Consider the following 144179-nt stretch of genomic DNA (forward strand, 5'->3'; position numbering starts at 1 on the left):
GGATTTGCAGGCTGTAAAATTCCCAGGGAACAGTCCTTTCACCTGACTATGTAGCCATGACTAATCTGTAACTTTGCAGGTTGCGGGCAAGGCGAAAGATGGTGGGAGCAGTTCAGGGAGGTAGACAAACTATTCAAGCTTTGGGTGTGGCAGCAGGGGTCCTTCCTCAAGGGTCTCTGTCCAGATTGAGGGACCCACCCACAAAGTTTGTATCCATTTCCAACTACTCCATTAAGAACCCACTACCTCAGGCTTCAGTTTCTTCTGAGCCCCTGAGACAGCTGACATGGAACTGGTCCTGGAACCCAGGACTTAGAATCTGGTGGCTGCTTGTGATCCCAGTCCTGACCACTGCTGCTCTTGGGACTAGACTATGAAGAAATTCTCTGAGATGGGACTTCTCCTTATTTGAAGGGTGAAAGCCCTATTTTCAGACACTTAGTGCTCCTCAGAGCATTAAATGACAGTGGGGCTACAGTGGTCAATGGGGACGTGTTTCCTGCTGACTTTTATTTAGGCAAATCAACCTTTGAGCCTATTCTGTGATTGAATGAGAATACTCCTAATATATATTATGACTTTGTCCAACTGCCTTGGCTCTGTATCCCTCAGAAGTGTGGCCAACAAAAATCCATCAATCCTAGATTTACCATTATTAAATGAATTCCACACTTCAACAACCCCTTGAAATGTTTTGAACCTCTCTCTGGATGACTTGGTTCAGATTTTAAGCTACATCACTGACTTGGACTGCCCGCAGCAGTAAAAGTGTATCCAAAGTCCAAAAGTTGACAATCAAATCATTCTGCAACTTCTCTATTCCTGAGAATATAAGTTAATTTACATACTCCCTCCTTATCGTTTAATCCTTGGAACCATGAACTCCAAGTACTGCCTTTACTAAGCCGATAGTACCCTTGCCTATGAATATAGACTTGGGCACAGTTCTGATGACTTGAGCACATTAAGTAGGTTGGCATTATGTAAAATGGTGAGGAAGCACAAATAATTGGGATTCAGTTCTTTGAACAAGATAATAAGCAGTCTGACCCTGTGTATGGTCAATGTGCATGGCTTAGAGACCCAGCCTTAGTTTTACCCAAAATGTTGCCTTCTCAACCTTCTGATGCTGCCTGGCTTGCTGTGTTCTTCCAGCCTCTTGTTTGTCTACTTTAGATTCTAGCATCTGCAGTTTTTTTGTGTCAAACTCCCTCCTTAGCCATTGTCTGAGTTTGAACTGTGCAGTTCACAAACTCAGCATCCTGTTTGACCCAAAGCTATGTTTCTCACGCCATTTCTTCTCTGTGCCAAAGACCAGCTAACTCTGCATATGTTGTGCTAGCCATCTCCCATGTGGAAGTACTCAACATGGTAGATATGGAGAAGCCATTTCCTTTGACATAGAGTCTAGAAGAATAGAAAAGAGAAACTGTTCAAGTATGAAATCAGGAGGCAAAAATTTGAAGCTCTTTCCCTTGAGAGACTGTGAATTTAGATTTTCAAGACTAATATTGATAGATGTTTCTTTGTTAAATTTAGCAAAGTGTGCAAAGTCAGATTAATAGAATGGAGGAACAAATCAACAATGATCTGATTGAATACAGTGGCTTGAATCAGCTGAATGGCCTGCTCCTGATTTTCTTTGTTCTGGAAAGATCATTTGAACTGAAAGCAATTGCAGTTGTTGAGTAAATCACTGCCCCTTTATTGCACAATGCAGCACTTTACTTCCTGCTGAGCAAGATATTCAGGATGGCATGATGTACCTTGCATATTTTTAATTGGATAAACGATTATAAACATTATGTAACAAAATACATATGAAAGTTGGGAATGCAGATCATAATTATTTTATTAATTACTTTGAAAAAGTGCTGGAAATGTTAGTCTTGTCAATATTGAGAAAAAAATGAGTGCGGTATCTCGGAAGAGTACAATGTTGTGGCATTGATATCCACATCAATTGTTGATGAAGAGCATCAAGCACTTAGTCAACATGACATATATTCCATATTAGTCCCTTACCATATGTGCTTTAAAGTTTAGAATAACATTAGATAACAATGATTTCTAACGCATGTAACCAGTATTTTGTTCAAAAGAATTTTATAAATGCGTGCGTGATTAAATGACAGCATATTATTTCAATATTCTCTGAGCAAATACTTAATATTTACATTTATACCTAATTCTCCTCCCCCTTTTCTACCATTTCAACCATGATTGCTTGCTTTCAATCAGTCTTCTTTCAACTCTAAATCTATATTAACAAATCTGAGCATGATCTCTCACAGCAATGGCACAACCAATGGATATGCATTCGGCAGAGAAGTAAACACATTCCCCACCATCTCTCCCAAAAAATGGATATCTTCTGCATTGTGAGGCCTGGCTACAAACAACTAATTTTATTTCATGTTGAAATGGCAGCTTTCAAGCATGAGCCAGCACCGGAACTCAAGTATTTCAGCTGTAAAGTGAGGCTACCATTGCTGAGCAACAAAGTCAATGTTTATTTCAGGATGACTTGAATTATGCAGGAATTTAAATAAATGTTCCTCAAGTCTTCACAAGAACAAAATAAAAAGACAAACCACAAGGCATTCATGTATCTCATAAAAAAGCATTCTTTTCTTTCTTTATCTTATTTCAGATCAGATACAGATGACAAGCATAAGAGATTTTCCATTTCACTAGAAACTCATGATTATTTTACGGTTACATATTTTCTCCATTTGTATTTGGTTTGTAATAGTTCCGGCATTGCCTCATACTTCAGCAAGTGTATTTTATTACTTAAATGACTTTGCATGCATTGTAATAATTGGGAGATTTTCACTGGAAGACATAATTTACAGATATACTTCAAAGCTAGAAAATATACCAGAAAAATACACAAAAATGTAACTGACTAATATCTGGTAAGTAATTACAATGATATGTATATTTAAAACAAATACTCAAAATTATATCAGGAGAAATATCAGTAATAATTTGCATATCGAACAGACTTGCAGTGTCCCTGCACATTCCCTATCCTTATGAAGATGGCAAGCAAAGTGCTCTCTTCATACCCCTGTAGTGACACGGGCTGGATAAAATCTGTTCATAAATGTGCAGTGAATAAAGTCAGTTGGTTTATCCCAGCCATTATTAAACAGATAACAGTAATGTCTTCCTTATGTTTATCAAATGGATATTTTGACTATTGATGATACACTAAAATTTGCAGCTTTGGGTAGTTATAAGAGCTTTGCATAAAGTGTTAGTGCAACTGGTTGCAATTTTGCAGAAAGAGGAAGTTGTGAAGATTGGGGCCCTATGATCAGATAGGGTCCACACCGATGAACTGCATGATCCAAATAAATATAAACATCATAAGCTAAAGCTACTGTGCAGCTCATATTTATGTTTACATAGTCCTTTTTTGCAGATTTATTAATCAAAATAGTAGTTTTATTTTATTACCCTTGTGCTTCTCACACTGGGCTATATCTTCTGTCAAGACAAAATTCCTTATAGCTTTCATTGATATCAAATAGATAGTGCATAGCTGCAGTGCTATGTTTGTCAGTTACAGTTCCATTCTGCAGACATTTTCCATGGGTCATCAAGTCTTCATCTTCCTCATTTATCACACCCACTTTATCCTGCTCTTCGTTATCTGAATCTCTGAAGTCTTGAATGAGTCGTCCTGGTTTCTGGGATAAATCTTCTGGCAAATAAAGTTTGTCTGCTCTGCAATACATACCAGGGCTGTACTGGTCTATTGTATAGTAGTTGTCTTCTTCTTCTTCTTGACAAGAGCTGCCTTTTGCACTCTCCCCATCGGACTGTGATGATATTTTTATTCTGCTCTTTTGAGAAAGATCAAAGGGCTCTTCCTGCACAAAGTTGCTCATGAGATTGTTCTGTACAATTCCAATTCGCCCTCTCCTCCTGAAGCCTAAGGTTGAGAGATAGCAACGTGAGCATCATCAAGCTATCATACAAACTGAGTTACATGGTTCAACAAAACACAGTAGATAATAAATATGATATCGGATTAACAATTTGTGTCTCCAAAGGATTGAAAATGAGTTTTTCCAATTGACATTTGTTAATGTACTGAAGCATAAAATAATTTAAGCAAATATATTATTGGGCTGGCCTTCACTTATTTTATTTTCCACATCTATTTTTATTCATTTCCCTAAATCTCTGAGGCCCTTCGATTCTTGCTTATGGGACAGGGTGAGGGGGTCTGGGGAGATATCAGGAGGAAGCCTAGGGGAGACTCAAGGCTCGAGAGTATGGTGCTGGAAAAGCACAGCCAGTCAGGCAGCATCCAAGGAGCAGGTGAATCGATGTTTCAGGTAAGAGCCCTTCATCAGGAATGAGGCTGGGAGCCTCGGGGGTGGAACAGATAAATGGGAGGGGTATGGGGCTGGGGGCGAAGGTAAGTGAGAGTGCAATAGGTGGATGGAGGTGGGGGTAAAGGTGGTAGGTTGGAGAGAAGGGTGGAGTGGATAGGTGGGAAAGAAGATGAACAGATGGGGCATATCATGAGGGTGGTGTTGAGCTGGAAGGTTGGAACTGGGATAAGGTGGGGAAAGGGGAAATGAGGAAGCTGGTGAAATCCACATTAAAGCCATGTGGTTGAAGTGTCCCAAGACGAAAGATGAGGCATTCTTCCTCCAGGCATCAGGTGGTAAGGGAGTGGTGGTGGAGGAGGCCCAGGACTTGCATGTCCTCGGCAGAGTGGGAGGGGGAGTTGAAATGTTTGGCCACGGGGCAGTGGGGTTGGTTGGTGCGGGTGTCCTGGAGATGTTCTCTGAAGCATTTTGTGAGAAGGCATCCTGTTTCCCCAGTGTAGAGGAGACCGCATCGGGAGCAACAGATACAGTAAATGACGTGTGGAAGGGCAGGTGAAACTTTGATGGACGTGGAAGGTTCCTTTGGGGCCTTGGACGGAGATAAGGGGGGAGGTGTGGGCACAGGTTTTGCAATTCCTGTAGTGGCAGGGGAATCTACCAGGACGAGAGGCTGGGTTGGTGGGGGGGGGGGGCGTGGATCTGATGAGCCGTGGAGGTCTCAGATCGTGGTAAGGAGAGAAAAATATCTCTGGTGATCCGTTTGTAGATGATGGAGATGGCAGAGAATGATGCAATGTATATGGAGGTTGGTGGAGTGGAAAGTGAGGATGGGGGGGTTCTATTCTTGTTGTGCTCGGAGGGGTGGGATTCAAAGGCGGAGGTGCAGGAAGTGGATAAGATGCGTTGAAGGGCATCATCAACCACGTGGGAGGAGAAATTGCCATCTGTAAAGAAGGAGGCCATCTGATATGTTCTGTGGTGGAATTGGTCCTCCTGAAAGCAGATGCAGCAGAGGCAGAGGAATTGGAATACAGGACTCAAGACTCAAGACTGCCTTTTGAAATCCAGGAGTATATCGGCTCATCCCGGCCCACAGGAAGCCTATAGTTATAAAGTAGAACGGGCTACAGATTTATAAACTGGAAATCGGATGCTAGATAGGTATGCGAGTCAGCATCTAACAGGAAGAGGTTAGGTCAATGTTTCAAGTACAGTCTCCTCACCACCTGAGAAATTAATGGAGAACATGTAACTTAGATTAAATTTCAGTTCACTGCTCACCATTTACTATGTGGGGAAGCAAAATAGAGAAGTATATCAAAGGCAAATGGTAGTATATTTATCAGGTTCTGATTGGAAGTTAAACATTTTTAAATTTATGTCCGTTGTTTCAAAATGCTTTTGTCCTTGTGACCTATTCTTTGAGTACAGGATTTGATTGTTTTATTTACCAATCTTGGGGTCATAGTAATTACAAGTGTTCTTATTCACAATTAGATCAAAAGGGAATTAAGGGCTATAAATAATAGAGCACAAGTTTGAACATTTGATATTAATCTATATCTGTTATGACACTACAAACCTACTGGAAATAATTAAATCTGACAAATTATTTCATCTCACTGGTCTATATTCGATTAAGAGTACAATTTTGATTTACTTATTGCTTTGATTTATTTTGTTGGACAGGGTAATTATATTTTTGATGTTTTATTACAAAGATGCCAGCAGATTCTGAATAGAGTCAGTACATGGTGTGTAGCACTTGTGTCAATAACAGTTACCATAACTTCCCAATTCCCACTGACACTTTCAATAGGTGGAAGGTTTAAGCAATTATGTGGCAATCTTTTATAGGTAAGCATAAACCAATCATTAATTAATTTTAAGCTTTCATAACTCAATTGCCAGCAACAAATCTTATTAAATTAATTATATACATTTATGCTGATAAATAAATAACTAAAATAAACAGGAGCCACTATTCAATATCTCTAATACCTGGCTGCTTTCCTGTTTCTGACTTGTCAGTTTTTTGTACCATTTCCTTCTTTTTATTAAAATCTTACTGGTATAACCCCAATAGTGGTCAATGCTGCATTAATATTTGGAGCGAGGTTATATACCAAAAGGATCAAGTGTTTAATATAATTCGTAATGGTCTTCTGTACCAGGGACAACAAGAAAATGCAATCCATGAAAGAGATTGGTCAAGATTAAATAGCAGAGATGTGAGGATACGCAATCTCGAAACATTTGAAAATATGTACAATAAAATCTTTTTCAGTAGATAAATGCTTCAGAGTACATCATAGGGAATGCTTGCACATTATGAAAAAAGTATTGGAGTAGAATTTTCTCACTCCATGATTTTCTTAGTGTTGCATTTTTTTCATGTATTATCTAGGTTTCACTGATGTCTTTTCCCATTCAGGGTTTTTGCTTTGCTTTTTCAGTCTCCAATTTGTTGTCACCCAAATATCAACTGTTTCTCCTTATGTCAGGAAGGATTGTCCTCTTTGGCTACTGGTTTAACTTTTGAACATTTTGACCACCTTTCTCATTTCCAGAACTGATTTCTGTTTCCATCTCAACTGCATTAATGGTAGGTCTGGTTTTGGAGCCATTGGACAAAGGAGATAACAAAGAGAGTTGGAGCAACTGGGACAAGAGGGATAAGGACAATACTGCACTTATGCATCGAGGGCCTGGATCTGATGAGCCGTGGAAGAAGCTGTGATTCACTGAAGATCAATATCTCAGGTACCTCCACTTTCTTATTCCCAAGTTATATCATTTATAGAAGACTTGAGCCTGTGGCTGGAAAGGGCATAGTGGCCTTTTACATTTATCCAATGGGTAATTTCCAGGCTACAGCAAGTGGCATGAGTGGTACCTCTTAGTCTGCATTCCATGGTAGCTTCACATCAGTCACCAGACTTCCCAGGAGAAGCACCTTCATCACTTTCCTCATGGGCAGATGAAGTAAGGTTAGAGAGTACCAGTCTTATTTACATTGCAGACTTCCCTGTTATACAAGTGCCAATAACTGCACCAAGTTATCATCATGTAGACAGGCAGGAGGCTGGAAGAGCACAGCAAGCTAGGCAGCATCAGGAGGTGTAGAGGTCGACGTTTTGGGTGTAACTGTTCTTCAGAACTGGGGGTGGGTTACACCCAAAACATTGACTTCTCCACCTCCTGATGCTGCCTGGCTTGCTGTGTTCTTCCAGCCTCCTGCCTGTCTACTTTGGATTTCAGCATCTGCAGTTTTTTTATCCAACTTATCATCATGGCATCTTTCTGAATGGAAAAGGATTCTAATCTTTCTGTTAGGAGAGGCAATGGCCTAGTGGACTGTTAATTCAGAAACCCAGGTGATATTCTAGGAACCTGGGTTCAAATCCTACCAGAGCAGATTGCAGAATTTGAATTCAATAACAAAAGTCTGGAATGAAGGTCTAATGATCACCATGAATCCAGTGTCGATTGTCAGGTAGAGGCATTGTAGAGCAGACAGTCATCAATACACCATGCTTCTGTTGCCTGAACCAACCAGTATGGCCCCGATCCAGATTTGTGATTGCCTCTTGCATGTCGTGTAACTTCATTGCAGTGAGGGGACAGGATCTAGGCAGCAGGTCCTATGGCAGTATGGAAAGTATGAGGAATATGAGCAAGAGATGGACGAGGAGGGAGCGGAGGAACAGCAGCAGCTTGAAGTGGGGGAAGAGCAGGAGCAACATTGGTCAACAGTGTCTCAATAGTTCCCAGGTCTCCGAAGAAAACATATCCAGGAACATTCAACTTGAATTCATTTCTTCCTGAGCCTCACCCCCAGTACACCAACATAATCCTTGTTAATCCTACTGTCCTTTTCACCATTAACCAATGGGCTGCCTTTAGCTCAACCTTACTTCACTCCAAGTAAAAGCTTCAACACCAAATTCAGATTGACAAAACAAATCCAACCAACATCTCTATTTCGTGGATGTAATTAATAGAAATACAAACTTTTAGGGCTTGCCTTTGGTGTAATTTACTTATAATAAATGGAGTCAGAGAGGTATACAGCATGGAACCAGGTGCTTCAGCCCAACTCATCCAGGCTAACCAGGTTTCCTAAACTGAACTAGTCCCATTTGCCTGTGTTTCACCCATATCTCCCTAAACCTTTCCAATTCATGTACCTGTCCAAATGCCCTTAAAATGTTGTACCCACCTCTACCACTTCCCCTGGCAGTACATTCCATATATAAGCACCCTGTGTGTGACAACATTGCCGCTCAAGTCCTTTTTAAATGCTTCTCCTCTCACCTTAAACCTATGCCCTCTAGGTTTGGACTCCACTCTCAGGAAGTATTTCCTAGTGGCTAAAGCTTGGGTCCATAGAGCGACAGATCTTCCCTGAGACTGCAGCAGGTCACCAGGTTTTGAAGACCTACAGTCCATTCATATTCTGCATTTCCTAGGCAGCACCAGTTATAATAAGTTGAATAAAATATGAATGTAATTGTTATTTTGTTCACATCTTTCTTGTACTTTTGTAGCAGAACTTGACCTTTTTGTTATCAGTGGCTGTTTATAGCATAATCCAGGAATTATATTTTCACTCATCAATACACATTTACAATAAGGTTTTACCTCAGCGAAAGGCTTATTTTGCAGGGTTTTGTTCCTCTAACCCTCTTGGCAAAATAAAGTTTGAAAACAACCTTTCCAGCTGTCTCTGCAGTGAGAGACATAGTAAGTCTGCTCCTTGACGAATCCTCAGGGTACAGTTAAGAGAGAAGAAGGGAAGCCTGAAGGAAGGAAAAGATGAAGGAAATAGAGAAACTGCAAGGGGCAAGAGGGAGAAAGAACGGGAATAGAAATACAGGAAGACAAAGAGAAAAGATGGGGAAGCAAGAGGAGAAAAGAAATGGAAACTAAGAAAGGAGAGAAAGGGCAGGAGAAAGAGACAATAAAAAGAAATAGAGAACAGGCAGAGAAAGCCTTCAAAATATTGACTGTGTTCATTCAGGTGCAATCTTTGATCTCCTACATGCATTTACCATAATTTTGAAACAATAATAGTACTTCATTAAAATCTACATTCTTACTTTGTGAATCAGACCCTCCATCCATGACTCCATGTTTAACCTTCATATGACGAGTAAGATTGCCCTTCAGGGTAAATTTGCTGGGACAGTACAAACATTTGAATGGCTTGCTGTCAGAATGGAGATGCATGTGTCCCATCAAATTGTGCATCCGGTTAAACTCCTTCCCACACAACTGTCAACATAAATGAACAAACAATTTTAATTAGATTTCATTATTAATACTGAAGAAAGTACTGTCTTGTGATGATAAACAAGACAGAATTTTTTTTAGCCCAATGGTATGCTAGAAAAAATGTAGCTCTTGCCTTATTTCCATCTCCAAGACTTCTGTCAGTGTTGATATTGCTATGCCTCAATACTTAGAATTAGTTTAAAGGAATCTGTAAAACATTAGCAGTAAAGCTTTGCACTTGAGCTGTGGGACTCACTTGCTGTTAGATTAGTTGCCTTTTATTCTAACCTGAATACACAAAGAATTCAATACTTTTTATTGCACCAGGACTGCTTCCATATCCCCAAGAAACATGAAAAGTAAAGAGAATCACTGAACTGCATGTTGGAAATCGAGTGTGAAATTCCATATGCCTTTCATAGGAGAAAGCTATGTTAAAATTTGCATGAGAATCTCCACAATTTGTAAAATTTATTGCCTTTCTCTGTGGCAGGTTTGTTGGCTAGGGGTATTTAATGAGGCAGCAGAGTGGTGGGTGAGGAGCCTGCCACCTTCCCATAGTGGGAAGGTTCAGAGACATTCTCCCTGCCCACTGCCAATGGAGGCAGTCAATGGCAATGCATGCCACCTAAATGACTCATCCTGCCAATGCTGGAGTTACCATGCAGGGAGCCCAAAAACCAAACCCATGAGCAGTCGCTTATGGGCATCTTGCAGGGTCCTTCATTCTGGAAATAAGGAGTGGGTGTGGTGCCCAGGACAGCCAGTCCATTTACCGTTACTCACAACCACCCAGCCCATCGATCCATATCCTCGCCTTCCCCATCCTGCCATCATTCACCTGTGGACTGGGTTTATGATAATCCTGGTCCTTGGGTCAGTGTCATACTGGCAGCAGCTGCTGCCTTTCTGATAGTGTTGCCACCCTGTGTGAAAAACCAGTAATAATTGGAAATGAATGTACTGGTCATACTGGAGCTGTGTTTGGAGATACAAGATAAGTTGGACCAGTGTGTATGCCATTTGTGCGTTTTCCTGTTTTTTCCTTGCACTCAGTGGAGATGCTGGCCTTCAATTAACTGGTAACTCTCAGTGGGTGGTATTTCCACCTCCAGGGAACTTGACCCCACAAATGGTTCACTGCTTTCCAGTCAACTGCCTGGCATGACACTTGATGAAGTGGGTCTCTCTGAAAAAGTGGCGACACTCCTATCTTTGGTATCAGCAGATCAAGCAGATCTTTTCACATGCTGAGATGGCAGCAAAATACACTCCTGTAGGGATTGTGAACAATTCAACTTTTCTTCAGCCCTACTTTATCTTTTTCCCATAGGCCATAAATTTGCCTTCAGGGCTTTCATCCCACTTCCCCACTTTAGTTGCCTCTTCAAGGCGTTTTTCTTCCCTTTTTATTGGTGCTCCAGGAGGTGCAATTTCTCTTTATTGCATTTTCAACTTCACCCTTTTTTGCCAAAGGTCTTAAAGAGTCATAGAGTCATAGAGATGTACAGCACAGAAACAGACCCTTCGGTCCAACCCGTCCATGCCAACCCAATCTAGTCCAGATATCCCAACCCAATCTAGTCCCACCTACCAGCACCCAGCCCATATGTCTCCAAACCCTTCCTATTCATATACCCAAGCAAATGCCTGTTAAATGCTGCAATTGTACCAGCCTCCACCACTTCCTCTGGCAGCTCATTCCATACACGTACCACCATCTGCGTAAAAAAGTGCCCATTAGGTCTCTCTTTCCCCTCTCACCTTAAACCTATGCCCTCTAGTTCTGGACTCCCCGACGCCAAGGAAAAGACTTTGCTTATTTACCCTATCCATGCCCCTCATAATTTTGTAAACCTCTATAAGGTCACCCCTCAGCCTCCAACGCTCCAGGGAAAACAGTCCCAGCCTGTTCAGCCTCTCCCTGTAGCTCAAATCCTCCAACCCTGGCAACATCCTTGTAAATCTTTTCTGAACCCTTTCAAGTTTCACAACATCTTTCTGACAGAAGGAGACCAGAATTGCACACAATATTCCAACAGTGGCCTAACCAATGACCTGTACAGCCGCAAAATGACCTCCCAACTCCTGTACTCAATACTCTGACCAATAAAGGAAAGCATACCAAACGCCTTCTTCACTATCCTACCTACCTGCGACTCCACTTTCACGGAGCTATGAACCTGCACTCCAAGGTCTCTTTGTTCAGCAACACTACCTAGGACCTTACCATTAAGTGTATAGGTCCTGCTAAGATTTGCTTTCCCAAAATGCAGCACTTCACATTTATCTAAATTAAGCTCCATCTGCCACTTCTCAGCCCATTGGCCCATCTGGTCCAGATGCTGTTGTAATCTGAGGTATTGCCAGGAGTCAGGTAATTCTCATGGGTTGTCACCCAGGAAAATGAGCAATAGCAAGTTGAGCCAGAGACAGAAATCACCCCCACACCCAACAGCCCTGGAGGAAGGTTCAGTTCACATTGAGCTTGAGTGTTATAGATCGAGAGACCTGAGCAAACCAGCTAAGGGCTTAAAGTGAGATGGAGGTGGCACTTTCCTAGTAGTTTCAATCTCTGAGTTAATTTATAATCAGAATAAAACCAAACAATGTTAGTCTCTAAATAAAAGCAAAATACTGAGGATGTTGGAGATCTGAAATAAAAACAGAAAGTTTCTGAGGAATACAGTAGGAATTGAAGAAGAGTCATACTGTACTCAAAAGTTAACTCTCTTTCTCTTTCCACAGATGCTGGCAGATCTGCAGAGTTTCTCCAGCACTTTGTTTTTATGTAGTTTTAGTTCTAATTGTTTGAAATACAAACAAGTTGAAATATCACCAACTGATACATTGTATTTAATGATTGATCTAAAAATGACTGAAATCCATGTCAATTTCCCAAACATCAGGTCTCAGAAGAGACACTGATAACACATCAGGAACCTTTCCACAATTCAGGAAGCATCATAGAGGAGTCAACAGATGCATGTTTGACCACCTCCTAATGGTTACTTATGGAATACCATTTTTAAGAGCTGTCTAGAAAATGTTGCTTTATGAGAGACGGAAAACTTGTACAAAGGGAGAAAGTACTGATATGACACTGAGGCAACATTATTACTACTATATTACTAATACTAAGATGTTACTGAGGAACTGTTATTTTACTAATATTGATAAATTACTGAAGATATACACCTGAGGATATCAGGCTTGAGAAACATCAATTTCAGACAAGACTGAACCCTTTAACCTTGCTTTGAAAATTTGCACTGAAATTTGCACATTTACCTGAATAAAAATAGTTAAAGTACAATTTCAACCATCTGTAATTTAACTAGTTTAAGTTTGTATGATCTTACAATTCATGGCAAGAAGGGACCATCAAAATTCTAAATATAGTTGCAAATCTCAAGGATTAAAATCTCTGGGAATAGAAGATTACAAAACAATGCTGCTTTCTTCATTATGAATTCTTTTGGAGAGGTTTCTGTGTTCTCAAAGAGAGAGGGAGCAAGTCTGTGTACTGTCCAAAAGGACCGTGAGAAAACAGGAAGTTTTAAGGAGTACAAGAGAAAGCGAGATGAAATCTATTTGCAGAAAGTTCCCTAGGGACATGAAACTATTGTTAAGCAGGCAGTCAGTGCAGCAATATCCTTCCTTCTGCTGAAGAGGAGCTTCATGCCAAAAGGCATCTATCTGGTCACTGTTTTAACCCATACCAGCCAGGGTCAGATGGAGGTCTTCGCCTCTCTTCATTAGCTATTTAATCAGCTGATAATGTTCTTGCTGCAATCCTAAAATAATGTTAGTTGTCAAACTTATAAACAGATGTAATTTAAGAATGTTGTTAACACTTCATCTTTCCCAGCTCATAAAATGCATTGCCTGGTGTTGCAATGCAATCGCCATTAATTTTGCACAGATATTCTAATGCTGAATAATTATTGCAGTAATACAGATTGAATAAAGTATTATTTACTGTAAGTTGAGAGTATGTTGCTGGAAAAGCACAGCAGGTCGGGCTGCTCATTTCTGATGAAGGGCTCTGGCCCGAAATGTTGATTCTCCTGCTCCTCGGATGCTGCCTGACCAGCTGTGCTTTTCCAGCAACAAGCTCTCAACTCTGATCTGCAACATCTGCAGACCTCGCTGTCGCCTATTATTTACTGTAATACTGTGAGATAAGCTTGTGAATAGCACCTCAACTTGCTGTTGATGTAAAGACTTAAAAGTATATTTTATTTGGCCTTTTTAGTTTCTACTTATTTTCCATTTTCTTGGTATGATGTGAACAACAGTAAAAATAGTTGGGAAGGTACAGAGAAGATAAAAAAAATCAGAATCTCAATGTCAAAGAAACGTTTTACAATTTGCCTCTTAACCCTTAAATGGCAACTTCAGAATCTCATTAGTGAGCATTGACAAACATATTTCCATGCATTTGCCTCCCATTAAAACCCCAAATCACCTTATTTATTTGATGCTTTCAGTTCTCCATCTACTTCCCCAAGAAACTAAACAGTTTGAATTCCTGACATGTAAGTCAGTGCAGGCACCTGGCAACTGCAGCTCGTCAAATGCTCATCCTGACCATCATCTACTGTTTCTTTACGGCAATGTCCCTACACGCTTCGTGGATGCAATCTCCCTCGATCCCTCATTCAGGTCAGCAGTCACATCACAGCACCATGCCTACCTTCTGACCAATTCAAACACCACTCCAACACTGCAACACTTTGGATCTCAGGGTCACCTACAACTTGCATTCCTCTGCCAGGGCATTTTGCACTTGGGGGTATACAGAATGCATCGCATGGCTCATATCTTACTTTCTTAGTCCTCACTGACTTCATGTGCCCCCTCATGGAGGCACTCTACTCATCACATTGCTTTCTTAGCACACCCTCACTGACTTCAGCACTACCTAACAGGCGACCAGTCTGAGTGGGAAGACTGCCTCTACAGCTTGCATTATCTTTTAGCACGGAAGAAGAGGCGAGGTAGCCTGTCACAGTGGGGAGAACTGTACAGTCTAGGGGGTGGTTATGATGTTGTCTGGCAATGGGTTACGTCAGTGTCACGCCTGTAGCATGTGCCAGTCACCTACCCAGCAAATACAGTACCTGTGCTTCAAACAAATAGCCACTTGTGAAAATCAAAGGGGGGCACCCCTTTGTGGACTGAAGGGGTACTATAATGAGTTAGGGAATGCTACCACAGTCAATCAAAGGGATCATCTGCTTCAAGCCTAGGGTTTGCCATGGTCATCAGGTATTTGGATCTACCAGAGAGTGGGGATGCATCCAGGGTTGGGCCATGGTCTGTCCTGCAAGTCAGGTACAGCCTGTACAAACATTACAGGTAGGTCAGTCGAGATGCTGTGGAGACATCATTCTGGGTCTAGGCTGTATTCAGTCAGGGCTGTCCTGCCAAGTCAGTCCAGGAAGTGGGCCATGGCCAATCCTGGGGCTTTGCTCAATAATCATTGGAGGTAATCCATGGGGAAAGTCTTGGGGAACGTCGGAAAGTCAAATCTGGAAATAAGTGGATTCTGACTGTCAAAACAAGCTATTCTAGATGGAGGGATAGGACCTCATAGACAATAGGATGGGGTTGGTAGCTCAGGAAGAGGGGAACACTTTGCAGTTTATGGCCACTCTGGAATCTGCATCAGGTTATAGGGCCATCAAGGATGTGGGACTTTCCAAAGTCATGGGCTCAAATTGGGCATATTAAATGGAATTTGAAGGGATTCAACAGAAACAGGGAGACTGAAAGATTATGAGGGCAATAGGGATACATGAAAGGGAGCTTGAAGGATGGGAGAATATTCTGCGTCCCAGGTGGAGCATGCAACTCATTCATAACAACATGAAGCTGAAACTTTGTCACAAGAACCAACTAAGCAATTACTGAACAAAATAGCTCACACTGGTTACAGTGGGTGGAGTAAGTCACTATTTTGTTCTTTGGAACAAAGTTAAATGTTTGGAGTTCGAGTACTCCTAATAATTCTGCCTCCACTGATTCAGTATTGCCATCCAAATGGCTTCAGTTTTCACTTCATCAGCAAGACCTTCATTGTCCAAGAATGTACACATTCTAAATCTTAGCCTCACGTATTGTGAGCATCACATTCTGTGCACTAATCACCTCCTTGCCATGTCAAAGATACAACTGTAATCAGCCAAAGGCACTTCAAAGCAGAACCTGAAGTTCCATTTCCCAAACACAGTTCAAAGCAAGCACTGGATAATAATACTTCATGGTTGGCAGAGTTCTCACACTGAAATGTCAGTGTGAAAGGACATGGCTAGGATGTGGAAGGGAGCATTTTAGTTCTGGGGGTTTAATGTGCTTTACTAGCAGAATTCTAATCCCAATGTAACTTGAAAACTTTGGTTGTGCAAAGCATAAATGGATAATATTATACTTCAGACTTCCTTATTTACACATAACAATGACTCCTTGGAAACACTCCGTGCCGCTATGTGTGACGGCTTAATATGAGGCTTCATTGTGATGGATGTGAGGACTGACGAATTCCTTAAGTAAACTTGTGATAATTGCCTGACATTCCTCACAGATTATCTGTCACATGTAGATCACTGCGGCTGGAATCCTGATTGGCATGATGCATTGATCACTGACTTTGCAGATCTCTGCAGTCAAGGGAGTCTGTAACTTGAGATAAGTAATCCCTGATGATTGCAATGTCTTTCACAGGATTTCTGAACAGGCTACTCATCACTTACATTGCTGTGACTTAACCTGGTCCAAAAGTGAAAATCATACGAAAGCACATATTTTAACACAAAACCAATAGGTTATCCATAAAGATGTCTCACCCATGCCACCTTTGTACCATCATTAAGTTTTTCTTTTCCTCAGCGTAGTACAACATTTAAGGCTTCCGTAGCTGGGCTGGACAGAGCCAACTCTATGATTCACGCTGTTGGCCTTGAAGTCTTAGATGGTGGTCCCTATGTACTCTCTGTGCCCAGGCCTTCTGAAAGCAGACTCACACACCCCAGCTAGGAGATCTGGAGCCCCTGGGTTCACAGATTGAGTAAGATGGAGGGGGCAGTCCTGAAAGATGACACGGTGGGCCAGCACCCTATCTATCTCAGAGGAAAGGACATATAGTGCAAGGTGCCCTCTCTCCTTGACAATGATGTTGAGCACTTAATGGCTAGAGAGATGCAATGCAGGTCTATGTGCATATCTGGCAGACAAGAGTATGTTGGACATGGATCTCTGTGACAGTTCCCAGCCTGGAGACAGCCAGAAGCATGGATACTGGAGTACATGCTGTTTTGATAACATTGGCTGTCTTCTCCACCTTTAGAAATAATAGTAAAAGTTTCTTTCAGTACATAAGAAACAAACGACAGGCAAAAGTAGACATTGGGCCACTTCAAACTGATGCAGGAAGCCTAGTGATGGGAGATAAGGAAATAGCAGGAGAACTTAACAAGTACTTTGCGTCAGTCTTCACAGTGGAAGACATGAGTAATATCCCAAAAATTAAAGGGTGTCACGGGGCTGAGTTGAGTATGGTTGCCATTACGAAAGAGATAATGCTAGAAAAGTTAAAAAGTCTTAAAATTGATAAATCTCCTGGCCCCGATGGGATACACCCTAGAGTTCTGAGGGAGGTGGCTGAGGAAATAGCAGAGGCATTGGTTGAGATCTTTCAAGAGTCACTGGAGTCAGGAAAGGTCCCGGATGATTGGAAGATGGCTGTTGTAACCCCCTTGTTCAAGAAAGGATCAAGGCAAAAGATGGAAAATTATAGGCCAATCAGCTTAACCTCGGTTGTTGGTAAAATTCTAGAATCCATCATTAAGGATGAGGTTTCTAAATTCTTGGAAGAGCAGAGTCTGATTAGAACAAGTCAACATGGATTTAGTAAAGGGAGGTCATGCCTGACAAACCTGTTGGAATTTTTTGAAGAGGTAACAAGTAGGTTAGACCAGGGAAACCCAGTGGATGTGGTCTATCTAGACTTTCAAAAGGCCTTTGATAAGGTGCCACACGGGAGGCTGCTGAGCAAGGTGAGGGCCCATGGTGTTTGAGGTGAGCTGCTGGGATGGATTGAGGATTGGCTGTCTAACAGAAGGCAGAGAGTTGGGATAAAAGGTTCTTTTTCAGAATGGCAGCCGGTGACGAGCGGTGTCCCGCAGGGTTCGGTGCTGGGGCCACAGCTGTTCGCATTATATATTAATGATTTGGATGAGGGAACCGGGGGCATTCTAGGGAAGTTTGCCGATGATACGAAGTTAGGTGGACAGGCAGGTAGTACTGAGGAAGTGGGGAGGCTACAGAAGGATCTTGACAGGTTGGGAGAGTGGTCCAGGAAATGGCTGATGGAATTTAACGTGAGCAAGTGCGAGGTCTTGCACTTTGGCAAAAAGAATAAAAGCATAGACTACTTTCTAAATGGTGAGAAAATTAATAAAGCCAAAGCACAAAGGGATCTGGGAGTGCTAGTCGAGGATTCTCTAAAGGTAAACATGCAGGTTGAGTCCGTGATTAAGAAAGCGAATGCAATGTTGTCTCTTATCTCAAGAGGGTTGGAATATAAAAGCAGAGATGTACTACTAAGACTTTATAAAGCTCTGGTTAGGCCCCATTTGGAGTACTGTGTCCAGTTTTGGTCCCCACACCTCAGGAAGGACATACTGGCACTGGAACGTGTCCAGCGGAGATTCACACGGATGATCCCTGGAATGACAGGTCTAACATATGAGGAACGGCTGAGGATACTGGGATTGTATTCGTTGGAGTTTAGAAGATTAAGGGGAGACTTAATAGAGACAAAATAATACATGGCTTGGAAAAGGTGGATGCTAGGAAATTGTTTCAGTTAAACGAGGAGACTAGGACCCGTGGACACAGCCTTAGAATTAGAGGGGGTCATTTCAGAACAGAAATGCGGAGACATTTCTTCAGCCAGAGAGTGGTGGGCCTGTGGAATTCATTGCCACGGAGTGCAGTGGAAGCCGGGATGCTAAATGTCTTCAAGGCCGAGATTGATAGATTCTTGTTGTCTCGAGGAATTAAGGGCTACGGGGAGAACGCTGGTAAGTGGAGCTGAAATGCGCATCAGCCATGATTGAATGGCGGAGTGGACTCGATGGGCCGAATGGCCTTACTTCCACTCCTATGTCTTATGGTCTTATGGTCTTATGGTCTTATCGACTGCCTCTCCCAAATCTGCTCTCTGATTCTGTGTCCATGCAGTTTGACAAAGTCTTTAATGGTTGAGATGATGGAATTGTCCCCTACCTAGGGCTGAGCAGGTGCCTGGTATCTGTCGGTTTTCTGAGTGTCAGAGAGCTGGGACACTTCTTCCTCAACCAGCTGTGGAGCTATTTCAGTGATGTGCTCACCAGCCTGACTTCAATAGAGTACCCACTGAGGGGAAGGTGCCTGGCTGGGTGCAGGGTGCAAACTTGCCCTTGCTTCCTCGGAGAGTTCGGAGCAGCGGGGAGGTGGAGGTGAAGATGGAGGTGGAGGTGGAGCTAAGAAGATCTGTGCTAGCTCATTGGGTGCTGCTGTTCCCTGCATAACAGAACATGGAGAACTAGTTGTGTAACAGGGACAAAAGTGTGTGCAGTTAGCACCAGGAGAGCTACGGAGCATAATGAAGCTTACTGGGTTGATTGTCTATTAAGTTTTCCCCAACCTCATATCAGTGTCTTCCCTTCTGGCTAATTCTTGAATTTTCTCCTCATAGGGGATGAAGTGCCTGATGTTCATCACAGTTCTGCACTACTATTTCCTACTCTCCACCACTCTTGATCCTCGTACATGGGTCAATTCTTTCTGGAATGAATGAGACAAAGGGAAGATTAAGTCTGATGAAAGTGAACTTAGTGACAATGCATGAGCTGGATAGGTGACCCTGGTGAGTGAGCAGGTAGTGCAGTTTAGTAGTTTGGGAAACTGTGTTAGATGAGATCTGTTTAATGGTTTATGATACATTTAATAGTGAAAGTTATAGTCCAAGGTCCTTGGTGAGATATAGGTGCAGTAGCTGAGTCCACCTGAGTGGTGGCCCTGTAAGTGTGAGGTAGCAGAGGATGCTACTTACTCTTGCAGAAGATCCTTGGCCTTTTTCCTGCACAGCTGGGAATCCTGCTTCAGCCTCGATCTGGACTGCTGGCTGTGTCTGCTGGAGTTACTTCCTGTGATGGACAGCCCTACCCTCCACCATCCAGTTTACCAGCAACTCCAGTCCCCTCTCAAGGAAGTGGGATGTGACCTTTCCTTTCTGTGCCACAATGAGCCACTAGCAGAGTGTGAGGGCCAGTTCCTAATTTGCAGTGTCTGAAGTGGATACACAGCTGGTCTTTAAATCTGACATTGTGCATGAATGACAGAAGGATTCCGAGCAGTGGTGGGCACTTCCACCCCTTTGGCTGCGAGATTCCATAAGAAGAGCCCACTTCCATAATTTGTAAGAGAAGCAGCGGAAGATTGCAGGAGAAAGGTCACTCTGAGCCATCATGGATCCAGTGTCATAAATCTCACATGACAAAAGGCTTTAACTGCAAGCAGGAAAATTCCACCCCACGTAGGTTAGCTAAGTATTTCATTCCCTTTTTGTTCTGTGCATGTCACAAATACAAGCCACACAGATAGTGCTGCTCTTATTTCTAGACTTCTTTCCAAAATAGATTGTTATTTGCATGAGGAGAATGAGACTCTGTCACAGTAACGAGGAAGGTGAAGGCAGAGTATTTCAATCCTCCCTCCAAGTGACTCTCCATGAAATAGCTATGGTAATCTTAAACTCTTGCCTGAATGCTTCCTTAAATCTACTGCTTTGTTTAGCAGGGCCAGAATGCCATTTGTCAGCTCTGTTTGGAACAAAACTTTTCTGTGATATACAGCCTTGTCATGATATTATGAATAGGTAAATTAATTTAAATGCTAATATTTCACAGTGTGATTTCACTTCTGGAGAAGATGCCCATCCATTCCCTGCTTACAAAACTTATTTACTGTTGACCTGATTATTAATAATGTCCTAATTTGTCTGGCTGTTCTCTTTTTACTAAATGATTAATAATGCTTGCCTTGAGATTTGTTTCGGACTTTCTCCCTTTTGTATCATAGCCCCTAATGTTATTTTGCATAGATACCATGTTTGTAATCCTCCATTGTAAAAGTTGTTGCCCCAATACAAAATCTCTCAAGTGAAATTACAGTGATGATATTTTAAGTTTACATGTACTAAAACAACGTTTGAGTTTAATATACCATGTGATCCATTTGAATTCAAGAAGCAAAGCTTTAGAAATAAATCCAAGCTGTTTCTGATTTTTAAAAAGTACGTAAAAAGCTGTTCTGTAAAAAAATTTGAGCAAATGTAAAAATTATTATCTGTGGCAAGTAACAGTCTTCTAAATATGTAGTGAGATTTGAGGCCTCAGAAGCTTGGCAAATATGTGCATCAAGTCTATTCAACTTTTGATTTGTATCTAGATTTTAAATGCTTCATGTCATTAGCATACCCCGGTCACCAGATAATCTTTGCAAAACTCCCCCATACAGAAACAAATCTACTTTTAGAAACTGTTTTTAGAGTATGTTACATATTTAGTTACTGAATGATATGGTGGTGTTTATTCATATCATTCAACTGCCTGAATACCCATAAGCTAAATGATGTTGGCCTCAGTCACTTTTATTTTAGCAAATCCTCGCCATTTACCTGCAGCCAATTTCTATCAGTCACGACTCATAGTGAACAATCCTAGCTTTGTCTCATTCTCACTTAGCACTGTTGGAAGCCTCACAACCACATTGTACAACTTGCAAACCGAGGCAAACCATGACAACCACATCACCCCAGCAGATTCCATTGGACACATTGATACTCAGGACCATAAAACGAAGGGGCCGAAGTAGGCCATTTGAACCATCTGTTCTGTCATTCAATGTGCAGTCCTCACTTTCTCCTGGTCTGATAATGCTCAATTTTCCTGACTTTCCAACAAAACCCTTGATTCCCTTATTGATTAAAAATCTATAAGCCTCAGTCTTGAATATACCTAATGACCCAGCCTCAACAGCCCTCTGTGGTAAAGAATTCCACAGATTCGCTAGCCACTGAGAGGAGAAATTGCTCCTCATCTGTATCTTAAATATGCAACCCCTGATTCTGAGATTATGTTCTCTGTTTATAGACTTGCCTGTGAATTAAAACAATTTTTCCACATCCTTATGTTTCCGTCACCTTTCATCCTTAGAAACACAGAATACAGAAAAGGCCCCTTGGCCCATCAAGTCCGTCTCACCAAAAATATACTACTATGTAGACTAGTCCCACTTTCCCATTAGGTCCAGGAATTGAATGTTATGACACTTCAAGTGCTTATCCAAGTACCTTTTAAAGGTTGTGAGGTTTCCTACTTCAACTATCCTCCCAGGCAGTGCATTCCACACCCCAACACCCTCTGGTTGAAAACCTGAAATCCTCTCTAAACCTTCTGCCTTTCAATTTAAAATTATACCCCCTTGTTATTCACCCTTCAGTTAAAGAGAACAGTTATCTCCTATTCACCCTGACCATGCCCTTCCTAATCCTGTACATCAGGTCCCCTTTCAACCTTGCCTGCTTCAAAGAACACGACCTGAGCCATCCAAGCTCTCTTCATTGCTGAAACACTCCATCCTGGGCAACATCCTAATGAATCTCCTTTGCACCTGCTCCAGTGTAATCACATCTTTCCTGTACTGTGATGACCGTAACCGCAAACAATACTCCAGTTATGGCCAAACAAAAGCTCTGTACTGCTCCAAACTGCCCTCCCTGCTCTTATAATCTATGTCATGACTGATAAAGGCAAGCTTCCTATATGCCTTCTTATTGACCCTATAAGTCTATCCTATCACTTTCAGAGATCTGAGGATAAGAACCCCAAGATGCTTCGAGCTTCCTAGTGTCTTGCCATTCATTGAGTAAATCTTTGTCTTGTTCCTTCTTCCAAAGTGCATCACTAATCAGGATTTAGTTCCATCCACCATTGATCAATCCTCTATCCGTGTTAATATATGACCCCAACAACATGGATTCCTGATTCACTAAGTGACCTTACATTCAGTACTTTTTTAAATGCATTTTGGAAATTCAAATATTCCATTGATTGGTTCTCTATCTATCCAGCTTGCTATCTCTTCAAAGAACTCTCACAAATTTGTCAGGCATAACTTCCCCTTCATGACTCTTCTTGATTATGTTATGTGTTTTGAAGTGCCCTACAATCACATCCTTTATAATCTTTATTAGATTCCCTACAGTGCAGAAACGGGCCCTTTGGCTCAACCAGTCCACACCGACCCTCCGAAGACTAACCTGCCCAGACCCATTTTCCCTCTGACGAATGCACCTAACACTACACACAATTTAGCATGGCCAATTCACCTGGCCTACACAATCTTTGGATTGTGGGAGGAAACCAGAGCACTCAGAGGAAACTCACGTAGGAACGGGGAGAATGTGCAAACTCCACACAGACAGTTGCCCAAGGCTGGAATTGAACCTGGGACCCTGGTGCTGTGAGGCAGCAGTGCTAACCACTGAGCCACCCAGTAACTAGACTATAATAGACTAACATTTTTCCAATGACAGACTTTAATCTAAGCAGTCTATAGTTACCTGTTTGTATCCCCCTCCCTTTTTGATAGGATATTGCATTTGAAGTTTTCCAATCCTCTGGGATTTTTCCAGGATCTGATAGCTCTTAGAAAATTATGACTGGTGCATACACTATCTCTGTAGCTACTTCCTTTAATCTCCTAGCTGGTAACCCATGAAGTCAAGGCCTTTAGCTTCATTACTTTGCCTTGTACATTTTCACTTGTGATAATTATTGTGTTTATTCCCCATTCCCCCTTTGATTATTTAGCATTTTTGCAATGCTACAGGTATCATCTACTATGAAGACTCTGCAAAGCATTTGTTCAATTTGTTTGCCATTATTATTTTATCAGCCTCATTCTCCAAGCAGTCTGTACTCACTCTGGCATTTCTCTTCTTTTTTGAATATTCATAGAAGCTCTTACTTATTTTAATATTGCTGACTAGTTTACCTTCAAAATGAATTTTTCCCTCTTTATTTCTTTCTTTGGACATTTTTAAAATCTTCCTAATCCTATGACTTACAACTAATCTTTGCCACAATGTAGTATTTTTCTTTCAATCTGATACTATCCTTAACTTCCTTGGTTAAGTTTAGTTGCTTTACCCCCTTCCTAGAATCCTTCTTCCTCTCTGGAATATTTCTTTGTTGTGAATCATGAACTATTTTCTTAAATGTCTTCCTCAACCATCTTTTTTGTTCAACCTGTCTCTCAGACCATTCCACCAAAACGTACGCTCATTCCTTTATGGTTACCTTTATTTAAGTTAAGCATTGTTGTTTCTGACCCCAGTTGCTCACTCTCAAACTGAACACTAAATTCAATAGGTTATGGTCACAAATTCCCTCTCTCTTGCAGGACATGGTACTGCAAAACTGGAGGCAGCTGGAAGTGACCTGAGAGAGAGTGGCATGCTGGCATATCATGAAACCACATGAGGAGACACTGCAGTCATTATTGGAATGAATATTGCTGAGGCCATGACTAGAGGGAGGGCTGAAACTATTAAAGACAATGCTACCATGATGAGACACTGAGCAAATACTGTAGATGCCATAAAAGATTGAGGTGAAAAACATTGATGGGGCAACCTAAGAACAAAACTGAAATACAATTTAAGAGCTGTGAATGCTGAAGATCTGAAATAAATACAAAGTCCTGGTTGAAGTAGGACTGGAGTTTGGTCCCCTTATATAAAGAAAGATATTATTTCATTAAGTTTAGAAGACTGAGAGGTAATCTTAGTAAAACATATGGGACTCTTAAATGGCTTGACAGGTTAAATGCTGAGAGGATGTTTCCCCTCATGACAGAGTCTAGGACTAGAAGGCCCAGTCTCACAATCTTTGGCTTTCTTAACTGATCCACATTTTTTCCATTTATTGTTAAATTTGTAATAGATTATAATTTCTAAAATCATGCCTACTACCAAGATTAAACTATTTGGCTGGTAGTTACTGACATTATTGTAACACACTTTTTCAACAAGGCTATATGATTTGCAATTCACTAGTCCCCTTGCCCCATTTCTGTAACCAGGGTGGATTTAAAGAATTTGCTAAGGTCTCCACAATTTCTAATACTATTTCCTTTGGTATCTTGGATGCATGTCACCTCGTTCTGGTGACAGCCTTTAAGTACATCCAGTTTTTCTAATACTTCCTTTGAACCACTTTTTAGTCCATCCAGTGACACAACTACCTCTTTTTTCACTATGACTTGAGCAGAGCTTCTTCATCAGTAACAACAGATGCATGTATTTAGGCCCATAACTGGCTCCACTTCTCCTCATGCCATGCTTTTATTATTTAAAAATGTATCGAAAGACTTTGGAATTTTTTAATGTTAGCTGCCAATCTATTTTCATCTTCTCCTTGTACTTCTCTTGTCTTCTTTTTCTTCCTTCCCTTTGCATACTCAACCCATTTCTATTTCTATTTCCATTCAACATGTGTAATATGCATTTTTTTTCCATCTCATCTCTTTCATTATCCATGCAGCTCTGGGTTTATTTCTCATGGAATTGTTTCTTGTCTGTTCCTGAACTAACTCCTCTCTACAAGTGGCCAATAGTTTTGTTTTCCAATCCATGATTTCATTTTACCAGGATCCAATCCATTCTCACTCCATTGATGTTGACTCTCTCCTAATTAATTATTTTTATTCTAATGGATCCTTGACCATTTTCAAAGCTAACCTGAGCCTAATGATGTTGTGGACATTGTCCAAAATTATTACCATATGTACATCTAATTTGTTTAAATCGTCTCATTGCCCAAAAACAAATCCAACCATGCTACCTTTCTTGGACTGAAAATATGCTGATACAGAAAATTCAGTTTAGAAATCCTTCCTCCTCTCTTTCTTTCAAAATCTATCTGAGGAAAATTTAAGTCTTCAATTACTACTACAGCATATTTTTTGCACCGTTATGTAGGCTGCTTGCAAACGTATTCCTCAATGTTGTTCCCACTAGTTCAATTCTGGCAGATACCTCTGATAACCATCCTTTTGTCCATCTGACCCTCCTTAAAACTAGAGATTGAAATCAGAAACTCAGCAGTGTGGGGAATCCAACCTGGACACCACCACTTCTGGATACTTCCAGAACTTTAAAATAATATTTTGTCGGATAGGTGTGTGTTGCCAGGAAGGTCATCTTTTTCATCCCTAATTGCCCTTGAACTGAATGGTCTACTGGTCCCTTCAGTTAAAAGTTAACCTCATTGCTGTGGGTCTGGTGTCACATGTAGGCCAGACAGGTAAAAACGGTAGATTTTCTTCACTCAAGGATATTAGAACGAGGTGGGTTTTTATAATGATATTTGTGTGGTTCCCATTACTAAAGTTAACTTTATTCTCCAGTTTCATTGGCTGAATTTCAATTCCACAAGATATCACAGTGGGTTTTGAACCAATGACCTGGATCTTAAAACTGGACCTCTGAGTTCCTGCACGACAACACCCCATGCTCCAAAAGAGAGATCACCTTTTGTCATTTCATTATGCTTTTTCTATTTTGCACTAATTATGGCATACTTTATAGTTACTCTTTAATTTTATGGCCTTGATTAGTGTAACAAATCACTTTGTATCATGTGATGTGTGATAATGGCATTCCCATTATTTTGGGCCGACCTTTAATTGCACGATAAGTATATGAAGATTGACTTATGACATTTTAGTCATAGTGAATTTCCTTCAAAATATTTAACACCGTTAATGCTGACGATCAAATCTAATGATTTGAAGCCTATTTGAAATTTGAGCATTGGATTATTGCTCTCAAAGTAATACACACAGATCATTCAGCAGCAACAGTCTGTTAGCCTGCAAACGTTCTAAAATAAATACAAACCTTGCATTTGAAAGGTTTGATGTCAGAGTGGACAATCATGTGTGCCTTCAATGTTTGTTTCTGCACAAAGCTCTTGAAGCAAAGATGGCACTGGTAGGCTCGGATGTTGGTGTGAATAAGGACATGTCGCTTCATGTTGGCCAGCAACGTAAACTCACGTCCACAGATTCCACATTTATGCTCCTTTACACCCTGAAACAAGAAATAAAAAGGGGAACCAGTTCAGTGCAGGAATTCCCCTGATGGATCTCATGTTGTGCTTTCAAATGCATGGATACTGTGTAATTTTCCAGAGTTGTTGACTCTGAAAAATTGATTTGAAATCTCCACCACAAAGAAGAAGTGAAAGCCTTATGGTTAGTTCTTTTTTTCTCCCTCTCATCTCCTTTTCTAAAAGCCTTGATACATGCAGCCGCACAGTTCCATTAGTGCCTGCAAATACCTCTTCCAATACTTATTCTTCACATGTGAGTCCAGAACAAAGGGCTTGATATTCTGTCCTGCTCCACACGGCATCTCCAATGTTACTGCTGAGGTAGAATACAAAATAGAGTGGAAGTTCTGCATGACATAATGAAAGGGATCATAGGATAATACAGCACAGAGTAGGCCATTCAGCCTATTATGCCTGTATCATCTCATTGATTGGACTATTCAGTTTGTCCAATGCTCCAGCTCATTCCCATAGCCATTTCAAAGAATATAATCATTTCCTTTTTGGAAGGAAAAGAGGATAGGAAGGTATTATCTATAGTTTGTATTTGTGGTGCTTAAATATACAACATTCACTATTGAGAGCAGGAACAAGTGTCTGACAAAATTAATTTGACTGGTTCCATTATTTTGTATATGTAGAATTACACAAGATATTGAATAAACATGCGGGTAATGATGGGAGCTGAAGCTTCTGAAGAATTTGTCATGAACAGCAAAAAGCAAAACAATTTTAAGACATCTCAGCACCAGCTGCTTTCCTCTTCCTGTTGCGCACTAACCAGAGGTGCAATGTTCATTCTATCTACCAAACTTGCAGGCATGTTTATATCCTGTCCTCTTTCAATCAACTTCCTTAACTTTTCTTTTGTCAATTGCTGGTAACTATAACCCTCTGGAGGGAAAGCAGCAACAGTCTCAGGGGGTTAACTACAAGAGGCGGGTCCCTTCCTGTTGTGTTCGTGTATGTTTAGTAGTAGATTTAGCAAGAAAACAATCCAAGTGATCTCTCAGAGCTGCACTGCTCTGCTGTGCTCTCTAAGTCGAAGGGGAAATATTGAATGTAGCAGGTAATCAAGGGAGAGAGCACAACGATAGGACTTTTTAAATTTAACATAATTTAACATAATTGCTTTTCAAATTAAAAGAACAACAGCAATCTTAATTTTAAAAGATAACATTATGAGAAACAACATCAGAAATTGCTGGAAAAAATCAGCAGGTCTGGCAATATCTGTGGAGAGAAAGAGTTAAGATTTCAAGTCTAGTGAAGATGGGGTAGGGGAGAGGGCAGGAGTAAACGATAGGTGGAGATGGAGCCCAGAGAGTGAGAAAAACAGTTGGGCAGGTGAATGGGTAAAGATCAGCCTAGGAGAATGAACATAGCTGCTAATGGGGATCATTAGTAGCTGATGATGGGTTGTTAGTGGTAGCAGCCCATGTCAAGGCCTGGTATATGGGATTGGGAAATTAGAAACAAAATGAGAAATTGCTGGAAAAACTCCATGCTTTGCTGGAGCATTGCAGAAATCCTGAGAACGTGTTTCCTGGCCAACATCTCTGTCTCAGGCTTGCTGCAGTGCTCCAGTACATGCTGGAAACAGCACCTCATCTTCCGCTTGGGAACTGTACAGCCTTCTGGACTTAATATCAAGTTCGACACTTTTAGGGTTTAAGGTACCTTTCCCTATGTCCTTACCTCAACTCCCATACACTTGGCCTTAACATCACATGGGCTGCTATTATTACATAATTTCAACTACTAATGATCCCTGCTATTCATTCTCGCAGGCTGGCCTTTATCCACTTGTTTCTCTGTCCAACTATTTTTCTCTCTGTGGGCTCCATTTCCACCTATGGGGCAGCTCCTCAGGTGCTGCCTGACCTGCTGTGCTTTTCCAGTGCCACATTTTATTGACTCTCTCCAAATATAAATATCAATTAGAGAAACAAGATTTGTACGTTAGGCATTAACTCACTTCCTGACTGCCCAGGCACAAGTCAGGAATGTGATAAAAAAAAACTCCCCACTTGCCTGTATGGGGCCTGCTCAAGAACACTCAAGAAGCTTAGAAAATGCAACCCACTTAATTGGCATCACATCCACTCGCTCCAGCACCAAAACTGAGTAACAGCAGTGTGTACTATCTACAGGTTGAACTGCAAGGCTCTTTAGGTAAGAAAGTAAGTTGCAATGAAGAAATAAGAAATTTATAAATGGATATGGATAGGTAAGTTTTTAGTTCAAGATTGGACAGATGGAGTTTGACGTGGATAAATGTGACGTTACCATTTTGATTAGCGAAATAGAAAGCAACTTGTCTCAGTGGTTAGTACCGCTACCTCACAGCACCAGGGTCCCAGGTTCAATTCCAGCTTTGGGTGACTGCCTGTGTGGAGTTTGCACATTCTCCCTATGTCTGCGTGGGCTTCCTCCCACAGTCCAAAGATGTGTAGGCCAGATGAATTGGCCATGCTAAATTGCCCATAGTGTTAGGTGCATTAGTCAGAAGAAAATGGGTCTGGGTGGGTTACTCTTCAGAGGGTTGGTGTGGACTTGTTGGGCTGAAGGGCCTGTTTCCACACTGTAGTGAATCTAATGTAAAAAAAACTTAGAGAAGAATGCTTTGTTGGAGAGGGATTGGGTGGCCTCATGTATGAATTGCTGAAAACTAGTATGCAGGTAATAGGGACGGTGAATGAAATTTTAGCATTTGTTGCTAAAAGAATAGAGTATAAAAGGAGGGAAGTGTTGCCACAATTGTACAACGTATTAGTGAGACAACATCTGCAGTATTGCGTACAATTCTGATCCCCTTACATTATTGGGGACATAATTGTAGTTGTAGGAGAGGTTCACTAAATTGATTCCAGACTTGAAGGTTTTGTATTATAAAGAGAGATTGAACAGTTTAGGCCTATGCTCTGGAGTTTAAAAGCATGAGAGGAGACCTAGTTGAGGTATATAGATGCTAAAGGGGATTGGCAAAATAGACATAGAGAGAATGTTTCCTTATATGGGGTAATCAGAATGAGATGTAATAATCTTAGGATAAGAGATAGCAGATTTAAAACAGAGATGAGAAATTACTCTCTCAAAGGGTTGTGAATGTGTGGAATTCACTGCCCCAGAATGCAGTGGATTAGCATATTGAGGAAATTTAAGGAAGAATTAGACAGATTTTTAATTCGTAATGAGTTGAAGGGTTATGGAGAGTGGGCGGGAAAGTGGAGTTGAGGCCAAGATGAGACTAGCTGTGATTGTATCAAATGGTGGAACAGACTTGAGGAACTAAATTGCCTGCTCCTGCTCTTAGTTGTTACATTCTTAGAGAGCACCTTCTAAACTCATAACCACTACCACTGAGTATAGCAGGGGACAGCAGGTCCATGGCAACACTATTACCTGCACGTCCCTTACCAAGCCACCCTCCACTCTGACTTCGAAATATAGTGCCATTCCTTCAGTATTGCTCAGTCAAAATCGTTCTGAGGATGGGCCACCTGACCTGAAACATTAACCCCGATTTCTCTCCACACATGCTGAGCTTTTCCAACAATTTCTGGTTTTGTTTCTGATTTACGTATCTGTAGTTCTTTCGGTTTTTAAAATCCTGGATTCCCTTCTCTAACAGCAATGTGGGTCTACCTAAAGCATGTGGACTACAACTGCCCTCTTCTCAAAGGCGACTAGCGATGAACAATAAAATGGCACCACATCGTGAAGGAGTATAAAAAATGCCTTAAAAAATAATAGACTTCAGGATTGTAATTAAATCTTTTAAATATTATTCGGGTCCTTCCATCAATACGAGATTATGAAGATGCAGCAAACAATCCATTTAGATTTGGGGTGGGGACATGTTTTTCTTCGATGCATCTTTGCTAATGGCTAAAGAGACCAATCCTTGAACAGCACCTATTGCCTTGCTGTGGTCACTGGTTATCATGTTCATGCAAAACAGCCCACAGATGTCACTATTTTTCTCTATCCCCAAGCGCAATACATGACAGGTGGAACCTTCATATTCTTGGCTGATTCATTTGTCATCTGACCCCAGCTACCCCGCTAGTTAGACAGTCAGTATGTAAGGTTCTTCCACATCTAAAATGGCCAAATTCATCAAAGCCATTTCTGACTGGGGCTAATACCCTAGAGGTCTTTACCTTTGAGAGGTCTACCACATTTATGATTTTGTCCTGCCAGCATTAACCCATAATGTGTCTCAGACAGCAAAAATGAAAATCATTGAAACAAAAACAGAAATTGCTAGAGAAACTCAGCAGGACTTGCAGCAACTCTGGAGATAAAGCAGAATTAATGTTTCATATTCAGTGATCCTTCTTCAAAACAAAACATTATTGAGCTTTCTTTTCTGGTAGCTGTAAGTCACAATTATGGGCATTTAAACGGGCATTGGATAGGCATATGGAGGATAGTGGGCTAGTGTAGGTTAGGTGGGCTTGGATCGGCGCAACATCGAGGGCCAAAGGGCCTGTAATGTGCTGTATTTTTCTATGTTCTATGTTCTATTATGCAGCAAGCTGTATTTAAGAAGGTGGGAAATATAGTTATTTCTAGATGACTACTGCTAGTACATTGTGGCATTTGGTATCTCTACCATATATGGTACTGGATTTGAGATAGCTCACTGCCATGAATCCTCCTTTGTCTTGGGTCTACCTAATTAATGGCAGCAGAGGATGAACCATTGAAAAGTATTTACAGATGTGTTCCTGGATTACAAGAAGGTTTATTGTGTGATGTCAATAAGTACAACAGTATCAGACATAATTACCAAAACATGAGCGAGCTGGTGGAGACACTTTTGTTCCCTCCAGAAACTGGAATGGAACACTTTGTCTTCATCCAGTCTGTGTGTAGTCTTAGTAGAATAGGTGGAGCCAATGTAATATGAACATTAATCCCTTTAAAACAATTATCTCATACAACATCTCACTCCAAGTTTTACTTTCAATAGTTAATCCATTGTACAATCATGTCTATAAAGCTATCACCTTTACTACTCCCTCATCTTCCCTCATATTTCTGACCTCACAACTGTGGGCAATGGGGAATTTCACACTTTTCACAAAACACAATCTTATTGAACTTGGAAGAATGGTGTGTGTCTTGCTTGAGGAGTGTTGACATTGGTCCTGATCTGTGGATCTTTTCCCTGTTGGAGTATATTTTATTGCTCAGATATCCCTAGCAGCAGATGTCATTGTTTGAAGGTATTGTGGGTCCATCCATTACCTAATCTTGAGGACCGTTAACATCCAAACATTCCTTCCTAGAGGCTGTCTGCCCTATTGAAACAAGCACTCTCTTCTTTGTAATACCCTGGATTTCTGGATCATGCAATTTCTCTCTAATTGAAAGAGGTATTCTCTTTTTTGAAGAATACTTAGAGCAGGTAATTACATTTTTTTTGACTGTGTCCTGGAACTGTGGTCATTTGACTAACTCCCAAGGAATCATTATTCAGCTAATCACCCTTAAGTTTTTGATCAGGTTGAACATCTTCATTTGCTGTTTGTGATTGTTGGAAGAAATAATATTTTTCAGGTCATCATTTCTGTTACTGAAAGAATGCTGCTCACTCAAACCCAGCTGGCATTAACTGTACTGCTTTATTCATTTGTTCAGTCAGCTGCTGTATTGCCTGGACACCATCAGTTAAAGAGTCACCAGTGAACTCAGGTGGTTTGTTCTGCTCATTCTTGTTCTCAATATTTGTTTCTTTTGGCTGAGTTTCATCATCTGATCTTTCAGCAGTGATGACAGGAGTGCTTTACAAGCCTAACTATTCTGTGCGATGCCAGATTTCACAATGGGTTACGAGATTTTTCAATCACTTTTGAGATCTCTGACTGAGCACTGGCTGTACACCTGACAATGCCTAAATATTTCTGTTGTACCTTTTTCACTTCATATTCCCAAAACAAACTGAAACAATGAGGATTTATTTTGTCACACATTAGTAAGTTGTCATTGATTGTGAAATGTGCTGGTGCTCAAAGTATGCCTTCTCAGCCAAACACACTGGTCTTTTGGTTTAGCCATCCTTCAACACAACAGAATCTTTGTCCCTCATTTGTTTTTTATTGAATGTGGTTAAGCCTCTCCTGTCTTGCTGGCCACCATATTTTCCTGGCTTTGTGGGACATTCCTATTGTGGCACTAAATGTAATCTCTACAGATTCTTTGTGGTCTGCTTTGAGTCCAGGGAACGCAGTGAAATCTTTCAGTGGTTGCCCAATGACTGGTTGCTCTTTTACTGATCCATTGTTTTGACAATCATTCTGTTTGCCCCTGGACCAGTTATTCTTGAAAATAATGTGCCTCTTTCTGACTCCTTATGGAATTTGAAGCCTAAACATCTGAACTGTATCTTAAAAGTTATCACTCCATGAGTGCAAATTTGTGTCCTGTATGCTGCCCTTGAATCTGTTTGGAAGAATAACATCATTTTTCATTTCTTCTCAATGTGCTGATTAATCTTAAAATTGTCAATTGTAAAATTGTTGTCAATCTGTAGCATTACAATATTGCTTATCTCGTGTTCCTTAAACTTACACTCTTGTACTCACAAATACTGTTTTAAATTGAATTACTGCAGAGCTTGCTAAAACACTAGGCAGTGTTCCCTTTATTTGCCAGTTAAACTTTGCATTACAGCATGACTGTAATAGGTTTTTCAATAAAGCTTTAAATTGTATTGCTGATTATTCAGGAGTGATTTACTGCTTTCAAGCATTTTTAAAATAGGTTCCTTTGTCATATTGTAGCTCAGTACTGCATATGGGTCCTTTCTGCCCTTTCCCAGTTTTAGCTACTATTAACACTAAACCAAGTAGTGGTTATCTACTTCTTCAAAGGTTTTCATAGATCATAAGACCATAGAGCATGAGCACAAAAATAGGTCATTCAGTTCATTGAGTGTGATCCAGCATTTCAGCAAAACCGTCGCTGATCTGATTACCTCAATTCCACTTTGCTGCCTTTTCTGTGTAATACTTGATTCCTTTACTGACTAAAAATCTGTATATCTATGCTTTGTATACTCTTAATAATACAGCCTCAACAGCCCTCTGTGGTAAAGATTCATACCCAATGAGAAAATAAATTCCTCCTCATCTCTGTCATAAATGGGCAATGCTTTACTCTGAGACTATATCCTCTAGTCCGAGACTTACTCAGCAGCAGAAGCAATCTCTGCACACCTATCCTGTAAAAATATCCTTCCCTTTAACAATGTTATATAATTTAATAAGATCTCCTCTCATTTTTCTAAACTCCAATGAGTACAAAACTAACCTACCCAAGCTTTTCTCATAAGAAAATCCCTCCATACCTGGAATCAACCTTCAGAGTTATCTTTGGACCATCTCCAATGCCAATCTATCTATCTAGATAAAAGGGCCAAAATTGTTCACACTTTTTCAGGTGAAGTCCAACTAAGTTTTAGCAAGATCTCCCTAATTTTATATTCCAATTCCCTTTGAAATAAAGCTCAACAGTCCATTTGTCTTCCATGTTACCCACAGAATTTAGATGCTAGCTTTTGTGATTAATGCACAAGGACCTCCAAATCCATCAGTGCTGCAGTTTTCTGCTGTCTTCATCATTTAAAAAGTATTCAGCCTTTCTATTCTTCCTGCAAGAGTGCGTACCTTTACATTTTCTGACATTATTTTCCATCTGTCAAGTGTTTGCATATTCACCTAACCAGTCTATATCAATTTGTAGACTCTTTGTGTCATCCTCACCTCTTGCCTTCCCACCTCTCATTGTCTCATCTGCAAACTTTACAATAGTATATTCACTTCCCTGATCCAAATCATTAATATATATTATAAATAGCTGTGGCCCCAGTACTGATCCCTGTGACACTCCATTAGTTACAGGTTGCCATCTTGAAAATGCCCCTTTTGTCTCAACCCTGTGACTTTTTAAAATGAACAATCCTCTATCCATGCTAAGATACTATTCCCAACAACATGGGCTCTTATTAAGTTGACTCACATGTGATAGCATATTGAATAGGGACGGCATGGTGGCTCTGTGGTTAGCACTGCTGCCTCAAAGCACCAGGTACCTGGGTTTGATTCCAGCCTCGGGCAAATGTCTGTGTAGAGTTTGCACGTTCTCCCAGTATCTGCACTGGTTTCTGCTGGGTACTCCAGTTTCCTCCCACAGTCCAAAGACGTGCAAGTGGATTGGCTGTGCTAAATTACTCACAGTGTTCAGGATGTGTAGGTGAGGTGCATTAGTCATGGGAAATACAGACTTACATGGAAACAGTATCTACATGAATTTGGAAAGGCAAGGATGGATTAAGGGTAGTCAGCATGGTTTGTTGTGTTGGAAATCGTATCTCACAAATTTGACTGAGTTTTTGAAGAGGTGACTAAGAAGGTGGATGAGGGCAGTACGGTAAATGTTGTTTACATGGATTTTAGAAAGGCCTTCGACAAGGTACTGCATAGACACTGGTTAGTAAGGGTGGATCAGTTGTGATGCAGGAAAGGCTAGCCAAATGGATACAAAATTGGCTTGACAGTCAGAGACAGAGATTTTTAGTAGAGGGTTGTTCTTCAGACTAGAAGCCTGTGACCAGCAGTGCGCCACAAGGATCAGTGCTGGGTCCTCTGTTGTTCATCATTTATGCAAACTATTTGGATGAGAATGTAGGAGGCATGGTTAGTAAGTTTGCAGATGACACCAAAATTGATGGAATAGTGGACAGTGAAGAAAATTATCTAAGAGTACTATAGGAACTTGCTCAACTGGGGCCAGTGGGCTAAAGAATGGCAGATGGATTTTAATTCAGATTAATACGGAGTGTTGCGTTTTGGTTAGACAAACCGGTGCAGGACTTACGCAGTTAATAGTAGGGTCCTGGGGAATGTTGTTGAACTGAGAGACATAGTGGGGTAGGTATATAGTTCCTTGAATGTTACATCACAGGTAGACAGCGTGGTAATTAACACTTGCCCTCATTAGTGAAAAATGTCCCAGCCTACTCAGCCTATTTTTATAACTTAAACCCTTCATTCCCTGCAACATCCTGGTAAATCTTTTCTAAACTCTCTCCAATTTAATAATTTTCTTCCTATAGCATTGAAGTGGAGGTGCCGGTGTTGGAATGGGGTGGACAAAGTTAAAAATCACACAACACCAGGTTATAGTCCAACAGGTTTATTTGGAAGCACTAGCTTTCAGAGCACTATTCTTTTGTCAGGTATCTACTGGGGCAGGATCATAGGACACAGAATTTATAGTAAAAGATCAAAGTGTCATTCAACTGGTGCTATGTCTTGAACAAACCTGGATTGTTGTTAAGTCTTTGGTTGCTTATAATGACTTTGCAGGTTTTGATTCATTAATATTTAAGTCCTAGCACTTCTTTCCAGTCACATTCCTGAGATAACTTAAGGTTTCATAAAATAAAGGTGATATCTCAGCTCAAACAACCCATTAAAAGTAGATTGAAATCTGTCTGTATCCCAACCTTGAGTCAGAGTGGTTCTATTTCCAATGTAGGCATGTATAAAATGTCGTATGAACTGACTGCCTACAGATTGTGTACTTTTTTGAACAAAATAGAACAACTTCCTATTGACCAGAACTACACACAGTATTCCAGAAGAGGCCTCGCCAATGTTCTGTACATGATGTTCCAATTCCTATTCATAAAAGTCTGAGCAATGAAAGCAAGCTTAATCATCCCGTTTACCTGTAATGCAAATTTCAGAGAATTATGTACCAGAACCCCTAGATCTCTCTGTTCTACAACTCTACCCAAGCTGGAATCTTTTTCCCTGGTGCTTAGAAGGCTGAGGGATGACCTTCTGTAGAGGCGTATAAAGTCATAAGGGACATAGTTAAGGTGAATAGCCAAGTCTTTTCCCCAGGGTAGGGAGACCAGAGCTAGAAGGCATGGGTTAAAGATGAGAGAGGCAAGATTTAAATGGGACCTGAGCGGCAACTTTTTCACACAGAGGGTGATGTGTATACGGAATGAGCTGCCAGAAGAAGTCCGAGAGGCACATACAATTACAACATCTAAAAGACATTTGGACAGGTACATGAATAGGAAGGGTTTAGAGGGATATGGGCCAAGTGCGGTCAAATGGAACTAGTTCAGTTTACGAAACATGGCCAGCATAGACAAATTTGGCCAAAGGGCCTGTTTCCATGCTGTATACCTCTATGGCTCTAAATCTCTATAGAGAAGAATGGACACCACAAAAGGTGCCATTTTGACAATTAAAAGAATGATTGATACAATGTACTGAAGACACCTATGTCCATTCATTACAATGCATTACGCCTCATTTTAGGAAATACTAATGAAGCCAAGCAATGTGCATATCATGAGCAACACATGACTCTCATAGGTCTATGATAAAACATCTTCAAAACCAGGAAAAGGCTCAAAAATAATGCAATTCCAGAATTTGAGATCCAATTTGAATTTGAGTATTTGAGCTATCCTGTACAACTTTCACCCATCATGGTACAGGAAGAGGAAACTGAGTGGAACAGTCCTTTGTTTTGTTTTCCTGCTCAAGTACACTTCAAGGAGGGTCACTGTAAAGAGTGGTGATATGAGTGCTCTTAAAAACAAATTTCTGAATCCTAACTGAGGAAATTGCATAGACAATGACCTAACCATGGAAGGAATGTGTTGTATGATGACCAGATAGACCTGTACCTTTCAGAGAATTACATGACATCATGATGTGTGTCAGTCCAGTATAAAAATGTTCACCTTATCTCCATTTCCTGTATCATGGGGTCAGGCAGTGTAGCTTCTTCAGTCAGATTTATGCATGCAATGTACAGCTGCATAAGCATGTGATATTAATGCATTGTAAAAAGTGTTATTAATAAATCTCAGGATATCTGTCTGAACAAGGATATAACTCTTTGTGTTACATGTTGTGCGGCCTAACATAGTTAACCAAAAGGCACATCAGAAGGAGAACTGAATTTGAGGAAAAATGTCCCAGTAAAACTTTTAAAAAGGATTATTATGTTATATAACATTCAACATCAATAAACAGAAACTATTAATCATAACTATTACAAACTTCCTTTCTGTCAATGTGCTAATTCTTTGAATACTTTGAAATTAAGTGTAAATTTCATAGAAATTGAATTTTGTTTGCAAAGGTAGAACAAGTATGATGAGAGAATGTTTTTGAAATTGTAAACATTATCACTGATAAATATATTGTCTCTCTTAAGCTACTAGCGAGTGATCCAGAGTACTAGCCCAGGATCAAGTCATCAGAGACTGCCATTACTGCTCACTTCAGGCTCAATGATTTCTTACTACCAATCCCAAGAATGGATTCATAAGACAATGGGTCATTTATAAGATACCTGACACACTGGAAAATTTGGTAATGTTTGCTAATTCAGAAAAGGGTGCTGGATTTTTTCCTTGAAATAACTCAATACTGAACCCAGAAAGTCTCCTGAGAAAAATGCTCCTGGAAAATGTATATTTTAAAAATTCATTGGCACCACTTTTCAGGGTTCAGGCCTTGATCATGACTTGGTCACTCAATGGGCTCCATCTCTATCAGTCTTACCAAGACATATGTGATCCTAGCACTTCCACTGTTCCCTGGTTCTCCTTGAATACCCAGAACATGGGGAGTCTCCTGTAACCAACCCTATATCTAATCTTCTATGACCATGGTCTGTTTGGGTTCCACGTCCATCAGAACAGTGAGAAAATCTGGGGAAAGCTTGTATTCAGTATAATCTGACTGCCATTTTTACAGTAGTTTTGCAGGAATACACAATGATATTAATTAATTGATTTTCAGACCCAACTGCTTTAATCAGTACAGATTACATCCAACCATCAACCATAAACAGAATTTTAAATGATGCAATTCCTGAAAAACAGACATGATGGTTTTTCATGACTTAGTTCCAATATGCAGGTGAGGCACCCAATACCAATGGAATCAGGTTGGGAGTTCATGGTATGAATGAACTGAACTGTGGTATTTGGAGCACAAAAGACCAAATGTGAAGCAACATGTGTCTATCGTAATTTGTAATGCAGAACAAGACAGGTTTTGTCTAATTGTGCATAATTATGTTGAACAAAAAGCTTGCCTCCAACTATGCTGGATGTGCGACTTGATAACTTTGCTTCTGGAACCTTGGTGTAGATATTCTTAATTAACATACTCAGACCAACTTTGGAGCAGGTGTGACTTGAACCTCGCCATTTTAACTCAGAGGTAAGGACACTATCACTGCACTAAAAAACATGATGTCAGTGTATAATGAGTCAAGAGAAGTATGTCTTTGACAAACTAGTTTAAGGGATTTAGATTTAAACAGAAAGAGGCCTGAGATGGATGCTGAGTTGACTGGGTGAATTTAATATCAAATCACTCACAGAAGAGAAGTACAGAGAATAACAGATTGTATTAAAAGAGAGAAAAATAATAAAAAGGAAAAACAGAAATGTTTTTAAAATATAAAGTTTTAACATCTGAAAGAATTCACAAAATGAGATCTTACTTTTAATTCTGTATCTTCCTATACAGAGATTTTTTTATTAATTTATGGGATGTGGATGTTACTGACTGAGCCAGCATTTATTGTTCATCTCTAATTGCCCAAAGGCCAGTTAAGAGTCAATCTTATTGCTGTGAGTCTGGAGTCACATGTAGCCCAGACCAGGTAAGGATGGCATTTTCCTTCCCTAAAGGAAATTAGTGAACCAGGTGGGTTTTTCTGACAATTTGTTTAGTTTATCAGATACTGTAGCTAAATTTCTGTTTCAAGTTCAATGAACAATTGTTCATTATTGCAACAAATTCAAGATATTCATAGCGAGATTAAGCATGTGATATCAGTTTTCCATAGGTAATGGTGGAACAATTCATCAGGACAGCAACTTGCGGCCAATCACCTTTCTTCGTTACAAGTTGCTAACCAATTTTTTCATGAATAATAGCATGCATCATTCAGATGTTGTTCTCTTTCATAGCAAAATCTGTTCCATTGTGTTGAAGCAAGATATTGCAATTGAGTAATATGATGGTCAATGATTAAGATATTTCTATATTTACCTTTTACGTGGGAATCTGTTTCAGTTGCTAGGAGGCAGAACAATGCAGCTCAAGTTAGACAATTCATATTGAAAGCAGCCCTACATCATGCAGCTCAAACTCAATTGTATTCAATAAGTATCAGAGTCATTTTTACTCTGTAATGTTAAACATTTATAACTGGCCTTAAGTATGCTCTTGGGTGCTTGTGATTTCCCAAAGTAGTTTGGGCATTTTGAGATGATTAAAATAAAAATCCTTATTTATTAATGAGTGAGAATGCTGGATGAACGCTATGTTTAGGTTAATTTTGTTCAATCCATACAACTTTTCTTTTCATTATAATACGAAATAGTGACGTCTTCCCATATCAGCAGTAAAGCAAAATGTTTTTTTTTTTAATTTCCTTCTCATGATAAACTTTTGAGTTTTACAAAACTATCCTTCAAGGATTGTTGGGTGAAGTATGATTGATTTTGCAGCTTCTGCCAACATGGACTTATCTGTCTGTGCCTTCAGGCTGGATTTAATGGAGGTGATGGAAGTTCTACCTACAACTTGAGAGATCTTGAGAGAACCACACATCACCTGTTTGAGGGAAAGCCTGCAAAATTCAGTGCCATTCATGCACAACTGCAGAAACACATGTTTTCCCTCTAGGGTTAAGGACTCCAAAAGTAGATGATGTCCCATCCACCAGTCAATCAGTAACCAGCAGCTCTATCACGAGGGAAGCTGCAATTGCTATTACATCCCACCAAAGACCTAGGGCCATTATTGACTAGCAGGTAATGTGTTGTTGGGAATTACATAGGAAAGGGTTTGATAGCAAGGTCAGCAGAGTAATACTCAGCAGGTTTTCTCTGTCCAATCCCAGGTACTTTGATCAGTCACTGAGTGTCTTTGAATGAGGGACCTGCTCCCACCTTTGGTACAGGTGAGAAGGTAATGGAACCCCCACCCACCACACTTCTAACTAATTAAATTCTTCCCTCTGTATCTGTTAGTCATTCCCTCCATTCTTAGCCCAAAAAACCATTAACTTCAATGGAAAACAAAATTATGCAAGCGAGAAAGGGAATGTTTGCATTATTGCTCACCGATTTCCTCCTGTGTCCTCATACCTTATAATTCTTCACATTTTTATCTAGTTAAAATCTATTCAATTGTAAATATAGACAAGATCGTTAAATTATTTTTTCAGAAGGTAAATTCTCTGCAAATGTTTTCTATCTTTTGAACATTTCTGTCATAATCTTTGAGAAAGTATTAATTAAATATCCCTTTTCTATTTCAGACATAATTCCTACCTTGTGAGTCAGGGAGTGCTGCTTGAGGTGATGGGGTTGAATGAATTCCATGCCACATTCAGTGCAGATATATGGGCGGATATCTTTGTGTTTCATCATGTGATTTTGCAACTGACTTGGATACTGGAAAGTCTTCTCACATTCATCACAGCGATACAATGTAGGACCACGGTGTGATGTCAAATGTCTCTTTAATTGGGCTAGGGTAGGAAAGTCAAGTCCACACTCTACACAAATATTGTCTCGACCATTCTCATGCTTGGTTTCATGGGCTTTGAGCTCACTTGGATAAGCAAAACCCCTGCCACAAATGCTGCAATTATATGGCTTCACATCACTATGTTGCATCATATGTCGTTTAAGATGGCTGGTCTGGGTGAATGCTTTGTGACAAACATTACACTTGTGAGGTCTAGTACCCTGATGCGTGAGCATGTGAGTATGCAGGTGGCTCAGTTGTTTGAAGAGTTTTCCACATTGGGAACAAGCATGGGGCTTGATACCACTGTGTCCCAAAATATGTGTTACCAGGTTGTACTTGGAAGTGTATGATTTCTCACACATTCGGCACTGCCAGCGTTTTTGATTGCCACCTACATCAACATAATAACTGTCATCGATTTGAATGTTAACATCAACCCGTTCAACCGTGTTCTTCTTTTCTTCTCGGCTAGGTATCCCACCACTCAGACTTCCCAGAGGACCATTCTGATGAAGAGGATACCTGAAATGCAGATTTGATGGTGCCATAACAAAAGGGAACATAAAGTCTGGAGTGACATTGGAAAAGTATGCTCGAGAAGGATGCATCATCAGAGGACTGGTAGGCCACATTAAATTATGTTTAATAGACTCATGCTTCAAGCCTGTATTACCGAGGTGGTCAAAAGTTCTGAACAACTGAAACCCTACATTACTTAAGTCTATCATTTCAGCCATGGGTTTTGGTGATGGCAACTCCATTTTGATGTCTTCAGGTTCATCGATTTCTGTCAGTAAATCTTCTGAATGAACAGTATGAATGACTTTAGTGGGGGTACTTTTTCTCTTACGTGATCCTCCTTCAGAATTTGCAGTGAGTCTTTCTATATTTACTGTAGATATGTCATTTGTAGAATATGTAATTCCTGATTCATAATCTCTGAAACCCATGCATTTGTTTGGTTTAATGGTCAGTGGGAGAGGCTGCATTGAGAAGTGTGGAGAAGTCGGGATTTCTTTCATATCTCTGGAGATATGAATGTCGTCACTGTATGGATCAGCCATCTTGTTCTCCATAATGTTCACTCAGCTTCTTTCCTTAAATTAGAAAAGAAAATGTCAAAAATGAAATCTTTTCCAATGAAATGGGTCTTCAACAATAGTACAAAAGAGGTAATTGAAAATTGACCACCCGTTTGACACCCTGACGGATTGCCTTTTACACAGGTTTCCTTAGTGGTGATTGGGTCTTTATTTTCCTCCTCCAAGAACTTCATATGTCTGAATATTCCCAATGGGAAACCCATTGATGACATGAATGGATTTGAAAGAAACTGAAGTAACAGAGTGATTACTAGAAAGGCGGGTAAAAGCCCATGTAGCAATAGTGAAAAATAAGAAGATTGTGTAAGAACTTTTAAATTAACATATATATTGTCCCCTTTTATATTAATTTTTTTTGTGATAACATATCCCAACCTTGGTGGTTCATTTTATGTGGGATGGGTACACCTACCATGAGAGAATAGAATGGTTGGAAAATGATGCTGACTGAATTTGAACATTACTTCGCTGTCTCTCGAATGTCATTACAGAGTGAATTTTAGCAAAGGAACTGTGTGTCATTTGTAAATATGATGGAAAACCGGCAGTGTCGTTCTCCACTTTGTTTCTAACATTATGCTGCTCCTTGTTTTGGTTCGCATTGGGAATAACGAACACAAATAAAAAGATGCAATAAGTTCTATTGTGCAAAGCTTACAAATTGTGCTTGGAATGTTTGGAATAGCTGAAAAAGTATAACATCGTTTACCAGCTAACCAGCAAGAGGGATAAATTATGACCCTACCTTAAAGAAAAGTGAAATTCAGTTCAGGTAACTTGGATTTGGATGACTTGACTATGCCCTCATGGAAGAACTAAAATGTGTCCTCAACTCTTCAGTGCTGAATCAATACAGAAAACAGCTTCCTATCATTTAGTTAGGTGAGCCTTACTTTCAGGATAGGACATGAATCATCTGAATTTCAAGGCGTCATAATTCCAAATTAAATGTTTAGTAAATATAAGCTCTTAATTGCAATTTCAGCAAGTAGCATTATTAATTATGCTTGATCATGTTCCTTTATTGAAGAATAATTAATATTTGTGGCATGCTTCCTTTAATGCACAGATCTGAAATGCTAAATAGATTCATTAAAGGTTTAAAATAATAGATTGGAGTTTTTGTAACAATATTTAAATGTAATATGTGCCTTAAATTTTGGCATTAGTCATTTAAATAAATTCCTCCTGAAAATATCTCAAGGACATGTGCCTTGTGGATTGTGGTTAGGCATTGGTGAGACTACATCACATTTTATTCAAAGAACTTTCATTCTTGCTTAACATGTGCAAAGTAAGAAATGTTACTTTACATTGAGAGTTTGTAAATGGGGAGCCAGTTGGTGAGAGAAAGTGCATATGTTACTAAACATGAATAAATCATTCACAGTCAATTCTTCATCTGTGAGTTGAATTGAAAGTGTGTTGTGTAAAAGCTATTTTAATAATGATAAAAATTGACTATCAATCTTTGACTTCCAGCATCAAAATTTTAAACGTTTCAATTTTGACACATACTATGTTTAAATTGAAATATGCTATAGCTGTGTGTTAAAAATGGTTTAAAATTTGGTTACGACCAATTAAGAGGGTTAAGAAGAGGGGAACGACTTCACCCGTCCTCACCAGGGTGCCACACAGTAGAAACATAAAGTAGATTGCAAACAATGCTTGCAACTTGCAACGTGGAATCCCTTGTTCTTTACCCTTGAATTGTTCCTTTTGGTTCTTCTCTTACCAAGCCAAGTTCATCATTAAACAACAGCATAACATGGGGGGAGCGGGGGGAGGGGAGGAGGATTGCAGGGAGTTCCATGAGAAAGGAGACCAAGAGCTGGTTGCATCATGAATGAAGTGAAGAGGTGAAGATTGAGTCAGAAAGGACAATGCAAGGCACATCAGATCAACCACCATGAATCTCACTTAGCAATGCACTTAAGGGCAAGTGGAAAAACAACTCCCATAGTCCTTCATCATCAATTGTGGGCCAGTCTCTGCAGCTTTATTTTGGGATCCACATCAAAATGTTGCATGTGACACACCTGAGAAACTTCCTTGTGGATTTTGTGAAGTATGTACAGTTAAAAGGAAGACATCGAAGGAAAGATACACTGGCATTGGAGAGAATGCAGAGAATGGGCATTAGGTTAATACCAAGTCTGGAGGGATTTTCTTATGAGAAGTAGTTGAATAGATTGGGATTGTATGCATCAAAGTTTCGGAGAATAATGTTGTTGCAACATAGAAGATATTCGGGAGACTTATAGAGTCATAGAGATGTACAGCACGGAAACAGGCCCTTTGGTCCAACCTGTCCATGCTGACCAGGTATCCCAACCTAATCTAGTCCCACCTGCCTGCACCCGGCCGATATCCCTCCAAACCCTTCCTATTCATATACCTATCCAGATGTCTTTTAAATGTTGCAATTGTACTAGCCTCCACCACTTCCTCTGGCAGCTCATTTCATACATGTGCCACCCTCTGCGTGAAAAAGTTGCCCCTTAGGTCTCTTTTATATCTTTCCCCTCTCACCTTAAACCTATGCTCTCTGGCTCTGGACTCCCCTACTCCAGGGAAAATACTTTGTCTACTTATTCCATTCATGCCCCTCCTGATTTTGTAAACCTCTATAAGATCACCCCTCAGCCTCCGACGCTCCAGGAAAAACAGCCCCAGCCTAATCAACCTCTCCCTATAGCTCAAATCCTCCAACCACAGCAACATCCTTGTAAATCTTTTCTGAACCCTTTCAAGTTTCACAACATCCTTCCAATAGGAAGGAGACCAGAATTGCATGCAATATTCCAAAAATGGCTTAATCAATGTCCTGTACAGCCACAACATGATCTCCCAACTCCTGTACTCAATACTCTGACCAACAAAGGAAAGCATACCAAACACCTTCTTCACTATCCTTTCTACCTGTGACTCCACTTTCAAGGAGCTATGAACTTGCACTCCAAGGTCTGTTTGTTCAGCAACACTCCCAAAGACCTTACCATTAAGTGTATAAGTCCTGCTAAGATTTGCTTTCCCAAAATGCAGCACCTCGCATTTATCTAAATTAAACTCCATCTGCCACTTCTACCCCACCATTGGCCCATCTGATCAAGATCCTGTTGTAACCTTCTTTGCTGTCCAGTACACCTCCAATGTGGTGTCATCTGCAAGCTTACTAACTATACCTCTTCAAATTCACATTCAAATCATTCATATAAATGACCAAAAATAGTGGACACAGCACTAATCCTGGTCACAGACCTCCAGTCTAAAAAACAACCCTCCACCACCACCCTCTGTCTTCTACCTTTGAGCCAGTTCTGTCTCCAAATGTCATAGAGTCATAGAGTCATAGAGATGTACAGCATGGAAATAGACCCTTCGGTCCAATGGCTAGTTCTCCCTGTATTCCATGAGCTGTAATGTTGCTAACCATTCTCTCATGGGGAACCTTGTCGAACGCCTTACTGAAGTCCATATAAATCACACTTACCGCTCTGCCCTCATCAATCTTCTTTGTTACTTCTTCAAAAAACTCAATCAAGTTTGTGAGACAAGATTTGACAAAGCCATGTTGACTATCCCGAATCAGTCCTTGCCTTTCCAAATACATGTACATCCTATCCCTCAGGATTCCCACCAACAATTTATCCACTACCGACGTCAGGCTCACTGGTCGATAGTTCCCTGGCTTGTCCTTACCACCCTTCTTAAACAGTGGCACCACGTTAGCCAACCTTCGGTCTTCTGGCACCTCACCTGTGACTATCGATGATACAAATATCTCAGCAATGGGTACAGCAATCACTTCCCTAGCTTCCCACAGAGTTCTCGGGTACACCTGATCAGGTCCTGGGGATTTATCCACTGTATGTGTTTCAAGACATCCAGCACTTCCTCCTCTATAATACGGACATTTTTCAATATGTCACTATCTATTTCCCTACATTCTATATCTTCCATTCCTTTTCCACAGTAAACACTGATGTAAAATACTCGTTTATTATCTCCCCCCATCTCCTGTGGCTCCACACAAAGGCTGCCTTGCTGATCTTGAGGGGCCCTATTCTCTCCCTAGATACCCTTTTATCCTTAATGTATTTGTAAAGACCCGTTGGATTCTCCTTAACTCTATTTGCTAAAGCTATCTCATGGCCCCTTTTTGCCCTCCTGATTTCCCTCTTAAGTATACTCCTATTGCCTTTATACTCTTCTAAGGATTCATTCGATCTATCTTGTCTATACCTGACATATGCTTCCTTCTTTTTCTTAACCAATTTCTTTCATCATCCAGGCATTCTGTATACCTACCAGTCTTTCCTTTCACCCTAACAGGAATATACTCTCTCTGGATTCTCGTTATGTCATTCCTGAGGGCTTCCCATTTTCCAGCTGTTCCTTTCCCTGCAAAGGTAAAGCTTTCTGCTTTACCTTTGCCAAAGAAACAGCTTTCTGCCCCCAATCTGCTTCTGAAACCTCTTGCCTAATACAGTTAAAATTGACCTTCCTCCAATTTAGAACTTCAACTTTTAGATCTGATCTATCCTTTAAAACGAATAGAATTATGGTCGCTGGCCCCAAAATGTTCCCCCACTGACACCTCAGTCACCTGCCCTGCCTTATTTTCCAAGAGTAGGTCAAGTTTTGCACCTTCTCTAGTAGGTACATCCACATATTGAATCAGAAATTTTTTCTGGACACACTGAACAAATTCCTCTCCATCTAAGCCCTTAACACTATGGCAGTCCCAGTCTATGTTTGGAAAGGTAAAATCCCCTACTATAATCACTCTATTATTCTACAGATAACTGAGATCTCCTTACAAATTGGTTCCTCAATTTCCCTCTGACTATTAGGGGCCAATAATACAATCCCAATAAGGAGATAATCCCTTTCTTATTTCTCAGTTCAACTCAAATAACTTCCCTGGATGTATTTTCGGGAATATCCTCCCTCAGCACAGCTGTAATGCCATCCCTTCACAAAAATGCCACTCCCCCTCCTCTCTTGCCTCCCTTTCTATCCTTCCTGTAGCATTTGTATCCTGGAACATTAAGCTGCCAGTCTTGTCCATCCCTGAGCCACGTTTCCATAATTGCTACAATGTCCCAGTCCCATGTCCCTAACCATGCCCTGAGTTCATCTGCCTTCCCTGTTAGGCCTCTTGCATTGAAATAAATTAATTTATCAGTCCTACCTTGTTCTCTGCCTTGTCCCTGCCTGCCCTGACTGTATGACTCGCTTCTTTTCCCAACTGTACTAGCCTCAGATTGATCTCTTTCCTCACTATCTCACTGGGAACCCTCCCCCCATCCCACCCATCACCCTCCACCACCACCACCACCCCCCACCTCCTCCCGAGTAGCTGTAGCAAATTTTCCTGCCAGTATTTTAGCCCCATTCCAATTCAGGTATAATCCGTCCTTCTTATACAGGTCACTTCTACCGCAGAACAGATTCCAATGATCCAAAAATGTGAATCCTTCTCCGATACACCAGATCCTCAGCCACACATTCATCTGCTCTGTCCTCCTATTCCTACCCTCACTAACTTACAGCACTGGGAGTAATCCAAATAATACTACTCTCGAGGATGTCTTTTTTAAATTCCTGCCTGACTCTCTATATTGTCCCTTCCGAATATCATCCTTTTCCCTTCCTATGACATTGGTTCCAATGTGTACAATGACCTCCTGCTGGCCCCTCTCTCCCTTAAGACCATTCTGCACCCTCTCTGAGACATCCTTGATCCTGGCACCAGGGAGGCAACACACCATTCTGATTTTTCACTGCTGGTCACAGAAACATCTGTCTGTGCCTCGGACTAGAGAGTCTCCTAACACAATTGATCTCTTGGAACCCAACGTAGACAGGGTGGATGTGAAGAAGTTGTTTCCCCTTGTGGGAGAGTCTGGGACTCAGAGATAGGGCTCATCTATTTAAAACATCACCAAGGAGGATTTTTTTCTCTCAGAGGCTACTATAAATGTGGAATACTTTACTGCATTGTATATGTTTGAATCATTATGCATATTTAAGGCTGAGACAGACAGATTTTTAATCAGTGAGCCATAATCTCATTGAATAGCAGAGCAGATTTGATGGGCTGAATAACCTTCTTCTGTTCCTGCATCTTATGGTCTCATAGTCTAAAGATTGTGGGTATGTATGTAATTTTTACCATATACTACAATGAGGTAAATTCATTGATGATAGTCTAAAGATTGTGGGTATATATGTAATTTTTACCATATACTACAATGAGGTAAATTCATTGATGATAGTAACACACTCAAGCTTCCAGAAGAGTCATTGGTGACATTAATCATGAGTTGGAACAGTTAAAATGTTCCCCTCTCTCCTGGGGTGGGCATGAGAGGTGGGCTCTTGAGGAAGTGGTCACTGAAGGGAATTGGAGCAAGATTTATCCTGGATGAGATGAGTTAAGTGAAAGTTGATCAAATTCCACATAGCAATCAAGATTGAATCTTATTGTTTCTAAACACAGTGCAAAAAAAACCCATAATGTTAATTAAAAGCCACTTTGCTGATACTAAAAATGTTGTCTACAAATAAGCGATAATAAATGGATCTCTACAGGTATCTTAAACATACTTGAATAGAGTTCTGTTTTTCCGAGTTCAAGATTTGTATATCATTGTAGTATTGACTGCTTTGGCAGAATAGGCACCTTTATAATTTAGGTGAAGTTATTAGAAGAGCTAGAATCTCAAGTGTAATACCACTGTCGGTAGGGGCATCATCTTTGATTCTGACCCACTTATTGGGATTTGGGGGAGGACTATCAATCAATGAACCTGCTGTGAGATTTTCTAGACATCATCAAAGTGCTGGTAGGGGCAACAAGCTGGATTCATGAGTCACACTGTGGTTGGATTTAACAGTGGTACTTTGTGGGCTGTGGGTTTCACAAATCACAAGTGATTGTCATTCAAAGAGTCTCATGAAGGAAGTGGAAGAATAGCTGATTATGTCTTTGGGTGTTTTATAAGTGTAGTGGTGATGTACCCGAGACCATACTCTCTGTTCATTTCTCTACACCTCGTGACCACGTGCTTTTCTCTTTAGTTGTTCAGCGGCATCTCCCATTTTAAACTTTAATGTATAACATAATTACTGAAAAGAACCCATTCTGTTGCCTTCCCCATGTGTGCCTAAAGTTAACACCACTCCTCTTCTCAAAATATCCTCAGCGTTTGTTCCTCAAGATTCTAGCACTTCTGCCACTTCAGCCTAATATTTGCCAGTTTCACTGTTGGCCATAACTCTGAGCATGTCATTCTTAAAAGTGCTTAGGGTGGTTTTCAAAAGGGTAGGGATAATCATCCCCTAAAGACTCAGATGACTCTGCTACCCAGGGTTTGGAAGCATGCTTATAGATTAAAGTTCACATCACAATTTCCAAATGTTCTTTGTGATAATAAATACAATATTTTATATTCCATGTTTTGAGAAAATTACAAATTAGGGAGTATGAGAAATTAGGGTTTGTAGTGATTGTGGTAAGGTTAGCCAGCTGGACTGCATAGAATATGACTTTCCTGATTGGGTCTGTTAATCTGGTCCAGTCAGGGAGACTCAGCTGTCACATATAAAAAAATGAGACACTGACACTCTGGTGCCTGATTCTGTATAAGATAGTACTATAGTCAAGGTCTGTTCAGGTACAAATAAAAGATCACTTGGTGATGGATACCAGTCACTGTGGGGTTAATTCAGAGGTCTTCACCACAGCTGAGAAATTAAAGAAGAAAGCTGGCAAAATTAGTAACTTTGAAAATGTCGGGATGGCACGGTGGTTCAGTGGTTAGCACTGTTGCCTTACAGCGCCAGGGAGCCAGGTTTGATTCCAACTTTAGGTGACTGTCTGTGTGGAGTTTGCATGTTCTCCCTGTGTCTGTGTGGGTTTCTTCCGAGTGCTCCGGTTTCTTCCCACTTTCCAAAGATGTGCAGGTCAGGTGAATTAGCCATGCTAAATTGCCCATAGTGTTAGGTGCATTAGTCAGAGGGAAATGGGTCTGGGTGAGTTACTCTTCAGAGGATCGGTGTGGACCTGTTGTGCCGAAGGGCCTACTTCCACACTGTAGGGAATCTAATCTAATCTCATGTCCTCCATCTTAAGATACATAAAGCAAGCAAAGTACATGCTTATGTCTGTTTTGCTAAGCTTATTTTTTTTCTTGAACAGGTCCTTAGATTGAAGCCAGAGGCTATAGCTTGTGACACACAACTCAAGCATGATTGACCAGAAGGCTCACCCTGCCATATACATATTGGAAGGATTTGCAGATTGCTAATAAGCAGGGGTATAATTTATGACCAATAGAAGGGCTTTTGTGGTAGTGTCCCTACCTCTAAGCCAGGAGTCCCAGATCCAAGTCCCACCTGCTTTAGAGGTGTATAATAACATCTCTGAATAGATTGATAAGAAAACATGTGCATGAGAGCAATAGATGTCAACGTGGAGTATTGAGACTGCTCCACCATTCAAAGACATTGTGACTGACCTGATAACCTTCAACTCCACATTTCTGCCTTTTCCCTATAATCCTTGATTCCCTTACAGAGTAAAAATCTGCCTATTTCAGCCTTGAATATTCTTAATGGCTCAGTTTCTAAAGCCCTCTGAAGTAAAATAAACTCCCACAGATTCACTACCAAATGAGAAAATAAATTCCTCCTCATCTCTCTTTTAAAAATGGGTGGCCCCTTTATTCTAAGATTATGCCGTCTGATCCTAAACTCTCCCACAATGGGAAACAATCTTTTAGAATTTCCCTGTCAAGCTCCCTAAAAGTCTTATATGTTTCAATAGAATGTCAAGCTCCTAGGAGTGGTCATCCACAACAAGCTTTCTTGGATTCTTCATGTGGACGCACTGGTTACAAAGGCCCAACAACGTCTCTTCTTCCTCAGGCAGCTGAGCAAATATGACATGACGGCGAATATCCTTGCCAACTTTCATAGCTGTGACATCGAGAGCATTCTATCTGGATGTATCACTACCTGGTATGGCAACTGTACCGTTCAAGCTCGGAGACAGTTACAGAGAGTGGTGAACTCAGCCCAGACAATCACAAAGGCCAACCTCCCATCTATAGAATCCATCAACCAGGCTCACTGTCAAGGAAAGGCTGGCAATGCTTTTCTACAACCTCTACCTTCGGGGAGAAGGTACAGAAGCCTGAACACACTCACCAGTCAGTTTCGAAACAGTTTCTACCCTACTGTTATTAGAATACTGAATGGACTCACAAACTCTTAACGTTCGCCTGTACCTGTGTTTTTGTTTTTGCCGCTGTTTACTTACCTATGCTACTTAACTATGTGATCTGCCTTTATTGTTTGCAAGTCAAAGCTTTTCAGTGTGCCTCGGTACACGTAACAATAAATTCAATTCAATTCAATTTAATAAGCCCATTTTTTTCTAAATGCCAATGAGTACAGGCCCATCCTACTCAATCTTTTCTCAAAAAAATTCCTCCATACTTGGAAGCTTGGCTGTGTTATGAATGCACTCTCCATAGCCATTCAGGCCTGGAATAGGACTCATATTCTGAGTTCCTGGTCGAGAGACAGGAATCATACCCACTGTGACACAAGACATCCCTAGTACAGTATTCAAGATTATAAGAGATGATGATAAGGTAAGAAAAAGAGAGATGCTGTCTCTTGTTTGATGAATCAGTGCCCAAGAAAGCATAAACGCAAGATAATCACAAAAACATTTAAAGGGAAAGATTAGAAAAGTACTGAGATGTGTGAAACTTTATAAAAATATCATAACACATCAATAATTGAACTACAGTAAGAAAAGTAAAGCTTTAAGGAGCATATAATGTAAATTCATCAAAATATTATTTTGTATTCATAAGTATATTTATATATGTACGAATAGATTTGAAATATGGAGCTGTTATTAGAACAGTACAGTATGAACTGGGCTACAGTCCATATCCCACAGATGAAAGGATAGTGAGTTTACTACTGTGCCTTCTGATCCGAACACACATGACTTTTTCTTTAGTGCTGCATTCTCATTGTGATGAATCCAGCTTTGACTTTCTTGTGTCCTCTCAGAAGAACCACGTCTGGATTTCACTGGGTCAGTTAAGGTGGAACTAAATAACTGAAATCTCATGGAGCTTGTAACCCTCTCCTGCTGAGGCAACTCCAACAGAGCGCAAGCAGTGCCTCTGAGAACAATATACATTTTCTGTTTTATGAAAACATTTCTCTGGATGTCATACTGGAATTATTGTGGACAACTGGTAAATTACAATGTAGAATTGTAGGGCCTTCAGAATAACATGGAACACTAGATTAGCCCCAGCTGGCGTTAAGCGCCCAATTCATCAGTATGGAAGCAAGGATTTTGAATAGAGTACAGAAGAAATGGATCCACAGATGAGGGATGACAGTTCCATGGCTGGACCGAAGAAGTAGAGGTTGTTCTGCTTAGAACTGAGATAGATAGAGAGGATTTGATAGTGATGTTTGAAATTGTAATGGCTTAAGTATAATAAGTAAATAGCTTTAATGGCTCAAGGATCACCAGCCAGAGATCACAGTGTGACAGTGGTTAACAAATAAACTAGAGTCACTGTAGGGGTGTATTACTTTACACAGCAGGTAGTGATAAACGAAAATATAATCCTGAACACGGTGATGGATACAAAGTCAGCAATAACTTCCAAACTAAACTGGATGTTGGAAAAAAGCATTGGAGGGATATGGGGAGGAATATTTGATCTTCGAAAGGACTGGTGCAGAATTGAGGAGCAGGGTAGCATCCCAATGTGCTTCCTGATTTTATGATTTTATAATTCTTATCAGTAATTAAAGGACACTTCATTAATGTAACAAATCAGCTTAAAAAAGTTTGGAATTTTTAATGAAATACCTAATGAGAAAGATAAGAACTGAATTAACAGCAGAAGCAAGACTACATTTGAAAAAGCTGATTCAGTTATTTGGGACAACTTTAGTAGATAAGCTGCAAATGGCCTTATGTTTTGACAAGATTTCACAGAAAAGATTATTAGAACAGTGTAAGTATACAGAAACTAGGGAGAGGGTGTGCAAGTTAAATTAAAAACTGGCTAAACGGGAAGAAAGGAAGACACTGAATCAGTCTTGCAGACATCTCTCAGGTGGTAGGAAGTGGGTAGTGACTTCCCACAGAGTTCTTTTCTGGCACCACTTCAGTCCACTGTGATCAACAACCATTTGGATATTTTAGGCAATAAAGAAGGCAACATAGGAAATAATCTTCAGTGGCTTCATTAATGACTCTCCCTCCATTATAAGGTATGAGGTTCACTGACGATTACACAATGTTCAGCATCATTGACAACTCCTCAGATACTGAAGCAGTCTGTGTCTGTACACAGTAAGATCTGAACAACATCCAGCCCTTGGCTGTGAAGTGGAAAACAGCATATGCCCTACACAAGTGGCAGGCAATGGCCGCAAGTAATCAGGAAAGTTAAATGAACAGCAAAAAAAATTAAGAAAGTTGATAGAATGTTATCATTTATTGCAAGGAGAGTTAAGCACAAAAGTGAGGAAGTTATGCTTCAGTTATACAGGACACTTGTAAATAGGTGGGATGGCAAGTGGTGAGGATGCCACAAAGAGTCTGGAGAAAGATATACATCGGTTAAAGGAATGGGTAAAAACCTGGTAGATGAAATATAAAGTGGGAAAATGTGATGTTATGCATTTTGTTGGGAAGAATGGGGGGTGAATAATATTGAAATGCAGAAGACTGCAGAAAGGAGTCTGTTCTCTGTGCTGAGTGGCATTTGGGAGTCCTTGTGCGTAATTTACACAAGTCTGGCATGCAAGTTCAGCAGGTTAACAGGGAAAGGCAAATGGAATGGTGGCCTTTATTTCAAAGGGGATGGAGTATAAAAGTAGGGAAATCTTGCTAAATCTATACAAGGCACTAGTTAGACTACACCTCGACTACTTTGAACAATTTTGATGCCCTTATTTAAGGAAAGATATCCCGGTATTGTGGGCAGATCAGAGAAGGTTATTCATTAGGTTAATCCTGGATACTGAGGGACTTTTCTTTAGAGCATAAGCTGGGTCTTTATTCATTGGAGTTGAGAGCAATGAGAGGTGATCTTATTGAAACATAATTGATTCTTAGGGGACTTGATATGGGTAGATATGGAGAAGTTGTCTCCTCTGGTGGGACAGTTTAGGACCAGAGGGCATAGTTCCAGAGTAGGAAGTCACCCAGTTAGGACCCAAATGAGGAGAAATTTCCTCTCTCAGTGTGTAGTAAATCTGTGGAATTCTTTACCATAGCAGGCTGTGGAGGCTGGGTTGTCAAGGCTAAGACAGACAGATTTTGAATCAGTAAGAGAATTGAGGATTATGAGGAAAAAGTAGAAACGTCAGTTGGGGATCTTCTGTCCCCAGGTGTCACAAATCTTTGTCCTGAATCTTGTCCTGAAATGTGGGTGGAATCAGAGCCTTTCAACATTTCAGAGGCGAAGGTTGGGTATGGAAGGGCTGGAAGGTTATCAAGGATAAGCAGGAATGAGCACTTGAGGTTACAATCATATCAGGATGATCTTATTAAATAGCGCAGCCAGTGGCTAAATGACAAATTCCTGCTCCATTTTTATATATCCGTATCTCCAACGAGAGAATCTAACCATCTTCCCTTGACATTCATTAGCATAACCATCACTGAATGCTCCACTATCAAAATCCTGGGGGCTTTACCATTGACCAGAAACAGAACTGCACCAGAGTTATAAATATCTGATGGCAAGAACAACTCCAAGGCTAGGAACCCAGCAATGACTAATTTATCTGCTGTCTTCCAAATGCCTGTCCACTATCTACAATGCACAAGTCTGAAACATGACAGAGTACTCTATAACTACCTGGATGAGTGCAGCTCCAATAATAATTAAGAAGTTTGATATCATTCAGGATAAAGCAACACATTCACATCTTCAATATTAACTCCTCCCTACCCACCATCAGTATACAGTATCAGTAGTGTGTACCATCTGCAAAATGTAATGTAGCAACTCACCAAAGATCCTTCAATAGCATCTTCCAAACCTGTGAGCCCCTGTCACCTTGGAACAGCAGATGTGTGGAAACATCAGCACCTGCAAGTTCCCTCCAAGCCACATACCATCCTGACTTGGAACTATAGTTTTGGTCAATTGGTCAAAATCCTGTAACACCTTGTTAACAGCACTGTGGCTGGACCTGCCCCTATAGACTAGATCTGGTCCATAATGTCCATATCCTGTGAATGAATAAAAGAAAATCTGATCTCAGCTGGGCTCCATAAAAGCTGACATCATCTGGCTTCATTGTCTTGTTTACTTCTCCTGTTAACAAATTGCACAATGTCATTGACAATGAAACAATTATTTTCTGACATTGTGTTGCTGATGGTATCTCTCACTGCTGACAGCCTGAATTAGAGTCTCAAGTTAGTGCAATATGTGCCATTGGAAACATCAAAATTACCCAATTTATATTGTGTGCTATCGTCAGGCAAGTCTGCGCAATGATAACACATCAAAACATTTTCCATAATTCTAGATCTAGGTAATCAATCCTCACACCTAATGTAGAATGTTTTCCAGTAAACAGACTGGTGGAACAGAATGCAGTAAGAAAGGGGGTATTCTAGGAAAGTGATAATCCATACTTAAGAACATAAGAAATAGGAGTGGAAATAAGGCCATTTAGCCCATCGAGTCCACTCCGCCATTCAATCATATCTGATGGGCACTTCAACGCCACTTACCCATATCCCTTAATTCCTTGCGAGATTAAGAATTTATCAATCTCTGCCTTGAAGACATTTAACATTCTGGCCTCCACTGCACTCCATGGCAATGAATTCCACAGGCCCACCATTCTTTGGCTGAAGAAATGTCTCCCCATTTCTGTTCTAAATTGACCCCCTCTAATTCTAAGGCTGTGCCCAGGGGTCCTAGTATCCCAGCCTGACGGAAACAATTTCCCAGCATCCATACTTTCGAAGCCATGAATGATCTTGTAAGTTTCTATTAGATCTCCCCTCAACATTCTAAACTCTAATGAATACAATCCCAGGATCCTTAGCTGTTCATTGTACGTTAGTCCTACGATTCCAGGATCATCCATGTGAATCTCCACTGGACACGCTCCAGTGCCAGTATGTCCTTCCTGAGGTGTGGGGCCCAATACTGAATACAGTATTCTAAATGGGGCCTAACTAGAGCTTTATAAAGTCTCATAGCACATCACTGCTTTTACATGCCAACCCTCTTGAGATAAGTGAATACATTACATTTGCTTTCCTAACCAAGGACTCAACCTGCAAGTCAACCTTTAGAGAATCTTGTACTAGCAGTTTTGGATCCCCTTGTATTTTGGGTTTATGAATTTTCTCACTGTTTAGAAAATAGTCCATGCCTGTGTTCTTTTTTCCATGCTAGGTTTTGATGCTAGGTTGAAACTTTATTGCTGGAACAGCACAGCAGGTCAGGCAGCATCCAGGGAACAGGAGATTCGACGTTTCGGGCACAGGCCCTTCTTCAGGAATGCTTGTACTAGCAGTTTCAACTTTGATGCTAGGTTTACTGACAATGTGAAATGTCTTTTCATTCCTGATCATTATCAAGTTTGATTTTAAAGTCTTTTTCTGGATAAAAGAATTTACAAGATAGAAAAAGTCCCTGAGTGGGTGTTACTGGTGCCAAAAAGCTGCCACTAGTTTTTAAGAACTATTACAGAGATTGTAGCTCCTCACAGCTTTTGTCCATCACCTTTAACTACTGACATAATATTAGCAGCATTTTGTACGAATGAAATAAAGAAAATATGACAAGCTTTTAACATGGCAAAAAGAAAAGTAATTAATTGAAACAAAACAGAAATTGCTGTGGAAACAGAGTAGGTCTGACAGCTACTGTGGAGCGAGAAACAGTTTTAAAATTTTGGCTCCAGTGAACCTTCTTCAGAACTGATTGTAGCTCGGAAAATGTTGGTATATATGCTGAAGCCAGGTGGGGTGGGAAGGGGTTGGGGTGGGGGTGAGGCCAGCAATAAACAATAGGCAGAGATAAAGCTCAGAGAGAGATAATAGCAGTTGGGCAGACAAAGGAATGGATAATGATGAGCTAGGGAGAAAGTAAAGCTGATAATATTGGACCATTAGTGGGTGAAAATGGATTGGCTATGATGAAAATAGAGTAAAGAGTGTGGTGCTGGAAAAGCACAACAGGTCAGGCAGCATCCAAGGATCAGGAAAATCGACATTAACCCTTTATCAGGCCCATACGGTGAGCGGGCCAGAGTGTAGGGGGTGGGAAAAGAACATGGAAGGAATGTTCAGGCTCTAAAATTATTGAATTTGATAATGAATCCTGAAAACTGCAGGGTTCTCAAGCAGAAAATTAGGTGTTGTTCTTCCAGCTTATGCTGAACTTTACTGGAGCACTGCAGCAGGCTCGAGACGGAGATGTTGGCCAGGGAACAGGGTGGTGTGTTGAATTGGCAAATATCAGGGAAGCTTGGGGTCATTTTTGCAGACAGAGTGTAGGTGTCCCACAAAGTGGTCACCTAGTCTCCACTTCATCTCCACAATGTAGAGGAGACCACATTGTGAGCAATGAATAGAACAAACTAGATTGAATGAAATGCAGATAAATCACTGCATTTCACACCTGAGAGGTGTGCCTGGGCCTTGAATAGTGAGGAAGAAGGAAGTAAATGGGCAGATGTTACACCTTTTGTGATTGCATAGGAGGGTACCATGGGGGTATGAGGAGAGGTTGGGAGTGGACCAAGGTGTTATGGAGGGAACATCCTTGTAGAAGGCTGACAAAGGAGAGGAGAGGAATGTGTGACTGGTGGTGGCATCCCTCTGGACGTGGTGGAAATGCCGACTTAAGATCCTTAATTGTTTGTCGCTTTGATTAACTCCACAATAGTTAATGCTATAAACTGTCAGGTTTCATTTCTGTGAATATTACACTTCAAGAATCTTAACATCAAATTTACTGATTGGTATAAATTCAGGCTGGAAAACCAAATGTATACATTCCTCATTCCAAGTTGCTAGACATATTCTGGGGACTAGTTCTAAGTGTATGAATGGATAAAGCATACCTTACAACATTGATCAGTGCAGTTTTGTGAGAACATTGGAACACCCTTGCACTGGAGTTCCAAGTTTCAAAAACTGAGCATAATGCTGGACAAAACGCCTGTCACTTTGCAGATGAAGCAAAGTTGTTTTGCAAACGTGCAACCATTCACACAGCGGACTTAGCAATGCTGAAGCCATGTCCAGATGCATGCTCTCCCCACACAAGTTTCTACCTATACTGTATACCTTCACTCAAGCACTCTTTCAAACCAATTGTCATTCTTGATAATGAATTTGAACAAAGTTATCTGTTAGTTTGTATTCAACCTTTATTGACCCAGGAATGTCAAACTGACAATGCCTTCTTAGTCTCGCACCAAGAATGTAGCTCTTTCTTTCACTGATATTTTAATGCTTTCCACACTGCTTCAATGTCTCCCTCCTCTTTCACTTCTGCTTTTCTAATGCTCTCCTCCTTCATTTGTTGTTCTATCCACCAACACATTCAATTTCCCCTCCAAGCCACTCACCATCTGACTTAAAAATGTGTCACCATTCCTTCAGTGTCTTTGGGTAAAAATCCTGGAACTCCTTCTTTAACAGCATTGTGGATGCACTAATGCCAAATTGATATCAGTACTTCATGAAGGTGGCTCACCACTCCCTTTCTCAAGAACAGCTAGGAGTGGGCAAAAAATGCTGGCCCAGCAAGCGATGCCCTCACACATGAGTGAATTTTTAAAAATCTCTTTCCCTGTATTTCTATTTCTTCTTTTCTCCACCACTTCTGTTTTTCATTCTGCCACGACTTCTTCCTTTCACCTCCCTCACTGTTGCATTCCTCTTCTTCCTTACTCTCATCCTGCTATCTTTTCTTCAATTCCATAATGATCTCTTTTCTTCCACTTCTATTTCCAAATCTCTATTTCAGTTTCATTTCTCTGTTGTCTCATTTATCTTTCTGTCAGTCCCTTCGTTCATTTGTATCTTTCTCACATTCCCCTAACTTATATTCCTATGATGTTAACCATTGCCAGACCAGCTGAGTTTCTCCAGCATTCTCTGTGTTAGTTTTAGTCTTTCTCACAAATCTTCTCTGCCATTCAATGAGATATTGGCTGCTCTGTGACATAACTCCATATATCCATCTTTGCTCCTTTTCCTTTATGATACAAGTTTTCTCAGAATGAGTCTAATGGCAATTGTCTCAATAAAAGCAGAGAAAAAAAGAAGAGAGTAGCAATCGATAAAATTGTCAATTATAGTTAATGGCAGATACTAAAAACTGTAATTGGAATTCAGAGCTTGTAGCAATAACCAATATAATTGAATGGATCTGCAGATATGACTGTTTAAATGGTACCATCTTAGTTCAATTTCCAAAAGATGTAAATTTATGGGATGACTTTACGATTAGCGTTGGTAGTCACAAGCAAGGATTTCTGATGAAAGGTCATTGATCTAAAATATTACCAGAACTGATGTGCCTTTCAAACACATCTGTTTTTATTTCAGACTTCCAGCATCTGCCATATTACACTTTCATGTTGTTGTTATTGTTTAATACTTTGTAACTACCTCATGCCAGAAGCATTCAAATGCTGTACTGTATCACCTGTTAAGAAGGATATTCAAGACTTTGACAAAGGGACAGTGAAGAAGTGGTGAAAAATTTCCAAATCAGAATGGTATTTCCAAATCAGACTTGATGGTGATGAGGTTTCATTCAGTTTGCTCTCCTTATCATTCTAGATAGTGGACTTCATACATTTGAAAGAAGTCTTGGGTGAGTTGCTGCAATGCATCTTATTTATAATATATAATGTTGCCACTGTTCATCTGTGCTAGAGAGAGTGAATGGGAATAAATAAGGGAAAAAAGTGGATGTGGAACATTTGGATTTTGAGAAAGCTTTTGATAAAGACCACATAGAAGGCTAGTGAGCAAAGTTAAAGCACAAGTAATTGGGGGTAATATGTTGACATGACTGAAAATTGTTTAGTAGACAGGAAATAGTGAATAGGAATAAATGATCATTGTTCACAGTGGAAGGCAGTGACAGGTGGAGTACTACAGTGATCAGTGCTTAGCCCCAGCTATTCACGATATATATTAATGATTTAAATGATGAAAATAAATATAATACTTTCAGGTTTGCTGATGACATAAAACTCTGTAAGAGTGTGAGTGGTGAGAAGAAAGTAAGTAGGCTTTAAGATATTTTAGTTGAATAAGTTGCAAATACAGTACAAAGTAGATAAGTGGAAAGTTACCTACTCAGATAGGAAAAAAACAGAATGGAACGCTATTGTTTAAATTTGGAAATGTTGATGTACAACATGGCATCTGGGTGCCCTTGTGCTCCAGTCACTGAAAGTAGATGCAGCAAGTAGTTCAGGAAGAAAATGGAATAATGACCTATTTTGCAAGGGGGTTTGAGTCCTGAAGCAAGGATGTCATACAAAGCTTTGTGAAACCACGCCTGGAATATTGTGCGTTGTTTGGTCTCCTTATCCAAGAAAATACACTCCCCATAGAGACAGTACAGTGAATAGTCAACAGATTGATTCTCGGGATGACAGGATTGTGGTATGAGGCAAGATTAGATCAACTAGACCTACATTCACTGGAGTTTATAAGGATGACAGGTGATCTCATTGAAAAATATAAGATTCTGATATTCTTTGGCTGGACAGATTGATGCGGGGATGATGTTTCCTAAATGTGGTGGATTTAGAACATGAGGTCATGGTCTCAGGATATGGGGTACGACAACTAGGTCTGAGATGACGTGACATTTCTTCACTCAGAATGTGATGAATCTATGGAACTTTGGAGGAGAAATCACTCAATGTATTTAAGAAAGAAATACATTTCTATGCATTATAAGTGTTGAAGGGTATGGGAAGGCAGCAGGAGTATGGTGATGAGTTAGAAGATCATCCATGATCATATTGAATGGCGGAACAGGCTTGATGGGCCGAATTAACTAATTCTGCTTCTGTTTTCTATGTTTCTATACTTGCAGTGGCAAGTGGGGTGCCAATCAAGTCAGCTGCTTTGAGTGGGTGGCATCACATTTCTGCACTGTTATTGGAGCTGCACTCAAATGGGGTGTCTTCCATCACATTCCTGACTTGTGTCGTGTAAATAGTTGGCAGGTGGAAAGTGAGGAGACGGGTTTTTCACCAGAGACTTCCCAGTCTCTGACCTCTTGTAACCATAGTAATTATGTGGCTGGTCCTGTTTGTCTTCTTGAGTTTTTAGGTGTTGAGAGTGTGTTGCTGGAAAAGCACAGCAGGTCAGGCAGCATTCAAGAGCAGGAAAATTGACGCCCTGGGGTTTTCCAGCAACTCAGTCTCAACTCTGATCTCCAGCATCTGCAGACCTCACTGTCTCCTAGTTGATTTCTTCCTGAGTTTTTATTCAATATAGCACCACAGAATCCCTTTATTTTGCTAAACCAGAGAAATGTTAAATCTCAAACAGTTCTTTCTACATTTTCAGCATGAGCTCATTAACCTTCAACATTACTATTTATGAAGAATGAATACACAAACATTTTTTAAAAAACTTTTTTTTTTGTCTTTCGACTCCACCATCACACCAGTGGTACCACATTACTCCATTTTATGATTATTTTATCAGTATGGCTTTTTTCCGAGTCACTCATGGAATATTAGTGCAACTGAATACAACACTTTATTGTATTTTGCAAATTAATCTCAAACCCAGTTCTATATAATATCTTCATGGTAATGCATCCACTGCTTTGCCCACTCTCAGACTGTCAAAGAACTACAAATGCTGGAAAGATCAGAATCAGAATCAGCAGGAGTAGTAGGGGAAGATAGTCACCACTGTGAATGACCTATTGGCCCCTGTTGTGTCACCATAGTCTTACCAACCCATAGAGATTGCTCTCATTTTGAACGAAGCAATTGGTGGTGATTTAACCTGAGGGCTACCAGACCTCAAGCGAGGGAAAAGGATGAGAAGGAGAGTCCTTCATGGTAACATCAAACTGTTGATGGGAATTGAACCCACAATGTTGGCATCACATTACTCTGTAAACCAACAATCCAGCCAATGAGCTAAACCAATTCCTGCAGGAATGATATACTTTAGCTTTATATCTATATGGATCTTAATATGCTGCAAAATATTTCATGGCCAGAAAGTTATTTTTGACAACCAATTTGCCCATGGAAAGTTACCATGAGATCACCTCTCATTCTCCTAAACTCCAGTGAATGTAGGCCTGGTCAACCCGATCTCTCCTCATATCACAATCCTGCCATCTCTGGAATCAATCTGGCGAAACTTTTGGTTCAAAGATAAAAATTAGCCATCTTGTGCAGATGTGCCATCAAAATGCCTCAGGAGTGAGACCTTATTTTATTTTTTTCATCCAAAAGGCAGCACCATCAACAGTGTAGAACCACATTACATAGTGTCACAGAATCAGAAAATTGTTATGGCACAGAAGGAGGCTATTTAGCCCATTGTGCCTGCACCTTCTGGGAGTTAATGGGAGTTGACCCTGCACCTGTTAATGGGAGTTGACCCTGTACCTTCTGATTTCAAAGAAAGAGAACTATCGGTAAACTATAAATGCAGTTTGAAGTAAAAAGCATAAGTATTAGAAATGTAAATGAGAAAGTGAAAATAAACAAGATTGGCAAAGAATTTGGTTGCACCAAAAACATTTACTTATCCTTTCCCTTTATAGATGTTGTTGAGTGTGTGGTACTGGAAAAGCACAACCGGTCAGGCAGCATCCGAAAAGCAGGAGGATCAGCGTTTTGGACATAAGCCCTTCTCATGAATGAGGTAAAAACAATGACTGCAGATGCTGGAAATCAGATTCTGGATTAGAGTGGTGCTGGAAAAGCACAGCAGTTCAGACAGCATCCGAGGAGCAGGAAAATCAATGTTTCGGGCAAAAGCCCTTCATCAGGAATACAGGCAGAGTGCCTGAAGGGTGGCGAGATAATGAGGCTTGTGAGCTTGTGAAGGGCTTATGCCCAAAACGTCGATTCTCCTGCTCCTCGGATGCTGCCTGACCTGCTGTGCTTTTCCAGCACCACACTCTCGACTTTGATCTCCAGCATCTGCAGTCCTCACTTTCTCCTCCTTTATAGATGCTGGCCAATGTGTTGTGTATTTAGTTCTTCGACAGCTCTGGTCTTGGAGTTTGGGTGCCTCAGTTGCCTGGAAACTAAAATGCTGTGAAGAGCAAGTCCAACATTATTGGCCTGAGGATCCAAAACAAGGAGCCTTGAATCATGGCAGGCCATTTCAGACTGAGATGAAGAGAGCTTTCTTTACTCAGAGGGTGATTAACATTCTCTATCACAGAACGTTATGGAGGCAAAATCATTGAATGTACTGACGAAAGAAATAGACTGATTAACAGATGTTAAAAGTATCCAGGGGTATCGGGACAGCATGGGAATATAGTGTTGAGGGAGAGGTTCTGAAATGTTCATATTAACTGGCAGAGTAAACAGAATGGCCTACTACTGTTTCTGTTTTCTACAATTTTTATTTCATGTAGACATATTGATGTATTCATTGTTAACATAGTGCAATGTCAACCCATTCATTTCAACAAGCAATAGAATTTTCTCAGTCTGAGTTAGCTTTGGATTCAGGTCCCAGATGTGAAGGGACGGTATGCTGTCCCACTAGACCACTCAATCCTCTCGCAGGACATAAGTCAGTGGAAGTGTGTGTAGAACATAAGAAGTTAATTATATTTGCTACTGAGAAATGGTAATCGTCTTTTCCCATCATGCAAATACAAAGTAAGAACAGAAGAAACAGGAGCAGGAATGGCAAAAGTGAGGACTGCAGATGCTGGAGATCAGAGTCTAGATTAGAGTGGTGCTAGAAAAGCACAGCAGGTCAGGCAGCATCCAAGGAGCAGGAAAATCAACGTTTCGGGCAAAAGCCTTAATGAAGGGCTTTTGCCCGAAACGTCGATTTTCCTGCTCCTCGGATGCTGCCTGACCTGCTGTGCTTTTCCAGCACCACTCTAATCAGGAGCAGGAATAGGCCATTCAGAAACCTGCTGTGCCATTCAATAAGATCATGGCTGATCGGATTATGGTTGTATCTCCATTTTCCAGTTATTACCAGTGCAGAACTTAAAAAGCAAAGTAAAGAACTTACATTGATAGAGCACCTGATCATATCTCAGAAAATCATTTTGGAAGTGCTTCACATGAATGCTGCACTCAGGGATGTCATTCTATTAATATTCTTTATCAAAGCAGAGTGACTGACTACACCTTAATTAGATTTATTGTACAAAACCTATTTCAATACTTGTCTTGATGTCATGCAGGATCCCCTGTGGAAATTTATGAACTAACTCCTCAAAGTGTTGGAATTGTTGACCGTAAGTAGTTCAGTGGAAATCTGTGAAAGATTTGTAATAGATTGCTGAAATACAGAAGTGAAAACGAACAAGCAGGTTTAAACATGATATACTTCACTGACAAAGGGGCAGGATAGTGTTTTTGTTGTTGCAGTTTTTTTTATTTCTCCCTGGGAATTTACCTTTAAGCCCAGATAGAAGATTTGATGCTTCCCGTTTTTAATACTTTTAGTTTCAGTTTGTCCTTCTGCATTTAAGCATGACTATCCCACCAAATAAACCTTTCTGGTATGATCTTGAAGAATATCCATATTACAACAATTTTGTGTGTGTCCATGTGTGTGTGAGAGAAAGAAATATTTAGCTTAAATTACTATTTTCTTTTGCAAAGTGTTGCCTAATGCAATTAGTTTAGTACCTGCAGCTGGAGGAAGACAGTTTTATTTTACACAATAAAGCCATGCTTGGCTTCATAGCCTATTACCTGACACAAGTCACCAAATTAATTCTTGATAATTTTTTAACTTTGATTGAAAAAATTCCACAATTTGCTAAGCTATTAAAAGTTAAAAAAACGGTTGAAATATGTTTTTTAACCCCCTTGAGCTTAAACATTGAGAATTCTTAATGCTATTTTTACTCGGTGCAGTACAATGTATTTGCTCTGTATAATGTGCAAATTTCAATCTGATTTCATGTTTCCTACATACCACAGTGTGTCAATATTGTGTAACCCTCTGTCGTGTTGTCTTCTGTAGCACCAACCCCAAAAGCAGGCAAATCTGATCATTCTCAATCTTTTAAGTATATTTATCAATTTGAATGTTAGTCTATTAAAACTATAATAGAGCAAATGCTCACAAATAAAATTTAATAACATTATCCTGGTTATGCATATTTGAATGCTTAACCAATGTAACACATCAGTAGAACCTGTAAACGTTGTTTCTTGGGTGAACATTTTGATTGTATACAAATTATTCAGCTGGCCAAGCATTACCATCAGCACTATTTCCTTTTTTAAACATATGAAAAATATTGTTTTGAAGAACTAACTTAAAACTCTGTAACTGAATGGGAAGGGAGGCTCTGCTGAAAGTTTGATTGTTTGTACATTTTGAACTAAACTTGCTTTCAGCACAAAGATACAGAAAGAACTGGATATCTCTGACTGGTCACCAGCACTTGCGTTCATAATGACTTCCTATTTCTTTAATTCTAAAAATATAGTATTTTTACAACCATAGAATTACCAGTGAAGAAACTCAACTAAACCAGCAGACAGCTTTGTAGCATTGTGTAAATCCTACATGATACTATATATTCATAATTAATTACATTTGTTCATGAATTAGATTTAAAATCTTAAGAATATTACCTTTCAGTCAATTTAAGTGTCAAAAGCTCAAAATTACAATACTCAGTGCTACTTACCAGTGAGTATCTTTAATGTCTACAGAGCACAGAATTGTCTACCTGCTCTTCACAGCCTCCACACAGAGATTTAATTAAAAGAAGGAACTTATTCTGCCACTGTTTGAAGCTACCCAAGAAGGAGAACAGGAACAAAATTACTTCGTTCTTTTTTTTTACAGATGAGTACCTTCGGAAAAAAAAGGAAGGAAGGGAGGGGAGAGGAAGCCAACAGCCCTTTGACTTCCTGCAAAAAAATAAGGAAACTCCAGATAGTCATCTTTCTCTGAGAAAAAAAAGATTCATATGGAAACAACAAAAAAGGAAATTAGATAGAGGTTTGAACCTTCATTCCCAGCCTAGAATGGGGCACTGCTTGCTTGCTAGGGTGTGTTATTTTTATAGAAAGATAAGTATTCAAGCACAAACTACCAAATACTAGTAGTAGAACAGAAACCATTTTGCAATTCCTTTCATACATCATTAAATGTACGCATTAATGACAAACTCAATTTTGTATCTCTCACTTCAAGTGAATAATAACATTTGAATGTAATAATATACATGAGGAATATTGGTGCACAAATAAAAGTAATATGCCTCATTTTAAGCTCCAAGGACATGAAAGCAGGAGTAAGCTATTCCAGCCCTTGAGTCTGCTATGCCATTCAATAGTACCATGGCTAATCTGATCAAGACTGTCCACTACAGCATTGTAGATCAAAAATCTGTCTCATTCAGCCATATTCAATGGTCTCGTATATTCAATGGTCTAGTATCCACTAATCTCTGGGGTAGAGAATATTAATTAATCTCTGAGAGAAGTAATTCCTCTTTAGCTCCAGTAAATGGGAGAATCCTTATTCTCCTATTTGTGCCCTCTAGTACTCGATTTCCTGGCAAAGGAGACACATCCTGTCAAGCCCGTCAGAATCTGAAATGTTTCAATACAGTATGTACATGTACAATATTTCTAATGAGTACAGGCTGAACCTGCATAACCATAAGACAATTTATTCATTCTGGAATGATCCTAGGATGAAATTTGACTGAATTTGTCAATTTCAGGGAGTTTTGTGGAGAGTTTCTCTCTGTTTTCTCAGACATTTCTCCCATTATTTGTGCATCACTTTTCTATGGTGCACTGCTTGCACTGTCATGTACTCACCATGAGTGGAAGTACTTACCACAGCCAAGATCTTCTGGGATTCCTGGTATTGGTGCTATGTTTAAAATGGAGCTATGCACCAGGTCACCACTGTCAGTCAGGAGGTACCCTTCATGGTTGCTATGTGAAGAATTGCCCCAGAGATGGCTGAGAAAGGAAAGTTGGCCCCTTGCTTCACCCAATGGGGTTCTGGACATCCTGGTGAAGAGTTTTTAAAATTCATTTGTGCATTGCTGGCTGGGCCAAAATGTTGACCAGATCAGTTCCAGAGTTGACTTATGAAGAAAGATTGAGCAGTTTGGAAAGGCTGCAGAAGGACTTAGACAGGCCTGGAGAGTATACAAAGAAGTGGCAGATGGAATATAATGTTGGAAAGTGTGAGGTTATGCACTTTGGTAGAAAACCTAGAGGCATAGACTATTTTCTAAACAGAGAAAGGCTTCAGGTACCTGAAGTATAAAGGGTCTCAAGAGTCCGAGTTTAGGATTCTCTTAAGTTTAATATACAGGTTCAATTGGCAGATAGGCAAATACAATGTCAGCATTCATTTTGAGAGGGCTCGCATTTGGAATATTTTAAGCAGCTTTGAGCCCCATTTCTAAAGAGGAATGTGCTAGCATTGAGGGACAAAGAACAAATAACAAAGAACAAAGAAAATTTACAGCACAGGCACAGGCCCTTCGGCCCTCCAAGCCTGAGCTGATCCAAATGTACTGTCTAAACCTGTCGGTCAATTCCTAAGCACTTGTATCCCTCTGCTCCCCACCTACTCATGCATCTGTCCAGATGCATCTTAAATAAATCTACCATGCCTGCCTCTACCACTTCTCTGCTAGCAATGCGTTCCAGACACCCACCACCCTCTGTGTGAAGTACTTGCCGTGTATCCCCCTTAAACTTTCCACCTCTCACCTTGAATGCATGACCTCTCGTTATGGAATCCTTCACCCTGGGAAAAAGTTTGTCTCTATCCACCCTGTCTATACCCTTCATCAATCTCAATCAGGTCCCCCCTCAATCTCCTTTTTTCTAATGAAAATAAACGTAACCTACTCAACCTCTCTTCATAGCTAGCACCTTCCATAGCAGGCAACATCCTTGTAAACCTTCTCTGCACCCACTCCAAAGCATCTACATCCTTTTGGTAATGTGGTGACCAGAACTGTACACAGTATTCTAAATGCGGCTAAACCAATGTCCTGTACAATTTTAACTTGACTTGCCAGCTCTTATACTCAACACCCCGTCCAATGAAGGCAAGCATACTATATGCCTTCTTGAGCACTCTATCCACCCGTGCAGCAACCTTCAGGGTACAATGGACCTGCACTCCCAGATCTCTCTGCCCATCAACTTTTCCCAAGGCTCTTCCATTCATTGTATAATTTGCTCTAGAATTAGTCTTGCCTAAATGCATCACCTCACATTTGCCTGGACTGAAATCCATCTGCCACTTTTCCGCCCAACTCTCCAGTCTATCCATATCCTCCTGTATTCTTTAACAGTCCCTTATGCTTTCTGCTACTCCACCAATCTTCGTGTCATCTGCAAACTTGCTGATCATACCAACAGTGCCCTCTTCCAGATCATTTATGTATATTACAAACAACAATGGCCCCAACACTGACCCCTGTGGAACACCACTGGTCACCTTTCTCCATTTCGAGAAACTCCCTTCAACTACTACTCTCTGTCTCCTGTTGCTCAACCAGTTCTTTATCCACCTAGCTAGAACACCCTGCATACCATGTGACTTCACTTTCTCCATTAGTCTACCATGGGGAACCTTATCAAACGCCTTACTAAAATCCATGTATATGACATTAATAGCCTTTCCTTCATCTATCAACTTGGTCACTTCCTTGAAGAACTCTATTAAGTTGGTAAGGCACGATCTCCCCCGCACAAAACCATGTTGCCTATCACTGATAAGCCCATTCTTTTCTAAATATAAATAGATCCCATCCCTCAGTACCTTCTCCAGCAACTTTCCCACCATCGACGTCAGGCTCACTGGTCTGTAGTTACCCGGAATATCCCTACTACACTTCTTGTACAGGGGAACAACATGAGCATCCTTCCAGTCCGCTGACACCTCACCTGTGTTTAAGGTTGCCACAAAGATATCTGTCAGGGCCCCAGCTATTTCCTCACTTGCCTCCCTCAGCAACCTGGGATAGATCCCATCCGGTCCTGGGGATTTGTCCATCTTAATAACCTCTAGCTTACCCAGCACATCTTCCCTACTTTTCCAATGTGATCCAGACTAATCAAACTTATATCTCTAATCTCAAGATTCATGTTCCTCTCCTCAGTGAACACTGATGCAAAGTAATCATTCAGAATCTCACCCATTCTCTCAGGTTCGACACATTATCCAATGGACCAATCCTTTCTCTAGTTACCCGCTTGCTTCTTATATAACAATAAAATGCATAGGGATTCTCCTTAATTCTGCTTGCTAAAGCTATTTCATGACCCCTTTTAGACTGCTTGATTCCTCATTTAAGACTTGTCCTACTCTTCTGATATTCCTCCAGGGCCTGTTCTGTTCTTAGCTGTCTTGGCCTTATGTACGCTTCCCTTTTCCTCTTGGCTAGTCGTACAATTTCTCCAGTCATCCATGGTTCACGAATCTTGTCCTTCCAATTCTTTACCTTCAACGGGACATGCCTATCCTGCACTATCTTTAACCTATGTTTGAAAATCTCCCACATATCAAATGTGGACTTCCCTTCAAATGTCCAATCCACATTTCCCAGCTCCTGCCTAATTTTGATATAATTGGCCTTGGCCTAGTTTAGTACTCTTTCCTTAGCACCACTCTCATCTTTAACTATAAGTATTCTAAAAATTATGGTCACCGTTCCCAAAGAAATTCCCACCACAACTTCTACCACCTGTCCTGGCTCGTTCCCCAGTACCAGGTCCAATATAGCCCCTTCCCTCATCGGACTATTGACAGCCTGCTCTAGAAAGGCTGAAGAAGGGCTTATGCCCGAAACGTCGATTCTCCTGTTCCCTGGATGCTGCCTGACCTGCTGCGCTTTTCCAGCAACACATTTTCAGCTCCTTTAGCACAGCCATGATATCATCCCTGACCAGCAATGCAACTCCATCCCCTCCCCCACCCCCCCTTTTACTTTCCTCCCTGTCCTGTCTGAAACATCTATATCCTGGAACATTTAGTTGCCAATCATCATGCCCTTCCTTCAATCTGTGATTGCAATAACGTCATACTTCCAGGCACCAATCCAAGCCCTAACCTCATCTGCTTTACACACTATACTCCTTGCATTAAAGTAGATGCATTTCAGGCCACCAGTTCTTTTGCGCTAATCCACTCTGCCTACTCTTCCCTTTATTAATGCTAACGTCATGATTTTTACAGTCTCCAGCCTCCACCTCTACCCCAGACGAGGTTCATAAAAATGATCCCAGTGATGAAGGGCTTGCCATATGAGGAGTGATTGAGGACTCTGGGACTATACTTAATGGAGTTTAGAAGGATTTGGGGAAGATCTGATTGAAACTGACAAAATACTGAGAGGCCTGAATAAAGTGGACATGGAGAAGCTATTTCCACTGGCAGGAGAACCTAGGACTCAAGGACACAGCCTCAGAATGAAGGGTCAACCTTCTATAACAGAGATGAGGAGGAATTGCTTCAGTTCTGACTGATTGCTGCAGAAGTCATTCAATGTATTTAAGACAGATAGACAGCTTCTTGATTGGCAAGGGAATCGGGTTACAGGGAGAAAACAAGAGAATCATATCAGCCATGATTGATTGGTGGAGCAGACTCGACGGGCCAAATGGCTTAATTCTAGCCCACAATGCCATTGGGGGGGGAATTCCAGGAATTTGACTCAATGGCAGTAAAGCATCAACAATATATTTTGAAGACGAAAGTGGGTACTGCAGATGCTGGAGACTAGAGTCAAGATTAGAATAGTGCTGGAAAAGCACAGCAGGTCAGGCAGCATCCAAGGAGCTGCAAAATCGCTGTTTTAGGCAAAAGCTCTTTATCAGGAACGAGGCTGGGAGCCTTGGGGGTGGAGAGATAAATGGGAGGGGGGGGGGGGGTGCGAGGCTAGGAGGAAGGTAGCTTAGAGTACAATAGGTGGATGGAGGTAGGGGTAAAGGTGATAGGTCAGAGAGGAGGGTGGAGCAGATAGGTGGGAAGGAAGATTGACAGAAGGGACAGGTCATGAGGGCGGTGCTGAGCTGAAAGGTTGGAATTGGGGTAAGGTGGAGGGAAGGGAAATGAGGAAACTGGTGAAGTCCACATTGATGACCTGGGGTTGAAGGGTTCTGAGGCGGAAGATGAGGCGTTCTTCCACCAGGGGTCAGGTTCTAAGGGAGTGGCGATGAAGGAAGCCCAGGACCTGCATGTCCTCAGCAGACTGGGAGGGGGAGTTGAAATGTTCGGCCACAGGGTGGTGGGGTTGGTTGGTGTGGGTGTCCTGGAGATGTTCCCTGAAGCATTCTGTGAGTAGGCGTCCAGTCTTCCCAATGTAGGGGAGACTGCATCGGGAGCAACGGATGCAGTAAATGACATGTGTGGAAGTGCAGATGAAACTTTGATGTATGTGGAAGGCTCCTTTGGGGCCTTGGACGGAGCTGAGGGGGAAGGTGTGGGAGCAGGTTTTGCAATTTCTGCGGTGGCAGGGGAAGGTGCCGGGAGGGGAGGATGGGCTGTTAGGGGACATGGACCTGACCAGGTAGTCATAGAGGGAACAGTCTTTACAGAAAGCGGACATTTTGAAGTCAGGATAGTGAGTGGCTTGGAGGGGAACATGGTGGAGTGGTAGAGAGAAGGGCCATCCTTTTATCTGTGGGAGCGCTAGAGGATGCAGACCTTGCCAGTCTAGCCCAAAGTTGCCACCTGGGTCAGTGTGTGTCCATGGCCTGGAGAAATGCCCAGCCAAACAGAAGGTCGATGGCCTTCTGCATTCTGTGAAGCTTCGTGCTACCATCTTCTCTCTGCTATTTCAGAATTTGACTAACTCCACTACTGCATCCACCTCCCACTAGGCTCATGTTCCCATAAAACTATAAAATATCGAAGCAGAAGCAGGCCATCAGCCCATCGATTGTGTTTTCTATTTATTATGATTATGGCGGATAATCCTCAAAGCCACTTTCCTGCCTTTTCTCGAAAACCCTTAAATGAATTAAAAATCTATTTCAGTCTTGAATATTCTTAAAGACTCTCTAAGGTAAAGAATTACTTTTTTCCTTTTACATATGAGGACTCACTAACCCCTCTGTGCAGTCTTTCTCCATTTAAATAATATTCAGCATCTCTATTCTTCCAAAAAATCCATAACCTCACATTTTTCCACATGATATTCTATCTGCCAAGTTTTGCCCTTACGCTTAACCAGGCTATATACTTCTGCTGACACCTTGCACCATACTGACCATCTACCTTCCCACCTATTTTTGGGTTATCTGCAAAGTAAGATATAGTACATTTACTTTCCTTGTCCAAGTCATGATATATATTGTGAATAACTGTGATCCCAGATCCCAATGGTACTCTGCTGGTTACAGATTTCCAATCTGAGAACGCAGCCCTTATCCCAATTCTCTGATAACTTTTAGTTAGTCAAAGCTCTAGCCACGCAAATATACTACCTCCAACACCATAAAATATTATCTTACTAAGTAACCTGATGTGTGGTACCATGTTGTTCACACCTATCTACTGTATCAGATTGTACATGTGGCAGCAGCAATGAGGATCTCTCCCTCATCCCACAGTATATGATGAACCTAGGACCCTGGAAAGCACCAGATAGACCTTGGTGATGAAGGGCTTTTGCCCGAAACGTCGATTTTGCTGCTCGACGGATGCTGCCTGAACTGCTGTGCTCTTCCAGCACCACTAATCCAAAATCTGGTTTCCAGCATCTGCAGTCATTGTTTTTACCTTGGTGTGCATGCCCATTGCTATCAGAATAGCTGGATAAAGTGCTTTAGAAGACACATATGGTATCTTATTATCAGAGGCACTGGATTTTAAGAACAGAAAGATCATGTTGAAACTGTGTAACATGTTGTTTAGGCCACAGCTCGAGTGTCGGTGCAACTCTGAAATCCACAGTATAGGATGGGTGTGATTGCACTGGAGAATGTGCAGAAGAGATTTAACAGAGTGTTGTCTAGCTGGAGAGTTTCAGGTATGTAGAGAGATCAGATAGACTGAGGTGTTTTCTTTAGAGCAGAAGAAATAGAATAGAGGGGGTGGAGCAAAATTATTAAGATGGATAAAATTGTGAGGCACTTTGATGGGGTACTCAGGAAGAAACTTTTCTCCTTGATGGGGCAGGGTGGGGATGAATGACTGGGGCAGAGATTTAAGGAAAGGGGAAGAAGGTTTGGGGAATATGAGGAAAAACCTTTTCAGTCTGAGGGTGATGGGAATCTGAAACTCACTGCCTGAAAGGGTGGTAGAGGGGGAACATTTAAGAAGTTTTTAAATGTACACTTGGGGTGCTATAGGCAAGTGCTAGAAAATGGATTTGAATAGTTAGGAGGTTGTTTATGAAGGATATGGATGAAATGGAATGAATGGCCTTTTTCGGTGTTGTACACCTCTAGGACTCTATGAGAACCCCACTCCAGTTCACACAGTACCCAAGAAAGACAGCCTCATGGTGTGGGCATTTTATGGTCCAATGTGTGAAGTGATCAGCTCCTGCACCTTGTGTGGGCTAGGGAACCAGGAAGGTCATGGCAACTAGCAACTGCGATAAATCCATCCAGGCCACAAGACATTGCTTGTACCTCAAAGCCATTTGCAGTGTGATTTGTAACATGAATGATGCAGTCAAAAAGTGTTTGTGACATGTAATTTTAATCAATACAGAAGGGCAATGTGCAAGGTATGCACACAACATTTTGTGATCACAGAGGTTCTCCACTTGTATTGTGTAGCTGTCGACTTGATGCCCTTTGAAGGCCTTCAAAATGTAGAAAAGTCAAACCCCCTTCCTCAGCGAAAAATAACACTTACTCTGTCCACTCCAGGTGTGGTGGCATCCATTTTCATTTCCACGACCCTTTTACAATTTGAACGATGATGGAAGGCTAGTCTAGTGCCTCACCTCTCAGTCTAGGTGACACCCACTCTCTCCCCCAAACCTTTATGTTCTTTTCTGCCTTGTCCTCTCTGTCAAGGCCATTGGCTTAATCTTTTTGCACATCCCACCCAACTAACTTTACCCTTTAAGCTCATGTATACAACTTAGTTATACCAAATGCGTTGTATCCCCAACAAAGCGAGTTTCGCGGTGACCAACAATGATCCCAATCCTCCCTCAGTGCCCCTTCCCATACTTTAACACCTCACCCTTTTACATATTGAATTGCTCATTTATTCCTACAAATATTACTCCTCTCTGTATCCTGACAATTTACTTCCCCAACATCTCCATCTCAATAGTGGCCCCATTAACTTTCAGTGGACAAACTGCCTGCACTAATTATTTCCCAAACACAATTCTGTCCAACCTGGAGAGACAGCCCCAGCTGATGATTGACTGGATCCTTGACTGATCTCTATGCAGCCGAGTCCAAGGCTAACTTGGTGCAAATTCCTGTGTGGGTTGCATTGGCTCTCAGGACCACCTGCAGCCCGCTGCCCAGACAGTAGAGTATGAACACGCTGATCCTGACTACCCAACCAGCTGACAGGCTGTATACAAGCTCATGGACAGATATTGGTTGATGTCTTTGACTTACTGTACTGGCACCCCCTGACTGAAGACTATTTGATTTGATCTAGCTGAGGACTATTCCTCTTAGACTTTGACATGGCCATTTGATTGAAGCACATGCAGTGGTATGTTTTCAGCATATATTGCTTGCACTTAGTGTAGATGTAACATTAATGCAAGGTATCCTACAGCAACAGATCCAAGCCCTTAGCTGATCACTGCTGACAATCATGACAAGCTTCCTGGCTTTATGTCTGCATTAAACAGCAAGGCAAGACAGAAAGGCCCTGAGACTAGAAGTTCTAAAAGAGACTATAAAGCACAAAAGAAGAGGGCAAAACAGAGTTGCTATGGTTATCTAAGTAGTTGCAAAGTGAATGAGAGCTGAGACAGCAAGGAAGAGCCAGGTGTCACTGTTCTCCATCCAATTAAGAATTGTGCCCTTTTAATTCATTTGTGCTAAAATGTACAACTTTACACTTCTCTACATTAAAGTGTACGATCACTGTGTCCATTCAGCCTATCCAGGTCTGCTGAAATTTTGCACTGTCCTCCTGATAATAGTTCCTTCTTATGCCACAATTGAGATGAGTTATGAGCATTGAACAGAATCTTCCTAGTTCTGTGGAAGCAGGTTTAATAGCAGGACTGGGAGAGAATAGCAGGACTGGTCAGTGTGCCGAGACACCTTCCCTCTGGGCAATGTTCCTGAAGTAGGCAAAAGTGAAGCCTGCAGATGCTGGAGATCAGAGTCAAGATTAGAGTGGTGCTGGAAAAGCACAGCAGGTCAGGCAGCATCTGAGGAGCAAGAAAATCAATGGTTTGGGCAGGAGCCTTTCATCAGGAATGAGGCTGGGAGCCTTTGGGGTGGAGAGATCTTCCTGCTCCTTGGATGCTGCCTGACCTGCTGTGCTTTTCCAGCACCACTCTAATCTTGACAATGTTCCTGAAGTGGCAAGCGACCACCTGACTAACAGTGGCAAAAAAACACTAATTAGTAATTGGGAGGTTAATAAGGGGAACCGGGTGGACTCTGCCAGAGTCTTCCCAAGGTTGAAGAGGCCTCCTGTAAGAGTGGGCTCCAGGTGAAAGAGAGAGGCTCCATTCCCAGTATGGAAAGAACGAGGGCCTTTGGTCAGAAGAGGGTTAATAGGAAGGGGAAGCAGACAGATGAAGGAATTCCTCAGCCCCATTTCGCCCACATGGTCATTCCATGTACATAGTACAAATAATTCATTGTTTGTCATTAAATTCCCTTCCTATTTGTGATGACTTTATGTCAGTGGAGTGGAATAAAAGTCCCTCCTTTGTAATCTTTGGGCCTTCTGTGTGCTCAAATCTCATGTTAGAAAAGGTTTCAAAAAACACATTGCACAAGAGCGTAAAGCAATGTTTCTTATTGACTCTTTCTGTTTTCTCTTATTGATATTTTCTCTTTGTTCTTATTTTCTCTTTTTTTTTACTTGGTTCATTGTTAAGTCTTATATCTTTACCTCTTTCATCTACATTTCCCTACTGTATAGTTCCTCGTGTTTTCTCTGTCACTTCCATTATCATTGTTATTTGCAATTTTTCCTTTTAATGATGTTCAAGTTCTAGTGCTTTCCTCCAGTGAACTGCTTCCCTGCAGTCCTAAACTTACACGGGTAAGTTCTGTAAATTGAGTTGAGGGTGAGATTTTCAAAATTATGACCGTAACTTAACAAACAAGGTGACTAATGATTTCTGTCTTTGTTGTCTGTAACAACTGAGAGACAGAACCATAGAAAAGTTATAGCACATTCATCCCATTGTGCTTATGCCAGCTGAATAAACCATTCACCTATTCTAAAGCCCTTTCCATCACCTGGTCTGTAGCCTCCAGAGCTTCAGATGCAGATCCAAGTTCCTTTGAAATGAGTTGAGAGTTGCTGCCTCACCCTCAGTGAATTTCAGACACCCCAATACTCTCTGGGTGAAAAAGCTGTTCCTCATATCCCCTCTAATACTTCAAACAATCACCTTCTCCAATCATCTGTGCCACTAATAATCAACCTCTTTGTCAGGAAGAAACGGATCTTCCATGTACCCTGCATCCAAGACCCCACTCATTGAGTGAGGGTGCGATCCTTCCACAGTGTCCTCTTCCTCTGTGGTCCGGAGTCAAGTAGACCATGAAAATGGAATTGCTTCCCACATTTAGCCTATTGATGGGACCTCAGTGCAATAACAACATTCAGGCCAGTGCTGAGCAAGAACATGCTGATATTCTGAATGGGAGGCTCATGCCTCAATTTAAGTATGAAGTTTTTTATTGTGCTTAAATGATCTTCCAAACTAAAAATATTCAGGAACTGTATTGCGTTGGAAAGTCAACAGAAAAGATTACTTTTAGGATCCTAATTCCTGAATTCTTGTCTATATTTTTCCATATGCTTAGAATTTCAGGCACAAATTGCAACCAATGACCTTGATCTAGAGTTGATCAGGCCAGTTGTGATTATCCACGTGCAAGTGAATGAGTTTTTAAGTAATTTTCTTTGATGTTGAACAGAAAGAAATTTCCCAGTTAATGGGATTGGCTAGTTAAGAAAACGTGAACTAGATTGATCTGTTTTGGGCCTAAAAGCAGCCTCAGCTTTGTTAAAATATTGTGAGATTAGAAAAGCCAAGGAAACTCACAATATGTTTTCTTGTGATGCAAAGTGGAGATTTTGCAGGTCAGTGAGAAAATTATACTCCAATCATAGACTTGCTGGTATTATAGAGAACAAAACCATCTCACAACAGCAATGGGGAAAACCAGATTTCACATCATCGCAAGTCTTGTCTGGTGTTGGAGAACCTAGGGTAATACAGGGAACTAAAGAAGATTTGTGAGAAATCCAAGACTGAACCATCTAGGCTAGTACATTTGATTTTTTTTTAAAAACTAATTTGTGGAATCAAGAGGTGCAATAGCAGCCTTCCCAGCTCCATAATAGGTCTCTGGATTGCTGCTGGATATGACTCATCTCAGTCTGGATGGCCTTGCCTCCAGCCCAGTCCTGGATTCATCTAATGATCAGGAGAATCAACGTTTCGGGCATAAGTCCTTCTTCCTGAAGAAGGGCTTATGCCCGAAACGTTGATTCTCCTGTTCCTTGGATGCTGCCTGACCTGCTGCGCTTTTCCAGCAACACATTTTCAGCTCTGATCTCCAGCATCTGCAGTCCTCACTTTCTCCTTCATCTAATAATCCCCAGCCTCTGAACCCATTGATCCTACTCCCTTCTTCCACCACGACTTGTACAGCTGCCTTTAAAGCCATTTCATTATGTTCCATTTTCAGGAGTTCAGGATTTAGCCAATTTATTCTATTCCAATAGAAAGCATGGACAGGAAACCTCCTCCTATGCTGGTCTTGGAATGACCAGGAAGTGTGTGAGAGTGACCTGTGATGATTCAGCTTTAAAGTTGCCTCCTGTTCTTAGGGATGTACTTGTCCACACCTTGGCAGTTTTCTTGACGTTCTGCCAAGTTCTGGATCTTGGTTTTGAAATCATGCCCATAAATCAGAGTCATAATATTTTGGTGCATTGGGCTGGTAGGCATTTTTCCCTTCCCCTGGGGTGGCAGGAGAGGTGGAGAGGAAGGGCATATAATGGGATGAGTTGGTCCTGGTGAGACACTCACGCCTTTCTTGTCACCTCACTAATTAATTTCTGGGCGAAACTATCCGTGGATGGCCTTCATAATCCACATTAAATTAAGGCCCGAAGTGGCTAATTAATGGTCATTAATTACAATCACAATCTGCCTGATTTCCTGTCTCCCTGATGGATTGAAAAATGGTTAGCTTCCTGAGTGGGAAACCAGGACACAGATTGCCCAATTGGAGCAATCCAAGGTACAGATGTGAGCCAAGGAGGTAACCTCTGAAGGCCAACCCCTTACTCTTGTTTTCCAACCTCTGGCCTCAGAACCCTGCTTCACATGAAGATGATGCAAATGGCTTACCTTCTCACCACTGGATCTCCAGAAGAGTGAATCTCAGAAAGGATTAACAGAATCCCTACAGTGCACAAAGAGGCCATAAGGCCCATCAAATCTGCACCAACCCTCCAAAGAGCATCCCTCCAGACCCGTTCCACTACCTTGTCCCATAACTCTGCATTTACCATGGCCAGTGCAACAAGCCTGCACATTACAGGGCAATGTAGCATGGCCAATCTACTTAACCTGCACATTTTTGGACTGTGGGAGGAAACCAGAGCATTCAACAGAAATGGGGGAAACATGCAAAACCTCCACACAGTCACCCAATGTTAGAATTGAACCCAGGTCCCTGGCTGTGAAGCAGTAGTGTCAACTGTTGGACCACTGTGGTATCTATTCTAAGTGCTTTAGGACCAATAAACTCTGGCTAGCCTCTGATTGGCCAGCAGTAAAGGTTGACAATTTCAACAATGTCTAAATGTGAATCTCCTGAGACATGAGTGTCTCCCTATGTCAAGAGAAATGATGGTCTGACTGTAAACCCTGTGTTGAGAATCTCTCCTCCTTCTAAGTCCATCTCTCTGTCCAATGCCCATGAACTATACAGTAATATATAGCAAAGCAGTTGGTGCTGGTGCTGGTTGCTGTCTGTTGATGGTTGTGGTCCTCTTGTTCCTCATTGGAGATACAAGCTGCTCCCAGGCTGACAGCAGGACAGTGCAGTTCAATGGGAATGGAGCACATGAGGGATGAACTGACCACCGAGATTTCCAACCTGTCAAGTATTGAAAACACGGTCTTGAAAGAAATGGCATAAAGAGCATACTTACACGTAGGCACATCAGCTTTTTAGTTTCATAGCTTAATTGATCCCCAGCAATCAGTTTCACTGACACTGTCTTCACTCTGAGTTAACCCTGGAAAATTACAGACAGCTTAAGAAATGAGTGCTCTTAAAATCAGATATCCAGGCTAAATTGAAAGTTAATTGTTGTTATTCATGTTGTGATTAAAGGTAAAGTCACAGTCCTGTTCTTTCATTAGAGAGAAACAGTTGGTTTAACTTGAGGGTCACCAGGCCTCAGGCTAGGGGTGAAGGCTGGACCTGCATGGTGACTTTCAGCCAGTGCAGGAATTGAACCCATCCTGTTAACACTGACTGTATCACCAACCAGTCAGCCAACTGAGAGAACCAAGCCCAATCACTTATGGTTGCATAGGAAAGCTCACAGTCAGAAATGTGCATAGGATGTACACTTTCTGTTTGCAATAAGGTATGATGGTGCAAGTTTTGTTTTTTTAGGAAACTATTGAAGTGGATATTTTGGCAATCAAAAATTGCTATTGGTGTGGGGGAATTGCTAAACTATGAGATGGGATGTAACCAGAGACAATGCAACTGGATAAATAGTTAAATAGACACCATATTATAACTATATGTCAGGATTGACTTTCAACCTTGTTCAACAAAACTGTTTACTAGAATACCAAAATTAACTATTTGTTTTTATAAATATACTGTATTACTTTTATTAATTTAGTAAATGCAATCAAATAATCACCTTCTCACTTGTGGAGTTCAAGGTGATTAGACAATGACAGAGTGAATAATTCTATTGTTAAAAAATCTGATAAGGGAGTAGAACAGAGTGGAGGGCTGGTTTGTGAGTGCCTCTCAGAATGAAACACTGATAATAGACAGAAACAAACAATAGGGATGTTGATGGAATATGTTTGAGGTCCTTGCGTTGCTCAGGAATTGTGAAACTGATCAAGAAAGCAGCACAGTTTGGGTCATGGGAAAACAATCCTTAGCATAATCTTAGGACATTAGGGTGGACTTCTCTCTATGGTTCGAACAAAGAACTTGATGTTCTACTAGAATGGATAAGGGATTGACTGACTGACAGAAGGCTGAGAATGTGAATAAAGCAGTCTTTTTCAGGATGAGAGCCGGTGACTAGTCTTGTTCCACAGAGACCCACGTTGGGACCACATCGACTCACTTTTTACATTAACAATCTGAGCGAAGGAACTGAGGGCATTATTGTTCACTCTGCAAATGACACAGAGATAGATGGAGGGATAGGTAGTATTGAGGAAATGGGGAGGCTACAGAAGGACTTGGACAGGAGAGTGAGCAGAGAGTGGCAGATGGAGTACAGTGTGGGAAAGTGTGAGGTTATGCCCTTTTGTAGGCAGAATAAATGTGTAGACTATTTTCTAAATGCAGAAATGCTTCAGATATCTGAAGATCAAAGTGACTTGGGAATCCTAGTTCAGGATTCTCTTAAGGCTAACATGTAGGTTCAGTTGGCAGTTAGGAAGGCAAATGCAATATTAGCATTTGTTTCAAGAAAGCTAGAATACGAGAGCAGAGATATACAGCCAAGGCTGTATAAAGTTCTGATCAGACCACATTTAGAATATTATGAGAAGTTTTGGGCCACAGATCTAAGGAAGGCCTTGGAGAGGGTCCAGAGGATGTTCACAAGAATGATCCTGGGAATGAAGGATTGTCATATGAGGAGCAGTTGAGGACTTTGGTCTGTACTTGATGAAGTTTAGAAGGCTGAGGGGGACATTTCGTTCAATACAGAAAGGCCTGGATAAAGTGGACGTGGAGAAGATGTTTCCACTAGTAGGAGAGAATAGGAGCCAAGCTTCAGAGTGAAGGGACAACCCTTTAGAATGAGGATGAGGATCAGCCAGAGGATTCCAAACTTGTGGAATTCATTGCCACAGAGGATTGTGGAGATCAAGTCTTTTGGTGATTTTAAGACAGAGATAAATAGATTCTTGACAGTAAGGGGATCAAGTGTTATGGGGAGAAGGGGGAGTTGACTGGCAGACAGGCTTAATGGGCTGAATGGCCTAATCTGCTCCTATATCTTTTGTTGGCACCATAAAAATGCCAGGCAATGACCATCTCCAGAAGACAGAATCTTACCATTAGCCCCTGACATGTAATGGCATTATCATAATTGAATCCCCAACTACCCATATCCCGGACATTATCACTGACCAGAAACCGAACTGGACTAGCCATATAAATAGGTTGGCTACAATGGCAGATCAGAGACTAAGAATTCTGCAGTCAATAACTCAGCTTCTGATTCCCCAAGGTCTGTCCACAAGGCACAAGTCAGAAGTGTGGTGGAACACTCCCACTTGCCTGGATGAGTGCAGCTCCAACAACACTCAAGAAGCTTGAAACCATCCAGTAAAATGCCGCTGCTTGATTGGCACAACATCCACAAACATTCACTCCTTCCATCACTAACACTCAGTAATGGTGACATGCACCATCTGCAAGATGCACTGCAGAAATTCACCAAAGATCCTTAAACAGCACTTTCCAAACCCATGACCACTGCCATCTAGAGGACATGGAAACACCACTGCCCACAAGTTCCCCTCCAATACAGTCACCATTCTGGCTTAAAAATATATTGCTGTTCCTTCACCATCACTGGGCCTAAATTCCAGAACGCTTTCACTACCAACATTGTCTATGTATATCAACAAGACATGTTCTACACGTGTTCAAAAGGGAAGCTCAGCCTTCACAAGGGCAACGAGGAATGGGGACTTAATGCTGGTGTAGTCAGTGACACCCACATCCCACAGTGAATAACAGAAAACCTTATTAATGATAATTAAGGCTGACCAAGCCTGAAACACCCACATCTTATTAAGAAATGAAAAAAGTAGGAACTATTTCAGACCTTCTGCCTGACTTAGAATGGTATTCACTCTTTGGCTTAATTGCATGTTTTTTTATGCTGTATAGCTGCTGTGCTACATCCTGTTTTCTACTTAAAGTAACCTGTAATGGTTGCATCTAATCCCCTATTTCAAAAAGCTGAGAAGATAGTGGGGATTCTCCCATAACAGCAACATACTACAAATGCTGGAGATCTGAAATAAGAACAGAAAGTGCTGGAGAAACTCGACAGGTCTGACAGTACTTATACTGGGAGAAACAGTTAACGTTTCAAGTCCAGTATGACCCTTGTTTTTCAATTGCATAAAAATGATGATTTTCTGACCCTTTTCGTTTTCAAGGGAGCGATTTGGACACAAAGTCTTAATGTTGATGTTAACTCTCTCAATATCTGCTTTTATTATCAGGGTTTTCCACTTGTTGAAAAATGTGGTGCTGGAAAAACACAGCAACTGGGAGACAAGAAAGCTTTGGTGGCAGAATAAAAGCAGAAAATGAAAAGCTGATCAAAACACATAATTTAGTCTAGGTCTGTGAAGAGAAAGAGCAGGAGAACATAAATATAAAATGAAAGATAAGGAAAGTTTTAACAGAATCAGAGAAAAGGAGGTGGACAAAGAAAAATTGAACAAATAAGGAGTGATTTCAAGCACAGACAGGAAGTTAAAAATGTAATCTCTTTGAGAGGCAAAGATTATTAGATTATACAAAATATCAACTGAGCCAGAAGAAGCATTTGCAAAATTAAAGACATAAAGAAACAAAAGAACATGCAGAGAGCGAAGCCAGTAGAGGCCCACCTAGGGACCTTCAGTATTTAAACATTTCTGCTGTTTGGCAAAATACAGGCACCGGCCATCCCATAGCTCAGTGGCTTTGCACTTAATTACATACAGTTTAAAGACATGCCATAGCCAGTGCAGACTCCCACTAGGTCAATTCAACAACTGCTGGTCAAAATCTAAGGGAACAATTGTTCCAGTCTGAACTGGTAGAAAATCTCATCACCACTGAAACAGATCAGAAACATAGGCGTGTACTCCCCACCATTTTCTTACCATTAATTTTACAATTCCTTGTGAAAGACAAATGATGCAATTACACCAACCACAAGAGAATTCCATTACCATGATAATTAGTCACTTGCATTTCTTGTGATTTGCTTTTTATATTGTATTCACATTCAGCATAAACAGCAGTTGTGAAAAAATGTTGACAGATAATATTTGACATATTTTACATACTTTAGTTATATTAAATCTTTTGCTTAAAACTCTAAAGGATAGACGTTTACCCTGTACTGTGGTGCAAACTGTGAGGTTTTGGATCAACCGCCCATAATACAAAAGATCTGATATGTAGTTCTTTTATCACTGCAATGGAACTTAGTGTCATGCACTACACAGAGTAAATGGTCGATTCAATACTACTCATTTTGCACCATTGCCTGAAATTCCTTTCTAACAATCAGCATTTTGGTGGTAGCCTCCTGGGTAGTTCAGCATTCCTGTTCTTAACTGAGGCTACTATCTTTGTAATGCTCTGTGTTCTTGTATGTCTAGCAAACGCTTTCCCATTTTGTCATCTCATTCTGCTGCCCACTCCCTTCAGGGATGTGTTGTGTTAGTCAGGATGATTAAGCATGTCTTGATGTAAAGGCCTCCAGCTTGTTAAATGATATAAATGTTGAACATCACTCACTGCTTGTTGTGATAGAATAGACCATTTCAAAGGCAATAGTACCACATTGAGAGCTTATGCTGTGAGAATACCTTTGAGCAAAGCAAGCATGAAAATGGTCTTCCCACTTAATTTGATTCTAAAGCCATCACTCTGAAATTTATTGCTGATATCAGTTAATAGAGTTATGGTAGAATTTGTAACAACAACAAATGAAATATTTCTTTTCAAGAATATTGAATGTTTTTCTGTAAAGTTGCTAATAACTGTACATAAACCACATCCTGATAGTGAGTTTTGAGAAGATTTGGAGCTCAGGTTGAGGTTCTGGATGTAGGTTTGCTTGCTGAGCTGGAAGTTTCATTTTCAAACATTTCGTCACCATACTAGCATCTTCAGTGAGCCTCCGGATGAAGCAATGCTGGTGATTCCTGCTTTTTATTTATATGTTTGGGTTTCTTTGGGTTGGTGATGCCATTTCCTGCTGTGATGTCATTTCTTGTGGTGATGTCATCTTCTGTTCTTTTTCTCAGGGGATGGTAGATGGGGTCTAACTCAATGTGTTTGTTAATGGAGTTCCGGTTGGAAGGCCATGCTTCTATGAATTCTCATGCATATCTCTGTTTGGCTTGTCCTAGGATAGTTGTGTTGTCCAAGGCGAAGTGGTGTCCTTCCTCATCTGCATGTAAGAATATTAGTGAGAGTGGGTTATGTCTTTTTGTGGCTAGTTGATGTTCATGTATTATTGTGGCTAGTTTTCTGCCTGTTTGTCCAATGTAATGTTTGTTACAGTCCTTGCATGGTAAATGACATTAGTTTTGCTTGTTGTCTGTATAGGGTCTTTCAAGTTCATTGGCTGCTGTTTTAGTGTGTTGGTGGGTTTGTGGGCTACCATGATGTCAAGGGGTCTGAGTAGTCTGGCAGTCATTTCTGAGATGTCTGATGTAGGGGAGAGTGGCTAGGGTTTCTGGATGTGTTTTGTCTGCTTGTTGGGGTTTGTTGCTGAGAAATCTGTGGACTGTGTTCATTGGGTACCCATTCTTTTTGAATACACTGTACAGGTGATTTTCCTCTATTCTACATAGTTTCTCTGTGCTGCAGCGTGTGGTGGCTCATTGAAATAATGTTCTGATGCAGTATCATGCAGTTGGGATGATTGCTTCTGTAGTTCAATATTTGGTCTGCATGTGTTATTTTCCTGTCGATGCTGGTTTGAAGTTGCCCATTGGCTGTTCGCTCTACTGTGACATCTAGGAATGGCAGTTTGTTGTTGTTTTCCTCCTCTTTAGTGAATTTTATGCCAGTAATGGTATTATTGATGGTCTTGAAGGTTTCCTCTAATTTGTTTCATTTAGTGGTGACAAAGGTGTCATCCATGTAGTGGACCCAAAGTTTGGATGGTTTGCAGAGCTGTTTGTTTGAGTCTCTGCATTACTGCCTTTGCTAAGACCCCTGATATCAGAGATCCCATGTGTGTTCCATTGGTTTTGTTGTTGAAGGTGAAGTGGGTGATAAGGCATAAGTCCACTAGTGTGACGCTATTGTCCTTGCTGATGAAGTTGGTGGTGTTTGGTGTATGTGTTTTTGGTTCTTCTAATAGTGTGGTCAGTGTTTCCTTGGCCAGGTTAATGTTGATTTATGTGAAATGGGCTGTTACATCAAAGGAGACCATTATTTCATCCTCTTCTATCTTAGTGTCTTTGATGGTCTTCAGGAGTTCTTGGGTGGAGTGGATGGAAAGGCGTGAGTCTTCTACTAAGTGTTCCTTGGCCAATCTGTAAGTTGGTGTTCCAGGTAGTGAGACTATGGGTCTGAGGGGGCTCCTGGTTTGTGAAGTTTGGGTAATCCGTAGAAGCATGATGTGTTGGATCTGTCCGGTTTTGTTTTTTGGAAGTTGGTCTTATTTATTTCTCAAGATCTCTGAAGTATTTTGAGTTGGGCTGTGATTTGGTTCTCTACTTGTGGGGTCGGTTCTATCGCCACTTGTTAGTAAATATTGGTAACGGCAGTAGTGCGTTCGCTTTTTCAATGTAGTCTCTTTGGTTTAAAATGACTGTCAAGCGTCCTTTGCCGCAGGTAAGATAACAATGTTTTTATCTTTTTTAGTCTTTCTGGTGCTTTCCTTTCTTGTGTATTGAGTGTGTTTCCTTCTTTTTTTCTGCTTAATGTTGGTGCGACTACCTGTCTGATAGTTTGCTGGGTTTCTTCTGTGAGTTGGTTGTGTTTTTAATAATGCTAAGAAATCTTTCTTGTCCACATACTGGAAGTTGTAATTTAATCCTCTTAATAAGACAGCTCCCCACCCTGATTTACCATCCCCTGCGAAAAAGAATAGGAAATGACATCATCACAGGAAATGACATCACCAACGCAAAGAAACCCAAACATATAAATAGAAAGCAGGAATCATCAGCAGTACTTCATCCGGAGGCTCACTGAAGATGTTACCTGAAGATGGTGACGAAATGTCTGAAAATGAACCTTCCAGCTGAGCGAGCAAACCAACATCCACATTCTTATATAACAAAGATTCTGCTTTTCTGTAGAGTATTTTTTCTCTTCATCCCAAACATTATCTTTACCTGGCTACTATTATCAGACATATACAGTCATGTATAGCCTGCCCAAAGGTAGGACCTTGGTTTATTATCTGTTGATGTTTCATCCTAAAGCATTTTCTTCACAGACTTTTTTGTCAGTGATAGTTGGCATGACCTTCCACTCTCAGGACTGGTCGCAAGCCTAATATAGCTGAAATGCTAATCAAAAACATGGCGCCGAATCTTATGTTTTTTACGCTAAGTGCGAGTTGTGTTGAGTTTGATGGAAGGATATTGACTGCAAAGCCTTGCGATCTTTCTCACTCTATCTTACCAAACTCACTGCATTAACTACCTACTCCACTCCTATCGCATCTGTCACATTCAATTCTGGTCCCATCTTACCATGTATCTTGTTCAGACCACCAAAGCCTCTCTGCACATCCAAGAACAGGTGGCAAAAATGTTGGACCTGAGGAAGATGGCACTGTGATTCCCTAAAAGGGATCTGGAGGTCCTGATGAAACAGAGGGCTGTCCACTTCCCGGAGGACAGTCAGAGGAGGCCATGACACCAGACTCTGGCAGCCTGGTCCAAAGTCTCCACTCTGGTCAGTACCCTATGAACCATATGGAAGGATGCCCTTAAAAGATCAATGACCTTCTTCACTGCACCAGAGCAAGTGGCCACACTCCTCGTTCTGTCACCTCACTGCTACTGCACCAACCTCCCACCAAGGCTCATGCTTGTGCCAATCTCAAGGGCAAATACTATCTTCCTTCCACTGCAACTCCCATATTAACTCCACTGTTAGTGCCATCCATTACACCCCACTGGCTGCAACACCTTTTGTCTCTGTGACTTTCAGATTGTAGAGTCAAATCACCAGTATCTGCACCATTACTATTGCAGAAAAATGCAAAGTCCCTGCTTTCTCCTCACTGAATGAGAAACTGACGCCTCAGAGGAAGCCTGAGATATTTGTATCATCGATAGTCACAGGTGAGGTGCCGGTAGACTGGAGGTTGGCAAACGTGATGCCACTGTTTAAGAAAGGCAGTAAAGACAAGCCAGGGAACTACAGACCGGTGAGCCTGACCTCAGTGGTGGGCAAGTTGTTGGAGGGAATCCTGAGGGATAGGATGTACATGTATTTGGAAAGGCAAGGACTGATTCGGGATAGTCAACATGGTTTTGTGCATGGGAAATCATGTCTCACAAACTTGATTGAGTTTTTTGAAGAAGTAACAAAGAAGATTGATGAGGGCAGAGCAGTAGATGTGATCTATATGGACTTCAGTAAGGCGTTCGACAAGGTTCCCCATGGGAGGCTGATTAGCAACATTAGATCTCATGGAATACAGGGAGAACTAGCCATTTGGACACAGAACTGGCTCAAAGGTAGAAAACAGGGTGGTGATGGAGGGTTGTTTTTCAGACTGGAGGCCTGTGACCAGTGGAGTGCCACAAGGATCGGTGCTGGGCCCTCTACTTTTTGTCATTTACATAAATGATTTGGATGCGAGTATAAGGGGTACAGTTAGTAAGTTTGCAGATGACACCAAAATTGGAGGTGTAGTGGACAGCGAAGAGGGTTACCTCAGATTACAATAGGATCTGAACCAGATGGGCCACTGAGAAGTGGCAGATGGAGTTTAATTCAGATAAATGAGAATTGCTGCATTTTGGGAAAGCAAATCTTAGCAGGACTTATACACTTAATGTTAAGGTCCTAGGGAGTGTTGCTGAACAAAGAGACCTTGGAGTGCAGGTTCATAGCTCATTGAAAGTGGAATCGCAGGTAGATAGGATAGTGAAGAAGGCATTTGGTATGCTTTCCTTTATTGGTCAGAGTATTGAGTACAGGAGTTGAGAGGTTATGTTGCAGCTGTACAGGACATTGGTTAGGCCACTGTTGGAATATTGCGCGCAATTCTGGTCTCTTTCCTATTGGAAAGATGTTGTGAAACTTGAAAAGGTTCAGTAAAGATTTACAAGGATGTTGCCAGGGTTGGAGGATCTGTGCTACAGGGAGAGGCTGAACAGGCTGGCGCTGTTTTCCCTGGAGCATCAGAGGCTGAGGGGTGACCTTATAGAGGTTTACAAAATTATGAGGGGCATGGATAGGATAAATAGACAAAGTCTTTTCCCTGGGGTCAGGGAGTCCAGAACTAGAGGGCACAGGTTTAGGGTGAGAGGGGAAAGATATAAAAGACACCTAAGGGGCAGCTTTTTCACGCAGAGGGTGGTACGTGTATGCAATGAGCTGCCAGAGGAAGTGGTGGAGGCTGGTACAATTGCAACATTTAAGAGGCATTTGGATGGGTATATGAATAGGAAGGGTTTGGAGGGATATGAGCCGGGTGCTGTCAAGTGGGACTAGATTGAGTTGGGATATCTGGTCGGCATGGACGGGTTGAAATGAAGGGTCTGTTTCCATGCTGCACATCTCTATGACTATGACTCTATGACCTCACTGGGCGCCCCAGGCTCAAAGAGTGTGAGAGCACAAACCGGTGAGTCCCTCACTGTGACAGCTCCGCACTGGCTGATGGAGAAATGCTCCAGTCCACTTACATTCAAAGGACCGCCAGAGACCAGGCACCAGCCCAGCTCCAGACAGGAGAGGTATCAGCAATCAGGGACTTAGGCCACATGCACTGGGAGGACCAAGAAGAGCAGACAGAATGTAGGAGGGCAGTGACTCTCATTGAAGTAGTGCAGCAGTGCAGTGGGTCATACAATCATCCAGCTGCCTCCATGAACATGTTGCAGCTGCTGTTGGAGATAGAGTAATTGAATATTTCTCCTAATTCATGTGTTTGAATGTTTGTGCAAACATTTTCTCTTCAGTTCGTACCATCAGCAAACTTTAATAAGTTACAGTTGATCTCTTCATCTAAATCATTAAAATAGATTGCAAAACGTTGAGAATCCAGCACTGATCTTCATGATAATCTGTGAGTGACAACCAACAAACTTAAAAATAATGTTTCTTATTCTGTTTTCTCTCCTTTAATTAATCCTTTCTTCAAGCTAATACATTATCCCAACTCAATTAAACCTTATCATGTTTTACAACCTTTTGTGTGAAACTTTATCAAATGACTTTTGAAAATTCAAATATCCTACATTAACTGGTTCCCCTTTATCTAGACTGTGTATTATATCTCAGAATACCAACTCATCATGCGTCAAGTGGAGGCCACTAAACCCAAACATCATGAAAATCAGTGATAATCAGAAACAGCCACATCTACCAGAGTTTAAGGTAAAGTTTTAATTCAGACACAGCATCTGATTTAAGATAGGGGAATCAGACTAATTCTGAACTATTCTTATTCTCTGTTCCAGTTCCAGCACTGGCCTCAGCTGAAGTTGAGCATATTCAGTTGTAAACCTACCATGAATTGGCCTGAAGTTGACCCTATGTTACAAAAAGCATCCAAGACATATGTTTAAATGTCAAAAAAAAGTCTTTGTTCCTTGCATCTACTTGGCTGAATTCCTATTTGTTACCCTGAGGCCTCAGTGAATTTCTAAATGTGCAATGTGTAAAAACATTATTCTTTGGTCTTTCCAAAACTTCCCTTTGGGGTTCGGAGAACCTTCATGATTTGTTGGAGATGTTTGTGCAGGGACGGTGTAATTCAATTCATAGGTTAAGGAAACATTGGAAAATTAATTGTCCAATTAAATTTCAAAAGAAAACAAAATCAGTCATACCATTGTCACTATTGTTAAAGATTTATTGGAAGTGGAAGTATTGAATAAGCACAGGAAATTTGTTCATTTAGTATCCAGGAGAAAAGTTATTTAGTAGGAATGGCCAGTAAACCTAAATGAAACATAGAAAATAGGAATAAGAGTAGGCCATTTGGCCCTTTGAGCCTGCTTCACCATTCAGTTTGGTCATGTCTGATCATCCTCACACCATTTGATTCCTTAAGAATAGTAGGCTGGTTATGGCAAGGGATTTTAACTTTTCAAATATGGACTGGGACTGCCATAGTGCTAAGGGCTTAGATGGAGATGAATTTGTTAAATGTGTACAAGACAATTTTCTGATTCAGTATGTGAATGTACCTACTAGAGAAGATGCAAAACGTGACCTACTCTTGGGAAATAAGGCAGGGCACGTGACTGAGGTGGAGAACTTTGGGGCCACGACCATAATTCTAATAGTTTTAAAATAGCGATGTAAAATAATAGACCAAATCTAAATGTTGAAGTTCTAAATTGGAGGAAGGTCAATTTTGATGGTATTAGGCAAGAACTTTCAAATGTTGATTGAAGGCAGATTTTTGCAGGTAAAGGGACGGCTGGAAACTGGGAAGCCTTCAGAAGTGAAATAATGAGAGTCCACAGACAGTATATTCCTGTTAGGGTGAAAGGAAAGGCTGGTAGGTATAGGGAATGCTGGATGACTAGAAAAGTTGAGAGTTTGGTTAAGAAAAAGAACGAAAGCATATATCAGGTATAGACAGGATAGGTCGAGTGAATCCTGAGAAGAGTATAAAGGCAGTTGGAATACACTTAAGAGGGAAATTAGGAGGGCAAAAAGGGGACATGAAATAGCTTTGGCAAATAGGGTTAAGGAGAATCCAAAGGGATTCTATCAATACATTAAGGACAAATATGTAACTCGGGAGAGAATAGGGCCCCTCAAAGATCAGCAAGGCAGCCTATGGAGCCACAGGAGATAGGGGAGATACTAAACGTGTATTTTGCATCAGTATTTACTGTGGATAAGGACATGGAAGATATAGAATGTGGTGAAATAGATAGTGGCATCTTGAAAAATGTCTGTATTACAGAGGAGGAGCTGCTGGATGTCTTAAAAGCATAAAAGTGGCTAAATCCTCAGGACCTGATCACGTGTACCCTAGAACTCTGTGGGAAACTAGGGAAGTGATTGCTGGGCCTCTTGCTGAGATATTTGTATCATTGATAGTCACAGGTGAGGTGCTGGAAGACTGGAGGTTGGCTAATGTATTTAAAAAAGGTGGTAAGGAAAAGCCAGGGAACTGGAGACCTGCCAGCCTGACATTGTTGGTGGGCAAGTGGTTGGAAGGAATCCTGAGGGACAGGATGTACATGTATTTGGAAAGGCAATAACTGATTAGGGATAGTCAACATGGCTTTGTGCATGTTTCATTGAACTTGATTGAGTTTTTTGAAGAAGAAAGAAAGAAGATTGATGAGGGTAGAGCAGTGGACGTGATCTATATGGACTTCAGTAAGGCGTTCAACAAGGTTCCTCATGGTAGCAAGGTTAGCAAGGTTAGATCTCAAGGAATACAGGGGGAAGTAGCCATTTGGATACAGAACTGGCTCAAAAGTAGAAAGCAGAGGGTCATGGTGTAGAGTTACCTTTGAGACTGGAGGCCTATGACCAGTGATGTGCCATATGGATCAATGCTGTGTCCACTGCTTTTCATCATTTATATAAATGATTTGGATGTGAACATTTGAGGTATGGTTAGTAAGTTTGCAGATGACACCATTTTCGAATTAAGCATGTTCTATTCGCTCACAAGAGTTTCGATCACAAATTTCTATACAGTAGCAGAAGAGAGCAGACCCTTAAAACTGGAGACACAGAATCACACGTGCCTACAGTGAAGCTCAATGACAGCATAGTGTCCTAGCATCATAGAGATCTACAGCACAGCAAAAGACCCATCGGCCCACTGCATCTGCACTAGTCAAAACAATCACCTAACTGTTCTATGAGAAGTAATCATTAGGCTAAACCTTCGATCTGAACCCAGAATAAGGAAATATCTGAAGAGGAACTCAGCAGTGCTTAGGCTCAGCTAGTGATGAATGTTAATGCTCATCTAGACCTTGAACTGGGGAACCAGAAAACCCAAACAGAAGCTGAAAAAAGCATGAGAGATGGCACATGGCTCAGTGCATAGTAGGGAACAGGGCGACATCAATTAGTTACAGTGAGTAAAATATTACAGGAATTGAAATGACTCGGAGATGAGGAAGAAAAGACATTCAGAAAATTCACCCATGGTAAATATGCAAAGAGACAAAGTGTCTTTGAAGCAATTAAGGAACTTCACCAGATGGAAGCTAACCCAACCAGTTTTATAGGGGCTGTGAGTACATTCCACAGCTGCAGTAGCACCACAAAAAATTAAACAGTGCTCATGGCAGTCTGTGGGAGCCCCACTAGAAGGGGGTAACAGCTTGGGAGGCTGAACTCTACCTGGGGGTGTAGCAAGTCCGTGACAAGACTTCTGACTCTGCAAGCGGATAAGGTAAATTTCTGGTATGCAGAGCTTAAGTAAATTGCCAAAGAAATACATTTAATTTGGACATAGGACGAGATGTAGCACCTTTTTGGATGCTTGATCATGATAGAAGCCAAGAGTCCTCAAACCAACTTCCATTCCACTTTGGGGCTTGGGAATTAATAGAGTCAGAATGAGGGACCAGTCGCAGGCCAAACTTCATTACAATGAAAATGAGATTACAGATATCATGTATATTATTTCTAATTGGTAGCATTCTTTATTAAGTATATATCCATTTAGTATAGCTTTAGATATTCTTGAGTTACAAGCATTGAAGATGACAGCCTTGACTCAGTGCACCAGCAATCACCCTCCGCTGCAGGCCCCTGGCATTACAAAGCAGTGAAAGAGAATCTTCATTTCTCTCAAGGCAGAAGCTAAAAATGGTGAGAAAAGAAGGCACCAAGGAACTCAGTGATCAGCTACCAGAGTGCAATAATACCATGGTTTATGTTTTCAACTGATAGTTACGGAGAAGGAAACCGTCATTCCACACATTCATTCACTGAAAATTGAGATTTTGTGCCTTCCTCTAACCCGGCTGTATCTTTTGAAGAGACTCAGTCCTTTCTTGAAAAGATTAAGGAAAGCGGTGAACTATTTTTTTCCAGGATCTACCAAGGAGATACAGCAACTGCAGTTGCAGCCACAGTTCAATGGAGAAATTCCTACCACTACTACTGCTGCTGAAAAGCAAGAACAACCCCTTGCACTAGTTTAATTATTAAAAGCAGCAAATGAAGAACCAAACATTTCTACAGCCAGCAGAGTGACCACAGAATCTGAGATATCTAGGGGAATTGAATTCAAAATAGATCTTCAATTATGCAAGATGAGATCTCAGAGTTTCAACATAAATTCAGGACTACTGAAGCTTCAGGCAAAATGGATGATGCTGTGTCTGCACAAACAGAAGCTAATTGTGTGGATTGTCTTTCCAAGTATGGACAGAGAACATCAATCTAATAGGCTTAACACAACAGCTGAAGAAAACTCTGTTACTGTTAATGAGTGATGACCTAGTCTTTCAAGAGGAAACCTGGAAAGAGAGAGAATGAGAGACTTCACTCCCTTGTTAATGATGGAGATCACCTGCAGCATAAGGTTGGCCATTTGAGTATGTCTGCAGATCAGAATGCTAGAGTATTACACAGAATTCCTGTTGATCCTGCTCTAGCAAGTTATTCTGTTGCCCATGTTGGTAAAATCCTACTTTTTCATGGAATCCCCACTCAGCAGCCTCACGCTGCAGCAAGTGTTAAACTGATCACATGAGCTACAAAAAGAGAAATTCCAACATTAGGTGTACTGGCAATACATTCATATCCTCTTTTATGGTCAGTGAAATGCATGTGAAAATGAGCCCTCAACCAAAAGCAGCTTATGGTGGGAGCAGGGGTTGTGGAATAGGGGTGGGGAGGGCAGAGTGGATTGTAATGCCAAATGTTCATGACTAAATGTTCATGGATAAAGAGGGCTTCATAAAAACCTCTTTTATGATCAGAGAGGTAGAATAAAGGGAATTAGAACTTTATTCTAAGTATAGCTAATGAGCATATACAGAGAGTTAGGTTATCGTGACATTGGATCACACAGAACAGGAGCCTGGCTCTCTGGATAAGAAGTCCTTTCTTACATCCTCTGCAAATAGTTATGATCAATAAAGCTTGCACTGTTCATGTACAAGAGTGTAGATCTCAAATTACTACAACAATCACGTGCAAAGAGACTGGATTGAATGACTAGTGATCAGTGACAACTGCACATTTAATGAGGATAAACACAAGCTAATGAGGCTAACAAGGGAAAATAATCAATGGGAAATGTAAATTAACTGCTTTGGGGTTACAGGACATAATATAGGCGAATGATTTCTGAATGCTAATCTTCTTGAGATAATGTGAAGTAATTTGCTTATGATTTTATCTATTTTTTATTTTTACCTGATATAGATGACTGCTGAGACCACATTTGCAATACATGTCCAGTTTTGAGCATGCCTCCTTCAAAGGGACATCAATGCGCTGGAGAACCTTAAGGGAAAACAACCAATAGGCAACTGCCTGATTGCAGGATTAAATCATAAAACAATAATCAATTTGCTTTCATGAGAAAAACTGAGTGACCATCATCTAAGTTCTTGAAATGCCAAGAGACATAAATAATGTAGATATTATTTAAACAGGTTTTTCGACATAAATCTAAACAAAAACTTAGCTTGGTAAGAGTAGCAAGGTGTCTACTAATAGCCAAACACTAATAGTGTGATACCTTTATGTTATAAAAATCAAAGAATAATAAATGGTGGAAAGTTTGCAAAGTACTATTCCGTTTGCATTAGTAATAAATCAGGGCAAAACTGGGCAGTGATTTGAAGAAAAAGTCAAAGGGAGACCTCTAGTGTTCATTTATGTAATTATTCTACATTTAATTATGGATGGATTAACTATTTTAATTATTCTGTCTTGAAATATTGTAATCATTACTGCATGGAATCCAGGACTAATTTGTCCGATAACACATTAGTGAGTAATTGTTATGGAAGTTGTAGTCATTCCCCAGAACTCTAAAACCCTGTGTCAAACTCTAAAATGAGGGATTCTATGTTCTGTGAATAGTTAACTCAGGAGAGTTTTCATTGTCATAACATACTTAATAGGAGTATTTTGTTCTGAGATATTTTTGTTTAGCCTAAATATTCGTGGCAGTGAGGAGATTATTTTTTAAGACCAGGTCCATATTGACTAAGCTCAGACAATGATTCATAATCTCTCAGTCAAGGTTTGAAACTTTTAATTTGAGGCTGACAATAAGTTTGAGTGAATAAATTTATCTTGCCTGGAGGGTAAAGATTCTAGAATGTTACAGTATTTCTTACTATTAATTATTTCTGTCTAACAATCCATTATACCTTATTTCTCATTTCTAATGCCACAACTTAGTTTTCTTATATCCTGCAAAGTTAGCTTCAACTGTCCTCAACAACATAAACAAATCTTTCCAAAAAGACTTTGATTACAGCTCTGTTTTAGGTGCAGTCCAATTCATTCTTACAGATTCTGCCTCCCAATAATTGATCTCAATATCCCAGAGACCTAAAGTCCTCCCTCCAGCATCATCCCTCCAGCTGAGCATTAATTTGCTGTATTGTCCTACTTTTATACTTAATAACATGTGGCACCATGAGTAATCCAGAGTCTTTGGTCTTTGACGTCCTGGTTATTAAATTGCTTCCAAGACCCCTGAAAGCTGCCTCACCCTCTTTACTGTACATGTTGTTGGAGTGACTATGAACCAGAGCCTCTGGCTGCTGGTGCACCACACATCTCCATCACCACAATTCCTCAAAATGCTCTACAGCCACTTACTGACGCTCCAGATTAAATAGTAGTGAGGATTTTAACATAGTGGATTGATGTACTGTATGCAATATATTGTACTGTAATGTACTGTATTAATGAGCTGTAGAATTGCCTGCTGTTCCCTTAACTATAGAAAGTCTTATCACTATTGTTTTCCCAATCTCCTGACTGTACTCCTAGTAGAGCTAAACCACCATGGTGCTATAGACCTAGCTCCTAGGTGCACTCAGAACTGAATATGGGCTAGAGATAAGATGCATTTAGGCAACTCTTGCACTGGACTTCCTCAACAGGCAGATGATCACCCACTTCCTTCCTGCCTGCATGATTCTGAACTACAGGGTAACCTCATGCAAAAAAATGTTATCCATGTCGATCACAGCCTCGCAGTGACTCCAGCTGGTAGTCAAGTTCTGAAACCTGCATTCTTTTATCTTCATTCTGTCATAGGATGTGGGCCTTGCCAGCAAGGCCAGGATTTATTGTCCAACTCTTAATTGCCTTGATCTGAATGGATTGCTCAGTTAGTTCAGAAGACAGCTAAGAATCAATCACATTGCTGGAAGCCTGGAGTCACATGTCGGCCAGACCCTCTGAGGAAGACAGATTTCTTTCCCAAAAAGAAATGACTGAACCAAATGGGTTTTAAGACAAACAAATGATGGTTTTACAGTCACCATTACTGAAGCCATTAGTGATTTTCAGTTCCAGTGTCATTTATTTACTTAACTTAAGCTCCATGTGGTGCTGTTGTGGGATTTGAACTTGTGTCCCTAGATCATTAGCCAGACTTCTGGATTAATAGTCCAGTGATATCACTACACTGCTGTCATCCCACAAGTTCTTCCAAAAACATGTGGTTGAACAGGACATGGGAATTATCCCAACTTCCCTCATGGAAAAGGATGTATCTGCCGTGGACTTGAGGTGACCTACCATGCTTTGATATTTTAGGCTTACTGAACATGACAAAATTAAATAAAGATTTACATGATGAATAGTTTATTTTCTTCTTTCAGCTTCTCCTACTTTACGTTGGGTGCTGTTGAGATGAGTCTTGCAGTTACTTTGGTTCCTCTTTCCATCCAGTTGCATCTTTCATCGTGCAACTTATTAGGAGAAGTAGGCTACTCAGCCCCTTGAGTTTATTCTGATGGCTACTCATGGCTCAACTGATCACATCATATCCTGCCTATCCCAGTAATCAAGCAGATGAAAGGTTATCAAGACTTCTGAGATCTGGTGTCCCAGTACATGAATTGCACATGTTCAGCAAGTAATGATAAAAGCTAATAGAATCTTATTATTTATTACGAGAGGAATTGAATACAAAGGGGAGACTGCATCTGGAGCACTGTGTACAATATTGGTCCCCTTTTTTCAGGAAGAATTTACGTGTCTAATACAATGACTGGATGAGTTGTTTTATGGGAACGGGATAGCCGTTCCTGAAAGTTTTGACAGTGGGGATATGGAAGAAATGTATCCTTTAGTTGGGAATCTAGAAGTAGGGGTCACTGTTAAAAGTAAGGATTGTCCGTTTAAGATAAAGTCCTCATCTCTGAGTTGAGAGATTTCACAACACTTTCTTTCATCCTCTAAAGCAAAGTGGTGGAAACAGAGCATTTGAATGTTTTCAAGGCAGAGGCAGATAGAATCTTGATAAAGGGGTGAAAGGTTATGACCCTTCATCAGAACCAGTGGAGGGGGTTGCCAAAATGCATAGCTCCACCAAAATCGCTTTTTAACAAATCACCTGATCATGAGAAAGGGAGGCAAGAGAGGAGGGGGAGTGATGTTTTTGATAAGGGATAGCATTGCAGCTGTACTGAGGGAGGATATTCCCAGAAATACATCCAGGGACGTTATTTGGGTGGAATTGAGAAATAAGAAAGGGATGATCACCTTATTGGGATTGTATTACAGACCCCCTAATACTCAGAGGGAAATTGAGAAACAAACTTGTAAGGAGATCTCAGCTATCTGTAAGAATAATAGGGTGGTTATGGTAGGGGATTTTAACTTTCCAAACATCGACTGGGACAGCCCAGTGTTAAGGGTTTAAATGGAGAGGGATTTAAGTGTGTGCAAGACAATTTTCTGATTCAGTATGTGGAGGTACCTACGAGAGAAAGTGCAAAACCTGACCTACTCTTGGGAAATAAAGCAGGCAGGTGACTGAGGTGTCAGTGGGGGAGCACTTTGGGGCCAGACCATAATTCTATTAGATTTAAAATAGTGATGGAAAAGGATAGACCAGATCTAAAAGTTGAAGTTCTAAATTGGAGAAAGGCTAATTTTGACGGTATAAGGCAAGAACTTTCAAAAGCTGATTGGGGGCAGGTGTTTGCAGGTAAAGGCTGGAACATGGGAAACCTTCAGAAATGAGATAACGAGAGTCCAGAGAAAGTATATTCCTGTTAAGATGCAAGGAAAGGCTGGTAGGTATAGGGAATGCTGGATGACTAAAGAAATTGAGGTTTTGGTTTAGAAAAGGAAGGAATCATATGTCAGGTATAGATAGGATAGATCGAGTGAATCCTTAGAATAGTACAAAGGCAGTAGGAGTATACTTAGGAGTGAAATTAGTAGGGCAAAAAGGAGACATGAGATAGCTTTGGCAAATAGAGTTAAGGAGAATCCAAAGGGTTTTTACAAATACATTAAGGACAAAAGGGTAACTAAGGAGAGAATAGGACCCCTCAAAGATCAGCAAGGCGGCCTTTGTGTGGAGCCGCAGGAGATGGAGGAGTATTTTGCATCAGTATCTACTGTGGAAAAGGACATAGAAGGTATAGAATGTCGGGAAATAGATGGTGACATCTTGAAAAATGTCCATATTATAGAGGAGGAAGTGCTGGATGCCTTGAAACACACAAAAGTGGATGAATCCCCAGGACCTGATCAGGTGTACCTGAGAACTCTGTGGGAAGCTAGAGAAGTGATTGCTGCGCCCATTGCTGAAATATATGTATCATCGATAGTCACAGGTGAGGTGCCGGAAGACGAGAGGTTGGCTAGCTTAGTGCCATTGTTTAAGAAAGGTGATAAAGACAAGCCAGGGAACTATAGACCAGTGAGCCTGACATCGGTGGTGGGCAAGTTGTTGGAGGGATTCCTGAGGGACATGATGTGCATGTATTTGGAAAGGCAAGGACTGATTAGGGATAGTCAACATTGCTTTGTGCGTGGGAAATCATGTCTCACAACTTGATTGAGTTTTTTGAGGAAGTAACAAAAAGGATTGATGAGGGCAGAACGGTGGACGTGATCTATATGGACTTCAGTAAGGCATTTGACAATTTCCCCAAGGAAGGTTAGCAAGGTTAAATCTCATGGAACACAAGGAGAACTAGCCATTTGGATGCAGAACTGGCTCAAAGGTAGAAGACAGAGGGTGGTGGTGGAGGGTTGTTTTTCAGACTGGAAGCCTGTGACCAGTGGAGTGCCACAAGGATCGGTGCTGGGCCCTCTACTTTTTGTCATTTACATAAATGATTTGGAGCTGAAAATGTGTTGCTAGAAAAGCGCAGCAGGTCAGGCAACATCCAAGGAGAAGGAGAATCGATGTTTCGGGCATGAGCCCTTCTTCAGGAATGAGGAAAGTGTGTCCAGCAGGCTAAAATAAAAGGTAGGGAGGAGGGACTTGGGGCAGGGGCGTTGGAAATGCAATAGGTGGAAGGAGGTTAAGGTGAGGGTGATAAGGTGAGGGTGATAGGCCGGAGTGGGGGTGGGGGCGGAGAGGTCAGGAAGAAGATTGCAGGTTAGGAAGGCGGTGCTGAGTTCGAGGGATTTGACTGAGACAAGGTGGGGGGAGGGGAAATGAGGACACTGGAGAAATCTGAGTTCATCCCTTGTGGTTGGAGGGTTCCTAGGCGGAAGATGAGGCATTCTTCCTCCAACCGTCGTGTTGCTATGGTATGGCGATGGAGGAGTCCAAGGACCTGCATGTCCTTGGTGGAGTGGGAGGGGGAGTTGAAGTGTTGATCCAGGGGGTGGTTGTGTTGGTTGGTCCGGGTGTCCCAGAGGTGTTCTCTGAAACGTTCCGCAAGTAGGCAGCCTGTCTCCCCAATATAGAGGAGGCCACATCGGGTGCAGTGGATGCAATAAATGATGTGTGTGGAGGTGCAGATGAAGTTGTGGCGGATATGGAAGGATCCCTTGGGGCCTTGGAGGGAGGTAAGAGGGGAGGTGTGGGTGCAAGTTTTGCATTTCTTGCGGTTGCAGGGGAAGGTGCCGGGAGTGGTGATTGGGTTGGTGGGGGGGTGTGGACCTGACAAGGAAGTCACGGAGGGAGTGGTCTTTTCGGAACGATTATAGGGGAGGGGAGGGAAATATATCCCTGGTGGTGGGGTCCGTTTGGAGGTGGCGGAAATGACGGCGGATGATACGCTGTATATGGAGGTTGGTGGGGTGGTAGGTGAGGACCAGTGGGGTTCTGTTCTGGTGGTGGTTGGAGGGGCGGGGCTCAAGGGCGGAGGAGCGGGAAGTGGAGGAGATGCGGTGGAGGGCATCGTCGATCACGTCTGGGGGGAAATTGGGGTCCTTGAAGAAGGAAGCCATCTGGGTTGTACAGTATTGGAACTGGTCCTCATGGGAGCAGATGTGGCGGACACAAAGGAATTGGGAATATAGGATGGCGTTTTTACAGGGGGCAGGGTGGGAGGGGGTGTAGTCTAGGTAGTTGTGGGAGTCGGTCGGTTTATAGTAAATGCCTGTGTTGATTCGGTCGCCTGAGATAGAAATGGAAAGATCTAGGAAGGGGAGGGAGGAGTCTGAGACAGTGCAGGTGAAGTTGAGGTCGGGGTGGAAGGTGTTGGTAAAGTGGATGAACTGTTCAACCTCCTCGTGGGAGCACAAGGCAGTGCCGATACAGTCATCGATGTAGCGGAGGAAAAGGTGGGGGGTGGTGCCAGTGTAGTTGCAGAAGATGGACTGTTCCACATATCCTACGAAGAGGCAGGCATAGCTGGGGCCCATGTGGGTGCCCATGGCTACTCCTTTGGTTTGGAGGAAGTGGGAGGATTGGAAAGAGAAGTTGTTCAGGGTGGGGACCAGTTCAGTCAGTCGAAGGAGGGTGTCAATGGACCGACCGACTCCCACAGCTACCTAGACTACACCTCCTCCCACCCTGCCCCCTGTAAAAACGCCATCCCATATTCCCAATTCCTTCGTCTCCGCCACATCTGCTCCCAGGAGGACCAGTTCCAATACCGTACAACCCAGATGGCCTCCTTCTTCAAGGACCCCAATTTCCCCCCAGACGTGATCGACGATGCCCTCCACCGCATCTCCTCCATTTCCCACTCCTCCGCCCTTGAGCCCCGCCCCTCCAATCGCCACCAGGACAGAACCCCACTGGTCCTCACCTACCACCCCACCAACCTCCATATACAGCATATCATCCGCCGTCATTTCCGCCACCTCCAAACGGACCCCACTCCAGGGATATATTTCCCTCCCCTCCCCTATACGTGTTCTGAAAAGACCACTCCCTCTGTGACTCCCTCGTCAGGTCCACATCCCCCACCAACCCAACCTCCACTCCCAGCACCTTCCCCTGCAACCGCAAGAAATGCAAAACTTGCGCCCACACCTCCCCCCTTACTTCTCTCCAAGGCCCCAAGGGATCCTTCCATATCCGCCACAACTTCATCTGCACCTCCATACACATCATTTACTGCATCCGCTGCACCCGATGTGGCGTCCTCTATATGGGGGAGACAGGCTGCCTACTTGCAGAACGTTTCAGAGAACACTTCTGGGACACCCGCACCAACCAACACAACCACCCCCTGGATCAACACTTCAACTCCCCCTCCCACTCCACCAAGGACATGCAGGTCCTTGGACTCCTCCATCGCCATACCATAGCAACATGACAGTTGGAGGAAGAACGCCTCATCTTCCGCCTAGGAACCCTCCAACCACAAGGGATGAACTCAGATTTCTCCAGTGTCCTCATTTCCCCTCCCCCCACCTTGTCTCAGTCAAATCCCTCGAACTCAGTACCGCCTTCCTAACCTGCAATCTTCTTCCTGACCTCTCCACCCCCACCCCCACTCCGGCCTATCACCCTCACCTTGACCTCCTTCCGCCTATTGCATTTCCAACGCCCCTGCCCCAAGTCCCTCCTCCTTACCTTTTATCTTAGCCTGCTGGACACACTTTCCTCATTCCTGAAGAAGGTCTCATGCCCGAAACGTCGATTCTCCTTCTCCTTGGATGCTGCCTGACCTGCTGTGCTTTTGCAGCAACACATTTTCAGCTCTGATCTCCAGCATCTGCAGTCCTCACTTTCTCCTATAAATGATTTGGATGCGAGCATAAGAGGTAGAGTTAGTAAGTTTGCAGATGACAACAAAATTGGAGGTGTAGTGGACAGCAAAGAGGGTTACCTCAGATTACAATAGGATCTGGACCAGATGGGCGAATGGGCTGAGAAGTGGCAGATGGAGTTTAATTCAGATAAATGCGAGGTGCTGCATTTTGGGAAAGCAAATCTTAGCAGGACTTATACACTTAATGGTAAGGTCCTAGGGAGTATTGCTGAACAAAGAGACCTTGGAGTGCAGGTTCATAGCTCATTGAAAGTGGAATCGCAGGTAGATAGGATAGTGAAGAAGGTGTTTGGTATGCTTTCCTTTATTGGTCAGAGTATTGAGTACAGGTGTTGAGCGGTCATGTTGCGGCTGTACAGGACATTGGTTAGGCACTGTTGGAATATTGTGTGCAATTCTGGTCTCTTTCCTATCGGAAAGAGACCAGAATTGCACACAATATTCCAACAGTTCCTATCGGAAAGATGTTGTGAAACTTGAAAGGGTTCAGAAAAGATTTACAAGGATGCTGCCAGGGTTGGTGGATCTGAGCTACAGGGAGAGGCTGAACAGGCTGGCGCTGTTTTCCCTGGAGTGTCGGAGGCTGAGGGGTGACCTTATAGACGTTTACAAAATTATAAGGGGCATGGATAGGATAAATAGACAAAGTCTTTTCCCTGGGGTCAGGGAGTCCAGAACTAGAGGGCATAGGTTATGGGTGAGAGGGGAAAGATATAAAAGAGACCTAAGGGGCAGCTTTTTCACGTAGAAGGTGGTACGGGTTTGGAATGAGCTGCCAGAGGAAGTGGTGGATGCTGGTACAATTGCAACATTTAAGAGGCATTTGGATGGGTATATGAATAGGAAGGGTTTGGAGGGATATGGGCCGGGTGCTGGCAGGTGGGACTAGATTGGGTTGGGATATCTGGTCGGCATGGACGTCTACTTCCATGCTATACATCTCTATAACTCTATGACTCTAGTATCAAGATTTTCACATATTTCTTCCATGGTCAGGGATCCCTCTCTTATATTTTTCTTTTTCATGCTGCATTTTTTTTGTCTTTGAGCTGATAATTTGTCTTGTTCATTAAATTAGTGAGTAAGAGTGCAGATTCACAGGGTTACAGATTCTTGCAGTTTGAGTTTGACACACCTCCTTAGTTTAAAGAGGAAAAGTACATTTGTTATACACATCAGCTCATCAACTGTCCTTCAGCTACTTGTTAAATATTTTGATTTCGAAGCTCTGTCTCCAGATTCCATTTTGCAGGGGATAAATCTGACCCTTGCCAGCTGTGACATGAATTTCTTACACAGTGAGATGAGCCAGGGTTGATAATAGACAAACTTACCAATGTACAAGCTCATGGGAAAACTTGATATAATTGAGGCCTATACAAATATAACAGCAGTGGAGTATTTCAATAAGTTAAATAATATAAAAGCAAAATATTGCAGGTGCTGGAAATCTGAAATAATAACAGGATGTGCGGGAGAAACTCAGCAGTCCTGTACCTTTGGAGGGAGAAACAGAGTTAACATTTTGAGTCTGGTGTAACTCTTCATTAGAACTGGAATTGTGCATTTAAATGCCTTATTTATTCATCATAATAAGAATTAATAATATATAATAAAACAATGATACATTTATGATGAAGGCAAATTTCATTCCTGCCGATTCATTCATTTCTCTCTGCATTTGGTACTTGTCACAGTGAGTGTACCTATTGCCACAACAGCAGTTTAAAAAGGCAGCTCATCACCATCTTCTTTAGGTCAGTTCGAGATGGGCAATTAATGCTGGACCAGCAAATGATGCCACATCTCATGAAATAATTTTTTTTTAAACTATAAATGATCGCATTATAAAGCAAAGAACTACAGATGTTGGCAATCTGAAACAAACTGAAACAGAAATCACTGGACAGAGAAACAGTGTTCGGTACTTTGAGTTCAGCAACGCTTCTTCATTCTGCCAGACCTGCTGAGCTTCTCCCGTGTTACCTGTTTCTGTTTGTTTGAAATGGTCACATTGATTTAATCACAATTCATTTATCGGTGTTGTTTCAATGCTTGCTTTTGCACCATCTTTGAGGTATTTCAATTATATTTATAAACCAAATAACTGACATAATTCTTAATTATTGCTTCATGGGGTTAACATTTAGAGGAATATGAAGACCTATAAATCAATGGAATAAATCAAAAAAGGTCTAAACTCTTGTTCCATGACTCATGATTTTATTTTCTGCCTTAATCATTGTGCTGTCCTTGTTGTGATGCGTTTGATTAACTATCAGGCTTCACTCTTCTTGATGATTATCCATCCACTGTTCCTCTTTTGTTGACTGTTATGATTGTGGTGTTACTTTGTAATATTGGAAGAATGAAGACTTTATAAAGAAACAGGGCATCTTGACCTCACTTGGATTCTTAGGTTAATGTGCCCTTTGCTCCATGTGGACTGCATTAACTGTTTTCCATTGCAGCCTATTGAGTGGTGGTAATCTGCCTGCTGTTTGCTTATGGTCTGTCTGAATTATTTTGTTCTATTTTCTGTTTTGTCTGTATGACACCAGCGATAAGGACACCATGTGAATGAACAAAAAACTTAGTTCCCACATTATGCCACAATAGCTGTAAGGACAGAGACATGATACGTGCCGGTCTTTCACAAATTAAATCTTTGTAAATCAGTTAAATATCAAGTGGAAATAGAAGTAAGTGTTAAAATTAGAAAACTATACTGAAACAAAATGTGAGATTTTAAAGGAGCCATAAAAGTCAAAGCGACCAGCAAGATGAAAGACATTGGGAGCATGCGAGTGGTATGGAGCTCAATCTCATTTTAAAGTATAGAAATAATGCTGGGGGGTAAAACTGCACAGGTGTTTGTCAGGGATGGTGCTGGCCTTGGTGGGAGGGGTGGTGGAGTGAGTTGAAATAATGCCTCTGAGAAATCGAGAACAAAGGAACTGGGCATTAACATGTATCTAGGGCAGGATGAGCACAAGGAGGATATTGAGCATGTGGAACATGGTGAATTAAGATCCCAGTAGATATATGATGTGGATGGTACAGAATGGAAATCAGGGCAGGCAAAGGACAGGGAATAACAGAATAAGTACAGCAGATTTAAAGAAGGCTGGCTGGGCATGCAAAGAGTTTATCAGGACGGATGAAGCATTTAGAGAGCACATCAGGACAGCAGGAGTTTGTAAAAGGAGTATTCACTCAAAGGGTCTGAGTCTTTGGAATGCTATAATCCAGAGGGCATTGACTGCTTCATTGTTGAATATACTTAAGATTGAGATTGACATAATTTTGAGACCTTGGGGAATAAAGTGATTTAGAAATGCAACGGGAATGTGAAGGCTGCTAATCAGCCATGATTGTACTGAGAGCAGGTCTGAGGACCGCTTTAGTCTATTCCTGCTCCTACCTCTTATGTGCCTCTGTTTTTTCTGGAGCAGGTGGAGTTTTACTGGTTAGGCAGAATCAGGGCAGCTGAAATCTTTAGATACAACATAAATCAACTTTAGGATTGTCTACAATTTTCACGCAAAAGTGGATCCTGTAGTTATGAAAGAAAATCTATGGAGGCCTTTCAAAGTTGACATGAGTGCTGGGAATGCTGAATTTTCAGCAGATATCCACTGAATGTTAAGTTCTTCCAGCAACAGCATATAGTAAGATGGGTCGAGAATGAGAAAGACAGCAGAGGGGTTCTATTGGTTGTTAATAAGGCATGTTTGTTAAGATATGATGGAAAATCTCACTAGGCCTTGAAGTGAAAACCCCTCCAAAATCTTGAAACAAGTTGGACTTAGCCAAAAAACATATTTTTCAGCTCATTGTGGCAGTAATGATTACACAATACTTCTCGATGTAAGGATCAACTTCTCTTTGCAGAGCAGATCCTGATGATGAATCAGGGCATTAAAACATTCTACACTTACCTTTATAAATTTTCCCAATTCTTCAGCAGGCTTCCCGTTTTCTTCGTGGACTCTAAAACCTGGCATGCTTTTGGTGAGTTTTGAGGGTCAGTGTGCATTTTACTGACTGGGCATTCCTGACCTGCAATAAGGCCAGAGGACAACATTGAGATGTTGGGAATATGGATGAAAATTGGATTTTCTCCAAAACAATAGAGCTACAACTCACATATCAAAACCTCCTCAGCCAGATGGAAATTTGGCATATGTTCTCCTGCAGTAAAGTAAAACTCTGAAGTATGAGAAGAGACGGTAGTGGGCTTGGTGAAGGAATAATCTCATCCTGCACTGAAAATTCAGAAAACTACTGGTGCCAGATTTCTGAGCAAGAGCATGAACCTGGATCCAAACAGATCAAAACCATCTTAAAATAGTATAGGCCACTAGATCACAAACTGAATTCATATTGGTCCATACTAGACTTTTCCTTTGGGAGAAAGCAAGAATAAAAGATACAGCAAAGAGAAAGAGGCAAAAGAAAGAGAGAGAAGTAAAATACACATCCTTTTTAACGTCCTCAGGAATAATTAAGTTCTGAAAAATAAGACACCACAGTTGATCTAATTAATTACCAAGTTATCGTTTGCTTGGCAACAATTAAGTACTTAAGGTGACACATAACAGAGACAGCAGGATCCAACAGATAGAGCTCTATAGCTTGATAGCGAAGGAGGGTCTGCACAACATCATTGTAGAGGCCATGGCCAGTGGCAAGGCTAAATTCAAAGACAACGCTTTCCTGAGCCCAAACCTACATTTCGTTTTTCATTTCACCCTCATCCCAAAATCTCCTCTGATTTACAGCTGCAACTCTTCCATAAGAACATACGGGCCTACTCTGGTATTCAATAAGATCATGGCTGATCTTCTTGCGGTCTCAGCTCCACTTACCCGATCACTCACCATTAACCTTAATTCAATTGCTCTTCAAAAATCTAATTGTATTTGCCTTAAATGCATTAAATGAGGTATTTCCAAATGCTTTACTGGGCAGGGGATTCCACAGATTCACAATCTTTTGGGTGAAAAAGTTCCTCCTCATCTCAGTCTATCCCTCCTTATTTTGAGGCTATGCCCCCTAGTTATAGTTTTCACCTGCCAGTGGGATCAACTTCCCTGTTTTTATCTTATCTATTCCCGTCATAATTTTATATGTTTGTATAAGAATTCCCCCCTCCCCTGCATTCTTCTAAATTCCAATGAGTATAGTTCCAGTCTACTCAATCTCTCCTCATAGGCCAACCCTCTCAACTCCGGAAACAATCTCTTGATCCCGCAAACACAAAGTCACATGTGTTCCTCTCTCCCTTCAGACAGCTAAGAAATGCAAAGTCAAAAGAACTGTGGATGTTGGAAATCAGAAACAAAAACAGAAATTGCTGGAAAAGATCAGCAGGTCTGGCAGGATCGGTGGAAAGAAATCAGAGTTAACATTTCGGGTCAAGTGACCATTCCTTAGAATCCTAGAAGAAGAACATACTGAAGAAGGGTCACTGGACCCAAAACATTAACCCCGATTTCTCTCCACAGATGCTGCCAGACCTGCTAACTTTGTCCAGAAATCTCTGATTTTGTTTGTGACCCAAGAAATGTAGCCTAGGTAGGTTCTATTTCTAGATAGAAGAGCAATAAGTGGAAGAGCAGGAAGATGGTGATGAAGAAGAAACAATGTCACTCACTCTCAGACTCAGAGCCACCAGCTCAAATAATGACACAGCATATACTTCAGTGTATAACTTAAAATCAGAAATATCAGGCCTGGATGCAATCCATCCAGAAGAGAGAACAAGGATAGAGCACGTGACAATTTGCTGGAGAATAAGATCTACAAATATCCTGCAAGTCCAGCACCATTCTAACTTGAAAAAATGTCACTATATAGTCTGTAATGGTTCAAGAAAGTGACATACCATCACCATCGATGGCAATTAAAGATAACTAATAAATGTGGAGCTTGCCAACAATACCACGACCCAAGAATAAATAAAAAAAACAATGGGCAGAATTTACAACTCTTTCCAGTGGATTTAAAGGTGACGGGACCTATAAACTTCCCTGCCTGCCTTCTGTATGTCCATGATTATACAGTGATAGATAAGGCTTAGGCTAATCCACCTACTTTTGCCCCAGTTGAGACCCTTAGGTATCAATATTGATGACCTAAGGGCTACTTCCTACCCTGCTTCAATTTATTTCAAATTATCATTTCTTGAAGTTTCTCCATCACCAAAGTTCAAATGAGCAGTCTGTAATTGCTGAGCTTGTCCACACAGCTTTTTTTTTGGACAAAAATGTAACGTTTGCAATTCTCCAGTACTTTGAGAAAGACTAAAAGACTATGGCCAATACACCAGCGAATTCCATTGTCACTTCCTTCAATATACTTGGATGCATCTCATCTGGTCCATGTGCCTTGTGAACTTTGCGTACAGTTAGTCTATCCAATACTTGCTTCTTATCAAATTTGAACCATTCTAAAGACTGGATGTCCTCCTCTATCAATGTGGTCTGGGGAAGCAAATGTTTTTTTGGTAAAGACAGATGCAAAAGTATTCATTTAATACATTAACAATGTGTCCTGCTTCAATGCGTACATCCTCTTTACATTACCTAATTGACCTGACATGTCCTTTTACTAAACTTTTATTAATTATATGCCTGTGGAGATTTTGGGATTTCCTGTTCTGTTAGCTGCCAAGCATCGAGTGATAGAATCATAGAGGTGTATAGCATGGAAACAGAAACATCAGCCCACCTTGTCCATGACTACCAGTTATCCTCATCAATCTAGTTCCATTTGTCGGTATTTGGTCCATATCCCTCAAAACCCTTCCTATTCATGAATCCATCCAGATGCCTTTCAAATGTTGTAATTGTACCAAGTTCCACCACTTCCTCTGGCAGTCCATTCCACACATGCACCACCCTCTCCATGAAAGTGTTGCCCATTAGGTCCCTTGAAAATTGTTCCCCTCTCACCTTAAACCTATGCCCTCTGGTTTTGGATTCCCCTACCCATGGGAAAAGACCTTGGCTATTCACTCTATCCATGTCTCTCATGATTTTATGAACTTCTATAAGGTCACCCCTCAGTCTCTGATTCTTCAGGGAAATTAGCCCCAGCCTAATCAGCCTCTCCCTATAGCTCAAACCTCCATCCCTGGCAACATCCTTATAAATCTTTGCCTAACTCTTTTAAGCTTCACAACATCTTTCCTATAGCAGGGATACCAGAATTGAACACAGCATTCTAAAACTGGACAAACCAATGTCCTATACAGCTGTAACATGACTTTCCAACTCCTTTACTCAATGCACTGACCAATAAAGGTAAGTGTACAAAATGCCTTCTTCTCTACCCTGTTTACCTGGGACTCCATTTTCAATGAATTATGAACCAGCACTCTATTATGAACGAGGCTAGAACCCCCTCAAAATATTTTAAGAAGGTATCCCAGACCCTAACCTTTTCTTATTTCAAAGGCAGATGTGAAGCGGGTATTGCATGTGGCTCTAAGCAAAATAGAATTTATTTAGACACTACAGTTCAAACATGAACAAAAGAAAATGGAATTCAGAATAATTTAACAGTTTGCAAAGCTAACCAACTCAATACAGCAACTTAACTCAGGAGCTGGTCCAATTCCCTTAACATGCCAGAAACACACCCCTTGGCAAAAGGTAAATTCAAACACAGGTTTTAACAGCCAAGACAGTTTTCAGAGAGAAAGTCAATCAGGAACCATCTGTCTAAGCTTGGAACCTTTCTCCACTGCAGCAGCTTCTGACTGTTACAACTAAAAGAAACTAGAAACATCCTGAACTGGGAGAACTGACCACTTCCGTGCCATTGTTAAACTCAGCTCAAGCCCAGACATTTCGGCACCTCTACCTTTACAACCTCTCTTAAAAAACACCCAAGGACAAAATAGCCTTGTTAAAGGGGCAGCATCACCACAACTCCAAGGTCTCTTTGTGCAGCAACACTCCTCAGGACTTTATCATTAAGTGTATAAGTCCTACCCTGATTTGCCTTTCCAAAATGCAGCACCTCACATTTATTTAAATTAACCTCCACGTGCCATTTCTTGGCCCATTAGCCCATCTGATCAAGATCCCGTTATACTCTGAGGTAACTTTGTCACTGTCCACTCCACCTCCAATTTTGGTGTCATCTGCAAACTTACTAACCACACCTCCTATGTTTACATCCAAATCATTTATATAAATGGCAAAAACAATTGGATCCAGCACCAAACCTTGCATCACACTGCTGGTCCCAGGCCTCCAGTCTAAAACGCAGCTCTCTGTTTTCATAATCCCTTTTTGTTTCACTTATTTGCTTTCTCACCACCCTTCTGCATCTTCAACAGCTTTTTAATTGCATTTTCTAACCAACAAATATTGTCAGCACACTTTCTTTATCGTTATCTAATTTCTGCTTCCTTTTTTATCCAGGGAGTTCTGGATGTATCTGGCCTAACTTTCTTTCCCTTTTGCAGGAATATGCCCTAACCATCTCTGCATTGAAAGAAGCAAACTTCAGCTACAGTTTCTCTTGCCACCATTTGGCTTCAGTCTATCAGCTCAATTCCTTAATTACTCACTGAAGTCAGCTGAGTCCCAGTTAATTATTCTTACTCTGGGCTGAACATTGTCCTTTTCCATCATCATTCCAAACTTCATGATACAATTATGACTATCCTCTAAATGTTTACCCACTGACATTTGTTCTACTTTACCCACTCCAGTCCTAAGATCCAGGCTTAGAAATGCTTCCCTTCTCATTGGGCTGACACATACTGATATGATCTTGCCTCCAAGAGCGTACTTTACCTGGTGTGGTAATGCTTTTCTAATTTTTTTTTGTTACTTACTTTATTTTTGAAGGGAAGAGAGAGCAAGATGTCCATACTGTGTTTCGGGGAGACTGATTTATAGCTATTAGTTACATAAAAACACAAAAAATGGGGGAGATACTAAATGAGTATTTTGCATAAATATTTACTGTGGAAAAGGACATGGAAGATATAGATTGTAGGGAAATCGATGGTGACATCATGAAAAATGTCCATATTACAGAGGAAGAAGTGCTGGATGTCTTGAAATGCAAAAACGTGGATAAATCCCCAGGACCTGATCAGGTGTACCCTAGAACTCTGTGGGAAGTTGGAGAAGTAATTGCTGGGCCTCTTACAGAATTATTTGTATCATCGATAGTCACAGGTGAGGTACTGGAAGACTAGAGGTTGGCTAACGTGGTGCCATTGCTTAGAAAGGTGGTAAGAATAAGCAAGGGAACTATAGAGCAGTGAGCCTGACGTTGGTGGTGCATAAGTTGTTGGATGGAATCCTGAGGGACAGGATGTACATGTATTTGGAAAGGCAAGGACTGATTAGGGATAGTCAACATGGCTTTGTGCATAGGAAATCACGTCTCACAAACTTGATTGAGTTTTTTGAAGAAGTAACAAAGGGGATTGATGAGGATAGAGCAGTAGATATGATCTATATGCACTTCAGTAATGCATTCGACAAGGTTCCCCATGGGAGACTGGTTAGAAACTTTAGATCTCACGGAATACAGGGAGAACTAGCCTTTTGCATACAGAACTGATTTAAACATAGAAGACAGAGGGTGGTGGTAAGAGGGTTGTTTTTCAGACTGGAGGCCTGTGACTAGTGCAATTCCCCAAGGATCGGTGCTGGGTCCTCTACTTTTTGTCATTTATATAAATGATTTGGATGTGAGCATAAGAGGTATAGTTATTAAGTTTGCAGATGACAGCAAAATTGGAGGTGTAGTGGACAGCGAAGAAGGCTAACTCAGACTACAATGGGATCTTGATCAGATGGGCCAATGGGCTGAGAAGTGGCAGATGGAGTTTAATTCAGATAAATGCGAGGTGCTGCATTTTGGGAAAGCAAATCTTAGCAGGACTTATACACTTAATGGTAAGGTCCTAGGAAGTGTTGCTGAACAAAGAGACCTTGGAGTGCAAGTTCATAGCTCCTTGAAAGTGCAGTCGCAGGTAGATAGGATAGTGAAGAAGGTGTTTGGTATGCTTTCCTTTATTGGTCAGAGTATTGAGTATAGGAGTTGGGAGATCATGTTGCAGCTGTACAGGACATTGGTTCGGCCACAGTTTGAATATTGTGTGCAATTCTGATCTCTTTCCTATTGGAAAGATGTTGTAAAACTTGAAAGGGTTCAGAAAAGATTTACAAGGATGTTGCCAGGGTTGGAGGATTTGAGCTACAGGGAGAGGCTGAACAGGCTGGCGCTGTTTTCCCTGGAGTGTTGGAGGCTGAGGGGTGACCTTATAGTGGTTTACAAAATTATGAGGGTAAATAGATAAAGTCTTTTCCCTGGGGTGGGAGAGTCCAGAACTAGAGGGCATAGGTTATGGGTGAGAGGGGAAAGATATAAAAGAGACCTAAGGGGCAATGTTTTCATGCAGAGGGTGGTACATGTATGGAATGAGCTGCCAGAGGAAGTGGTGGAGGCTGGTACAATTACAACATTTAAAAGGCATTTGGATGGGTACATAAATAGGAAGGGTTTGGAGGGATATGGGCCGGGTGCTAGTTTGGGTTGGGATATCTGGTCGGCACGGATGGATTGGACTGAAGGGCCTGTTTCTGTGCTGTACATCTCTATGACTCTATGACTCTATAAGAACTAGGATCAGGTGTAAGCAATTCAGGCCCCCGAGTTTGCTCTACCATTTAATGTGATCATGGCTGATCTTATCTTGACCTCAACCCCAGTTTCCAGCCTAGTCCCTATAACCTTTTAATGCAATATGTATTTGTATCTCCAACCTTTTTTTATTTTTTTGAAATCAGATATTCCCAGACATTTCTTGCATCTTGAAATAACTCACATTTAAAGCAAAAGGAAATTATGTCTGCTCTCTTGGTGGTCAATGCTCTTTGGAACTTCACTTTCTCCAGCACATAGCTAAAAAATGCCCTTGCACCATACCTAAGAGGTATATCACATCTCAAAAGCTTATTTTTCATTTCTTTTTGCAGTTTTTACTGTCTCTTTTACTTTTATCTGCTGTTCTTTATGTAATTCCCAACTGCCCTAATCTATACTATTTTTTCTATTTTTGTATGTCCTTTTTTTCCGATTAACATTGTCTCTCCTCTTTTGTTTTGTCAACTATAAATGACTTAGTAAGTATAAAAAGTTCTTCCCTCATTTTGAGGTGTTTATTTATGTATTAAGCTAAATTCTTTTTTGAACAGCTACCACTATTTGCCTATACTTTTGCCCAATATCGGTTTTGAACACTGCGCAGTCTCTATCACATCCTGTTAAAGTTTGCTTTCTTGGCTGCCTGAAAATTTTCATTTCACTTCTCCAAACTTTATATTGAATTCAATCATTTAGGTTCACAATTTGATAAATGTTCCTTTATAGCTAGACTATAAACTAAATCTATGTAGAGTATGTAGAGTTTCCTGAAGAAGGGCTTATGCCCGAAACGTCGATTCTCCTGCTCCTTGGATGCTGCCTGACCTGCTGCGCTTTTCCAGCAACACATTTTCAGCTATAAACTAAATCTATCCAAATACTCAATACTAAATTGAAAAGGTCCTGCCCTCTTGGTGATTCTAGACCTTTATCTTATAGGCACTCAAGGAACTCATCACCTTTCTGACTTGAGCCTCTCTTCTATTCCCTATCTACATGCAAGTCAAAGTCTCACATTAGAAATTATTTTTATTCTACAGGTCTCTCTTTTTGCAGAATCAATACACTTTACTGCCTCATTGTTGTTATCAAGGGGCCCATAGACAAGTCCTATTACATTTTTAAAAGGGCTCTCATTTTCCAATTCTAACGTTCTTGGCTCTATTAATTGATTACTCTAATAACATTGTTATGACACAACAAAATTATGTTTGACATTTATCTTCTATGAAACAATATCAAAGCCTTATTTGCTTATTATTGATTACATTTCAAAAGGAAGTTATTAGTTACAAAGTTCGTTGGGGCATCTTTATAAAGTCCTGTATGAATGTAGTTCATTCCTTCAGGATCCTACACAGTTTGCACATTAAATGGTTGTATCATGATATTATTTTCTATCAGTGAGCAAGACATAAATAATGTATGTTTGTCACAACTCATGATATATCATCCTACTGTAAGTAATAACTATATGCAGCCGTATATAAAGCTGTGGATCTGACAGCTGATGATGCTATGTTTCAGATGATCTACTCTCATTATTTGCCATGGAATTTAAACATAAGGTTTATCTGAGCACATAGACATTACTCTTAGTAGTAAAGTATACTGTATCAGCAGGCAATATAGCAAATCCTTGACCTAGCGTGGCATTTAATTATCTTTTTGACGCTTTCAGGTAATTGATGAAGAAAGGAACTGAGCTTATTTAGTATAAAGACAATCAAATGAATGAACATAAATGAGAAAGGAAAGACTTATAATTATATAAAACATTTCATGACCTCAGAATGTTTAAGACCAATGTAGTGCTTTGAAGTGTGCCATGATGCTATAGAAACATAACTCAATATAAAGACAAATACAATAACAAAACAGTTCCTGAGAATACATTAAAGATGGTAGGTCAGGTGATGTGTCACAGCACGTGGGAGTTCCTAGACACCAGTCTGGTCCCAAACCAACACATCTGAGGCAAATGTTGGAAGTTTCAGCAGCTTTGGCTCAGAGGTTTTGAGCTGGAGGCTAAGCTATAGACACTGTGATGCATCAGGGAATGAGCATGTTACCTGGATTCTTTGTACCAGAAAGCAGTTACTCTTCATATGGTAGAATCATTTACTTTTGCCAGGGACAAAAGAGTGTGATTTCAAGTGAAGCAGGTCAATGGACCTAGACGGCAGGAGCTCAGAAGCATCTGCCTTTATAATTGGCAAATGGGTTTGAGATCCTTTCAGCTTGGCTGGATGAGAATGAGGATTGGGGGTAGTTGAGCTATTGGACCATGGTACTGTGGTACAGGAAACCATCCAAGAGCAGGGAGTAAGAATAAATCTAGTGATCGTGAGGGCAGCATGGTAAAGAGATTTGGCACTGTTCTCGGCAGCAAAGAGTGTGACTCCACAAGAGGCAGGACAAAGAAAGATAGTCAGTCGGCAGATGTACAGTCAGTATGAGAAGCAGAACCTCAAAGATCATAAAACCCTGCATTATTTCTTGAGCCAAATGGCTTATGGCAAATGAGGTTAGAGAGATGAATGTTTAGCTCAAAGACTTGTGGGAGAAGTGGGTTTCAATTTGTGGACCACTACTTAACAAGAGAATTAGAAAGGATTTTAAATTGAATAGTAGGTGAAGGGATCTGAAATGGTGAGATGTGGTAAATGAAAAAGAACAGTGAAGGCCAAAGAGAAAATAATCAACAAACTATGACAGGAAAAAACAGGAAGTAGGAATCTAGAAGTCAACCAACAGCAAAGACTGGAAGTTACAAACATTGTAAAATGGTAAAACTAATGGCTGTTTCTGATTGTACATAGCATTCCAAATATAACAGCGGGACCGAGACTGCAAATGGAAATGAATAAGTATGATCTGATAGCCATTACAGGGACATGACTATAAAATGACATGGATTAGAACTGAAAACCACAGTTTGTGCTGTCCATGTGGCACCCTCGGTCCTGGAGGGATGCTGTCTCGTTTTTACTGTATCAGTTGTATATGATAGAAATGACAAATAAAAAGCTACTCTGCTCTGAAGGATACAAGCATTTATGAATGAAAGGAAAGTTTGGAAAAGTAGAAAAATGACCCTGATCATTAATAACAATGTCAGCACAATAGCGAAGGATGATTTAAATTCAAGAATTCAGGATGTGGGGCTGAAATTTTCCAGCTACAGAATGACATGGGCATTGATGAGCAAGTTAGGAGAATTGTTTGAGATCAGCAGTAAGAAGATTCCCAATGTCAAGAGCAAATGGTTCCATTTTACAAACAAGTGTCGAATGGTGCGACAGGATTCTCACCAGTGAGCAGCAAGAGACCTATTTTCATGTATTAGTGTGCATTAACATCTCATTATTATCTATAATCGCACCTCATTGATATGCAGTTTCCCATTCTCCCACCAACCAGATAAGAACTAGACAATGACAATTCCTAACATGAATGTTAGGACAGTAACCTGATTACTCCAGTTTGCCATTTGCCCTCCTGTGCTCCTCAGGGCATACTGCATGGACAGTGAATTCATGTACCCCTTCCCCCCAGGATCTCCAGCTCCCATCGACAAAGGAAGGTGGCAAAACCCCTCTGTCCAACACATCTGGGGCAATTGACAGGAACTGTCCAGGGTGGGTGTGTGCTACCAGCATGTGCAGATAAATGTGCTTCAAAGATGGCACTAGGGCCAGGAGTCCTGGAAGATGTCAGCAGCAATCGGTACTTCTGCCTGTGGTAGTGAATGGGAGACACCATAGGGACTTTGTGCATAAGTAAGGAGGTGCATTTGGGAAAATAATATAAGAAAACTTGCTGGGGCTTATGGAAAGAAACCCTCCATGCAACTTTGCCATTCTGGTAAAATTATTCTTTTTATTTCAAAAATATACTTTATTCATAAAAATATTTTGATGATCTGTACAATTGGTCATGCCATACATACGTAAACATTCCATTTCTTTGCATACAGAGATAGAGTAATCATTCGTACATACAGGTCTGTACGTTTACTATCCATATATTTAGCTGAGGCGTCAGCGGAGCCCACTTACTGCGTCAGCTCCCTGTTCTTAGGCAGGCAGATGTTACACGGTGGTCTTTCACCTCCGCGCCTTGGCGGCAGCTGCCCCAAGCTTCAGCGCGTCCCTCAACACATAGCCCTGGACCTTGGAATGTGCCTGTCCGCAACACTCAGTTGGGGTCAACTCCTTCAGCTGGAAGATCAACAGGTTTCGGACAGACCAAAGAGCGTCCTTCACTGAGTTGATGATCCTCCAGGCACAGTTGATGTTCGTCTTGGTGTGCGTCCCGGGGAACAGACTGTAGAGCATGGAATCCCGCATCACGGAGCTGTTTGGGACGAACCTCGACACACACCACTGCATTCCTCTCCAGACTTCCTCTGCATAAGGAGGTGTGTGACAGTCTCGTCCCCCCCGCAGCCGTTTCGAGGGCAGCGTGCGGTGCGGCTGAGAGTCCGGGCGAACATAAAGGATCTCACAGGCAGAGCCCTTCTCACCACCAGCCAATCCATGTCTTGGTGCTTGTTGAAAAGTTCTGGTGATGAGGCATTCTGCCAAATGGCTTTGACAGTCTGCTCAGGGAACCGCTCGATAGGATCCGCCCTCTCCTTTCCCCAAAGGGTCTCAAGGACACTACGTGCTGACCACTTCCTGATGGATTTGTGGTCAAAGGTGTTTTTCTTCATAAATTTCTCTACAAAGGACAGGTGATACGGAACGGTCCAACTACTCGGAGTGTTCCGCGGCAGCGAGGCCGGGCCCATCCTTTGCAACACTGGAGACAGGTAGAACCTCAGTACGTAGTGACACTTGGTGTTTGCGTACTGGGAATCCACGCACAGCTTGATGCAGCCACACACCATCAGGGTGAGGGTGGCATTGGGTGTGTTTTTTCCCCCATTGCCCAGATCCTTATACATCAAGTCCCTTCGGACCCTGGCCATCTTTGATCTCCATACAAAATGAAAGGTGGCTCGAGTGACTGCTACGGCACAGGTTCTGGAAATAGGCCAGACCTATGCCACATATAACAACACTGACAGTGCCTCACACCTGATGACCAGGTTTTTACCTGCGATGGAGAGCGACCGTAGCTTCCATCTGCCCAGTTTCTGCTTCACTTACTTGATACGCTCCCCCTAAAACTTGGCGCACGCCCCAGCCACCCCGTACCAAATACCCAGCACCTTCAGGTGGTCAGTCCTGATGGTGAAGGGGACGAAGGATTGGTCGGCCCAGTTCCTGAAGAGCATAGCCTCGGTTGACTTTGGCCCCCGAGGCCCGTTCGAACTGGTCACATATGCGCAACAGTCTGTGCACGGACAGCGGATCCGAGCAGAAAATGGCGACATCATCCATGTACAGGGAGGCCTTAACCTGCAGGCCCCAGCTGCCAGGAATAGACACCCCTCTCAGGCTTACATCCTTCCTGATGGACTCGGCAAATGGCTCTATGCAGCACACAAACAAGGCAGGAGATCTGCCTGACTCCAGATCTGACTGGGAAGCTTTCTGATTCCCACCCATTGATTGCACTGACAATGCTGGTGTAGAGCAGTCTGATCCAATTGCAGATTCCCTCCCCAAAGCCCATTTTGGAGAGAACATCTCTCATACACATATGTGATATCCTTTCAAAGGCTTTCTCCTGGTCCAGGGTGATGAGGCAGGTGTCTACCCCCCCTGTCCTGCACGTAGGCGATCGTATCCCTGAGGAATGCGATACTCTCAGCAATCTTCCTGCCCGGTACAGTACAGGTTTGGTCATGGTGGATCCATTCTGGTAAAATTAAGCACATGGAAACATCTTGGGTAAAATTGAGAAATTATAGAGGCATGGAGTCAAAGATTGGAGTTGTGTACGGGCCTCCTAACAGTAAGATTGGGTGTAAAAGAAGAAATATAAGAGCTCATGAGAAAGGCATGGCAATAATCTTGGGAGATTTTGATCTACATATCTCTTGGAAAATCAGATGAGCAAAGATTAGCCTAGATGAAGAGTCCGTAGAGTGTTTTCATGATAATTTCTTTGTGTAGCATGCTTTGGAGCCAACCAGAAATCAGACTATACTAGATCTGGAATTGTGCAGTGAGGTGAGACCAATTACTAATCTCATAGTAAAAGTATCTCTGGGTAGCAGTGACCATTGCATGATTGAATTTTGTTTTAGTTTGTGGCAAAGAGGAGTGGTCTGAGACAATTTTTTTTTAAAATTAAGGGCATGAAAGCAAAGTTGGCTGAAGTCAATTAGGTTAAAGGACAGGTCAAGTGAGATGCAGTGGCAGACATTTAAAGGGATATTTCAGAAAATACTGGATAGACACATTTCAAGGTGCAAGAAAAATTGTAAAGGTCAGACCTAACATCCATAGTTAACTAGAAACATTAAATCAAATTAAAAGGGAAAAGCATATAATTGTGCAAAGACAGGTGAAATGTCAGAATATTCAAATATCAAAAGCAGCAAAAACTGACCAAATCATTAACATAGAGGACAAATTAGAAAAGGGGAGAAAACTGACTACAAATATAAAAAAGCAGTGCTAAGGGCCAATTCTTACTTTTTTTGACTAAATCTGAGTTGCCCATTCCTGATGCAGGCTTATGCCCGAAACATCGATTCTCCTGCTCCTCGGATGCTGCCTGACCTGCTGTGCTTTTCCACCGCCACACTTTTTGACTCTGATCTCCAGCTTCTCAAGTCCTCACATTCTCCTAAATCTGAGTAGTGTCAGATTTCTTGAAGGGTTTCTCACCATGAGGCCTAATGGCTTCTTTCGTATCTTGCAAAACTCATCTTGCTAATTATGTATGAGAAAAGAGAAAGTGAGGACTGCAGAGGCTGAAGACATTCCTGATGAAGGGCTTATGCCCAAAACGTCGATTCTCCTGCTCTGCGGATGATGCCTGACCTGCTGTGCTTTTCCAGCATCACATTTTTTGATTGTTGCTAATTACCTATGACAGCCCTATTGTGTCTCTTATAGCTGATTTTCACCCCATCTTATCAAGCCTCATTCTGGGAACAACTCACCACAGAGAGGATGTCCCAGAATTCACTAGCATTCCACAAGTAGAGCCTTCTCTAAAAGCCTGTCCATACACTAAGACAAGCACTGTCAGATTGGAACTGCATGGTTGCTGATGTTTGCCTTTCACATTGCAAAGAGGGGGATATCCATACAGTCCTGGAGGTCCTGTTGAATGAAGTGGTGCTGCACTTCCTGCTCTCCAGGACCAGCAGCAGACACCACATCACCAGCGGAAGCCATCCTGGTCTGAGGAATGCCAACCAGTCTCACCCGTGTGGATGAATGCCCGGCACTATAGGGTAAGGTAAACGTCCTTCTCCACTCCTGCAGTGAGGTGCCACCATCTTCTCTCCAATACCTCACATTCACGCTCACTCTGTGTCTGCATCTACCTCCCATCAAGGCTGAGGATTTACCACTCTCACTATTGGCTGCAACATTGTTGTGAATGTATGCCCTCTGGGTTGCTGACCACTCACATGGAACACCTCCGCAGTTCAACAAAAGTAAGACAATAGCGCCCACTTTCATCTCCCTTAATAGCTGCCTCTCCCACTTTCCGAGGAAAGCTGCACACAAAAAGACAGAAACGTCAAGGTAGGTGGTGTACTGCCTGACATTCAGCTTGTTACCCTTTCATGTGGAGGGCATTCTGACATTAACTGCCTCAAATGGCTCATGTCCAAGCCTCTGAGTTAATCTCACAGGCTATCCTTGACTGACTGTGTTGGGACCCCTGCCTGAAGGGGGCTATCCACCTTGATTTGGTGTTGCTGACTTTGTATCTGTGCTAAAGGTCCAGACAAGACAGGAATAATGTGAGCCTGATATCCCTGGCTCGGGGGCAAAGCGTGAGAAGACAATGCAAGGCAAGGATGGGATGAGCATCTTCTAGATCAGAGTGGTGCTGGAAAAGCACAACAGTTCAGGCAGCATCTGAGGAGCAGGAAAATCGACGTTTCGGGCAAAAGCCCTTCATCAGGAATTCTGATGTATTCCTGATGAAGGGCTTTTGCCCAAAACGTCGATTTTCCTGCTCCTCGGATGCTGCCTGAACTGCTGCGCTTTTCCAGCACCACTCTAATCTATAACCTGGTTTCCAGCATCTGCAGTACTTGTTTTTACCGATTGGATGAGCATCACATAGGTTCAGAGTGAGTGAGTCAGGTTGGTCCTGTCCCTGAACTGGGTGTGTGTCCCTGAGTGCACAGTGTCCTTGCTGCAGCATTACAATGAGAGTTGCCAGTGCAGCCCAAGAGCAACATCGAAATGCAGAAATGGATCAGAGATGTGCCACAAGCGTTCTTAGAGATTGGCACATATCAGATATCAATGCCCGTGGAGACAATGTGCATGTGGCCGGTGCCCATTGAGAGTGTCCAACATAATGGCCGTTCGGAATGAGCAGGAGGTGAATTTTCCAGGTACCTGCCCTAGTTTCTCTTAGTGAATATTATTGAGGTAAGTTGGACCATCAACAAGGCATTTAGCAAGAAATAATCCCTCTTAAAAGCAATTCTCGACTGTCTAAAGAGAAACTCAGCATGTCATTTGTGAGAAACATCAATGCTGGTGCCAGCTGCTCCTGGTGTCGAGGTTAGCTTTGTCGGATTTCTCCTCTGGTTCTGCCACAGATCAAGCTGTAATACACATTGCTCAGACCCTGATATCATCCTTCCTCTAATGTTGGATTTCTGAAACACAGACAGAAATTGCTGGAAATGTTCAATAGATCATTTAGCATCTGTGGAAATCATAAGCAATTTCATATTTCAGGTGGAAACCCATCATCAATTCTAATTGACCTGTTGAGTGGAGGACCAGTTCCACCACAGAACACACCAGATGGCCTCCTTCTTTAGAGACCGCAATTTCCCTTCCCACGTGGTTAAAGATGCCCTCCAATGCAGCTCATCCACATCCCGCACCTATGCCCTCAGACCCCACCCCTCCAACCGTAACAAGGATAGAACGCCCCTGGTGCTCACCTTCCACCCTACCAACCTCCGCATAAACCAAATCATCCGCCGACATTTCCGCCACCTCCAAAAAGACCCCACCACCAGGGATATATTTCCCTCCCCACCCCTTTCCACCTTCCGCAAAGACCATTCCCTCCGTGACTACTTGGTCAGGTCCACGCCCCCCCTACAACCTACCCTCCCATCCTGGCACCTTCCCCTGCCACTGCAGGAACTGTAAAACCTGCGCCCACACCTTCTCCCTCACCTCCATCCAAGGCCCTAAAGGAGCCTTCCACATCCATCAAAGTTTTACCTGCACATCCACCAATATCATTTATTGTATCCGTTGCTCCCGATGCAGTCTCCTCTACATTGGGGAGACTGGGTGCCTCCTAGCAGAGAGCTTTAGGGAACATCTCCGGGACACCCGCACCAATCAACCACACCGCCCTGTGGCCCAACATTTCAACTCCCCCTCCTACTCTGCCGAGGACATGGAGGTCCTGGCCCTCCTTCACCGCCGCTCCCTCACCACCAGACGCCTGAAGGAAGAACACCTCATCTTCCGCCTCGGAACACTTCAACCCCAGGGCATCAATGTGGACTTCAACAGTTTCCTCATTTCCCGTTCCCCCACCTCACCCTAGTTCCACATTTCCAGCTCAGCACTGTCCCCATGACTTGTCCTACCTGCTTATCTTCTTTTCCACCTATCCACTCCACCCTCCTCCCTGACCTATCACCTTCATCCCCTCCCCCACTCACCTATTGTACTCTATGCTACTTTCTCCCCTCCCCCACCCTCCTCTAGGTTATCTCCCCCCGCTCCAGGCTCTCTGCCTGTATTCCTGATGAAGGGCTTTTGCCCAAAACATCGATTTTACTGCTCCTCGGATGCTGCCTGAACTGCTGTGCTCTTCCAGCACCACTAATCCAGAATCTGGTTTCCAGCATCTGCAGTCATTGTTTTTACCGAGTGGTTAAGAACATCTAGTTATGAAATATAGTCAGAAGCCTCTATTGAAATAAATGATCAAACATCATTCGGTCAAGTGAATAATTCAGATAACTCAATGTGCCTTAATTCCAATGCCATATCACATTAAGCAGTATTAATTAATTAACTAGAGAGAGTACTTTGAAGCTAATATAAACAAAGGAAAGTCCAGTCAATTTAGTTCTGTTAACACTTCCATTTGAATAAGTGGTGTTTGTTCATGTGTCATCCTATTTAAAACAAATATAATGCCTGAAGAATTGCACAGGTTACCTGTGTAGCAACCTCAAAAACACACTCATGAAGATTTCCTAAGTGTTTGTTTCTAGCAATATTATAAATGCATCCACAAAAGGCTTTTGCTTTGGATTTTCCATTGTTTCCAACATTGTCCAATCTTTCAGTGGGCATTCTTAGATTGGAAATAGGTGTAAAATTGGTGAATTTTACTGGCAATTTTATGCATTCTATGAAGAGCAGATTTGGTATTTGGCAGATTCGTGATCATTTAATAAAAGTCTTTCATGATGTGCACCTTCAAAACTGCGAATTGGACTGTGGAGATAAACTGGGACTTGGGAGGCATGCTGTTATGGTAGGCAAAGACATCAGGAGTGGAGCCCTATGTCCTCCTTAAATCCATCACCATTGTAGAAATGTAAGAAACAATTGAGCCACTTAAGGACTTCCTGCCATGTAGGAAATTGCCAGGTAATCCCTGGATAACCTCCAAACAGATTCTGACCAGGGTTCTCTCTGTAGCCATTGCAATAATATCCAGAGGAACTGATCCAGAATCTGGAGAGCCTGATGGCAACAATCACCTCACAACTGTGGTACTGACCACAAACCCAACTATTCCTTTCCCGCCAATGGGTGAGACCTTCCTGCCTGGCCCAGCCCTTTAAAACAGTGCATTGTCTTTGAAGGTTCTGGCCCTGTGATTGGGCCTGCAGCTCTGGGAGGAGGATGTGGTAGTCAGTCAGTCAATCCACAATTAGAGGGCCAGCCTGGAGAGCGAGTTTTCAATGATTGACTGACAAATTGTCTGTGCAGTGTGGATTGAACTCTTGCCTTGCTTCTTCAGTCCCGAAAAAATTCAGCAAATTGAATTTAATGTATAATCAATCTAATCTGCCTTGCTTTAGGTTTACTCCAATTTATTCCATTTGGGATATTTCCTTAAAAAATTGTTTAATGCATTCTAGGTTGCAACATTTCATATTCACATCTTTGTGTCAAAACTGAATGTTCAACATTTCTCATATTTTAATGCATTTTTATCTCCATGGAGACGTGATGAGTATTACAAATTCTTTAAAATTATGTTTAGCTTTTGTTTAAACAATTGACTTTGTTGAAATTTTAAAATAGCTGCCATAGTTTTGGAAGCTTCTAACAAGGATTGTAGAGGGACTTGGCTCGACAATACACCCTTCTGGAATGTCTCACCTGTTATTCTGTGGACATACTGCAAAACATTGAAACAAAGGTTGTTCTGATACCACTCAGAGGGTTCAGACAAGGAGAAATGAAAGGATCCAGTTTCTCTCCCTTGTCTGTAACAGTGCTATTTTAAGGTATTGGTACATTAAACTTTCCACTACAACGTGACTACATTTAAGTGCAAATTATCATCAAATTCCTCCACATCGGGTTTCTGCTGATCTTCTGTCAAAGTGTCATTGATTGATGTAAAGAACACTGTGAAGTTTCGTGATGTTTGTATTTAACGTGGTGATAACACATTAGATTACTTACTTACAGTGTGGAAACAGGCCCTTCAGCCCAACAAGTCCACACCGACCTGCCGAAGTGCAACCCACCCAGACCCATTCCCCTACATTTACCCCTTCACCTAACACTACGGGCAATTTAACTTAGCCAATTCACCTAACCTGCACATTTTTTGGACTGTGGGAGGAAACCGGAGCACTGGGAGGAAACCCACGCAGGCATGAGGAGAATGTGCAAACTACACACAGTCAGTCGCCTGAGGCGGGAATTGAACCCGGGTCTCTGGCGCTGTGAGGCAGCAGTGCTAACCACTATGTCACCATGCCGCTCATGAGGAGTTTTTGGGGTCAAATCGGTTCCTAGCTGATATTCCAGATAATTGTACAATTTCCATTGAAGACTTGGTAACCCAGTCCAATCTAGTCAGGCAACAGAAGCCTAGTACATGGCATCATGTTCCTAAGACTTGTCCAGTCAATTGACGAGTCAAGATTGCTTTTTTTAAAATCATTTCAATACTTATTGTCAACTTATGTGTTTTAGATCCTCGATGGGTACAACATCTTACGAATCCTGTGCCCAACAACTTTCGAAGACAGGTTATTGCTAAACTTTACATGTATCATTCCACTGCATCCATGAGCACAGGTCACTTTACTCCAATAAAACACATCTTGTTTAGTTTACCATCAGGAGTCACAGTGTTGTTCTTTGCTTTGTCAATGTTGCTATTCCATATCTCTTGCAGCAAGATACATCCTCAGTCCCAGGAGGACAGTGTGCTCTTTCTGATTCCAAAGGACTAATTTACATTAACACAACTTTGCACCACAATCTTCCAGCCATTGATTGGGTCTTCGAGATTAAAGCTGACAAATCACATTCAACCAACCAAAGTGCTAAACTTGAAAATTGAAAAGCTTCGATTAATTTAGTTCGGTGTATTTTGGAGCACTTAGAGTTCAGCTTGTGCTAACATGTGCCTAAGAAAGGTGGACAAGCAGAAGGTTGGAAAAACACAGCAAGCCAGGCAGCATCAGGAGGTGGAGAAGTCATGTTTTGGATATAACCTTTCTTCAAGATTGGGGGTAGGTGTAAGGGGAGCTGCAGATAAAGGAGGAGTGGAGGATGGGGGCCCAGGATGGTAAAATAGTGGTAGGTGAGCACAAGTAGATGGTACGGCCTGCTTGATCGATGGGAGGAATGAAACTAGTTAGTAGCTGGAAGGAAGGGTCGATCGGAGGATTAGAAGGGAGGGGGAGGAGCTAGGAAGGGATTTGGGGGATGGGAAGGGAGATTATTTGAGATTGGAGAACTCAATGTTGAGTTCTCTGGGCTGTAGGCTTTAGGCTGCCCAGGGGAAAAATGAGGTGTTGTTCCTCTAATTTGCAGTTAGGTTCATTGTGGTAACGGAGGAGGCCAAGGATAAGTCATGTCAGAAAGGGAGTGGGAAGGGGAATTAAAATGGGCGTTGACTGGGAAATCCAGTTATGCCCAGCTGAGATGCTCAGCGAAACGTGCCCGCAGTTTATGTTTGGTCTCTCCAATTAGAGAAGACCACTTATGTGGATATAGTAAACTAGGTTGAAAGAGACTCACCTGGAAGAACTCTTTGGGGCCTGGATAGAGGTGAGGAGTTGGTGTACTGCAGGTTTTGCATCTTTTTCGGCTACAGGTGCAGGTGCCTGGGGGTTCGGGGGATTCATAGAGATGTACAGCACGGAAACAGAGCCTTCAGTCCAAATCATACATGTCGACCAGATATCCCAACCCAATCTTGACCCATTTGTAAGCATTTGGCCCACATCCCTCTAAACCTTTCCTATTCATATACCCATCCAGATGCTTCTTAAATGTTGCAATTGTACTAGCCTCTACCACTTCCTCTGGCAGCTCATTCCATACATGTACCACCCTCTGCGTGAAAATGTTGTCCCTTAGGTCCCTTTTATATCTTTCCCCTCTCACCCTAAACATATGCCCTCTAGTTCTGGACTCCCCCATCCCAGGAAGAAGACTTTGTCTACTTATCATACCCAGGGCCCTCATGATTTTATAAACCCTTATGAGATCACCCCTCAACCTTTGACGCTCCAGGGAAAACAGCCCCATCCTATTCAGCCTCTCCCTAAAGCTCAGTCCTCCAACCCTGGTAACGTCCTTGTAAATCTTTCAAGTTTCACAACATCCTTCTGATAGGAAGGAGACCAGAATTGCACGCAATATTCCAAATGTGGCCTAACCAACTTCCTTTACAGCCGCAACATGACCTCCCAACTCCTAAACTCAGTGTTCTGACCAATAAAGGAAAGCATACAAAACGCCTTCTTCACTATCCTATCTACCTGTGACTCCACTTTCAAGGAACTATGAACCTGGACTCCATAGTCACTTTGTTCAGCAACACTCCACAGGACCTTACGAGTAAGTGTATCGGTCCTGCTAAAATTTGCTTTCCCAAAATGCAGCACCTCACCTTTATCTAAATTAAACTCCATCTGCCACTTCTCAGCCTATTGGCTCATCTGGTCCAGATCCCGTTGTAATCTGAGGTAACCTTCTTCGCTGTCCACTACACCCTCCAATTTTGATGCCATCTGCAAACTTACGAACTTTACTTCCTACGTTTATATCCAAATGATTTATATAAATGGCAAAATGCCCAGCAATCACTTCTCTCGCTTCCCACAGATTTCTAGGGTACATCTGATCAGGTCCTGGGGAATTTATCCACCTTTATGCATTTCAAGACATCCAGCACTTCCTCCTCTGTAATATGGACATTTTTGGTGAGGAGATTGATGCAAACCATGGACCGTTGAATTGAATGGTCCTTGTGGAAGGCAGAAAGGGGTGGGAAGGGGAAGATGTTCTTGATTGTGGGATCTAATTGAAGTTGGCGGAGTGTTTATGTATGATGCATTGGATGTGGAGACTAGTGGGGTGATAGGTGAGGACAAGAGGGACCCTGTCTTTATTGTGTTTAGAGGGGGGAGAAAGGGATATGTCATAAGGTGAATCAAAATGTGTACCACATCAAGCAAAGAGAATCTCTGCTTTTTAAGTGGTCTTGTGGACTCTGAATTACATCAGTAAATTTCTCAGATGTGCTGAATACCTGGTTGAGTAAAAACATGGATTTTATAATAATCTTTATAGTGGTCAAAATCAGCTGAAATCACCTGCACTAATACATAGCTGACAATGCCTGGTTTAACAATTTGCTAATCTCTTCATTTTTTAATATCATGTTTATTTCCTTGATTGTTTATTTGTGTTGACTATTATCGTATTATTTTAGTTTTATTACTTGCAACTGTCAACTGGGGGAAATAAAACAAATTACCAAAAGATGTAATTGGATATTTTTTGACCATTGCATTATTAAATTATTCATTGCCATTCTGCTAGCTAATTTTACTTATAGTCATCTTTCCAATTGCTATTTCATTTATATACAACAAGTTGTATTAGAAAATATTGTTGAAGGCTTTTGCACAGGTGTTCATAATCTCAGTTTCACAGCCTGAGAGGTTACTGCTCCACACTCCTTCTCAGAGAGTGCTTGACAATTAATTGCCAATTTCGTGGCAGGTATTTCACCTGTCGAGCATATTCATAGTTAGTTATAAATGTTGTTCTCCCTTTACCTTAGCATTTCTTGCAAATTGCCCTGATGTCTGTAAGATGAAAGGTTCCACCAAAATGCGTCTTCTTTTCAGCAGTACTCTAATTTATTACTCCCAAACAACTGTTAATACAATTGTATAAATTGTCAATGAGACACATCTCAAGTACTGTGAACAATTTTGGTTTTCTCATTGAAGAAAGATTGTAAATGTCTTGGGTACACTTTGAAGAAGGTTCATTCACTGATACCTAGTATGGGGATGGGTGGATTAACCTGATATGGAAAAGCTGAATTCATTGGAGTTTAGAAGCATGAAAGGTATTCCTGAAGAGACTTGGCAGGGTAGATGCTAAAGGAATGTTTCTCTTTTGTGGAAGAGTCCAGAAGTGGGAACATAGTTTATAAAGAAAGGGCTTTCCCATTTAGGATTGAGAGTCTGAGGAACTCTCTTCGACAGAAAGAGAAGGAGATGGGGTCATTGAGTATTTTTAAGGCATTCATGACTAACAAAGGAGTCAAATGTTTTTGGAGATAGCCAGGAATGTGGAGTTGAGGCTACGATCAGAACAGCCATGATCTTATAGAACTTATGGGCAGATTAGAAGGATTTTCTCCTGCACAAAGGCATTAAGATAAGAGTGAGCATGAATGATGTATGTTCAGATGGGGATGAGACTTGGGCTTGGAATGAGAACAAGTAGAACTTCAAGGTGTGTTGCTTTGAGTAATATTGTGCAGGAGAATTCTGGGAAAGGCAGTGTGAGGCTAAGCACCTGAAACTGTTCTGCGACTCACTTTTTCAGCCCTGTTGAGATCCTGGATTATCTTGGTCCATTGGCGCTGGGCAGGATGGGCCCCACTTCTGATGCTGACTTCCTCAGTCACTTCCATCCAAGTGTGAGGTTGGCTTCTTGTGAATCCCTTCAGCCTCTGTTAAGGCACAGCCAGATCTCCAGCTAAGAGTGGGGAACCAAGTCAGGGTGATCCTTTTTAATAGAAAATTTCTTTGAAAGCTCCAATGTGTCATCTCATTCACTCTCTCTTGACTGGTCAGAACAATGGAGGTCGGATGCTAATTCCATGGCCTAGTTAAAGACCCATGGTGAAGCCCACTGAAGGTTTAGCTGGTTTCACAATTTATTAATGGTCTCACTGTTTGAACATGATATGCAATAAGAGAAATTAAGTATGTCCATTAAAATTAATGACAACCACCTGATAAAGAAGTGGCACTCTGAAAACTAGAGCTTCCAAATAAACCTGTTGGACTATAACCTGGCGTTGTGTGATTTTTAACATTAAAATTAACCTTATGATGGCAAATATACATTCCACTTAGACTGCAGCCCCAATTTACTGCATGGCCTCTAAAATATAGTTAAATGGTACAGACAAGTTACTTTGTAGAATTATTGTAACAAAATAGAAAATGATGTAAATTTCTATTTTTTACTCAACATTTTAAGAAGCTATTCAGAAATGTTTCAGAACAAGTGAAAGAATTGGAACCTTAGATATTTTTTCAATTGTATAATTTTAACATTGTAGTAAAATTGTCAAACTTTGATAGTGGCATAAAGGTGAAATAAAGAAGGATCAAATCTAACAATGAATGGAGCTGCAAGAAAAGCTAATTAAACAAATTTAGAGATTTTATATATGCTGTAGACTGTTGTAAAGGGATTATTTAATTAATTCAATGATGATGAAGTGATTTCCATTACATCCTCACTCCAGCTGAAGTGTGAAAAGCTTTTGCAGAGCTTGGTTGTTATATTTAGATTAGTCGTGGCTAGCTGAAGTTTTTCTTTCCAGGAAGAATGTTCATTGTAAAAGTTTTAATATATCAGTAAACAGGTTTAATTATTTGATAAGCTCCTTATTTGTAACATTGGAGATCTGCAGTACATCAATAGCATCTAGCCATGCAGAAGATTATGCATTAGCACCAACTTTTAGCTTTTCTGAAAGTCTGTATCAATTGACACCACAAAGCCAGAGGGAGCACTTCCCACACACACACACACACATATGCAGTCAGTGACATCAGTAACAAAGACCCACATCACAGCAGAAAATCACATTTCTGCCAAATATTATTGGTAGCAACAGGAATGATAGGGAAAAAAGAGTGAAAAGGGACAGAACTGCAGAATGCAATCCATCAGTGAAAATTCTATGCAATAAAAGTAAAGTACTACATTTTGTTTGCTTACTATAGACCAGTAGCTCTGCTCTTAAGTCTCTGTGTAGCCATCTTTTCATTTTTCTCTACACCGTCTTCACTATTTGCATGACTCCCTCATGGCTCAGAATCTATATTTGCTACAAAGTTGTAAACTATTGATTGTTAATCTATTGTTCTAATGACAAATTTAATGCCTGGTGTTGAATGAGCAATTCTCACTACTGACTTCCATTTGTATGAGACAGTCTGCACTACTGCTCATCGTGGGATAAGTTTTCTGCCACTACCCTCTTACAGACAGCTTAGTCTGGTGTGATAGAGAAAAATCACTTGCTGGGCTAATAAGCAGAGGGTTTTTTTTCTTTAAAATGTGGTTTATTGTATGTTAGCAGCCAGGTATGTTACATTGGTGTGATAGACATTGATATGGAGACCATAAATTAGTAGGTTTTACTCCTTTGACATCCTCAGCCATTCTTTTCCCCCACCTCTCCATTTTGGTTGTTACTCACCACAAAACCTTTTGGGAAGAAAATGCTGATGGCCTGATCTCTTTGACCTTGCATACTTCAGTGGAGTCATTAGTCATGACAACTTTCTCATTATCAGGATATTGATATTTAATCTTGATTCTGCCTGACGCAAAATTGACTCAATCGCAGTCAGCCCATGTGACATCAGTAGCGCAAAATGTTGGACCCCCACTAATTACTGGAATTGTAAAGCTTTCCATTTCTAATCACCTCATCATCTTTCTAAATGAGGCTTCATTTCATGTAGGATGTTTACAATCTGCAAATAGTGAAGAAAGGTCCAAGAAGACAAAAAATGAATCCTGACCTTCCATACATAGTTATCTTTCCTTCACCCAAAATCATTTCTTTAGACTTTGAGACTGAAGTTGTAATTTGTACCACCTACATTGCTCCATAACACAATATATCCAAAGATCTGTTGCAGTGTGTTTTATGACCAAAAGCAAAGGAAGCTACGAAGCAATGAACACAGTTTGAAGGAAATCTATTGCATTCTGGTCTTTATATAGTAATCATTTTTCACTTGTTCCAGCAGCAACAGTTTGTCATCCGGTGTGTTAGAGCTGATCTACAACCAAATGTTAGATCATGTTACATATGCAAATTGGAAGCAGACACTGACGAGGCATTTATGAAACAGGAATAGACTTTATGAAATAAAGAGCAGCTACTGACAATGAAGGGTTTTTTTGCACTTTCATACAATGTTCAGCTTTTAAGTCAAAATGGTGTGAAGGAGATTTTGTTCAGTTTAGATAAACTTGTCACATCTGCTGACATTGGGAGAAAGTGAGGACTGCAGATGCTGGAGATCAGAGCTGAAAATGTGTTGCTGGAAAAGCGCAGCAGGTCAGGCAGCATCCAAGGAGCAGGAGAATCGACGTTTCGGGCATGAGCCCTTCTTCAGGAATCATTTTCACATCTGCTGACATTGCCATTCAGTAAATCTAACCCTTGATACAAAGTCTCTGGCAAAAGGCACTTTTTCTTTTCCCAGTGCTCCTGATGAAGGGCTGATGCCTGAAACATTGATTCGCCTGTTCCTCGGACGCTGCCTGACAGGCTGTGCTTTTCCAGCACCACACTCTTCGACTCTGATCTCCAGCACCTGCAGTCCTCACTTTCTCCCAGAATATCACTATGGTCAATTACCTACAGCAAGGGATTAGGGCACTCTACTTTCCTAACACTAGTGAATGGAGATAGCGATTGTGATAGTTTCAGAAGCAGGTGTCTACTGCACCTTGGAGACCAGGCCAGGATTGTGGCCTCGACTGATGAAGACATAAACAGTTTCAAAAAATACTGTTATTGAAATGTTGCTTCTTAAAAGCAGGCCATATGGAACATAACTGCATTCCTTTTGGTCGATAAAGGGAAGAACAATTCTCTCAGAAATGACAGGAGTCACTGGACTTTTTCACATGATGGTGTTTGAAATGCATCATCCATTGCCATTAGCTCAAAAAACAAGAACCTTCATCTCATCAAGCACAAGATTGGCCAATTATTGGGATTATAAGGCCTTGACTAGGAGGTCTTGGGCTAGTCAAGACTAGGAGGAGCAGAGAGTGGCTAACTGCCTCTGAGCCAGAAGTTCCAGATTCAAGTCCCACACCAAGACTTGTGGCCAAGCAAAGCACATCCATAGTTTTGGTATCAGCCTTTAAAACTTTCCAATATATGCCAATGGCAGACCTTAAGAATGGGAGATATTACCACTTAGCCATGAGAAGAAAAGAAATCGGAGCCTCAGCATCACTAATGCTGTCTCAGCAAAGTGGATTTCTTAAGTGGGGCTGGTTGGCTGGGATGGATGGCTGACATGAATCAAAGTATTGCTAATAGTACAGGGTTCAATCTTCCTTAAATCTCGGGTGGAAACAGATCCAAAAACAAAAATTGTTGGGTAAATATTTCTGATTTCTAGCTTCCACAGTTCTTCCTTTATTTTTGTTTAGTGGAAAAAGGTCCTGTCCCCTTGCCCAGTTGTAGAATGGGGTATTTTTCAATAATTAATAATCTTGATTTGGTTAAATAAATGAGAAGATGAATTATATTGTGTTTAACTGTGCTCAGTTGTAAAACAGTTTTTGTAGGGAAGGAAGTCATAAATAAGGACATTGCATTCTGGTTTTATTGCCATTTTATGACTGAAGTTGATGTAAACTAATGCTGACACATGTGAGAATCCTTTGAGGTAAAAGGCTTTTAATCAAAGACACAGCTACGCATTAAAAGTGTTTAGCTTTGTGGCTTAAATTAGTACCAGGCCATTGGGCATGTAGGAATTAAGTTCTGTTATGAGTCTTGAAATCTTTCAGCTGTTTCGATCTTTAAGGTGTATTAGTTGGGATGTTCGAGATGCTAGTTAACCACCTGAAGGTGACACTACTTACTCTGAGCAGATACGTAAACTGATCATTGGTTCCAGCCTATCTTGGTAAAAATCTATGAAGTTGATAAACTAAAAAGAATTAAGCTGTTATAAAAGAATTGATCTTACAAAGGTAATTGGCATGTAAAAGAATGAGTCAGTTGACAGCAGGCAGTGATATCAGTAAGATGACCACTACTTTTAAAGAAACCAATCAAGAATTGAATCCCATATTGTTTATCCAATCCAAGATTGACCATGAACTGTTCATGCACGAATAAGCTAATTCAAGTTCAGGAAGTTTTGGAGAGTAGGAAGGATATTATTAAATTGGAAAGGTTGCGGAAACAAGTTACCAGGACGTTGCTGGAAATGAACGGTTTGAGTTATAAAAATAGGCTGGGACACTTTTCACTGGAGTGTAGGAGATTGAGGAGTGACCTTATAGAAGTTTATAAGAGACATAGGATAAGGTGAATAACAAAGGCCTTTTCCCGAAGATGGGGGGGAGTTCAAAACTAGGGGACATATTTTTAAGGTGAGAGGAGAAAGACTTAAAAAAAGGACATGAGAGGTAACCTTTTTCACACAGAGTGATTCGTACGTGGAATGAACTGCCTGAGGAAGTGATGGATGCATGTACAGTTACTATATTTAAAAGACATTTGGATAAGAGACATTAATAGGAAAGGTTTGGAGGGATATAGACCAAATGCAAACAGGTGAGACTAGTTTAACTTGGGAACATGATCACCATGGACTGTTTGGACCAAAGGACCAGTTTCCCTGCTGTATGACTCTGCGGTTCTATCAGAGGGGGTAGTAGCTGGTAAGAGATAACACAGGATGATTCTTAAGGTTTGATGTACAAGAAGGAAGACTGAGGAAAGAAAAAAACTTCGGATCAAAAGAACAGAACAAGTGAGCTATGCTCAGTCAACCAGTGCCATGATCTGCTATCCCAAAGTGAAAGCTCACTGTTTGTATTACTTCCTTTGTACTTGTTACAATAAACCGCATAAATTCTGTAAAACATGTGAAATGTATTTCCATCTGAAACAAGTCTTATCAGGAGTGGTAAACTTTTGGATTGGTTTTTGCAAACACAATCTATAGTTGCAATTGACTTGGATCCAATTAATGTTACAGTGAACTCCAAAAACATTCAGTATTGTGGTCAAGACCAGAGAACGTTGGGTCGAACCTGCCTTTCAGCATAGAATTCAAGAAGAAGCTTGGATTATCAGGACCACTATATGTATTCAATCTCATATAGTAGTGGTCCAGTGGTAATTATTTATAAGCTTTAATATATTTGAATTGTGTCCAATCAGGTTGTTATTGCTTCACACCTTTTTGGGGTGTGCAGGAATTATACATTATACAAGAAAAATTGCAGAGTAATATCAGGGAATCATTAAAAAAATGGGGATCAAAACAGATCACATAACTCTATCCATGGCCTGATCAGCTTTAGCCAATCTTCCTTATTTTTACACTACATTCCCTTTGAAATAAAGGGCAACATTCCATTTGGATGCCAGCATTTGGCGATTCACTCTACTGCGGGTGGGCACCAAGGGAATGAGCACTAAGGTAACAAGTGAGCAGCACTGAGATGCAGCCAGGTTTTGTCAATGAGTTAAATTCCTGTCCCTGCTTGCAAGATATTCCAAAGTGTCAGTCAGTTAAAAATACTCCCTGAAATGGGAATCTGTGCCTCCTGAGTGGTCTTCTAGTTGATATTGTGGAGGTGCCATAAGTACTGTGAAGAGTTAGCAAATACTGGATGTCAGTGTCTATGGATGCAAGGGACATGCAGCTGGTGACCACGGATCATGTTCTAAGATGCTGTTGAGTCCTAAGCAATATAAAGGTCATTCAGAGCAATCAAACAGCTAAGTCACAATGATTTCTGATTTCCACGTTGAGATTTCTCATGACTAAATTGTTCAATGCATTCAGTAAATAGGAAAATATATATAAATGAGGCACATTGCAACATTAGTAGTGAGTTTGCCAAGCAATAATCCCCTACCAATGGTGAGAAACTTGCTTCACTGCTCAACAAAAACATAAAAGATGGCATGAGATACTCCTGATATTGACATGGGACTCGCTGAACAACTTGTCCAATTCTGCTACAAATGCCTGCACAGACCTTATAACAGTCTAACATTAATTATGATTCTGTGACTGGTCAACATTTACTAAATAATCCTGAGTGCACTAAGTATTATGCTGGCAACCAATTTAGGATTGTCAGTCAGATTGGGCTCGTGTTGTGATGCGTTTGAGTGTACTGGAAGCCTCATCTATTAATACACAGGTCCAATTTTATTCAGGCTGAAAATAAAACATGTACATACTGCACCTGGTTCAACAAAGTACATGACAGGTATTCTCTGGTTCATTTCTCAAGGCCATGCTATAATTTCTTATGCCTGGTATAATGCATTGCAGTTAAATGTTAATCATCTAACTGGAGCATTCTTCATGACAACATGGACTGCAGGGGTTCAAGCTGACCACCATTTTCTCAAGGGTAACTGGGTACCCAGCATTTTGTGTAATTGGAAAATATTATTTGCTTCTGAAAAGCACAGGCCTGAATGTTGTCGGAGTTTGCTACGCAGGCCCATGGCTCCATTTTCCTAGGATTGTGAACTGTCAGCAAAAGTCCTTCCAGCAAAACACTTTGGTCTCAGAATACTTTTCTCACTCAAACAATATGTCCCAGTTTGTGAAACATTTTTAGGTGTCATTAAACTGCTGCCTAATAAGCTTGATTCTACCACTTTTGGAAGTGTACAGTAGTCAATATGCATAAACTGTCTGGTTGCTTCATTTTCTGGCAGATTATCATATCAATAAAGGTGAATGTTTTATTAAGTTTCTCAAAGTATCCTTAAATCAAATTAACTGTGACTGAGGTTGCTTATACTAGATCAAATAACTGCAGTAAACCATTGAGCACATAAATTAAACACAAGCTCATGATTTTTCAATTTTTCACTGACAACTGCTGCCATTTTAGAAGCAAAGAGACAGCATTAATTTTATGTTTAGATGCAACATTATTTAGTACTGCATCTTACACAAGTCCAAGGAAACAAAAAGTGCCATGGATCATAAAATGCAAGCCAATCCATTATACTACAACTTATAAATTATTCACAAAAAGCTTTTCTTAACGTTTTTTTGTTTGAAAGTTAAATATGAGAGCATTAGAAACACAAGGATAAATGTTCAGGCAATCCGCTGAAGTCAGGAACAGAGTTGGGATGGCAAAGCTGGCTGGCATGGCATGAAATTTCAAGATGCCATATTTGACACAAGCAATGATCAGCAGGAGGTCGGATGATGGGATAGGGATTCCACCCAACCAATAATTGAGGCTAACTGAAATTCTAAAAAAATTCAGTTTGAGCTGTTTTGGAAGGGCATGTTTCAATTTTGAAGGGGTTACACGGGGTTTCATGTGCCACTCTTTGCTGTGAAGCTGTGGTGTGGGTACAGGGTAGGGAGTCAGGCATGACTACTCCATAAAATATGCCAAGCTCTATAACAGGGTCAATGAGGTAAAGGGAGACAGCATCAGAAGACAAGTAACAGAAGTAAGAGAACACCTTAGGAATCATTAAGTTGGTCTGCCATTCAACACAATAATGATTAACTGAATTCCATTTTCCGATCCATTCTCCATATTGCTTGATACCTTAGACATCTGCTACTTCAGCCTTAAATAGGTTCAATGATGCCATATCAGCAAACCTTTTGGGTAGAGAATTCCAAAGATTCACAACCTCTTGGGGGAAGAAACTTCTCCTGATCTCAGTCCAAAATGATCAGTCTTATCCTGGGGCTGTGTCCCCTAATTCTTGATTCCCAACTGTGGAGGAACAACCTTTTAGAGATTACTCTACAAAGCCCCTTCACAATCGTGAAAGTTTCAATGAGATCATCTTTCATTATTTGAATCTCCAGAGAATGTAGATCCAATTTACTGAATCATCTATTATAGGACAATTCTCCTCCTCAGCAACCAATCCGGTGAGCCTTTGACGTAACTCCTTCAATTCAAGTATATCCTTCCTTAAAACTACATATTGTGTAGGTAGCAGGGAAAGTGGGCATTTAGAGACTGTTGGAAAAGGAAGGCAACATGGGTGTCAGCATGGCAACTGGCCCACAAGGAAGCTGGCAACTCTGATATGACTGTTGGATGTTGGGTCCACTGGTTGATGCATTATGACTCACAGTTGCTGTGTATTACACCGTAAATACACATGTTCATCGCAGTATCTTAGCATATGACCCAAGGGTATAAACAAATCAGACTCCATCTTAACTAGGGCCAATTGAAGCTTGACATGCTGATGAATGCACGCTACTGTTTGTCACCAAATAGCTTAATATTAGCACAATAGAACATAGAACATAGAACATAGAACAATACAGCACAGAACAGGCCCTTCGGCCCACGATGTTGTGCCGAACTTCTAACCTAGATTAAGTACCCATCCATGTACCTGTCCAAATGCCGCTTAAAGGTCGCCAATGATTCCGACTCCACCACTCCCACGGGCAGCGCATTCCATGCCCCCACCACTCTCTGGGTAAAGAACCCACCCCTGACATCTCCCCTATACCTTCCACCCTTCACCTTAAATTTATGTCCCCTTATAACACTCTGTTGTACCTGGGGAAAAAGTTTCTGACTGTCTACTCTATCTATTCCTCTGATCATCTTATAAACCTCTATCAAGTCACCCCTCATCCTTCGCCGTTCCAACGAGAAGAGGCCGAGAACTCTCAACCTATCCTCGTACGACTTCCTCTCCATACCAGGCAACATCCTGGTAAATCTTCTCTGCACCCTCTCCAAAGCTTCCACATCTTTCCTATAGTGAGGCGACCAGAACTGCACACAGTACTCCAACTGTGGCCTAACCAAAGTCCTGTACAGCTGCAACATCACTTCACGACTCTTGAATTCAATCCCTCTGCTAATGAACGATAATACTCCATAGGCCTTCTTACAAACTCTATCCACCTGAGTGGCAACCTTCAAAGATCTATGTACATAGACCCCAAGATCCCTCTGTTCCTCCACCTGACTAAGAACCCTACCATTAACCCTGTATTCCGCATTCTTATTTGTTCTTCCAAAATGGACAACCTCACACTTGGCAGGGTTGAACTCCATCTGCCACTCCTCAGCCCAGCTCTGCATCATATCTAAGTCCCTCTGCAGCCGACAACAGCCCTCCTCACTGTCCACAACTCCACCTATCTTCGTATCATCTGCAAATTTACTGACCCACCCTTCGACTCCCTCATCTAAGTCATTAATAAAAATTACAAACAGCAGAGGACCCAGAACTGATCCCTGCGGAACTCCACTTGTAACTGGGCTCCAAGCTGAGTATTTACCATCTACCACCACTCTCTGCCTTCGACCGGTTAGCCAGTTTTCTATCCAATTGGCCAAATTTCCCTCTATCCCATGCCTCCTGACTTTCCGCATAAGCCTACCATGGGGAACCTTATCAAATGCCTTACTGAAATCCATGTACACTACATCCACTGCTCTTCCCTCATCCACATGCTTGGTCACCTCCTCGAAGAATTCAATAAGACTTGTAAGGCAAGACCTACCCTTCACAAATCCGTGCTGGCTGTCCCTAATCAAGCAGTGTCTTTCCAGATACTCATAAATCCTATCCCTCAGTACCCTTTCCATTACTTTGCCTACCACAGAAGTAAGACTAACAGGCCTGTAATTCCCGGGGTTATCCCTATTCCCTTTTTTGAACAGGGGCACAACATTCGCTACTCTCCAGTCCCCTGGTACCACCCCCTTTGCCAGTGAAGACGAGAAGATCATTGCCAACGGTACTGCAATTTCCTCTCTTGCTTCCCACATAATCCTAGGATATATCCCGTCAGGCCCGGGGGACTTGTCTATCCTCAAGTTGTTCAAAATGTCCAACACATCTTCCTTTCTAACAGGTATCTCTTCCAGCTTACCAGTCCATTTCACACTCTCCTCTTCTACAATACGGTCCCTCTCGTTCGTAAATACTGAAGAGAAGTACTTGTTCAAGACCTCTCCTATCTCTTCCGACTCAATACACAGTCTCCCACTACTGTCCTTGATCGGACCTACCCTCGTTCTCGTCATTCTCTGGTTTCTCACATACGCATAAAATGCCTTGGGGTTATCCTTGATCCTATCCGCCAACGATTTTTCATGCCCTCTCTTAGCTCTCCTAATCCCTTTCTTCAGGTCCCTTCTGGCTATCCTGTATCCCTCCACTGCTCTGTCTGAATCCTGTTTCCTCAACCTTATGTAAGCCTCCTTCTTCCTCTTTACCAGACATTCAACCTCTCTCGTCAACCAAGGCTCCCTCACACGACCATTTCTTTCCTGCCTGATAGGTACATACATATCATGGACACGTCGTATCTGCTCTTTGAAAAAGTTCCACATTTCCACCACATCCTTCCCTGACAGCCTATGCTCCCAACGTATGCTCCTCAAATCCTGCCTTACAGCATCGTAATTTCCCTTCCCCCAATTATAAAATCTACCTTGTTGTGCGCACCTATCTCTCTCCATAACCAAGGTGAAAGTCACAGAATTGTGGTCACCATCACCAAAATGTTCACCCACTAACAAGCCCACCACTTGTCCCGGTTCATTACCGAGTACCAAATCCAATATGGCCTCCCCTCTGGTTGGACAATCTACATACTGCGTTAGAAAAGCTTCCTGGACACACTGCAGGAAGCTTTTCTAACTGAAGTGACTATGGCTCTAATATATGTATATGTCAAGAGTTGTAATAAATGTTCGTTGAATCTTTCAATACCACATTACTCACATTATGGGAGATCGTTGCTCAAGAAGCAGAGCCACAAAAGGTAATTTCTTTGAATTATTTCCTGAGCCATGGTTAAAAATCACACAACACCAGGTTATAGTCCAACAGGTTTATTTGGAAGCACCAGCTTCCTGAGCTATGAGCAAATTGGCATGGGGCATATAACATTTGAGAAATGAATGCATGGCTCAAAGTCTGATGTGGGTTTCAGTATGCAGGGCATTGGCACAATTACTGGGGAAAGTGGGAGCTGTACCATTGGGACTACAGTAAACAGTGCTGGATTTCCTGTTATAGCCAACACTTTACAAGGGGCGTTGAGAGGACTTTGGGAACATAGGAAATTGTTGTCTTTAGCAAAAATAATAAAATGACTTTAATGGCTGCTACAGCAATTACTTCTCTTCTTAAAATATAAGCAACTCCTTAAAAAGGATGAAAGATGAGGCAAAGATTGAAGTCTGCTGCCCCAAATTTCTTATTCGGGAAAAAAGAATGGTTTGTTCTTAGTCTAACCTTATGATAGACAGTGAATAGGAGGGCATTGAGGGAGATATAGATTTGACATTGTGACCAGTTATTCCTGCTCAGTAACTAAAAGGATTCAGACAAATGATTGACACAGCATAGATTGCCAGGGTCAAAAATCAGATTTATCAGAAGGTGCTCCATATCAAAGGACAGACTTTATCTGTCAGAGCTCACCTGGCAGTTGCCTCCTTCAAATAGAGGATGGAACTGAAGAGGAATAGAAGACTCAAGGAAGAGTTCCCTAATAAATTTGTCTTAAGAGCAGGATGCTGCCTTTCCAATTTTAATGAGATCTACATACATTGTACCAGCTGCCTGGTATCAGTGAAACATCCTTAATTGTCACTGGTTATATCTTTCCTCCATCTAGTATCAAATATAAACTGCTTTTTCTTAACAAATTTAATGAACTACCTGAAAATTCCTTAGGAATGATTGAGTGCCTATACTGGGTAACTGTAGTCTAACAGTTAGACTTGAAACTGTTTTATGGAGTTGTATGCGACAACCATACAGTTTGAAAACATTCTCATAGCAAGAGGAGAAAATATACTGTGGCTGCTTTATCAAGAGCAATTAGAATTATCTTGCCCTAATCTGTTTGGATTGATTGCATTATGAGCAGCAAGTGCAGTTAAGTAGGTTGGGAGAAGCTGATATAAAATGCAGTGCCACACAGAAGAGGGTGGAACAATGCAATGGGCCAGACAAGGAAGTAGGTGCTGCATCTACCATAGTTGTATAGGAAATGATGGAGGTCAGGGGAGTAGACAATTCCACAATAATGTTCCAGAGTTAATGATCCCATGAAGTAGAGAGGTATTTGACAAGAGCTACATTCAGTATGATTGTATTTTCTTGTACGTGAAATGAGTTGAAAATATGACAAGTATACAGGGTAGATTAGATTCCCTACAGTGTGGAAACAGGCCCTTCAGCCAAACAAGTCCACACTAACCCTCCAAAGAGCAACCCACCCAGACCCGTTCCCCTACATTTACCCCTGACTAATGCACCTAACACTATTGGTAATTTAGCATGGCCAATTCACCTAACCTGCACATTTTTGGACTGTGGGAGGAAACCAGAGCACCCAGAGGAAAGCCACGCAGACACGGGGAGAATATGCAAACTCCACACAGACAGTTACCTAAGGCAGTAATTGAACCCAGGTTCCTGGCGCTGTGTGGCAGCAGTAGTGCTAAACACTGAGCCTCCGTGCCGCCCATGCCATAATTGAATGAATCCTGCTGTTGTACAATTGTGAGACAGATTTGTTAAGGATACTGTCACAATGCTAAGGATGTTCTGGGATAGAATGTGAGGTTATCAGTACAGATACAATGGAGGTAGAGAAGTTGGGAGGAAAGGGGAGTGGTGTAAATGCAAATCACAGCTCGTGCTAGAGATTTAAAATTAAAAGCAAAGTTTTTAAGAAATTCATCAAGTGGAGAGAGAAATAGAATTACAATTTTGAGACCAATACAGATTCAGTGTCCTGCCTTATTGTCTGTTTACTTTATCTCTTGAATTTAAAAGAAAAGTTATTTCAATGGAGTAATGGGACTGGTTCACAATTATGGAGCACTAGAATAGAAGGAGCTTTATCAGAGGCATCTGAGCCAACAATGTCTAATGTCCCTTCATAAAGACTCTACCCAGAGTTTTAGTGCACAGAATGGAGCTTTTTCAAAAGTCATGTCTCTGTCTGACCAAAGGAGTAGCTGTTGCTATGGTCTGAGAAAGGGAAATTTTAATGATGTTTGGAAGTAAAATTGTAAGGTAATTTTCCAACTTTGCACCTTGTGTAGATTTGGCTGTTGGGAGACCATATCATAAATTTAGAAATCCACTGCACAAAACTTTCTGAAGCTAAATACATTCAACCTTTATATAGCTGTACCCATGGGCAAAGTGTCCCTATGGAAAAGTCACATTACCCTGAACAGCTCCTCCTTTATGGGATATTGTTACGTTGTGATGTTGTTGTTGGACTAAGGTTAATGCTTTTGGAACAAGGATTCAAATCCCCCTCAGCAGCTGATAAATTAAGTAAAGAAGATCTCCTCCTAATTGATTCCTTGTTGCAACTTTCCTTCATTTCTCAGTAACCTAATTAAATTTGGCTATGGAAGTGGATATCAAGTGGCAGGAATGGTTGTTGGATGTTCCAGGGTTTAAATGTTTCAAAAGGAATAGGGAGGGGAGATAAAAGACTTGGGGGAGTAGCATTGCTAATCAG

At 41.3% G+C, this 144179-nt stretch overlaps 1 protein-coding gene across 2 annotated transcripts; it reads right to left on the reverse strand.

Annotated features, from left to right (window-relative positions):
* Positions 1-1834: 1834 nt before the first annotated feature.
* On the reverse strand, positions 1835-66691 carry znf366 (zinc finger protein 366). Of its 2 annotated transcripts, XM_088000018.1 has the most exons (5): positions 66545-66691; positions 41271-42569; positions 26650-26841; positions 9458-9632; positions 1835-3946 (listed from the first exon to the last, which is right to left on the reverse strand). In XM_088000018.1, the coding sequence occupies exons 2-5, from the start codon at positions 42546-42548 to the stop codon at positions 3480-3482; spliced, it is 2112 nt and encodes a 703-aa protein (XP_087856144.1). In that variant the 5' UTR covers positions 42549-42569; positions 66545-66691; the 3' UTR covers positions 1835-3479. The 2 variants fall into 2 exon arrangements, with proteins under 2 accessions (XP_087856144.1, XP_087856154.1); XM_088000028.1 differs by lacking the exon at positions 26650-26841.
* Positions 66692-144179: the final 77488 nt, after the last annotated feature.

This window comes from Chiloscyllium plagiosum, unplaced genomic scaffold, assembly GCF_037043375.1.
Source record: "Chiloscyllium plagiosum isolate Xiang-an unplaced genomic scaffold, Cpla_swu_hap1 HiC_scaffold_2, whole genome shotgun sequence".
Lineage (NCBI taxonomy): Eukaryota > Metazoa > Chordata > Chondrichthyes > Orectolobiformes > Hemiscylliidae > Chiloscyllium > Chiloscyllium plagiosum.

Coding starts and splice junctions, on each gene's coding strand:
- znf366 (XM_088000018.1), bottom strand. CDS start 42,548: ATGGAGAACAAGATGGCTGATCCATACAGTGACGACATTCATATCTCC. Junction 26,842..41,270: donor AGCACTCCCTGACTCACAAG/GTAGGAATTATG, acceptor TTCTTGTTTCAG/GGTGTAAAGGAGCATAAATG. Junction 9,633..26,649: donor TCAAACCTTTCAAATGCAAG/GTTTGTATTTAT, acceptor TTATGTTGACAG/TTGTGTGGGAAGGAGTTTAA.